The sequence below is a fragment of the Mauremys reevesii genome, linkage group 10 (genome assembly GCF_016161935.1).
Source record: "Mauremys reevesii isolate NIE-2019 linkage group 10, ASM1616193v1, whole genome shotgun sequence".
Taxonomy (NCBI): Eukaryota; Metazoa; Chordata; order Testudines; family Geoemydidae; genus Mauremys; species Mauremys reevesii.
The window spans coordinates 15,508,291-15,630,186 of NC_052632.1; the positions used below are offsets into that span (position 1 = coordinate 15,508,291).

At 42.8% G+C, this 121,896-nt stretch overlaps 3 protein-coding genes across 8 annotated transcripts; 2 read left to right on the top strand and 1 right to left on the bottom strand.

Annotated features, from left to right (window-relative positions):
• Positions 1-7,650: 7,650 nt before the first annotated feature.
• BCL2A1 (BCL2 related protein A1) lies at positions 7,651-11,272 on the bottom strand. The gene is made up of 2 exons (XM_039492338.1): positions 10,080-11,272; positions 7,651-8,504 (listed from the first exon to the last, which is right to left on the bottom strand). The coding sequence occupies exons 1-2, from the start codon at positions 10,497-10,499 to the stop codon at positions 8,397-8,399; spliced, it is 528 nt and encodes a 175-aa protein (XP_039348272.1). The 5' UTR covers positions 10,500-11,272; the 3' UTR covers positions 7,651-8,396.
• A 26,333-nt stretch (positions 11,273-37,605) lies between these two features.
• ZFAND6 (zinc finger AN1-type containing 6) lies at positions 37,606-94,940 on the top strand. Of its 4 annotated transcripts, none has more exons than XM_039492512.1 (7): positions 37,606-37,867; positions 51,375-51,455; positions 75,694-75,864; positions 78,103-78,214; positions 81,138-81,238; positions 93,840-93,953; positions 94,627-94,940. In XM_039492512.1, exons 3-7 carry the CDS (start codon positions 75,711-75,713, stop codon positions 94,773-94,775), a joined length of 630 nt encoding a protein of 209 aa, XP_039348446.1. In that variant the 5' UTR covers positions 37,606-37,867; positions 51,375-51,455; positions 75,694-75,710; the 3' UTR covers positions 94,776-94,940. The 4 variants fall into 4 exon arrangements, with proteins under 4 accessions (XP_039348446.1, XP_039348447.1, XP_039348444.1 ...); XM_039492513.1 differs by lacking the exon at positions 51,375-51,455 and adding an exon at positions 57,386-57,463; XM_039492510.1 differs by lacking the exon at positions 51,375-51,455 and having other exon boundaries at positions 37,608-37,867.
• A 3,841-nt stretch (positions 94,941-98,781) lies between these two features.
• On the top strand, positions 98,782-121,320 carry FAH (fumarylacetoacetate hydrolase). 3 transcript variants are annotated; one of them, XM_039493353.1, is made up of 14 exons: positions 98,782-99,146; positions 102,435-102,545; positions 103,723-103,844; positions 105,541-105,590; positions 107,531-107,621; positions 108,116-108,213; positions 108,364-108,416; positions 109,287-109,386; positions 110,160-110,290; positions 111,086-111,161; positions 112,470-112,516; positions 113,605-113,706; positions 115,508-115,625; positions 118,074-118,326. In XM_039493353.1, exons 1-14 carry the CDS (start codon positions 99,066-99,068, stop codon positions 118,226-118,228), a joined length of 1,335 nt encoding a protein of 444 aa, XP_039349287.1. In that variant the 5' UTR covers positions 98,782-99,065; the 3' UTR covers positions 118,229-118,326. The 3 variants fall into 3 exon arrangements, with proteins under 3 accessions (XP_039349287.1, XP_039349289.1, XP_039349288.1); XM_039493355.1 differs by lacking the exon at positions 118,074-118,326 and adding an exon at positions 120,007-120,278 and having other exon boundaries at positions 98,785-99,146; XM_039493354.1 differs by lacking the exon at positions 118,074-118,326 and adding an exon at positions 121,041-121,320 and having other exon boundaries at positions 98,788-99,146.
• The last annotated feature ends 576 nt before the right edge of the window (positions 121,321-121,896 follow it).

Below are 121,896 nucleotides of genomic sequence, written 5' to 3' on the forward strand. Positions count from 1 at the left end.
ATGGCCATACTGGGTCTGACCAAAGGTCCATCTAACCCAGTCCTGTCTTCCGGCAGTGGCCAATGCCAGGTGCCCCAGAGGGAATGAACAGAACAGGTAATCATCAAGTGATCCACCCTCTGTCGCCAATTCCCAGCTTTTGTCTCCCCTCCCTTTCCCCCTCCCTCCTCAACCTTTTCTGTGGCAGGCTGCAAGAGGGGCCTCAGTGGGAGTCATGACCTGCTGTCCTTCCTGTTGGGGCTCCATTTTAGTGCTCAAGGGAGCAGATAAAGGAAGGCCATTAATGCTCTTTTGGGCAAAAAGAGTCTGAAGGGAAGGGACAGACTGCCCAAGAAAGAACTGCTGCAGGAAATCTCCCCATCCCCAGAGGGAAGACAGGCTTGGGGTGGACTGAGAAACTGGAGAGCCATTCAAGGGCAGCCTGGCCCCAGTGAGAGAAGCAGTTGCAGGGGGGTGGGAGGAGTAGAGAGCTGCTGAACATTTGAACAATCCCCCTCTGGCCCCAGTGACAGAAGTTGTGGCAGCAGTAGGCGAGAGGAAGAGGAAGTTCTGGCAGTAATAGGAACGATTCTGGGTGAGTTCTGAACAACCGAGAGCAGTTTACAGTGGATGCTGAGGTGCACTGTCTCACCATTTGTTTTTCTGTAGAAGTTTGAATTCCCAGCCGCTATCTTTGCGATAGTGCATTCTGCACAGGGCCAAATCCTGAAGTCTTTACTCAGTCCTGGGAGATTTGCCTGAGTAAGGGCCTCCAGCTAAGGTCCCTAAAGTCTAGAGGAGCAACGCAATATGGTTTACACATGCAGCGCATGCAGAGTTGCAAACAGATACAGCACTGATTGCAGGGGCTTTGCTCAGGTCAGCTCTGTGCTTTTATCAAGCACTTAGTATGCTCATTATTCAACTCCCCCACCGCACCCCACCTCTGTAGACACAACTCACATCACCATATCTGTCTGCCAGCCACTAGGGCTGAACTGTGCTTTCTGAGACCTCCATTAAGGTGTTGCTGAGCAGTCTGCAGGTGTCACTATTGAACAGCAAAATGTCAACCCTCCTGAACCCGCCTGCCTCCCAATTTCCAGGAGCTGATCGATTGCAGAACAAATGGCAGAAGCTGATACTGACACTTTCCTAAAGGGATGAAAGGTTTCTCTTCTTTCTGAATCCTGTGGCACCTTATAGACTAACAGACGTTTTGCAGCATGAGCTTTCGTGGGTGAATACCCACTTCTTCGGATGCAAGACATCTTCTTGCATCCGAAGAAGTGGGTATTCACCCACGAAAGCTCATGCTGCAAAACGTCTGTTAGTCTATAAGGTGCCACAGGATTCTTTGTTGCTTTTACAGATCCAGACTAACACGGCTACCCCTCTGATACTCTTCTTTCTGACTCATCTCAGCACACACAAAAATAAAATAAAATAAAATAAAATAAACAAATATTATGTAAAGGTAAAAAATTGGAGATATACCACTCTCCTAGAACTGGAAGGGACCTTGAAAGGTCATTAAGTTCAGCCTGCTGCTTTCACTAGCAGGACCAATTTTTTGCCCCAAATGGCCTCCTCAAGGATTGAACTCACAATCTTGGGTTTAGCAGGCCAATGCTCAAACCACTGAGCTATCCCTTCCCCTGTCAGATGGGAAAGTAGTGGGGACATTACTTTTGTACAATATCTGCTATTGTATGCAAGGTAATTTAAGGGAAATGGGCTTATTTTGCAAGGATTGGCTTTTGAAGAGCACAAAAAATGTCACAGAATTGCCACAGTCCTCGGAAAGCCTTCAGTCCTTCCTAGCATTTTGCATACAATTAGCTAACTCCTCAGCAGATCTGTGAACTGTTACAGAATATGGAATTGTTTGACCTGAAGTAACTTGGGAGTTCGGCATACCGTTGTTTGAATGACACAGACATTTAAAGGGATTTGCTCAAATGATAGTGTCTGCCTTGTTTTCTCTTTTATATGGGGAAACCACAACTAAATACATGCTAGGGTGAAAGTCTTCACTCCAATCTCCACTGTGTATCTCTGATGCTGTTCTGTGCTGCATGGGAATATTGAACTAAAGAAGAATTGTTGTTTGCCATCAGTAATTATATGGCTTTTAGCACATTTGCAGATAAGGCAACAGAGGATTATATATTTCACAGAAACTTGAATCACCTCACATTCTATCCTGTAGTGTGTGGTGTTTTGAAAACTGTGTTACAATCGTAGGCTGTCCCTTTACATAACGGGGTTTTTCCCCTGACCTTGCTTGCAGGTTAGGCTCTGGGCCTAGCAGCAGTCAGTCTGAAGATACCTCAGAGTAAGGTGTGGTGAGTTGTGCCTCTCTACTAGGGAGTAGCCTGCTTTGTCTCTTTTGTGTGTGTGTGTTATTCTTCTGAATTCTAAGAAATAAAGTTGTGTTACGTTGCAACCTTCCAGCAAGAGTACTTTCTGTTTTTATCTAACTTCTCTGAGTGTATGTCGATGAACATAACATAGAGGACAGTGGTGACAAGTACACACGAGCACTGGCACAAGACCACCCAATTCACACTTGGGGCAGCTCCACACATAGAACAAGGGAACCTGCATTATAGTTTCTCTGCAGAATCCTTATAAGTCTTGTGCCTGACTAGCTCAATGAGTCTGCCTGAGATGTGGGAGGAGAAAAATGAAAAATGTTGTGTAATGCCTCCAGGCAGGTCTGCTTATGCCCCATTTAACATTTCAGTGAGTGGCTGGAATTTGAGACTTGCCCAAGTTTTTGTAGCTGGCTGACCCTAGAAACAGGCCTACAAACAGGATGCTCTATAAGTCCTATTACTTCACTGTACCAGAGATTCTTCTGTAGCTGAAATGGTAGAGACCAGTGTTTCAAGTAATAAGGTCATATGTTCTGTTTTCTATTGTGTTATTTAGTTCATAGATGGAGCTAGACCAGAGGTGGGCAAACTACAGCCCACAGGCCACATCCGGCCCATGGGACCATCCTGTCCGGCCCTTGAGCTCCTGGCCAGGGAGGCTAGCCCCAGGCCTCTCCCCTGCTGTCCCTCCTCCCCTGCAGCCTCAGCTTGCCATGCCACCAGCGCTCTGGGCAGCGAGGCTGCGAGAGCCACCAACCTGCTCTGGTGCTCTAGACTGCGCGGCTGCGTGTCTGGCTCTGCCCAGGCAGCACAGCTGCCAGTCCTGTGCTTTGAGTGGCATGGTAAGGTGGTGGGGAGCGGAGGGGTTGGATAAGGGGCAGGGGGTCCCCTGGGGGCAGTCGGGACAGGGAGCAGGGGGCAGTTGGATAGGCATGGGAGTCCTGGGGGGCCTCTCAGTGGGCGGGGATGTGGATAGGGGTCGGGGCAGTCAGGGGATAGGGACCAGGGTCGGTTGGATAGGGGGTGGGGTCCCGGGGGGTTGGTTATGGGCAGGGGGTCCCAAGAGTGGGCGGTCAGGGGACAAGGAGCAGGAGGGGTTGGATGGGTCGGGAGTTCTGAGGGGGGCAGTCAGGGGGAGGGGCCAGGCTGTTTGGGGAGGCACAGCCTTCCCTACCTAGCCCTCCATACAGTTTTGGAACCCCAGTGTGGCCCTCAAGCCAAAAAGTTTGCCCACCCTGGTCTAGATAATACTTAGTCCTGCCATGAGTGCAGGGGACTGGACTAGATCAGTGGTTCTCAAACTTGGAGAAAGTTCAGGGAAAGTCCCTGGCGGGCTGGGCCAGATTGTTTACCTGCCGCATCTGCAGGTTTGGCTGATCGTGGCTCCCACTGGCCACGGTTTGCCACTCCAGGCAATGGGGGCTGCAGGAAGCGGCGTGGGCTGAGGGACGTGCTGGCCGCCCTTCCTGCAGCCCCCATTGGCCTGGAGCGGCGAACCGCGGCCAGTGGCAGCCACAATTGGCCAAACCTGCAGATGCAGCAGGTAAACAAACTGGCCTGGCCCGCCAGGGACTTTCCCTGAACAAGCAGCAGCCCAAGTTTGAGAACCACTGGACCAGATGACCTCTCGAGGTCCCTTCCAGTCCTATGATTCTGCGATTCTGGCCACCCATGAGACCCTGACCCACTCATTCTGACTGCAAATCCTTGTAAGCTTGAAATCAGCCTTGGCAGCTCTTCTGGTTTTATCACCAGTGGTGCAGAGGTTGATGTTCTTAAACCTGTAGCTTTTGGAGTCAAGTGCTGACTAACAGTCTCTGCTTTCAGAAACTTCTAATCCTCATGGTTCCAAAGAACAGTTCGAAAATGTGAGCCAAGTGCACCCTAAAGAATCAGAAGCCAGGCAACTAATTAAAGTCTTGTGATTTGTAAGCCAGTCTCATTATTTGACTTCTGATTTTAGAATGCCTGGAGATTCACTACTGTGAGGGTTTTTTTAATGATTCAGACTTTAGCATCTACTACTAAAATCAACCAATTGAAAGTGACTGTCAAAAATACTTTGGAAGATGTCGGGGGCCTGTGTTGCTTCTGTCTGATGTATGAAGAGACCTGAAAAGTACTTTTTAATGTATTGGGGGGCTTGCTACTCTGTTAGAAATACTGCTCCAGATTCACTGGCCTGCCTTAGCTGTGCTCAGCACAGGACCAGAGGCAGGTGGCAAATATGGTTTAATGTTACCACCCAACCATAATTTAGAGCAGTCTGAAGTTGACTGTTGTGTTTGTAGAAAGGTGTCCCATCCAACACTTGGTTGCAAATCATTTTTGCCTAGTATAGACAGAACATCATAAAGAAATCGCCCCCATCATGGTTTTGCTATCCAAAGGGGGAGTACAACTTAATATAATTTAACAGCCATTGACCAAGTGATTCCCATCCTCATACTGACTAAATGGCAACTGGTGGAGAGTAGGAGACAGTGTCTGGAATGCGAGGGGAATTTTGTGAGTTACAGAAATGGGCGATGGCTTTTTTTGTCAGTGTTTCCTCCCTTTCAGTATGTCTCAGCAGTTTCTGTGGCCTGCACTGTCTTGCATCACGCCTGTCAGGAACATGTATTAACCCATGCAACAGTCTCCCAAGGAAAGGGGCATAAGTGTCATCACTTGGGGCATTTAATATATCTGACCAAACACTAGTAAATATGATAATGATCAATGCTCCATTGGTAAGAAAATGGGATTAGGTGATCTGGTAGGTCTCAATGCCATCATGTGCTGCAGTGACATCCTTATACTACCTGACCACTATACTGATGTATTCATCTTCTGTGCTGTTCCACTGCCGTTTGACTGCTCTTTCCTCCAGCAACAGAGCATTGTCTGCTGCTCCAATATTTTGCCTGACAGTTGAAGTGATGTCTTCAATGGCTGTGGTATAGATACACTGCAGATGTGGTGGTGCCTAACGTGATGTCAGTAACCAAACAATGTCAGTAGTGTTCTACACAATTGAGGCAGTAGCATTAAAATATACAAGTATACTTAGATACCAAATAGATATCAAGATATACCAGTGTAACTGCATCCCTTCACTGACTTTCTTCTCTATTGTATCAAATGTTAGCTACTTGTGTTCATTTTCAAAGCCCTTCACGACCTATCTCCACCCTATTTATATCTTTCATTCACTATCAAAAGATTGACTCCTGCCTCCAATTGGCCCACAATGCCCGCCTCTATTGACCACTTGTTAAATTTTCAAACAAGCATCTTTGTGCTTTCTCCTATGCTTCCCCTCAGCCTTGGAAAAAATTCCCTGTAAACATCTGCAAAACAAACTCATTATCCTCATTCAAAACCCTCCTTAAAAACTCTTGCCATGAGGCCTACAAAAACTTGACAATGGTTAGGCTGTTGGGGTGCTGAAACTACTGCCTCTCATGCTGATCAATATTGTCTCATTGTTTCCCTGAACTCCCCATCTGTCTGTATCCAGCTGCTGTCTATTGTCTTGTACGACTGTAAGATCCTTGGGGCAGGGTCTGTCATTTCTAGCACACTGGAGTCCTGTTCCAGGCCTAAGGTTCCTGGAAACTATGATAGTACAAAGAATGAATAATAAAATAATAAAAAGAGGTACCAGATATACTAGCTGTTCTTTTTCATAAATCCAGAGCAGCTATAGATTTTGTTATTGGTGAAGATAGTCCATAGTCCCAATGGATCATTTAGCGGATAATCCTAGTTTCCCTTATTTAAACCCATGTTTTAGAGATGAAAGACAAGTGCTAAAACCATTACATGGTCTATCTGTAATTCTATGTCTATATAAAAGGCCAAGTCTGGTTTTGTATATTTAATATACAAGTTATACAAGTTAAGTTATTAGACAAAAAATGAACTTGTATTTTTCCATTGGGGCAAAATATACCCAAAGAATGTCAATGAATGTGTCATTTAGTTGACAGAGGAAGTTCACAAGGAGCGCTAACTACAAATCTTTAAACACTTAATTTACAACCACTTTGTTCACAATTAGCAGTAAGGTCATTTTTGATTCCCTGCTGCTGATCTAGGAATTACTGAAGTTCTTTGCCTGTACAATAGTAATAATAATGACAACTAAAATAAACATTGAGAATTGTGTCTGAAGGTGAACTGAATGACCAGGGTCAGTGACTTAGTGACCAGGATTCCTGTAGGAAGAGACAATGTACTGCAGAAACTCCATGAGGTTCATCACATGAAGCTGGATTTGCACATCCCAGGGATGGCAAGGATCCACATGGAAGGCATGTCACGTTATCTAGAGCTCGGGCTATCTTTGAAGATGGCTTTCCACCTCTTTGTGCTCTAAAGAGTCCTCCTTAACATTCTCCAGGAGCTGTACTGTCAGTAACCATTCCCTTTCAGCTCTGCAGTATCCCATCTTCAAGTGAGAAGAGAAACTGTGGAGGGAGCTAATACTGCTTGTAACTTTTTGAAACACTTGAGTATTTTCTATCAAAAAGCCACCACGTCACATAGAGAACATGCCCTCCAAGAGCAACTGCTTGCCTTCCTGCTATGGCACATCCAACATCACAGAACCATGCTTATATAGAGGGCTCTCAGAGAAGAAGTGGCATGGCACAGAGCCACTGTTCCCCACCCATGTACTTGGTGTTTCCTACCCTGGTTCACTCCCTCCATTCCTGTAAGGGAAACCAGCAAGTCCCAATCTCATTAGCTATTCTGGGCGAATCCTAGGGTCCTAGTAGTTAAAGAAAAGGTCTTTTAGTTAGCATAAGTTGAAATCTTTAACAATCACTATATGAAGTCAGAGAGCAAGTGTAAGACTTGAGTCAGTACAAATGTGTCCACCTTTGACAAGGGAGCCAAGAAATCCATTAGAGGGTTTTCCTGTGACTTTTCAGAGGCTCCTACTTCATTCACTAAGTGTATCCTCTAAATATCTAGTATTGTACTGCCATCCAAATCTGATCCATATATATTATTTCATCAAGATCTAACAGGCTGCTCATATACAAGCTGCCAGATAATGCACCAAAAATACTACAGACTAGCTTGTAAACAAGTCTTTTTATTGACTTCAGTGGGCTTTGGATCAGGCCCATACTGCCTAGATTTGCACCTATGCCCACTCTTACTTTACCAGGTGTATCTAACTCAGTTGAATAGAAAAAAAATGTTTTTTTCAGAGATGAAACTTGGTAAAAATAAACTTTCAGTCTAAGTATATGTTTCCATTTTAATATATTTTTCCAAAAACCCATTGGTCACATTTTAATTATAGAAGATATAAATAATTTATTGATTTCAAATAAACTTTTTTTCACTTGGCCATTTTAAAGCATCTCTTTAAACAAATAAATCAAGTGGTCATTGCAGGTGGAAAGAACACCGTGCATATGAAGAACCTTTTTAAAAACAGAAATTATTACACAGATGCCATTGTACTGATTAGTAAATATATACACACATTTTAAATGGCTGGTCCCAAGTGATCATTTGATCCATCTCATGAATTTGCATGTACTTTCATGAGTGAGTGTTTTAGCCCCTTTATTTAAGAAGTCTACTGCTGATAAAGTAAACAACAAAATGCAATAAAGTAAGAAATTTAATTCACAAAATTTTTAAAATTCAGAATTAAAACTGATACTGCTCCTAACCCATTGGATTATTGTAGGTGAAACAATGCACATCTTTGAAGGTGCATCAGAGAAGATAGACACGGAACTGCTCTCTGTCTCTCCTAGAGGTGTTCTCTCCAGGTCAGGGTTGAGGCATATTGGGAGTCAGTTCTGTACCTCTTCGATAGCAGGAGGACTCCAGTCTTTACTGTTGTCAAATAAGCCAGCACCTAAACATTTACTAGTAAATATATAAATTAAAATATAATGTAAGCAAGAAAACATGTCCTTAATTCTAGAAGGCTTTTTCATTTTCCTCTTGCTTGAAGAAAGCCACTGCAATGTGTCTTGTGGCAACATCCAGTTTACATGGGGAAGGCTGATCTCCATCTGGTCAATAGTACTGACTGAAGAAGGAAAAAGCATCCATGATTTTTGCTTTAATGTTGAATAAGGACAGCCATGATCGTTTTTCCTCAAACATAGTTAGGAAGCCATTTTCCTATGGAGAAGAATATGTACAGTCTGGTTATAGCTTTAAAATAATGAGCTTGTGAAAAATGCACCATTGTTTCATGATCGCAGGAGGCTTTCAGTTCAATAGAGCTGTTGAGCCTTTATTCCCATAGAGGCAGGTTTACAGACAACTACCTCGGAAAACTGAGCTTTAAAAACAATAGCTGAAACTATTTGCAAATCATGCAAAGCCTGTCTCATCTCCAGGTCATAACATGGCCAAATTTGCTCCCTCCCTGCCTACTCCCTTCTGGGGAAAGTTTGTTATTTAGGTTGGATTTAAACTTTGTGGTTCGGGCTCATTTCTGCAAGTAACATAACTGTCCGTGTTTCAGTTTTAATATGCTTATAAATATTCCCCCTTTAAACCTTCTCTTTCTGATGTTATGAGGTACTTCTTGAAAATTCCAGATACTGTGAGAAAAAAATGTCAGGAATAGATGGTGACCTTAAACAGGTTTGACTGAAAGTGGCAGGCAAAGGAGCTTCTATAAACATGATGTATGAAGCACCACTAACTCACTACAACTGTTGCCCAACAGAAATAGAGCAAGAGCAAGCTAGAGAAAAGTGTGGGAAAGGATAAAGACAGTAGTAAAAGGGGACAGCTGAGAAAAGAGAAAATAAGTCTGATTCTGGGCTCATCTACAATGGTATAAATCAAGAGTAATTGCACTGGGCGAAGAATCGGGCCCAAAGAGGCGATATGAAGAGAAAGTGACATTTGCATATATATACACCCACAAAATACCAGGGGATCTCAGGCTCTGATGGCATTTACCATCAACTTCCCCAAAACTCCTACAGAAAATCAAACTTGCGTGATGAAACCCTGCAAAGCAGAAGAGCGGAATTTCCTATAACTTTCCTCTGCATCAGCACAGGAACTTTCATTAAATGGTCATATATATGAAGCTGGAAAAAGAGACCTATCGTTTGTCAAATATTTTACTTGTATTTGAAAAATAACCATGGGGAAGTTCTAGGAATATCTCAGCCAATTTCTACTCACACAAGTAGTCTCAGTGCATGAATAAGGCAAGAAGGATTTAACTCCAATTATATTTAATTATCAGACTGTACAACTAAATTGACAGAGGATGAAAACCTGGCTGTATGGAGCTCAGTGGCAGAACTCCCATTGACTTCAATGTGGCCAGGATTTCACCTATAAAGATTTGCCTTTCCATTGACTTCAAAAGGCTTTGGATCAGGTTGGTCATAGCATTATTATTGTGTCCTTTCACTTTAATTTCAGTTTGGAAAGTGTACTGTAAAAATGATTCAGGGCTTACTTTAGTGGTTTATACTGTCACAAGCACCTTAAAAAGGTCTTGTATTTTCCTCTAATTTAGATCTGAAGCAAGATATTTGCTTTAAGTCTTAAGGAAGAATTCAAGATATAAAAGTTTTAAATAAAGCAAATGATAAAGCCCTGGCTAAGTTGACAATTCTTTTTGACAGTAGTTAAAATAACATTTTTTTAAAAATTTATTAAGGAAAATTCTTCTGATCTAGACAGCAGTGAAAAATGATTATAAAATACAGCACTGAAACTTACCCAACCTCCATTTGCCTCTATCCACTCAGCCTTGGTGTTTATAATGTACTCCGTGATGAAATAAGAAATCTGCTTTTTATTATCTCCTGTAAGCTGAACTCTGTGTTCTTGAAGCCTCTTAGAAAGAATTCCTCCAAACATAAATATTGTCAAAATTCGTCCCCAGTTAGTGTTTCCATCAGCAAATTCTTTATCCATGACTTGAGTGAAAATTCTTCTGGCAGCATCTACAGAGGTAATATCAAGTGTGTCCAAACATGATTTCAGACTCTCTTCATTTTCCTTTTGCAGAAAGGATGCAGCATTTCTTAAGACATGAGCAACTCTGCTTGGGGCTGGTCCAAGCTGTGGTTCCTGAAGAATGTATTTCAGATAATCTTGGACTAAATAGTAAACATAGCAGTACTCAGAGCTTTCCATTTAGAAGCAGGCTCAGAGCAAAGCACAGCCTTTGACCAGTGTGAAACTAAGAGCGTGAATGTAAGAGCTGAACTAAATAATTACAAGCTAGGCACTTGCATCACAGAAGTTCCTGTAAACTTTCCTTAAACGAATGTGTGGGTGGTGGCTATGAGTTCAGAAATGAAAGAAAAATTCTGACTGAGGTCAAAGAGTAGGAAAAAAAAACCCACCTTTATTCTAAACGATTCATTCAGGAAGTGAGGCCTTACAAGACTACATTAGTAGGGGCCACATCCTCACCTGGTGTAAATTGATGTAGCTCCAACGGACCTGTGCTGATTTACACCCATTGAGGATCTGCCTCGTTTTGCTTTTTAAAAGAAAAGTGCACACTATTGGAACACGCGACCCTTGAAAAATACTCTGCCACTGGCAGTGGCCAATGCTTCACTCTGGACTGCATGGAGATGGTGACTAAAGAGGGAACCCAAATCTGGTATATCTTTCCTCTTGCCTATGGAAGAAGGGGGTGTCAGCTCTATAAGATTATACCTCTGCCCTTATTCTCACAAAAGCCCTTCATGTGAGTGAAGATCAGGCTCTGACAATTGGAATGAAGTGACTGTGACAAAGTTCTTCCCCTACACAACTCCTCCATCTCTCAGAGAATCCAGGTATAAGAGAATATTGATCCAGTCAGCATTAAGTGATATGGCCTACTGTACTGTGAACACACACACACATTACAGGAGTTTTGACTGGGCAGCAGCTGAGAACGAGATAGACTCATAGACTTTAAGGTCAGAAGGGACCATTATGATCATCTAGTCTGACCTCCTGCACAAAGCAGGCCACAGAATCTTACCCATCCACTACTATAACAAATCCCTAACCTATGTCTGAGTTACTGAAGTCTTCAAATTGTGGTTTGAAGACCTCAAGCTGCAGAGAATCCTCCAGCAAGTGACCCATGCCCCATGCTGCAGAGGAAGGCGAAAAACCTCCAGGGCCTCTGCCAATCTGCCCCGGAGGAAAATTCCTTCCTGACCCCAAATATGGCGATCAGTTAAACCCTGAGCATGTGGGCAAGACTCACCCGCCAGCACCCAGGAAAGAATTCTCTACAGTAACTCAGATCCCATCCCATCTAACGTCCCATCACAGACCACTGGGCATACTTATCTGCTGATAATCAAAGATCAATTGCCAAAATTAATTGCCAAAATTAGGCTATCCCATCATACCATCCCTTCCATAAACTTATCAAGCTTAGTCTTAAAGCCAGATATGTCTTTTGCCCCCACTACTCCCCTTGGAAGGCTGTTCCAGAACTTCACTCCTCTAATGGTTAGAAACCTTCATCTAATTTCAAGTCTAAACTTCCTAGTGTCCAGTTTATACCCATTTGTTCTTGTGTCCACATTGGTACTAAGCTTAAATAATTCCTCTCCCTCCCTAATATTAATCCCTCCGATATATTTATAAAGAGCAAGCATATCCCCCCTCAGCCTTCTTTTGGTTAGGCTAAACAAGCCAAGCTCTTTCTGTCTCCTTTCATGACAGGTTTTCCATTCCTTTGATCATCCTAGTAGCCCTTCTCTGAACTTGTTCCAGTTTGAATTCGTCCTTCTTAACCATGTCTCTAGTTCCTCCATTTTGTTACCTAGGCTCCTCACATTAGTGTACAGACATCTTAATTTTTGCCATTTGGCTTCGCTGACATTCTTTACCTGGTTAGGCACAGACATTCTACCACCAGCATCACCTATTAGACTGGTATCTACACTACCCTTCCTCCTTATGTCAATTCTTCTGCCCACGGCTGTATCCTCTCTTACTTTGTTTTCTTCCCTCTCAAGGTTAAATTCCGGCGTGGAGATTACCTGGACATCTCCCATCCATCTCCCCCAAATTCCTAGTTTAAAGCTCTCTTAATCAGTTGGGCGAGCCTCCATCCTAGAAGTCTATTTCCCTCCTTACTCAGATGAAGTCCATCCTGAGAGAACAGTCTTCTGTCCATAAATGCTTCCCAGTGGCCGTACATCCCAAAGCCCTCCTTATAGCACCACTGCCTGAGCCATCTGTTGATCGCCATAATCTTGTCACACCTTTGTTGCCCTTCTCTAGGAACCGGCAGAATCCCACTGAAGATCACCTGAGCCTCGATTTCCTTAAGCGTCTTCCCTAGTCTGGCATAGTCTCCCTTGATATGTTCCAGCGAGAATCTAGCCATATCATTCGTTCCCACATGAAGGACAATCAACAGATTCTTTCCCGCTCCCGTTAGGATCCTTTTCAGCCTCAGGTCCACATCCCGTATCTTAGCACCTGTCAGACAGCACACCCTTCTGTTCTCTGGATCAGCTCTAGTTACAGGCCTGTCTATTCTTCTCAGTAAGGAGTCCCCAATCACATAGACCTACCTTTTCCTGGTGACAGTTTGATTCTCCGGTCTTGTGATTCTCCCTGCACCCACTGGCTGCAAGTCCTCTCGATTCCTATTCACCCTTGCAATCCTCCGCAACCCTTCCCGTATCCTCCTGGGGCTCATATTTGGTGTTGTCTCCATTGACTCCTCCCCTCTTCCTGTAGGACTAGCAGCTCTTCTCTTTTTCCTTGCCCTCTCACCTTCAGCGACCACCTGCTGTGCCCCTTCTTCATTTTCCAACTCTGCAAACCTGTTCCTGAGCTCTATTTCTCCTTCACTGGCCCGTCTTTTCCTCAGCCTGGTTCTCTTAGTCGCATGCTTCCACCGTCCACTTTCCTCACCCAGCAGTCTCTCCTCAGAATTCTTTGGTCTTGCTGCCATCTGCAAGTCTGAGCTTACCCTTCAGCCTCCTTATGTCTTTGCTCCATCATCTGCTCGAACCCCCTTCTAAACTCAACCAGAGTTTCCACCTGCATCTCCAGTCCTCGGATCTTTTCTTCCATCAGCTCTATCAGGCGGCACTTCATGCAGACAAAACTCTTTTCAGGTACCCCCTCCAGGATCATGTACATGCCGCAGCTTCCACATCCAGTCATCCTCATTGTGTCTTTCACTGCTGCCTCTGTATCGGTCATAGCCTTCCCACCTAAAACCTGTTAGTCCAAGAAACACAAAACAAAACAAACCCCCAACAGGCACCAGAACACTGGCAGACCACCACCCATTCCCTTCACTAGCCTGTCAGTTCCTCTGCCTAGGTCTCTTAGGGTATGTCTACACTACGGGATTATTCCGATTTTACATAAACCGGTTTTGTAAAACAGATTGTATAAAGTCGAGTGCACGCGGCCACGCTAAGCACATTAATTTGGCGGTGTGTGTCCATGTACCGAGGCTAGCGTCGATTTCCGGAGCGTTGCACTGTGGGTAGCTATCCCGTAGCTATCCCATAGTTCCCGCAGTCTCCCCTGCCCATTGGAATTCTGGGTTGAGATCCCAATGCAAAAACAGCGTCGCGGGTAATTCTGAGTAAATGTCATCACTCAATCCTTCCTCTGTGAAAGCAACAGCAGACAATCATTTCGCGCCCTTTTTCCCTGGATTGCCCTGGCAGACACCATAGCATGGCAATCATGGAGCCCGTTTTGCCTTTTGTCACTGTCACCGTATGTGTATTGGATGCTGCTGACTGACGCAGTACTGCACTGCTACACAGCAGCATTCATTTGCCTTTGCAAGATAGCAGAGACGGTTACCAGTCATATTGCACCGTCTGCCATTGTAAATTGGCGATGACGGTTATCAGTCATTCTGTACCGTCTGCTGCTATCATGGGTGCTCCTGGCTGGCCTCGGTGAGGTCAGCCGGGGGCGCATAGGCAAAAATGGGAAGACTCCCTGGGTCATTCCCTTCCTATGTTTTGTCTAAAAATAGAGTCAGTCCAGCCTAGAATATGGGGCAAGTGTACTAGAGAACCAGAGAGCACAGCCGCTCCGTGTCAGAGCCCTAGAGATCCCGCAGAAATGATGAGCTGCATGCCATTCTAGGGGGTGCCCCTGCAACAACCCCACCCGTTGCTTCCCTCCTCCCCCAACCCTCCTGGGCTACCGTAGCAGTGTCCCCCCATTTGTGTGATGAAGTAATAAAGAATGCAGGAATAAGAAACACAGACTTTTTAGTGAGATAAAATGAGGGGGAGGAAGCCTCCAGCTGCTATGATAGTCCAGGCAGGACATTAAAGGGTAGGGGGGGAGAGGAGACCAGCCTTCCGCTGTTATGATAGTCCAGGCAGTACAGAATCTTTTCTTTAGACATGACGAGGGGTGGGGGGGGGGCTAATGGAGCTCAACCCCCAGTTACTATGATGAGGATGGTTACCAGCTGTTCTGTACCATCTGCTGGGAATGACCAGGAGTCATTCCTATTTTTACCCAGGTGCCCCCGGCCGACCTCACCGAGGCCAGCCAGGAGCACTCACGGGCTGATGACGAGGACGGATACCAGTCCTTCTGTACTGTACTGTCTGCCATCGGGGAGGGGAGGGGAGAGGATGCTGCTGTTTAGCTCTCCAGCACCCCGTCTACCAGCAGCATGCAGTAGACATAGGGTGACATTGAGAAAAGGCGAGAAACGATTTTTTTCCCTTTTCTTTTTGGGGGGGGAAGGGTGTAAATTGACGACATATACCCTGAAACACCCGGGAAAATGTTTTTGACCCTTCAGGCATTTGGAGCCCAGCCAAGAATGCAAATGCTTTTCGGAGACTGCGGGGACTGTGGGATAGCTGGAGTCCTCAGTCCCCCCTCCCTCCCTCCATGAGCATCCATTTGATTCTTTGGCTTTCTGTTACGCTTCTCACGCAGCACTGTGCTGAGTCCCTGCTGTGGCCTCTGTCTATCATAGCCTGGAGATATTTTCAAATGCTTTGTCATTTCGTCTTCTATAATGGAGCTCTGATACAACAGATTTCTCTCCCCATACAGTGATCAGCTCCAGTATCTCCCATACGGTCCATGCTGGAGCTCTTTTTGGATTTGGGACTGCATCGCCACCCGTGCTGATCAGAGCTGCACGCTGGGCAAACAGGAAATGAAATTCAAAAGTTTGCGGGGCTTTTCCTGTCTACCTGGCCAGTGCATCCGAGTTCAGATGGCTTTCCAGAGCGGTCACAATGGTGCACTGTGGGATAGCTCCCGGAGGCCAATATCGTCGATTTGCGGCCACACTAACCCTAATCCAACATGGCAATACCGATTTCAGTGCTACTCCTCTCGTCGGGGAGGAGTACAGAAACCGGTTTAAAGAGCTCTTTATATCGCTATAAAGGGCCTCATTGTGTGGACAGGTGCAGGGTTAAATCGGTATAATGCTGCTAAATTCGGTTTAAACGCATAGTGTAGAGCAGGCCTGAGTGTCCCCTGCAACCTCCCCCTGTAAGCTCCCTCTGAAACGCCTCTGTTTACAGCTCTGTTTGCTGGCTGCTGTGCCGCTGCAGCTGTCTATGCTGCTGCCTGACTGGCTGGCTACTTTTATAGGACCCCTAAGCAGACAAGCCCCGCCCCCTAAACAGGGCTCAGCTTCTCTCCCAGCACACTGCCCCTAGTAGCCTCCACACAGACAAACTACAGAATACAATACACAAAATACAAAAACCTGCTTCTCCAAGAGAACTCCCTCTGAAACTCCCCTGTTTACAGCTCTGTTTGCTGGCTGCTGTGCCAGATATCGGTGCTCCCATGTCAACAGGGTGCTTGGGAGGCAGGAGAGAAGAGCAGGGTCTCTGAATGGTAGGGGCCAACAACCATGCCTTCCTCTACCTCTGACTTGTCCAAAAAGACACCTTTCAAAAATTAGAAGCCAAATCCTAATGAGGAAAATAGAAAGGAGCGTAAACTCTGGCAAATCCAGTATAAAATCCTGTATAAGGCAGGCCAAGAAAGAATCTGAAGAGCAACTAGCTAAGGACACAAAAACTAACAGCAACAAAATGTAAGTACATCAGAAGTAGAAAGCCTGCCAAATAGTCGAGGGGACCACTGAACAATCGAGCTGCCAAAGGAGCACTCAAGCAAGAGAAGGCCACTACGGGGAAGCTAAATGAATTCTTTGAATCAGTCTTCACTGCAGAGGATGTGGGGCGGATCCTCAGACCTGAGCGATTCGTTTTAGATGACAAATCTGAGGAACTCTCCCAGACTGAGGTGTGAGTAGAGGAAGTTGTGAAACAACTGATAAATTAGTTCCGAAGGAACTCGTGAAATTGCAGAACTATTAACTGTAGTATGTATTCTGTCATTTAAATCAGCTTCTGTACCAAATGATTGTAGGGTAGCTAATGTAACGCCTATTTTTAAAATGGCTTCAGAGGAGTTCCTGGCAATTACAACAGGCCAGTAACCATGTGGCAAGGGTGATTCAGTTCATATAGTGAACCTGAACTTTCAGAAAGCCTTTGACAAGGTCCCTCCCCAAAGGCTCTTAAGCAGAGTAAGCAGTCATGGGGTAAAAGGGAAGGGCCTCTCATGGCTCAGTAACTGGTTAAAAGTTAGGAAACAAAGGGTAGGAATAAATGGTCAGTTTTCACAATTGAGAGAGGTAAATATCAGGGTCCCTCAAGGGTCGGTAGAGGGACCTGTGCAGTTCAGCATATTCATAAGTGATCTGGAAAAGGGAGTGACAAAATTTGCAGACAATAAAAAATTACTCAAAATAGTTAAGTCCAAAGCTGACTGCAGAGAGTCACAAAGGGAGCTCACTAAACAGGGTGACTGGCAACAAACTGACAGATGAAATTCAATGTTGATAAATGCAAAGTAATGCACATTGGAAAACATAATCCCAACTATACAAACAAAATGATGGGGTCTAAATTAGCTGTTACCATTCAAGAAAGAGATCTTGGAGCAGAGGTGACCCATGGGCTTTTGAGGGGCCTAAGTGACTTCCCCCTCTAAATTAATGAAAACTATTAATACTTCAGAACCAGCCTGTCTGAGAGCATAAATGATTAATTTATGTTATTGTCAAGCAAAAGACAGTGGTGTGCTGCCACCTGCCCGCAGCAAGCATTTCTGCATGCACAGAAATGTTCCAGCAGTATAGGAAATAACGTCACAGCAGTTATCTGTTCAGGGTTTCTGTGTCTTGTGTCTGTTTGTATGCACAGTGAGGAACAGCAACACAATGGTATTTGTGCTCACCCACTGCCTCTCAGTATAAATGATTAGGTGATTTTTTTATTCTTATTTTATTTTTATTTTTTGCATCTCTCAGGGTATTCAGTCAGTCTAGAAACCTTAAACACTTCAAAGTTCCAAAGTTTTGGGATGCTCATCTCCTTACATTTCTCTTCTCCTAATCTTTATGTGACAGAGAAATAGAAGAGGAAATAGCTGCAGTAGGGTAACAGTTCTTAAGACAACTGAACCGGTTCACCAGACTGTGGGCAGGGGCCAGAATCTGTGCTGCACCTCTCAGGAGACGAAGCACAGATAGCACAGCCCGAGGGGTGGGGCTAGGGTGAGACCAAGCTACTCTTGCCCCATACATATTCTGGGATAATGTGCAGGCCAATGTGGATCCCAGCATAGAGGGGCTCCTCGAACTTGTAACAGCTTCTGCACAGCTGCCATTGGGCTTCAGTGGAGCCCACCATTGCCAGGTGCTGAGCACTCTAGCCATTCCCCCTCCTGTCCCTGAAACAATCCGTCTGCTCTCAGCATGCCCATACACCAGAGACTAAGGATGGGCAGTGTAAGGCTGCATATGCTGCTCTTGTTCAGCCCCTGCACAGAAAGAATTCTCGTGCGGGTCCCCTTTGCACTGTCCCCTTTGCAACCTCTCTCCACCACTAGAATGGCATAAAAAGGCCAGGGCCCGGGGCTGGTGCTGGGTCTACTGCTCATTGCCTGCCACTTCCCACTAAACAGTATATAGCCTAACCCACAATGCAACTCATCTTTCTCCAAACCCAGCCTCATAATCATGAGGTGAGGCATGGCAACATACTGGGTCCCAGAACCAACATTCATCATTAAGATGGGGAGATGGAGATGGAGCTTGGCGTGGTTGGTAACCAGGGGACACTGTTCCGGAGTGTTCCGCTATGTATGGCTTTGTCCCGAGCCCTCCCTCACCTTCCTTTCCAGATTTTTACTCAGCACTGAGCCAGTTTGAATGATCCCCTATATCTTACCAATGGTGAAACAAGCAATATACACATCTCTTCAAGCCCCCCTTGCAGTGGAGCACGACCGAAGCCCTGTTAGAGCCTTACAAATCCTCCACAAAGACTTCATGCGTCACTGGTAAAACCCTCAGGCTCCAGCCAAATTCATTTTGGTATTCTAAATACCCATCTCACCATGGCACTACGTGGCAAAGGAAAAGGCTTGCAGGAATCAATGTCATTATAAGACACGTCTCATGTTGCAGCAAAGAGCAAGAGCAAATTTTTCAAACACCTCAAAGTTTTAAGATTCTTAGATCTTTAGTTTGGGTTTGGCCTATTATAAAAACAAGGGAAATTTGGATACCTGCAAAGTTCACTTGCAAGTGGATCAATAGCATTGGTTCAGGTCTACATCTAACTATATTGCCAGCAGGGGAGAGAGAGTGTGTTATTGCAGTCTGAAATGCATTAGATCCGGGCTGCGTGCATGAGCATGAAGGTACTTTACATGGTGATTTGTCAATAGATAACTCCTGCCGCATGTAAGCCCCATGCTTACCTTTAAGCATTGGGTGAGATTTTTCAAAGGCACAAATGGGAAGTAGGTGCACAATTCCCAAGAATTTTAAATGGGATTTGAGTGCCTAACTTCCTTACGTTTCTTTAAGAGTCCCAGCCACTGACTTCAGTGGGACTATTCACATATTTAAAGTAAGGCACGTGCTTGAGTATCTTGCTGAACTGGGCGTAAGATACTATTTCTATTTTTTTAGAACAGGTTTAAATAGCCAATGCTAAAAACATAACTGAGTTTGAAATTTAATTTTACTTAATACTAAAAGTTTGTATATAAGTTGTAACAGCTTGTGATGGGGGATCAGCTCACCAGATCACATCCCGTAGTGGTCCAAGTCCAGGGTTGGCAGTAGGGGAACCAAGGCCCTGATGCTCCACTGAGTTCCAACCCAAGGGCCTGGGGCAGGCAGTTCATGTGTGCAACCTATGTAAGAGTAGCACCCAGCCTACTCCCCCGGTCACTTCCTACTGCATCCCTGCCTCTCCAGAGTCATGGTGAAGGCCTGGCTATTGGCCCACAACATGTTCCACCAGAAAGAGGGTCAGGAGGTTCCTTCCCAACTCACAAGCAGATGTTGAACTCTCTTCTGCAATGGGCTGCAGTTCCGAGTTGAGGTCTGCTTTGGGGCAGCCTGGGGCTCCTGCTATATTCCAGCAGGAGCTACCAGGAAAGTCTTCTCCTTTCCACTGACCACCCAGACTGAGCTGTGCTGCACCCTTTTAAGCCCCGGCATGGCTGGACAGAGCCTCTTATGATCAGAGTTGCTCCTTGTTCCCTGGAGTGGGGTTTGTACACACCATCACACAGCTAGTGATTCAGAAATCAAATATCTTCCTTTAGAAGATAGAAAATATATTCTTTTAACAAATCCAGTCCTTCATCACTCTTCTATAATATCCTTTCTGTTCACAACACTATAAAGAGGGCTGTATCAATACCAGTACTTCCATTATAAATCAGTATTGATAGAGGTTCGTAGCTCATCCTTAAAGTGTGCTTGTTGGAAAAACTTTATAATCAGGGTTTCAGTCCAGGAGCACATTTGTTTTAAATTGTCTTGAACTATTCTGAGTTATTAAAGAGCAGAAACATTCAAATGTGCTATTTAGAGATACATCTTACTCTTTAACCCATCCAAACCTGTTTTAAATTTAAATTATATTTAAAGAGATAAATCTAGAATGTGGTTTTACTAATTTTGGTATGTTGAAAATAAAGCATGTAGCATATTAAACTACATTCATGAACCCAAACTCAGAAAGTTTTCAAGAATTTTATTGCCTTCCTATATGTATCTTTGCATGAAAATATCAAGATGCTAATCTCTAATGTTTACATGCTCTTTTCAAAAACCTGTAATCTACCCAATAGATCAGAAACAGGTTAAACTACTTTGTACTTTCAATTTCTGTAACCCCTTTCTTCCTAGGGTCTCAAAGCATTTGAGGTGAAATTCACTCCACCCATATATAGTCTGAGAATTGAGGCTCTATATAAGCAGGATGAAATCCACAGAATAACTCATGATCTGGTTTGGGTTTTGTGCAGAAGAAACACATGTGGGGTAGTCTGCCCCCTGAGAGGCCACACCAGTTTGCCTCTGTGCTCCTTGCGTGTTGCAGAAATGATCTCTGCATCAGCCTCACATAAACTACTTCAGAAGGATGCTTTGGGGATGGGCCAGTGAACCCAATAGCTTATGCAACCATTATGGATATATTATTTTCAACATATAGAGATTATGCATAAATTGCTGCAAATAATAGCAAGAAATTGGCTATATATATTTGTATCCTTGTGTTTATTGTGATTTTCTGCTCTTCCAAAGAGCATGCTGTGATGGCACTCCTCTTTACCCAGGAGACGGTGAATACAAATAGCTAACTAATCTGTCTAGGTATTTATACTACACCCATCACTGTGTTATTGAGCACAGAGAAATACTCTCAACTTCATAAAAGTAAAAGATATCCTATAAAACAAGAGTGAAGCAAAACTGGTGCTTGATGCTTCGCTTACCAGTTACACAAACTAATGGGCATTCTTTAACTATAGCAAATGGAAATTTGCTTCAGAGCAAAAATCAAATGTCCTAACAGACCCTCTTTTTGTATCACTTAGCTTCAACGTGCATTATGTTTTTATCTATATTTGCCCATCACTTCATTTTCATATTTAGATCTCTATTCGGTTAGAAACTTAAGCACAAACCTAACTTTAAACATTACAATAATGAGACTTAAGCATATGTTTGCATTTAAACTGAATTTGGGCCCCAGTGAACTTTTGTCCTTTAGAAAGGCTAGTACTTTAGGAGTTTTCTAGTCTTTTCAACATAACCCTGTTGTTGACTGTTACTATTATGTATTATTGTACAGTGACAGCACCTAGAGGCCTCAATCAGGGCCCCATTGTACTAGGCAATGGGCACTTCACAAATTTATATCTAAAAGGTGGTGCCTGCTCTGAACCACTTACAAGCCAAGGACATGAGCCTGTAATTCATTGCAGGCGGACAGGCTGCTAAGCCCACAAAGAGCCCCGTTGCCTTCAATGAATTGCAGGAGCAGGACCTTAGTGTTCACTCATTATGCAGCAATTGTGATTCATATTTAGTTATGAGTCAATTTTTAAATTGTTTTGATAAAATATCAGCACCAAGTAATCTCAGTAGCAACAAAGGAATGGGTGATAATTTTGTAGTCCCACGTTAATCCACAAAATACCTATAAATCTTTTGCAAACCTGCCTTTGCACTGATTGGGGCTGGGATCTTTGCAGATTATGGAGGGGTAACACCAGATATTATTTTCAACAGATGGAGATTATGCATAAATTGCTGCAAATTATAGCAAGAAATTGGCTGTTTTTCCCATGATTCCCCAGATTGTGCCTTTTATTGATTTCATCAGGAGTTTTACAGTAGATTTAGAGCCATGCAAGCTTCACAAACTCAAATCCAGATTAAGGCTGGAGTGGATTTTTGCACCTGTGCAGATCCCTTGACATCAAAGAAGCTCTGCACTGACTGACCCCGAGTGCCTGAGAGGTGCCACATTGACTTTAATAGCTCCAGCTGCCTGGGGACATGAGTCCACTTGCATGGAGCTAAGTGGAGCCTAAAGTGATAGATATGCTAGAGAAAGGGACCTTAATTCAAGATCTTTTGTGTTTTCCCATATACTCCTGATTTTGCACTAAGACCACATCATGGCACAATATTATACTCAGCAGCCATGAGGAATAACATGTTCAGTGTTATCTGGTTTATTACAGCACAATCTGAAAGAACATGAATTATTGAACCAAACAGGCTTTTTTGCTATCTGGGTTGGACAGCTGTTAATCATCCAGTGAGAAAATACAGGTCTGATGTGCAACTACTCAAACAACTTAAATAATAGCATCATACTTGTTTCTTCTTTAGATTTAATTTTCCTTTGGAGATTTTACAATAAATGATAAATCTGCTTTGAAATGGAGATCTCTAATCCAAAAAAACCCTTAATTAGTTGGCTTTACATTTATCCTCTAGATATTCTTGAGCAAATAAATAAGCAGTGAAGTTCGGAGGGAAGTTCCTTTCTCTAGTTGTCTAAAGAGGCTGGAAAGTCTGATCTCAATTCTATACAATTGAGTGGGTAGGCTGAAGGTATTGGAAGAGGCTTGTGGTCTGAACAAAAGCTGGGCAGCCAGGAAATCTTGAGTTCTCATATCACACAATTGACTCTGGACATCTGGATTTATTCAATTGTCAGATTTCCTGCATGACTTTGAGCAAATCATTTCATCTCTCTCTGCCTCAGTTCCCCATCTGCAAAATGAGAATACTAATATTTCTTTTCTTCCACCTTTGGCTGAAGTCAGTGAGGCTTCCTGGGGAGCTGGGGTGTGCCCACATGCCATCAGTTACAGAGTTGGGGCCTTGAAACTTCAGATCTTCCAGGCAGAGACTGTCCCTTACTAAGTTTGTCCATCCACTATGATGACACTATGGGACCCCAACCTCGCTGGGACCTCTAGGTGCTACTATAAATATATAGAATAGACATTTCACTGAAGATGAAAGTGATATTCTTGGCATTTTTTCATATGTATACATTAAATCTCAATTTTCACCTCTGACACTGCATAGATTGCAGGTTGCTTTGCCACAGTGATGATGCAGAATTCCTCAAGGTTTCTTAGAGCAGTGGTTCTCAACCAGGGGTATGCGTACTCCTGGGGGTATGCAGAGGTCTTCCAGGGTACCTCAACTCATCTAGATATTTGCCTAGTTTTACAACAGGCTACATAAATAGCACTAGCAAAGGCAGTAGAAACTAAAATTTCATACAGTGACTTGTTTATACTGCTTTATATACTATACACTGAAATATAACTACAAATATTTATATTCCAGTTGATTTATTTTATAATTATATGGTAAAAATGAGAAAGAAAGCCATTTTTCAGTAATAGTGTACTGTGATACTTTTGTATTTTTATGTCTGATTTTGGAAGCAACTAGCTTTTAAGTTAAGTGAAACTTGGTTTATGCAAGACAAATCAGATTCCTGAAAGGGGTACAGAAGTCTGGAAAGGTTGAGAACCACTGTCTTAGAACATATGTTTTGGTTAAGACACCAAAGAAGACTGAACATTTAGAGGCACTCTGTAAAACAACCTTAACAAGCCCATCTTTTTAAATCACACTTCTTCCCTACTAAGGTTTACCAGCTGTAAAATTATTCTGTTAAACTGTGTTACAGCACTTTGAGGTGATTCATTCTCTTACATATTGAACTTTGCTCCAAGATGCTTGTTCCTATATAATAGCTACAAATATTCTTCTTCTGTTTAACCACTTATGGTTAAGACAGTTTTGTACAATCTGGAAATCTTTGTGGACCAATTTGTCCAGTGTAGCAACATCTGTTTTTGGTGCTACTTGGTAATCATGCCCTTTGCACAATAATGGTTCATATTCATTCAAGGTCAATTTATTTACTGGACAGCTCAATTGCTGTTGTTACCAAATTAATTTCTTGGATAGCCTCTCAAGTTCAGTGAGAAAATGAGGTTTAATAAAATGACAGAAATCTTGACCAAAAAAGTGCACTGAACTAGGTACAAAGAGGACAGGTGATGAAAGCCCAAAGTTCAGTATTAAAAAAAAAAGGTGACTTTGACAGAAGGCTGGATGTTTGAGGGAGGAGAAGAGGAGGAACGGAAAATTACAAAAGAGACATAGGAATAACAAGAGGGAAAACAGTGGGGGAACCTGCTCCATATCTTAGATGTCTATGCACAAATGCACCAAAATATCTGTTGGGAAAATAACACAAAACTCAGTATGTCCAATAAATTCTTGGGATGTGGTGGGGACAACTTGTTTCAGATGGTGGAGAAAGTAACCAGGGAAGGGTGCAGCCATTTTAGACTGGATTTTGACTAACAGGGAAGTAATTAGTTGTGAATCTGAAGGTGGAAGGAAACTTGGGTGAAAGTGATCATGAAATAATAGGCTTCATGATAATCTAACGCAAGGAAGGAGTGAAAGCAGAAGAGTAAGAACAAGGGAATTCAAAAAAGACTACTTTAACAAACTTGGAGTAGATTGGGTAGGTAAAGCCCATGGGAAGAAAATCTAAGGGAAACAGGAGTTCAGGAGAACTGGCAGTTTCTCGAAGAGACAATATTAGAGGCATAAGAGCAAACTAACTGGTTGCAAAGGAAAGATGGGAAGAATAGCAAGAAACCAATATGACTACATCAGGAGCTCTTGAATGCCCTGAAAATCCAAAGGGAATGTTTTAAAAAGTGAAAAGATGGACAAATTGCTAAGGATGAGTACAAAAAAAAATAGCACAAGCATGTAGGGACAAAATCAGAAAGGTTAAAGCACAAAATGAATTATACCTAGCTAGGGACATAAAAGGCAATAAGAAGAGGTTCTATAAATACATTAGGAACAAGAGAAAGATGAATGAAAGTGTAGGTCCACTACTTAGCAGGGAAGGAGAGCAAATAAAAGATGACACCAAGAAGGCTGAGGCGTTTAATTACTATTTTGCTTCAGTCTTCTCTTAATACGTTAATTGTGAATGGATGTTTAAAACAATTAATATTAACAAGAAGCAGAAAGGAACACAGGTCAGAATAGGGAAAGAACAGGTTAAAGAATATTTAGGTAACTTAGATGTATTCAAGTTGGCATGGCCTGATGAAATTCATCCTAAGGTATTTAAGGAACTAGCTGAAGCAATCTCAAAAACATTAGTGATTATCTTCAAGAACTCAGGGAGGATGGGTGAGGTCCTAGAGGAGTGGAGAAGGGAAAGCATAGTACATATATTTCAAAAGGGAAACAAAGATAATCCAGGGAATTGTAGACCAGTCAGCCTAACTTTGAAATTGGAAAGATAACGGAGCAAATTATTAAACAACCAATTTGTAAGCACCTGGTAATACAGTGATAAGTAATAGCCAATATGGGTATGTCAAGAACAAAGCATGCCAAACCTACCTAAGACAAGGAGACTGGCCTAGCAGGTGTGGTATGCATGAGGTATACAAGGTGGCTATTACTAATATGCAACTGGTTACAAAGGAAATCTTGCTCTTTTGACTGCGATGCATTCATTCTCTGCAGATACAGAGCTGTACATCAACAATCTGTCTGATCGTCAGACCCAGCTCAGCCTTCATCTGAGTCCAAAGAAATATCTCTAAGCGTTCCCTGTTCCTTACTCCCTGCAAATTTAAGACCTAGTCCTGCAATCCCATACATACCCAGCTAGACCTGACTCATGTGACAATTCCCACTGACCTCAAAGGGTTCTTCTACACTACAGTAAAGGACCCGTGGCTGGGCCAGTTCCGGTGACTCACGCTCATAGGGCTTGGGCTACAGGGCTAACAATTGTCCGTAGACATTTGGGCTGAGGCTGGAGCCCAGGCTCTAAAACCCCATTGGAGGGGAGGGTCTCAACCTGAGCCCCAGTCTGTTGACCCAGGCTCTGAGACTTGGTGTTGTGGGTTTTTTATTGCAGTGTAGACATAGACAAGGAGTCTTCTCCTTGCAGGGTGAGTAAGGGATTGCAGCAGCAGGTCCTTATGTCATCCTCTGCATTTAAAACAAATGTATAAGTATCGCTACCATATTCTAAAAAAAATCGATCTGGTTAAGAATCCAGAGGCCCACACTGGAGGTTTTTTAGCTGTGACAAAGCTCTTCCATCATTTTAACAGGGTAGGCTTGCAGTCTGGGTGGACAAACATTTTACAACCCAGTAACACTTAGTGTGGCGCTGTCTCCTTGTCACAGGGTCCACTTGCTCCACCGAGTCCTCCAGCACCTTCACCCCCAGGGTCTCAGTCGCCACTGTTTTGTGGTTCATCTCGGTGTTAGTCTCTGCATTAATTACTTTCCTTCCTGGAGTCTCTCTCCTTCTCCCCCCGCCCCAGCCCCCCACTTTCACCTCACACTTCTTATCTGCCTCTTGGGCTTCTCCACCATTCTTTTGGGCTCCTTACAGGCCTCTGGCTCTTCTTTTCTCTCTTGGCTTGGACCCTTGTGCTTTTTCTGGATCTCTCTTTTCCCTGTGGGGATAATATCTATTTATATGGCCCTTTTCCACACACCCAAAGCAGGTCCTCCTCTGACCCAATTGCTTATTGAGTGGGACTCTCTGGGCCCTTGTCTCAGTCCTTGCCTCCTGGGAAGGCTCTTTCCTTCTCTCTAAATAGGGTCCTTCCCTTTTCAGGTGCTCCCTGCTCCCACAGCTGTAGCCCCTTTGGGGTTGGGTCTCTGCCCTCCTAGTCCCAGAGCACCTTTCCCATTCCTGGCCCTTACGTCTCCTGCTGCTTCTTTCCTGCAGGATTCTGTACAGCTGCTGCTACCCACACCATACAGTTTTGCAAATACACATGGGATTCCCACAGCCTCTGCTGGTTCTCTGATATCTGTCCCCACATAGCACAGACCCGCCCCTGTTGGTTCTCCACTCCCCTCTGTGGGAGCAACAACTCCGGCATCCACCTTAGTAGGAGACAACTTCCATCAGCCAAGAAACTCTGTGCTGGAGGCATTTCCATTTTCATCTTCCCTTAGGGGCTCCTTCTTTATTATGGCCCCCTGCATCAGGGTTCAACCTCCCCTTGTATCGGGGCAACCATGTGTCCGTTTCTTTATCACCTGTGACAGGCTGCTCCAATCACCTCTGGGATGGCTCCTCCTCCTGGTCGCTCTGAGGATGAGCTCTTGAGGTGGACATCCCCTTCCATGGTTTGCATGTCATCACTCCGACTCTGGTCTGCAGCTTCTCTCACTCCAGGACCTTCAGCGTCTCCTTTGCCTTCCAGCTAAGTCACTCAGCATTCCCTCTCCATGGGTACAGTCCATCAGCAGTCCTAGGCAGTCTTCCCATTCACTATCTCATTTCTATGCCACACCTTCAGTGGCTGGTAGGGGAACCCAGGCCCACCCTCTTCTCCAGGATCCAGTCCAGGGACCCTCAGCTCAGCAGTTCTGGGCTTCCTTGCTCTAACCTCACTGCTCCATCCCTGTCTCTCTCTGGATGTACCAGCTCCAAACCTTCCTCCCACTTCTCAAGGAGTAACTATTGCTTGCCTTCCTGCAGCCTTTCCCAGCAGCTCCCTTCTGCACTCAGCTTCTGGGCTTTATAGGCCCCACCTATTCCTGCCCCGCTGAGCCTCATTTAATCAACTCCCTGCTCCCTGGCTCCTCCTCCAAGTGCAGCCTGGGCAGTTAACTGGCCAACCTGGCTACCTTAACCCCTGCTAATCCTGTGTAGGGTGGACACCCCATCACACTCCTTTTCCCCAACAACATTTGTTATTATACATTATTGTGACATCTTATGCATTTACACATCTTTTTTACTTTGAAGCTTACAACTGGGGTAAATTTTTAGGCCAAATTATTACAACAGACCCTCACTGACAACTGTGCAATCTCCTTCTTTGGCAAGTGTCACAAATTAGCATTCAGTAATCATATCTTTGGATCTGGCTGACCTGTGCTGGACACAAGTCTCAAGGCAGAGGAGAGGATGATTGTACACCACCTTTGCATTCTCCCTCCTGATCCAATGTGAATAAGGGCAGCAGCATCTGTCCCTAAGTATCTGAGACTCATTAAGGGTTTGGTCTGCATCACTGAAGTCAATGAACATTTTGTGCTTGGCTGACTTCAACGATGTCAGAACAAGGATTATAGCAAGGAAACTCGCTGTAAAAGCTAAAACCCCTGTCCTTTACTCCAGCCCCTCACCATTTGCAAGCTTGTTTGAGTTGCAATGTGGTATTAAGATATTCTATAACCTCTCACTCTGAATAACTTAGCTTTGGAGCATTTAATCAGACTCATAAACTAATTTTAATATAGTTTTATGGTTTCGATTACTTGTAGGATATATGTACATTATAGTTAGAGGAAAAAGGCAGAATGCTGACTCTCTGTAGGCCACAGCTCTTGGTCATGGATGGTCTGATGGTATCAGGAAGCATTTCCTAAGGAATTTGTTCGGACTTATCTTGAAACGAACAGCTGAGTTATCAACCTAGGAAGTGTTGATCAATAACAATCAGTTCTGGCTATTATTATGCTGGTAATTTGGTTCCATTATCCCTTTGACGTGAAGTCATGATTTTTTTTCTAACTTAATGAACTAGCACATTTTTCTTTAGTGCCAACAATGGGAGATCAGGACCACTAGCTCCCAGGTGATAAGAAGACCAAGCAGCTTTACAGTCTGTTTATCCCTGGAAGAGGGAAAATCTATTAAGGGATAAAATTTCAGTGCAGGGGTTAGCCACACATCTCTTGGCAATGTTAATGGGGCTCTCACTACTAAATTCATGTGCACCATGCCAAACACTTTTGCTTAATGATCTTTGTTAAACACAGAAAAACAAACACAATTTAAACTTGAGTCCATTCTTGACATTCCCTGATTTAATTATAAAACAAATCTGGGTTAATCATCTGGGGCCAGCTCCTTGGTACAGCCGAAGGTCGCACCGCTCAAGTCTAGGTGGGTGAGTTGCACAGATAGTATAAAACTCACCTTTGCTCTTTCCCATTCCTGGATCTGTGCAGGGCTGGTCCCAAGGCAGAACTTAGAGCAGCCCTAAACTACTCAGTAAAACAGTAGCAATAGACTAATGATGTATTTCAGTCATGACAGCATCACATATTCTACTGTATTTAGGAAACATTAGCTCTGTCTTAGATGTGCAATATTTTCACTACAACTCGAACATCAGCAAGGTGCCCGCATTACACTGGCCAAGAACTGCTCTGTTGCTGTCTGTCACACTCATTACAGGTGAAGGTACCTTGCTTTGTAAAATTTTCTGCAGCCATATCTGATTAAGCTGTGAACTCTTTAGATCTCATAAACTAATTGGACTTCACTGGGGTGTGGATGGGAGATTCCCAAAGGAAAAATACAGGAAGTGGTGCATTTTACTCTGTGAGTGGCACTCCCTCCTCTGAGTCAGAATGGTGTGAAATCAATGCCTTGATCACTGTGATGGTGAGGAGAATTAAGCCTGTGGAAGTCCCATCTTTCACATGAGCTATGGAACTTGGTCCATGAATACTTTGTGACTTTTTTTTTCAAGAATAAGCCTGATAACACTCATGTCCTGGCCAAATCCTAGTGAGGATAATTATACTATAGTCTGCCAATCTAAAATTCCCCATAGTTTCAAATAGCTACATTGTTCTTTGCTTCCCTTCCTAACCATATTTTTGTAACACTGGTAGTGCAGAGCAGTCACCAGCTTTCCTAGCCATTATCAGTTACTTTTCAATGTGGGTAGCGTGAACCCATTATCAATCTAGACAGAACCTTGGGATCATTCAGGACAGATGGTACCATATAAATGTAAGGGATTCTTTAAAAACCTATTGTAAACACTTTTAGCATATTAGCCATAATAATAGTCTGATTGTTTTATCTGGCAATAATCCCATTCCTTTGTCCATGATACATCACTTGGCTTTTGTCCTCATAGAATAACCACTTGGGAGCTGGATTATTGGGTCATAAAATAGCACAATGACAAAATTATGAAGGAAAACAATAATATGTTTTATGTCACTGTAATTTATAGCTGCATAACAAAGGGGGGGGAACGAAATTCCTGAGCCAGTAAGTATAAAGATGAGAGTTTTATTGTGGCTGTAAGTTCTGAAATGTGTATTTAATATAGAATGATCTTTAACCACCTGGCATGCTTTTTGTGTACTGGTGTAATGAAAATAAACGTGAACAAGATTTCAGTGGTGCTAAGAAAATATAGCAAGCCAATGTTTTTGTCAAGGTCGCCAGCCAGAGGAAAGTAATGCAAAACATCCTTAGTTGAAAGCAAAAATCTAAGGACTGCAAAGAGTGATAGGGGTGCAAATAAAACACTGGCCCAAATTGTTCCCTGTTCTAGTTTCCTTGAAGTCAAAGGAGTTGGCCTGGATATTAATTTGACTCACTATATTTAAGGGGACCCTGCCAAGACAAGAACTTATATATATTGAAATAATAATGATACCCAGCTCTTACATAGCACATTTCATTAGTAGATCTCAGTGTTTTACAAATAAGGTCAGTATCATTGTCCCCATTTTACAGAGTGGGAAACTGAGGCATGGAGCTGTAAAGTGCCTGGCCCCAAAAGTGTGTTTATATGTAATACTAATTAGAACTGGCTGAATAAAAAAAAATTATATTCACATGTATTTGTCAAATAATTCCCCTCAGCTGCCTACAGATCTGACTGAATTAAAAAAAATATACTTTGATAAATGATTTGATTTAAAACGGAGCTATTCACACGGTAATGCCTTTGTTGAATGACATTCTATCAGGCGCAATAATTAATAATAATATAACGCTTGGTGCTCGTGCGATGTGTAGTTCCATTCAAGGCCCTCAGAAATCCTTACAAACACTGAGGGTTACACTGAGCTCTGAGGCAAAGCTCAAAGTCACTGCCCTGCCCCAGAAGTGCCCTCACAAAGGAATTCACAGTCATTCTCCCCCTTCGCCACTCTTGCTCCTGGGAAGTAAGTTAGGACAAAGCTGCTGCTTACTACCCCCTCCCACGTGGCCTGCTACTGTGGGCAGTTCACGTCTGAGTCTGCGTGTGGAATTAAAGCACCATCCATTTTTCACCCCATCCCTGCCCAGCTGCTCATAGTGGGGCGCATCCAGAGGGCGAGGGCTGTGTTCCGTACCAGACCCAGACCCAGTCTGGAAAGGGCAGGGATGGGGGAGGTGAGGGCTTATTCCCTCTCACTCCCCTTTTTGGGTTAGTAAAACAAGGACATGGTCTAGGCCTAATTAATTAAGCCTCAGGACATTTCTGTGTTGTTTGTTCTCTTTCTACAGATGGGCAAACAGAGCACAAGATCAGGGTTTGATCACCTTGTATGTACTGAGAAGTACCTTACTCCTCCAGTAGACAGATTGATTTCAGTGGGGACGTTCATGGAGTAAAGTGCTACTCAACATGAGTAAAGGGGGAAGAGAATCTGACCCTAAAAGTCCACTCTAATCTCTGCTGAAGTGAGAGTTGGATCAGGCTTAAGGGGGTGAGCCAGTGGCAGGATCAAGACTATCATGAGAATCCCCGATTGCCAGTCCTATGGTAGAATCATTAGAGCACACTCCCTCCCACTAGCCCAGAATCTCTCCCTCTGCACATTTCCAATAAGATTTTATCAGCCTGGAAATAATGTTTGGAGAATCTAGTTTACTTCTCACCGTTCATGCTGCAGTACTGCCAGGGCCGGCTCCAGGGGTTTTGCCTCCCCAAGCAGCCAAAAAAAAAAAAAAAAGCCAGGATTGCGATTGCGATCTGCGGCAATTCAGCGGGAGATCCTTCGTGGGAGTGAGGGACCCTCCTCCGAATTGCTGTCGAATACCTTAAAGTGCCGCCCCGCTCCGGAGTTGCCGCCCCAAGCACCTGCTTGATAAGCTGGTGCCTGGAGCTGGCCCTGAGTACTGCCAGCTCCCAGCATTGCAAATATGTCAGTGCCCCCGCCCCCAAATCGTGAGATTGTTTTAAAGTAATAAAATTTGGATACTTCATATTTGCCTTCTGATTTCTGAGTCTTTAGAGTGCACTCGCTTCACGTTTTCAAACTTTTCTCTGCAACCATGGGGGCTAGAAGCTTAATAATATGTCTAAATGAAAGCTGAAATTCTCATGTAAAAATCCATTGGTTCCAGCACTTGGGGCTTGAGGAAAAACACCAAATATTGGGAGATTCATAATCGAATCGCAAGACTTGACAACACTGATGCTATCACTGAATTTAGACGGGTAACTTCCCCTTCCCATTTAAAGCGAGTTTCACTTTCCAGATTTATACATCTGTGCCTCTGTGTCTGGGTTTCTAAAACCGTCGAAGGAAGTTTTAATCCAAATATATAGACCATTTTCGTTGACATTTTTTTCAATTGTGTAAATATTTCTGTTCATGTTGGGTGAAATTCAGAACTGGGCAGAGGCCAGCCCTAGGTTGGAAGAACTGCCTCAAGGGGACAACACAACTGGTTTGCATCCTGCCTTGGCTTGGGAGGTATTGATTTCAACTTTCCAACTGCCCTGCACTCCACCTACATACAGCCTGGTTAATTGGGCCTTTTGCCATTAGTCAATTTCACCCATTAAATTTTGGAATTATTCCCCTTCCCCTTTTCTTTTTTGAACCTCATTTTTGAACCCAACACTATTTATTGAGCAAGGCACTCAATGGCCTGGGCCTAAGATACTTAAATCCAGGACGAAGGCTCTGGTTGACAACTCTGTTCCTCTGGCACAATGGATCTCTCTACAGTAAGGATAATGCTTAACTGAGTAGGAGGCAGAACTTTGTTGGGTGTCCCTGACTATGGAAGGAACTTTCCCAGGAACTGAGGACCATCACAAACCTCACCACATTCCATGCCAAGTGCAAGGTGCACTTCTTTGACCTGCCTTCCACAATATAAACACAGAACAGCATATACATTTTAAAAAAAACCAACAAAACACTCCATTGCACACACAATTCTTCCCCAGGGGAGAGGATGAGAGAACAAACTACACGTGACAGATATTAGTCATGCACTGCTGGAAGACACCCAGATACTACAGTGATGAGCAATATATAAAAACCTATGCAGAAAACAGCCTTGCCAACTCTCACCATTTTATTGCCAACTCTTGCTGTGATTTTTGTTTGTTTTTCTTAAAGCTCCTATTTCTGGAATCATATTATTATTCAAGAATCTCAGCTTTAAAAAAAAAGTTTCTAGCTTTCATGCTTGTAGAAAAAGGTTAGAAAATGTGACTCAAAAACCAGAATCAAAATAAAAAGACCCTCAAACGGTACTGTTTTTAAAATAATTTGTAAGCCAATCACATGGTTTTTGGGGCCTGACTCATTATTTTTGAATCCTTGGTGTCAGCAATCACGCAGTTTCCCTTTAACATCTGTATTTATGCTTGTGTAGCTTGGCTTACAACTCCTGCAATAAAACTACCATCATTATTCAGATATATATTAAACTTTATCTTTCTTCTAGTTCTCGAGTCACTAACTGGAGAGATAATACTCTGCAAGGCAATTTCTCAGACGAAGCAAGATTAAAACATGGAATATATTTCCTGGGGAAAAAAATATTTACATACTATCTACTGCACAAATGAAAAAGGGATGAAAGCTTAAACACATCCTGTTCTGAGTCCTTGCTACTCATAAAATAAAGTACACCTCTACTCCGATATAACGTTGTCCTCAGGTGCCAAAAAATCTTACTGTGTTATAGGTGAAACCGGCATTATATTGAACTTGCTTTGATCTGCCGGAGTGCGCAGCCTCACCCCCCCAGAGCGCTGCTTTACCGCGTTATATCCGAATTCATGTTATATCAGGTTGCTTCATATCGGGGTAGAGGTGTATGTGTTTGGTTTTTCTTCCTTGAAAGCAGAAAAATTGTTGGAAGACAAGGATTCAAAATTGTTGGAAGACAAGGGGAGGGGAACTCACTGAGTGAGTTGTGGGGAAAACGTTTGTCATTCCTCTACTGTACATAATGTCTCGCTTCTATGAGGCTGTTGTACTGCAGGCCAAACATAATAACATGATGATGAATAAAATATTAAATACTGCTGAGTCTTTTATAGGGACTTTTTTATAGTTCTGTTTGGTATAGCAGCATTCTTCTAAGTACCCTGACACTGAGGCAGCTACATGGGAAAGCATCAATTCAGTAGTATACATTTTTGCAATAAACAAATACACAGTCACCTAGAGTAATTCAGCAATAACTAAGGACTGTTAGAGCCTGGAGACTCTTTTCTCTGAACATAAATGTTCCTTGTGTTGTCCATCCAGATGTGTCCACAGCTATTACCCTGACAACTTTCTGGAATACATTTTAAAAGTGATAAAATCTGTGTGTACATCACATTTCATCCTCTTTTGGGAAATGAGGATGTTGTTGATCTGGTAAACCTGGAAACTGCTGATCAGACTGATGTGACATTCAGACCAGCCGTAGAAAGACATGAATGCCAGCGTGGAACCAGTAGTGCACAACAGGACAGATCACCAGAACAACCCACTGACTGCTGAGGTCGTCCAACTAGAGAGAGAAGAGCCCCACAGATGAACATTTAGGGACACCTATTAATCAGTATCTAAATCTAACTTTTGGACTGGTGGATTGACTTCATATTTGTCCCTTGCTCTGTCAAGTGCCTATTCCTGTACTTTACCCTGCATTCTGTCCAAGTCTGAAGTAATACTGGTAAATGAAGGGTTTTATAGTTCTGGATAGTTTGTAATTATGTTAATTTAATACATTTTCTAAATAGCTTTCCGTAAGCCCAGTGACCTGGAGTTTCATAGTTATAACATTGATCATATAGGAAATTTTATTTCATAAGATAAGAATGATTATCTTTGGGGATTTCAGGTGTTTAGAACTGACTCTTTAGCTGGATAGTGGAACTAAAATTGCCACAGAAACTTTCAGCTTCATATGAAGGAAACTGAAGAGAGATGTAGAAGCTTCCACCATCAGTAAATTCTGACAGAGGAGAGACCCAAAGACTTGAGGACCACTTGTTATGAGCTGTGGAACTCATGGCTGACTGCTAATAAGTCAAATAGATGAGCTGTGTGCTATATTTTGTTAATAGAAATGTCAGGTCACCATTACATTTATGAGTGGGGAGGATACAACTCATAACGGAATATCGGATTTAGATTGACCTGTGCCCTGTCTCTTTAAGAATTGAAAGTCTGCTGAAAGGCTCAAAGGAGATAGCTCTGGTTTCAGCAACAGATTTGTGTGTATTCTAAAAGGACTAAGCAGCAATGAGGCTTGAGCAAGATGTAGTTGTTTGAGTTTTATGATAATTTAATAACACCCCAGTTTTAAAACTGTCCTTGGTCTGAGAGGGAACACTAACATAATTTATTTACTTTAATTTATTGGATTGTGTGTGCCACTCAGCATCTCACAACACACCTGTGAGGCTAGGAAATATTATTGCCTCTGTGGCAAAGAGAAATTAAGTGATTTGCCCAAGTTCACACAGAAAGTCTGCGCCAGAGCTGGAGGGAAAAATCCAGATTTCTTAGGTTCCAGTCTATTGCCTAAATGGCAAGACCATCCTTTTTCTATACCAGTGGAAAAGAGTTTATACAGGTTGTATTGTATGTGTATTTCAAGTGTCCTGGGGAAACATTAGTACATATTCTATATAGAGAAGACATAATTCTTCTTAGATCTAATTAAACTTAGACATGGACTAGTACAAGGACCATCGGTTTTTATGGTTCTCTCTGATATAACATGACTAAATATTGATTTTTTTAACTACACAAAGCTATACTCTTAATGCACAGCTTGCTATTTTATGGGTTTATATTACTCCCCACTCCTTTCTTCCAAGACCCAATATGTGCAACTGTATAATTAGGTACTTCAGCAAATTAACAGCAATGATACCAATCACTATATATATATAGAGAGAGAGAATTTCTGGGGGTTTTTACAATCTCACAGTGTGTGTACATATCTATCTATCTATCTATCCATACATACACACACACACTACTCTGCACAGGTAGCGAGTGAAAAATAGGGAAGATGAGCACTACTATGCAGTTCTGAGCAAGGCTGGCTCCAGCTTTTTTGCCACCCCAAGTGGCGAAGAAAAAAAAAAACAAAAAAGAAAAGCCCGACTGAGCTGCCGCCGAAGTGCCGCCAAAGACGAAGTGAGGCACTGAAGAACCCGCCACTGAATTGCCGCTGCAGAGACAGACATCCCACCCCAACAATGGACGGATTGCCGCCCCTTTCTATTGGCTGCACCAGGCACCTGCTTCCTTCACTGGTGCCTGGAGCCAGCCCTGGTTCTGAGAGGAAAGTATTATAGAGGAGAGTAATGTATACTGCAAAGCATATTTTACGAAATAATACTAGGGTTGTAGTATTTCCAAAAAACTTGATGTACTTGTTATCCCAAAGTTCCTTCTGACTGAATGGGATAGATACACTGGAATCTATGATCTCTTCATTTAAGGTACACTGACTCCTAGTAATAAAAAGATGTAGCTTCCAGAAAAATTGAAGTGACCATTGGTTAAGAAAATGACAACCACCGTGTGAAGGTGCGTGCATGAACTATGTGCCTGATAACTATTCTCATGCTATAAAATTTGCCACTTACAATTGTCACGCTACTAATTGGCAGTTTCCCAAAGCAGGGAAACTTTAGTAAGCCCATAAAATGTGCCCAGGCTTAGATCAAATGGCTCCTACTATGCAAATCAAAAAAGCCCGAGAACAGTACATTCATTTTGAAGCTTGCCAGCCAAATGAAGGAGGACATAATTATTCATCCACAGTCTCCAAAGATTTTTAAATGAAGGGATAACGATGTGACCCTATATTAGTAAAGATAAACCTAAGAAAGAAAGAAAGAAGGAAAGAAAGAGCGGAAAAATGGTCAGTGCAAACTGCAGAGGCACAAATATGTACTTGCAAAATTACTTCTGATAGAGCAAATCAGGAAACAACATATGCTGTTTAACACATGTGGGTTGTGTTACCATTTTGTTTGTGTTCATATCCCTGTTTATACAGCACACATTTCAACAAATAGATCTGCCAAATGCAAATAACTGAAGGAGAATGAAGCAAACGAAACAATAGGAGAGAAGTAAGGGAGATGTGGCTTATTGCTAATGTCAAATCCTGGTCATCCTCTTGAGTAGAGAAAAAGATGAAAAGAGGTAGAGGGAGGCAAGCTGGGAGAGAGGATTGACTTGTCTCTCTGATGTCATAGTCCGATTGCTTATCAGTTATGTCACAATCCCGCTGCTCAACAGTGAGTAGTTCATAGGGCAGCAGAAGAAAGGAGAGGAATGTGAAAAGTGGAGAGGGAGGAACGATGAAGAGGGGGAGGGAAAGAGGGGAAGGAAGGAGGGGCCAAAAAGGTCTAGCATTCTAAGATGACTGACACACCTTATGAATCACTAGCTGTGCTATTTAGTGGTGGAGTTAAAACGTTTCATTGAGTGTGATGTTACGGAGAAGCCTATCTTCTACCATACAGTCTTCAGTGATCCCCTTCCATAGTCTTCCTCAACAGTTACTTATGACGATCAGCTTGGCATATATTGTGGTGTAAGACTGGTAAGTGTTGTGATATATATTATTATATTTTTCATATTGGGTGAGATTTTCAAAGGCACCTAGGAGAGTTAGGCAGTTAACTCTGTGCTGCATTAGGATGTAGCTAACACCCATGCAGGGCCTGATTCTCTGTTGTACCAAATTTCCACAAGGTGTAGCAGAGACAGGATGGGTACGAGGGTGCTCAGGGAGCCACTTATAGTTCTCTGATCCTCTGCCCAGCCATGGCCCTAGCATAGGTTAGAGTAGCCTGGTGGCTGTTCTTACCAGCTGGCAATGGTCCCCAAATGACTGGCCTCCAGCAGAGAATAAGCCATCCTCATCCCTGTCCTCCCTCTGCTTTCCCCACCCTCTGCCTTCTGCACTGGAGACTGCAGGGAGGGTGCTGTAGGATCTATTATCCACCAGCAGTTCCCTTAGGGAACGGCCGACAGGGGCGATAGGGACAGATTCTGTGCCTCTTGCATTGCGGCTATAGCACACAGGTCCGTGTTGGTGGTAGAGTTAATGAATGGTTGTAAGCCTTTGAGATCGTTGGATGAAAAGTGCTACTCACATCCACATATTGGTATTAATTTTCAAAATCCATGAATTTCTTTTCTGAGCCAGACAGTGAGGGCAGCATTCCCCTCTGTCAGATCAACTATACACTTAAGGTATGTATAAGAAAACCCAAAACAGAAAGGATGTGGCAAAATAGATGGCAATTGATGGGAAAAATACACCATCATCTGGGTATATTAAAAGGCTTACCTCCAGAATTGCTAATGAGCACTCAGAAGGTCTCAAAAGCATTATAAATATCCATGGACCCATAGATATGTTCTGTTTTATGATTTTTCTCTAGTAATTCACTTTACCCCCAGTCTTCCCCCCCCAAAAAAACCTGATAAATTGTTCATAGTGAAGATTAATTGGATTGCTTGTGGAGACACTGATCAGATCTATTTTGCTGCAAAACTTTTTATTAATTGCTGTACATTTCAAGTCATTTCAACCCTCAAATATTTTCTTATGGGGAGGAATTCAGGCAGTATAATTCACAAAAAGTAGATAACCACCTGGAGATTTTTGAAGAACAAACAGTTTACTTTGTGAGCAATCAAAGGGGCATTTTCGCCTGCCTAATGACCCAGTTCCATCATGAAGCTGGAGATTCTGACACAAGATATTCCCTCTGTGGCTGCAGCAGACTCTTCTGTCATTGACGAATAGCATTTTTGAAACAGCAAGGTTAGAGGGACAGTCACAGAACAAATGAGGGACACAGATTTCCTGTGTGCCCTTGGGCAAGTCATGTAGTGACTTTGTGCTTCATTTACCCATCTGTAAAATGGGCATAATAGCAGTGTCCTGGCTCACAGGGTTGAGGGAGGTTAAATACATTAGAGATTGTGAGATGCTCAGATATTACCATGACAGGGGCCAGATAAGTACCTAGATAAGTGAGTAGGAATTTCAATTGAGGCCCACCTTTAGTGGGTTGAGCTTTTTTGTTAACAAACTTGAGGCAAAATGTCATGACTACTAAAGTGAAATTATGTGTAACGATAACTACCCCCATGTGAACCAAGCTCCAACTGTCCCTATTGCTCTTGTGTCCTGCTGAGCTGCAATCTCAGAGCCTGTCCAACCTGTTATATACAGCAAGTAGAGATGGCAAGCACTGAATAGACAAGGACATGACTGCACATTCTGATAGCAGTATTGAATAGACCAGTGTTTCTCAACGACCCGTCTGTGGACTGGCACTGGTCCCTGAGATCTCTCTGACACAGTTTAGGAAGGCAGCAAATTGGTCCCTGGTATCAAAGAGGTTGAGAAAACACTGGATTACACAATGTTATGTATGGTAGACGATTACTCCATTTCATGGTAGCATTATAGGGCTACATGAGGCAGGTCCAGAGCCCGCTTTATGCTTACCAGATTTAGTAAGGAGCTGATTGTCTATATGTGACATATGCTAAACAAACATGCTAGCATTTTCAGGAAAACAATCAATGCTTTATATTCATATGACATAAAAGTCTCACTTTCTGGCTAATAATAGTTTTAAGATTAAAACTGGAGAAAAGAACAGAGCAGAAATGAAAGAGGCAAACTAGGAAGATGATAGCATGCAACAGGCTGGGACTGCAAATGAGTGTAACAGAAAAGCAAAACAGAAAGATCACTCAGTTGGAACGAGTGAATGACAAGGACAGAAGAGCGTGACAAGAAAGTCATACAGCAGTGATTCAGGGAATCTAGACAGAAAGCTACCAGCTGATGATGCCCAGGAAAAGAATTACATCAGAGGAAAAGGGAAAGAAATCTAGTAAAGGCTCCATCTACCCTATAGAAAAAGCCATGTTTAAGCAACAAGACTCCAACATGCTCATCTCACATGCTTCTATGTGTCCACATAGCATCATTTATCCTGATATATTTTGTGCCAATTTTGTTGGCCAGTCCACGGCTACCATACGGCACACTGTGCAATTTGTGCAAGTATCCCATAATGCCTCAGCTACTAGTGTCAGAGGGCACAGGATTTTAGATATTCATGATATCTTGCAATCCATTTTGGGATAGCTTCCCATGCAGAGTTGGAAAGTAAAAGAACTGGTTAACCCAACTATTGTACACAGTCATAGTTGTATGGTTCCATATGCTGATCAGAAGAAACACGTTGCAACCCAGTTGCAGCCTAATTGTGTTACAGCCCAGATAATGAACAGGTTCAAAATGCAGTACATCCACACAGTTAGGAATCATGGATTAATATTTTGTGAGTAGACACAAACCATGAGGGGAATCAATTGTATCACAACCTAGTTGTAAAATTAGTTAAAGTGTGCAGTGTAATGTCTCATCTACACGTTAACTCCTCCCATGTTCAGGAAAGTTACAATACAGCAATCTTCTGACAATGCTGAAATACAGTTGTGTCTTGCAGGATAGATGCAACAGCACTGTATTTTAACTGTGTTCCCAAATAGTGCTACAGCTCTTCAGAAGTTTGGGATTTCAGTCAATACATGTTAATACTGCAAGAGCAAATCATGTTTTAACCATGCCAGTGGGCTATTGTTTTTGTAACCAGCTCAACTCTGGAAAATAAGGAACAGTTGGCCCATTAGGGCCAGATCCTGCTAGGTTCTAAACTCCTGCCAAGTGTTGGGGCTTTTTATTTCCATTGAAATTAATGGGAGACAAGGGCACTCATCACCCGGCAGCAGATGCTTAGTGCCACACAGGATCATGACTCCTAGTCCTAATTCACTAATGCTATTGGTTCCCTCACTGCTTGTTCTAAAATCCAGACTGTGACTAAATCCTATATCGGATCCTCAGCAGTTCTCCTGCTTTTGCTTTCTCCACAGAGCTCATGGAGGAGCATGCTACACTCTTCCTTTTGAAAATCAAACTTGCTACTTTACCTCATTCTTGGGAAAAATAATAAAACAAAAAAACCAAACTACTCACTTGATATTTACCATCTCATCTTCAGTCTCTTGCTCCTCCTCAGCAATGTTTTAGAGAAAATAGATTTCTCTTTCCACCAGCTGTTTCAGTTGAGCCTTTGATCTTTTGCATCTTCACTGGCTGATTTCTGACCCTTTCTCAGGATTGAGAGCAGAGGGCCCTTCTCTCAGTGTTTAACAGTTTATTCTTTCCTCTGATCACAGATCCCTCTCTTTTCTCATTCTGCTTGACTTCAGGGCAGTTTTTTATACTACTGATGGCGCTATCCTTCTTTAGTTCCTCCAGTGAGAAAATTGGGGTTTTCTCTCTTGCTTTCAATCTTCCTTCTTTAATCACACCTTTCCCATTTGTAGTGGACCAAGATTTACACCTAGCCTCTATCTCCTCTGTTACTGTAAGACGCTCTCCTTGGGCCTCTTCTCCATATAACTTCTCCCCTGGGGACAATTCACTACTAGCTTCAAATGCAGGCACTATCTATGAAGATGACCCACAACTGCACATCTTCTATTCTCTCTCTATTTTCCATTTAGCTGCCTGTCTTGGCTCTGTCAGCTCTTAGCTACATGATAACTTCCTGAGTCTGAATGCTTCAAGGAGGAAAGTCCATGAGTCTTTGTCTCGTGTTTCTGGCTCCGCTATCAGTATTACTGTCCTTAACTCACACATTTCTTCACTGTCAGAGCAGTTCTCATTTTGATGTGTATGCACTGAATGGTTGGGGACAAACTTGGTACACAACTCCAGGAATGTGGCCTTCCACCCCTGAAAGTTCTGCATCATTCCAGGTTTCAGAGAATACCTACAGCAGCTGTCCAGTTTCATTCACTGCTGCCTCATCATCTGCTCCTCCTCACTATTCTCATTTTCCCTGCTGCATGACCAGCCACTGTGGTGGTTCTGCAAATACAAAAGAATCAGTCATCTTGTCTCTGAAATAGACACAAGAGCTCCACTAATCTGTTCAGCATCCATATTTCTGATGGCGAGATGGTGAAGAGATTGAAAACCTGCACGAAGGAGAGTAGACTATGGGATGGACCAGAGAGAAACATGGGAATTTTAAAAACAGTATGAAAAAGAGAAGATTATGGGATGGAACAGAAGAAATGGTGGGAACTTGACTCAAACTCCCCCAGTTCCCTAAGTTGTGCTGGTATCCCACAGTACACCACAAAAATTTCCCACAAAGTAGTGTGCCAGACAGTGGTTCAGGGGACACTGTGATGCCAACCCACAATACCATATATCTTCTGCCAATACAACCTGGCACTGTGAGGTAGCACTGCACTAGCAAAGGCCGACAAATGTGAATGCACTCTACAGCTATTTTGGCAGATGCTTGCCAGCAGACATTTTACCAAGAAAGCTTTCTAGTGTAGACATGGTTTCAGATACCATGGCCAGAAACCTAGAAATCATCATTCACAAATCATCTTCGTGCTGAACCTTTTTCACTTTTTGAATCTCCTCTGTCTATAAGTCTATTACTGGATCATCTGTATCTTGATTTTATCTCTTGCAAAATCTTGATCTATGTTCGGTTGCAATCCTCTCTTCATGGTGTTCCCAAATTCCTATTATCTAAACTCAGAGATTCTAAAATGCAGCAACCTGGCTAAACTTTCCTTCCAAGAACTGGAAACATGTCCTATCCATAATCACCTTCCCTTGCTTCCCCTCCATTTCTGAATCTACTTCAAAATTGTTCTCCCCCCCCAAAAAAAAACTCCCCATGGGCTCACTTTACCTAACTTCTCTGACCCATCATCCAGCTATTCTCCTGTGTGTACCTCCAGTCTTGACCTCTTCCCCTCAATTTTCCACAGCTGAGGTTGTGTTTTTGCTTGTGCTGTTTCATCTATCTGGAATTCTCACCTCTCCTATCTGCCTTCAAGCCATTGAGTCATTCATGCTCTTTAAATCTCATTTTAAAACCTTCCTTTATGCTTTAATTTACAGCTGACTCTCTGTGTGGTTATGTGATACTGTGAACTGAAGACGCTATATAAAAATCACTATATAAAAATAAGATGTGGTATATTGTCTCAGCTCTCCATGGAAAAATAAAACTGGTGTGACATATTGCACAGAACTACAAGATATTCAAAATCTGGAGCTGACTTTTTATAGGGGAAATAAAGTAGCTAAACTAAACTAAAAGCAAGTGACCGCGAATGTATTTGATTAACGGACTGACATGACTATATACTTTTAATGTTCATAGAACAATAAAAAAGGCTACACAGTAAAATTTATCTCAGTTTAGTAAGCCAGAATCATTCTTGTAAACTCCAAACATCTTCCTATGCAGAAGTGGGTAGAGTGGAGAGCTGAAAAGATGAAATTGTGTAAAATCTTTGGAGCAGCAGTCACATAAATAAATAATTAAAGGGAAAAATACTAACAGATCATGCTGGTTTCAGTGAGCAAAATCTTTTAATCAGACTGACTTCAAAGGGGATGCCACAGGAATTCTCCTCTCTCTCCATAGAGCGCTCAGCTGCAAAGTTGTTTGAATATAAGGTTGCATGCGTCAGTGATTTAGTTGTGAAATATTCCTGGAATGGGAAGAAGCCGCACAAAGGTCTTGAAGCTCTGGTCCGAGGTAAATAATACGTCAGGAAACTTGTAACAAACAATGACACAAACCACAAAAACAGACCTGCCACCTCTAATTGATGTGGAAGGTGGTTCCATCCCTTACTCTGGACCAAGGCAGCTTTTGAAGGTAGCTTTTAAAGTGTGTGATTCTGCAATATGTAAGTTCCCGGACACATCTTTAAATAGAATCGCTTGTTTTTAACTCTCCCCATTTAGATGGTCACTGTTGGAGGCAGAGCTCTGCAGAGAAATATATAGAGGAGGGAGCACTGGTGCCCTGGATGGGGAGTTACTGAACATTTAATACATGGGGATGGCGGGGGGGGGGGACATTTCCCTGACCTATCAATACATTTTTGTCTTGTGTTATTATGATTCATGTTACAGTTGCCACAAAACTGCTTCCTATTTGACACTTTGCCCCTTTCCTTCTTCTTCCTCCTTATCCCTCCTCCCCCCTCGCCCCGTTCTCCGTCCTTCCTACCCATCAGCCCTACCCCCCCCCCGCCCTCCTTCCCAATCTCCTGTCCCACCCTCTTCTCACCCACACTTGCCGCTCGCCTCCCCTAAGCCTCTGCCACGCTCCCCCCTTACCTCACCTACTGCCCTGCCCCCCTCTGCTCTGCCCCCCCATCCCACGGCTGGGTCAGGCGGCTGCGGCGTGCTGGGGCGCTGTCCCTTTAACTCCCTCTCTGTCCAGCTCTGTGGTTCACGTCGCCGCCGTCCCCTGTAATAATTAGTTGCGGGAGCCGGTGCCACCCTCCCGGCTCCGCCAATCAGCGCCCGCCCGCGTCACTCTCAGGGCAACGAAACAGGGGGAAAAAAAGTTTAGTAAAGAGCGAGCGAGCGGGGCCGGCGGCGGCGGCCGGGCGAAGTGGGGGCTTCAGCGGGCCCTGGAGCCAGGTAAGAGCGGGTGCCAGGCTACGGGGGCCCGCTGGGCGGCTGTCTCGGACGGGCGGCCCCCCAGCATGGGGATGGGGGCAGGCTCCCCTCCCGCACCGTGGCCTGGAGCGTAAGGGGACCAGCGGCCCCGGCCGGGGGCGCCCTGACCGCAGCGGGGTGGGGGGCCCGGAGTGAGGGGGGCGCCCTGACCGCAGCGGGGTGGGGGGCCCCTGACCGCAGCGGGGGGGGGGGCCCCTGACCGCAGCGGGGGGGGCCTGAGGAGGGGGCGCCCTGACCGCAGCCGGGTGGGGGCCCGGAGTGAGGGGGGCGCCCTGACCGCAGCGGGGTGGGGGCGCCCTGACCGCAGCGGGGTGGGGGGGCCCTGACCGCAGCGGGGTGGGGGGCCCGGAGTGAGGGGGGCGCCCTGACCGCAGCGGGGTGGGGGGGCCCTGACCGCAGCGGGGTGGGGAGCCCGGAGTGAGGGGGGCGCCCTGACCGCAGAGGAGTGGGGGGGGGCCCGCAGCAGGGGGGGACCCCGGGAAGAGTAAAGGGAGGCGAGGGGTGGCTAAGGAGGGGCCCCCATAGGGGAATATGGAGAATAGGGGCAGGTGGGGCGCACCCCTCCCACACACAAACATGGGATGTGAGTCTCACTCAAGGAAGCTGCTGTTCTGTTGCCCCCACCCCAGTCCTGGATGTTTGTGTGGATGAGTCAGGTGAGCGTCCAGGAAGGAGCATCTGGCTATGTGGCTCAGCCTCTAGGACTTCCTGTAATTTGTAGGGCACGGGGAGAGGGGGATCCATGGGACTTGGACTCAGCCCATCAGGTACAGAGGGTTGAAGGAGTCAAAATTGAGTTCCACGCAGTGTGTTGTATTTAATTGTGGTTTCTCCCTTTTTTGGGTTGTTTCTTCTCTTCTTCCCCCCTCCCCCCCCCAACACTAATAGTGTGAAAGCCCAAGGGCAACCTTATAAGGGTAGAATTTCTACTAGTGTCCTTCAGTGACAATTCACCTTCCCTTGTTGTTACTCAACTTGTTTGCAGGTATCTTGGCTTCTGCTGTAGGGAGGCTGAATTTCAGGGGTGATAGGTTTCAGAGTGGTAGCTGTGTTAGTCTGTATCAGCAAAAACAACGAGGAGTCCTTGTGGCACCTTAGAGACTAACAACTTTATTTGGACATAATTGAATTGTCTCATTAGAATTGGTAAGGTAACCCCCGTGTGTGTGTGTCTTCCTACTGTATTTTCCACTCCATGCATCTGATGAAGTGGGTTCTAGCCCATGAAAGCTTATGCCCAAATAAATTTGTTAGTCTCTAAGGTGCCACAAGTACTTCTCATTGTTTTTTCAGAAGTGATGTGATTTTTCTGTTTTGTAGAGTGTTATGTGATCTTTCCAAACAAAAGGTGCTATATAGAGGTGGTCAGAATAGTTTGTTTAACCAATCCAAGATGCGTTTTTGAGAGAATTTTCCTAAATTGTTTTTTCAACCAGCTCTTCTGTTATGTAAACACAGTGACTGCTGCTTCTGTTGTAAGGGTAAGGATTGGGTAAGGATTGAGTTTGTATGCTTGTGTGTTTTTATATAGCAGCCAGCACTCCATTGGAGGGGTTAGGGCCTTAGGGCAGTACTATAATATAAATATTTACTACTAGGATGGCTTCAGTCCAGAACACCTGGCTGTTTTGGGAGTATGTGGATGAATTTTTGCTTACTGAACAACCTAAATTGTGGTACTAAGCTCCTAGTCGAACCAGTGTGTATGATTGACTTAGGATTTCATTTTAAAATATTACATTTTTTCTAGTCCTTACACTTGTGAAAATAACCTTCCCAATGTAACCTTGATGCAGTGCTCACTCTCCAGTCTCTGAATAGCCTGAAATGCTAGGCGTGAGTGGTGTGAACATCTCCTTTTGTCTCAGTGGGTTGTTAACTCTGAAAGAATGAGTTCCTACAGGTCAGCATTAATTATCTCACTGAACTGTTTTTACAGAAGCATGCAGTGAATGTATTTATGTAGTGACAGATACTCACCAGGAGTGGTGGTGGCAGAAGCGGCTGCACCTCTTTTTCCCAGGGTTTATGGACGTGCACAACTAGATGTGTCTTGCACAGTTGCACTGAGGTCCTTTCCCTGACTCTTTGTCTGCACTTGTTCTGTGACTGAAATCTGTGCCCAAAAGGCCTGGGGGGAGTGGGTAGAGAAATTAGCTGGTGGGTTTTTTTTCATTCTGCTGAGGGTATATAATCTACTCTCAATTATTGTGTCAAACTTCTATTAACATTAGTGTATTGAGGGTAGTATATATTTCGAACTTTGTAGCCATGACCTTTAAAACTGAAATTCAGTCCTCTTCATTTAATCCAATTATTCCTTGTTATAGCCTTCTGGTTCCACCTTAAATAATTCCTTTCTTGGTGTGTTTACACTCTTTGAATTCTAGATGGTTAATCATACTCTCATTCCCTTAGATGATCAGCAGAGTTATATGTATCTAGTCCTAAACTTTCCTTAATTTCTTAACCATTTCCTTCAGGCTCCTTGATAACTTCTATCACGGCTCTTTGAATTCTCTCTAATCTATTGATATCTTTCTGGTACTGAGGTACATAGAAATGGACTTTGCACTAGAAATGGTCTCCAATGTGTCATATAGAAGGGGATGGTCCCCTTCTATCTAGTCCAGGGATTCTCAAACTTAATCGCATTGTGACTCCCTTCTGACAACAAAAATTACTGGGGGGGGGAAGAAGCCTGAGGCCGCCCGAGGCCTGCCACCCCGGTGGAGGGGTGTGTGGGGCCAAAGCCTGAGCCCTCTGCCCCTGGCAGGGGGCCAGAACTGAAATCCAAGGGCTTCTGCCTCAGGCAGGAGCCCTGTAACCTGATCCCTGCCATCCAGGGCTGAAGCCCTCAGGCTTCGGCCCCTGGCAGCGGAGCTCAGGATTCAGCTTCAGCCCTGGACCCCAGTAAATCTTAAGCCAGCCCAGGCAACCCCATTAATAAGGGGTGGCGACCCACTTTTGGGGCCCAACTCACAGTTTGAGAACCCCTGATCTGCCTTTTTGTTCTTCCCAAAGTGTCATTGTGTGGTGTGTGTGTGTATAGTGTTGTGGGCTTTTTTTGTTTGTTTTTTTTGCTATATATCACTGCAAGCTTATATCTGATTTGATATTTACTACTGCCCCTCTATGACTTTTGGTGTGATTTCTTTTCAGTTGTCTCCTTCACTACTGAATAGTTGTGATTTTTTTTTCTCCAACTTTTCTTTTCATTTTCTTTTCTTTTTCTTTATTTTTTAAAGAGAAAACCGAAACTCTTTCCTGCATGTTTTTATGCCTTCGGGTCCCTTGGTGGTGGTGGTGGTGTTATTTTTTGTCTTCATAAGCAATTAGTTTGGTATATTATACATATGGAAATTGTCTTCTAGTTTGTCATATTGTTTTGCTCTTATAACTCAAGTGGTGTATGTTTGAAGATATAAGAACTTACGGTAGTTATAAATTCAGCATCTGACTACCTTAAACTCAAACAGTCTGCACAAAACCCCATACAAATAACTTTAAGAAGAGAGTGGTAAGTTATCAGTAGATGACAGAAATATTAACACAAGCTACTGAGAAGTTACTATGGTTACTGATTAGGGTACCTCCTGTTCCTGTGAAAATGTGTGCTTTCTTGTAGCAACTATATTAATCACTTCTCTTTAAATAACCATAAGTACACTTGGCAGCTAATTGGGATAAAGTTGTATGCATCTGGATCTTGAGTAGCCTTTTGGAATCAGGTGTTGAACAAATTTTGGCTTGTTCTATATAGGCTTACTGGACATGCTTATTTCAGTTTAGCGAAAAGGGCAAACATTGATATATACATATTCTTAGGCCATTGAATTCAGCATGCTCAACCATACTGTAGGATGCTGCTGTCCCATCTGAGCGAGATGGCTGATGCCAAGGGAATGGTCTGGATCCTTCCACAGGGACTGTAGCCAAAAGGCATGATGTATGTCGTCTGTCACCAGAGCTTTCACCTGTATAGTTCTATAATAGTCACTACTCTTTCCTGGTCTTATTGAATATCGTAACCCTTCGGAGTGATTGAGACTTCTTGAAGCTGCAATTGTCAGAAAGATATAGCCAATACTCAACTGTTTATCTTCAGGAAATCTCTGTCACCCAGCATCTGGGTGAAAAACTGGCTGAAGCTACTCTGCCCTTTTTTATGCTTCTAGGCAGAAGGAAGCACTGTGAGGTGTTTTCTGCCACGCAGATAATTTTGGACTATTGGAGACTTTAGGGTATCTAATGTATAGGGTCCTTCAGGATATTTTATTATGCTTTCTTATAGCATCAGTCACAAAAACACATTTGACCTTCTATGGCTAGCCAGGCATCTAAGGCCTGGCCTTGGTCATATGCACTTTTATTATTTCCAGACTTGATTGTAGCAGTGCAATATATCTTGGATTGAAAGCATCAAGAAAAGCACTAGAAAGACTCAGAGGGGTAGCCGTGTTAGTCTGGATCTGTAAAAAGCGACAGAGTCCTCATGCATCTGATGAAGTGGGTATTCACCCACGAAAGCTTATGCTCCAATACGTCTGCTAGTCTATAAGGTGCCACAAGACTTTGTCACTTTTTACTAGAAAGACTGTGAGGTTACCAAGAGCACATCTGTATACCGCTCATTCTGCTGGCTTCCTGTGGAACAAATAGTTAGATTCAAGGTCTTGGTCCTAATCCTCTGGTTTTACCCTAGAATACGTGAAATACTGCTTAACCATCCAGGTGCTTGACTGCCATTGACAGTTTTGCCCCTTTTGAATAATGGAATTGTATATCACTAAGGAGAAGCTCATCTGCACAGGGGAGAGTTTGTTCTTGGTGGTGGAATTCACACCCACAGGATCAAAGGATGAACACTAACTTCAAAACTTTCAGCTGAAAATGCAAATCTCCATTCTTTGATCTTTCCACACAGCTACTCATAACCTACTAGCATATCTGCAAAATGCAATCTCATGCAACTAACTCAGGGAGGAGCTGGTATACATAGAATACATCAGTGATGTAAATCACTCTCTCTTTTGAGGATGATGTCCAGATACCATGCCCATCACCATGGTATAAGAAAGTGAACAGAATAGTCTTTGGAATATACTTTTGAAACAATGATATGAATGTTCATGTAGTCATGGCACTAGTGTACATGTAAGTCATCTGTTGAGAGAATGGCTATTTTTATAGAATAAATTAGAGTATTCAGAGATAATCTGGTGATCAATAGGTATACTATTTTCAAAATTATTAAGAATAGTAAAGTTTTTGTATATAGCAACTTCAAAAGCATAATCACTGTTTGTGTAAATATTCATAAATTTTGAAATTTGCCTGGAGTGGGAAAGAATTTGCAAGCTAAATAACTAGCACCATAACTTAAAATTAAAAGGCAGATAACGGTGGAAAGCAGGCTAAAAGTTAGAGCTGCATTTCTTTAAAAAACACACCCAAGAATGAATCCCATAATAGTCCTGGAGGCTGAAGACTTTTTTCCACAGTGCAGGTACAGCACATGAAAGCTGTAGTTCCCTATGTTGCTTTGCCATTTATTAACCTGTAGAAACCTAGAGGTAAGTGTTATGTTTTTCCTAAGACTGCTTCACAAATGGCACCAATTTTTGTGATTCACACATGTCCATAGGACCTGGACTGAGACTGACATGTTTTTACATAGATCACTGAACAGCCTTCAGATGAAAGCTTTTGATCACTACCATTCATTCTGTTCCGTTTGAACTGGAGACTTACATGTAACAGGCTCAGTTCTTTTCCTGAGCTATCTAGTCTCACTAACTTGCTGTATCTTTTATGTATCTTAATATTGCACTAGAAATAGACTTCTGGGTTTTCTACAATTAAAATAATCAAGTGAGACTAAGGCACCTTCTTTTCTTACTCTTGTCTCCAGTGCAAGTTACAGTAGCAGCTAAAATTTGAATTTGTCTTCAAGTTGCTTATGCTCAGAGCTTCCCTAATTAAGTAGCAGATTGCAACTACGATGATCACATCAGTTTCACTCTGCTGTCTCTGCAGATGTTACAAGAGCAGCAGAGGCTTAACTTCTCTTCTGAGTTTGAAATAAAGTGAATTTCTCCAGACTGTGATCCAGAAAAATATAGGATGTGTGCAGAAATTAAACCTATAAAATTAGTGTCCTTCGTGCTGATTTCCAACAATCCTGATTGTGGTTTTCTTTGAGGCTGGACAGGGATTTGAGCAACAAAATTTCAACCTGGATTTCTAACCCCTAAATTCAGCTGTAGTCACACACGAACTTTGATATGTAATAAATAAGAATCCAAGCCAGTTATATCCTTACCCCACTTCTCTGACTTTTTTGTGTGTGTGTATGGGGGGGGTGTCTGTTTACTTCACAAGGGCAGCAAACTATTCCCTGGCCCACTTAGTAAAAGTAGGGTATCCTTGGACAAAATTGTCTCCCCTTTCACTACTATGCAGTGTGCTATTTATTTGGATGTTGTAGATCATCTGATGGTGGCTGCATTTCTGTGGTGATGGATAGGTATGGATTTTTAAAGCACTCTGGGATTCTTCAGGAAGAAAGGTACTATGTAAATACAATATAAGGTTGTATATGTAAGCAACAAAACTTATTTTTAGGGCAGAAGATTGTTGCCTTTCCAGAGCAGGGTGGTTTTTATGATAAGATTTTTTGACTGTAGCTATTGTTCTCACAGACCTACAACTTCATGAACTCCAAATTGAAAATTAGAAGTTTGTCCTAGGTATCATTGTGCCCCTTTACAAGTCTTACTCATGTTGCTTTTTATTTGCCTAAACTATGTTCTTGCCATCGATTGCTTAGATTGCGTGGCAGTTTTATGATTTAATGCTGTCTTTTGCAATACAGCTGTGAAACTATATGAAGAGGATCTGAGTAACTTTAGTCTTAATGTTGTGTGCATTCAAAGTACAGATCCCTCGCAAAGCATCTTGGGATTAGGCCTCTGAACTGACTTTTTCAGTTAGTATATTAGGCACTAGAATACATTGTGCAGCTGTAGAGCCTTCTTAAAGTTAGCCCCCCCTTTTTTATTTAAAAAAAGCCTTTGTTAGAAAGTGGTGCATGCATTAAAATTCAGCCTAGTATTTTGCTGTAAATATTCCCCTCGAATGTGGGTAATAATTTAGTCACAGCAAAATACTACGTTATCTTGGACTTCTAAACTATTTTGCTATTGTAGATGAAAAGGGCCCATTGCTCTACAAATACAATCTTGGAGACCCTATATAAAACAGTTATCCCTCAACACTGTTGAAACTGGCATCCATTTTGCAGTATAGCCTAGACCAGTGTTTCCCAAACTTGGGACGTGTAGGGAAAGCCTCTGGCAGGCCGGGCTGGTTTGTTTTTCTTGCTATGACCGCAGGTCCAGCTGATCGCAGCTCCCACTGGCCGCGGTTCGCCACTCCAGGCCAATAGGGGCTGCTGGAAGCAGCAGCCAGTACGTCCCTTGGCCCACACTGCTTCCAGAAGCCCCTATTGGCCTGGAGCAGTGAACCGTGGCCAGTGGGAGCCGTGATCGGCCGGACCTGCGGTCATGGCAGGTAAACAAACCGGCCCGGCCCACCAGGGGCTTTCTCTACACAGGCGGTGTCACACGTTTGGGAAACACTGGCCTAGACCTTAATTATTTCAGAAGGAAAGCTGCTGCAATGGAGTCTTGAGGAAAGAGGCGTGAGAACAAGAGGTCTGGGAATTGGCTGTTCTCCCTGGAGATCCTTGTTTCCTCCTCCTGTCTCTCCTGCTCTAGCTTTTCCCTTGTATTAAAAAAAACAACACCACAAAAACCCCACCCCGTACCCCCCACCCCCAACAAAACCCGACAAAAAGTACAAATGTGCAGATAATTCACAGCTTGTACCATCCTGGGTAGAGTTTGAAATGGATGAAATATTAAACCCATGAAAATCTTTCATGTAATACAACACTTAACTGAGTAAACTGTGGTGGCACTAAAAGGGGGCAGGTGTCCTGTTCATCTGTCAGTCCGCAGATTACAGCATTTTCTGGGTTGAGTCAGGGAGAGGTCTTCCTGAAGTGATCTGTGCATGTGTGAGACCTAATGCGAGATGCCTCTTTATTCTGTGCAACTTTTTCCCCTTGAATGTCAGGCTTGTCAGTTAGGTAGACTTTTCTGTCAGGTGGGGAGGGAGCTGTTCAGATTTCTTTTTTTTTTTTTTTCCAGTGATGCCTAAAATCTTGTTAATGCAAACTGACAGCATTTTGTATTATTCAGTTATGAAGTGTAAAGATCAGCCAAATAGAATATTTAATCATAAGCTAATTATCAGATCTAATTATTAAAATCAATTCTTTTTTAAAAATAGCTTTAAAATAGTGTTAGATAAACAAACAAAGATTGAATCAGCAAAAAATAAAAACCACTCACTGTCTCTGACACAGAAACATACCTAGACCCTGGTAACATCCAGATGTTGGCTTTCAAACGATGGAAAACACTTTTGCTGAGTCATGTCTTAAATTAGCAGAAGAAAGCAGGTTGAAACAATTGACTGACTTCATATTTTCAAGTTTAGACTACTAAATCATACCTTGAAAGTTACATATTGTGTACTTAATTTTTCAGTTAGTTTATTATGTGGTTTTTAAATAGTGAATTTATTCCTGGAGCTTGAATTAAATTTTATCCTATATTAAAAAGCAAGCAGCAGTTAAGCTTTATATAGATAGAATTCTTTCCATTTCACTTCATGAAGTTTTACCGTACATCTAGTTCTTTAGTAATAGACTGATCAGATTTGTCAAAAGTATGTATTCTTTAACATCACCTTTATGTTTCTAGATAAAACCCTATGAATCCATATGGTTTTGAGGGTTATGTTCAAGATCTGGAGTAGCAAAATCTAGGCTTGTATTGTTCAGTTTTATGTAATGTTAATTGGTATCCAGCTAGTCAAAATAATGTAATAAAATACCTTAGGTTGGCACAACTAAAGGCTTGTGTGCTGTTTCTTTAAGAAACCAGCTTGTCCAGGGTGTTTTAACCAGATTAACCTAACATGCTAGCAAGGAAAAGTTCTTTAAATAATGGATATTAAGTTTTACCAATCACAGATACAAGTTTTAGTGAAAGGGTGGAGTTTTTTCCATATCAGCCAGTAGAACTAAAGAAGGTGGGGCTTTCTGTTCAGGTTAGGTTGCTCAGGAGTACAGCTTCCAGTGAAGTTAATCTGGGGTGAAGCAAACAGAAAATTGTGCAGATTTTCTTGGTAGGATTTTTTTGTTTGTTCTAATCTTGTTGTATTTCTTCATTTTACCCTCTAAGGCACTTATGCTTATGTGTGTGCCAAATTTTGTGATTGTTTTGTTTTCCAGTGCTGGCAGAATATTAAAATGTATGCGGGGAAGCAGAACAAAAGGGCTCTTTGGGCAGGAAATAAGCTGTTGAGAGATGCAAACTTGATTGAGTTTCTTTTATCATTTATTGCTAGTTTAAAGTTTGATATTTTTATTTGAAAAAGTCAAGTTGTACAACAGTATCTTACCTAGTTGTGTTAATTGTAAAAAATTGAGGATCATGCTGCTGTTTTCTATAATGTTTTGTAACTCCAAAAGAGCTTTATTTTTAACTCTGACTTTTCTGGTTCTGATGAGACTTGAATTAACTGAATGTGACAGTTGCTACTAGATTATACAATGATAACATTTGTTTAAAGTCATCTGCCTTAATTTTAAGTCATGTCCATGTTTGTCACTTAAGATTGATACTATTTATTTTTTGTGTTTATACATAAAAAGGAGAAGAACACTTTGTACAGATTTTGGTGTATTTGGAACAGTGTATGCAAAGAGGCTTAAAAGCTAGATTTAATGTTTTCTAAGTCCCCCCCCCCCACTCCCCTTTTCTCTTGATATTCTGGGAAGTTGTATTAAGGACCATCAGAGCTCTGATTTTAAAACAAACAAACAAAAACAAAAGGGGGCCAGGGGAGGAAATTCATTCCTCTTGCGGTCCTTCCTGCTGAAGATGGAGCTTCCTTCAAAACTAATCAATACAGTACCACTCCAAATCTTGTGTATTACTTGAGCATAGTGTAGTAGTTACTTGTTACTTGGGAGCAGGGAGAGGGTTATCTTCATTTCGCCCCCCCCCCCGCCTTTTTGGCTTTCATATGTAGGGATGAGTTTTTGTAATACCTTTTCTCAGTGTCCCAAGGGTCTTCAGGCTTGGAACATGCTATAAATTTAGTATTATGGAGAGGAGTTCCTATTGAGTATTGCAAAGTGTTTTTACTGTGATCCCTTTGTATTCCTAGACAGAGAGATCAGATAGTGCCCAAGTCTGGGTATTTGGTTCAAATGCAAGGCATACTTTTTTTTCTTTTTCTTTTTTTTTAATATAAAAAAGCCTTCCCTAATTCCCCCCCCCCCTTCACAAAACAGTGTCTGTATGTGAATGCACGCACAGATGTATTCATACACACCTGCTCCCGGGGATCAAAGAAATACTATGTTATGTTCTCTGACATTGATTAACATTAATGCTTAAATACCAAGTTGATGGATACATTACAAATAGCTAAGATGCGGCAGTACCTGGAAGTTTGGGGAATAGAAGAACAGACACGAAAATCAAACCAGGATCTTCCAAGTGACAGTGCAAAGCACTTCACAAGATAATTAGACATGGTCAACATGGTACACTTCACACATTTTCAATTTTCCATTAGTTAATTTTCTTTTTAAAAAAATTTGGATCATAAATTGTTTTCATTTTTGTCTAAGAACATCCTATTACAGTGGCATCTCAGACTTGGTTCAGTATTTTATAGGCTTACATACACTTATTACATATTCTGATCTTTATTATGGAATAATTTCATTCACTTTCTAAAATTTTTTGGGAATGTGTTTTACTCCTAGAAAGTATTGTTACAAAATGTGTGACCATCAAACTATGGAAATATTTTTAATACTCATCAGTAGCTCTACTGGCCATTCTAACTGCCCTTGGGCCAGATGCCTCTTATTTAAATTGCTACTCTTTAATTACAGCAGAAAGGGAGTACTTCAACAAAAGTTGACTTTAAGTGCAAAGTATCACAAACATCTTTCAACTGAAGTTAGGCCTTAATTGAGTGACCAGAGTTCATGTTTCAAATGAAAGAAAAAATAAACTACAGGCTTATACTTGTGCAAACTAAGCCTGTATTATATGTATGTATATTTAATGCACACAAGCAAAATCAGACATATTTGTGTAATATTAAATACTAATTATGCAGAATGCTTCTTTTACTTAGCTCACATTTTCAGCAGACTTTTCTAGTTTAACTTATTTCAAACCAGTCAGTGGTTGAAGCAACCATTCTTTAATTTTTCTTGTACATGATCTACTTAGCTAGTAAAGATGGGACCAGTAATTTTCCTGATGCATTAAACTTTTGAACAGGTCACTTCTGAGTCTTCACCTCATGTATATAATTCTGATTGGCCCTAAAGGATAAATGTACCACTTTGCTGGCGTGGCTGGAGAACTTCTGTATCAAGATACAACAGGCATTCTTGCCTATATTCAGGATTATAGCTAAGCAATCTGCATAGATTTGCTAGTTATTCCAACAATTTTTACTAGTAAAACATCATCTTACACAGACAAGTCTTCTACACACAGAGGGGTGTATATTCTGTGTTTGGAGATTCATGTACATACTACTTATGTCAAGATGGAAATTTACACATCTGATGTAAGTGAAGTTTACATTCTCTTTAAGTTTAAACTCCTAACTGACACTTAGGGCTAGATCATGCTTTCTTCATCCATTCATGGAAAAGGACCCATTCTTCCTCCCACCTACCTTCTGAAGTCACTCCATGGAGTAGTGGTTGTGGTCCTGCATTGAGCATGGGTGTAGCTGAAGCACACTGCCCCACCTGGCTCCCCCTTCAGCTCTATGCAAACTACAGTACTTGGGAAAGATAGTACAACTTGGGGCTGTATTGCATTTCTCATGGAACTCCCTTCATGGTGAAGCTACTGCTTTAAGGTTGTCCAAAGTAGGAAAAGTGGTGTAGTATTAATATGTTTGTAAAAACTGCCTTGTCCATACTAGAATTTTTACCACGTTTGCCATGTTAGGTGTTAGCTACCATGTGTAGCTATTTTTCTAGTGAAGACAGGGCCTAAGTGGGGATCCAAGGGGCAGCTTTGGCTGTTGGTGCTGTGCTGCCAGCAAGTGGATTACGGATAGGGTACTGGAGGTACCGAGCTCATACATAAGATCAGGGACTTCAAGTGGATATCTTTGGCTTGCCATGGTGTGGAATTTTGCTGCGGAAGAGGTTGATTGTACTGTAACAAAGTTGTGTGAAAATAGTCAATCAATAAAATGACCTGTAAAGCAATAAAAAATAGCTTTGGCCCATTAAGATGTATATAACAGAGGCTTGAAACGTTTCTTCAACATAACGTGTTTTTGGTTTTTTCTGCTTTGTCTTTTTTATTGTAGAAATATCAGAAATGTTAAGTCCTTCTTCCCTGATTTTGTTGGATGTGTGAGGGTGTGTCTACACTTTGAGATGAAGAGGTAAACTCCAGTTCAAGGAGCCACACCCCTGGTAGTTCTGATTGAGCTAGTGTGCTAATAATAGTGTATAGCAGCATGAGCAGTGGGAGGGACTAGGCATCCTGACTATATACCCATCCAAGACCCAGGAACGTACTTGGGCAGCTAACCCCTTGTGCTGCTGCGGCTATATTCTGTCCTTATTGAGCTAGCATGAGTGTGTCTCTTTGAGCTGGAATTTATACCTCCAACTCAAAGTGTAGACATACCCTCAGATATGTGTGGTAACTTCTCAACCCTTAACTGAAGGGTAGGGGACAGGTGATACATTTTTACAGATCTCTTATTTCAACTGTGTTTATAGGGCTTTTGAGTTAAATAGGGATTAGCAAAAACAACATTTTAAACAGTCTAAATGAAAAGCATTGCCCTCCCTCAATCAGGCTTCACTTGCTTGTTATGCTCCTAGTTCTCTAGTTGTTCATAATATTGCAGGTAAAATGGGGTAAACAAGACATGAACTTTTAATGTTACATACAGAGAGCTTTTTTAAAAGGTTTTATTAAGCATGAAGAAACAAAATGAGCTAAAACCTCATTTCTTTCCCCCACCCCTTTAAGTCCACTTCAGGCAACGTCTTGAGGCTCTTTGTCAAATAACTGAAGCCTTGAACTTAAGGGCGAGTCTTCACTAGCAACGTTAAAGCGCTGTGCTCTCCCAGTGCTCTTAAAAAAAACCCACCTCCACGAGGGGAATAGCTACCGGCGCTGGGAGCACAGCTACCGGCGCTGGGAGCACAGCTACCGGCGCTGGGAGCACAGCTACCGGCGCTGGGAGCACAGCTACCGGCGCTGGGAGCACAGCTACCGGCGCTGGGAGCACAGCTACCGGCGCTGGGACTTTACAGAGCTAAAACTTGCAGTGCTTGGGGGTGTTTTTTCACACCCCTGAGTGAGGAAGTTGCAGCGCTGTAAAGTGCCAGTGTAGACAAGCCCTTACATGCTAAACAAGCTATAGGGATTGAAAGCTTCATTTTTGCCAGAAGGTGGTGAGGAGGGGTGTAAGAGGGTGAATATTTACTTCCCATACAGTAGTTTTGAAATGGGAAATCCGTAGAAGTTACCTCTTCTGCTGTTAACCTGTCAAGATTTGCAGAACCTGAACTGGTCTCTGCATTCCGAATTTAGGCTTCCTGTGCACAGGGTGATTCCTGGTTAGCCATTTTATGTTGTGCTGTGACACATTTGTATCATGACACTGACAAATACCACATCCTGAAGAATAGCCTAATATGCAGTAATACCATGTTTGCTGGACCAAACTTTGAACAGCATGGCTGACCTGGCAGGCTCTGACAACCACCCAAACAGTTTAAGAAGCCCGTGTTTACGGCAGTAATGCTATGGTGTGCCTCCTATGATTTATAGTGCTAATTTGTGTAGCCACATGAGGTGTTGGGGAGATGTATAAATACAAATTCAAAGCCACCTTTACAGTAGGAGCTTAAAATTAGTATTTTTTTAGGCCAAAAATTAGCTATTGCCAGCATACTTGAATGCCCTGCATTGGACTTCGGAATGTCTTTTACTCATAACTATTTTCTACCATGAATGTGTGTCTGCGCTACACTTAACTTGGGCAAAGAAAATAGACTAGACACTTTCACTTTCTGGCTGTTGAGTACTAACACAACTTTGGACTATTGGACTATTTAAGTTTCTCCCATAAATCCTATTTTTACAGGCATTTGGGACTAAATCAAGCTGATAGTAGTAGTTTTCAAACTAAGGAGTAATTTATATATCTTAGAACTAAATGTGTTTAGAAATGTGTAGATTGATTTAACCAGTTGGTCATATTGTGTATCTAGTGGCAAAAGAAATAAGGCTAAGCATCAGATTACAAACTTGGTTACTTTTTTGCATTAAACTCTTGTAGGAGGTGGAGTGAATGAAGTTGCTTTCAGAAGTACAGCCTCATGGAATTATGTCCTTAATGTTGTAGTACTTTTATTGTCCAGTAGAACATCGTTTAAAGCAGCTTAGTAGGACAGGTGTGGCAATACAGTGAACCTTTCTTAACAAGAGATCTGCAGCTTTTGGATAAATTGGTGTGTCTATTAAAGGATGAGAATGCAAAATGAGAAGTTGAAGGTGGTTTTTCCTGTCTAGCTTCTCTGAATTCAGGTAAGCAGCTTACTAAGGCAGCTAGCTTTTGTTGTCAGTGCAGGGGAGTTTATATAATTCAAATTTTCTAAGAACTGCATTAGGCTTTTTATGTTGGGATACTTCTAACTATAATTGCATGATACTGCTGGATATTAGTATTAAATCTTGGAATAAAGTTGCTTTGCAGTTGTAAAGTTTGGCTGAGTAAAATTCAAAGATAAGTTGGTCATGTAATCACTACACAGTATAAAAATCCCACTTTATTAAGAGGTAGGGTTTCCAGGTGTCCAGTTTTCGACTGGAACACCTGGTCAAAAAGGGACCCTGGCAGCTCCGGTCAGCACCACTAACTGGGCCGTTAAAAATCCAGTTGGCGCAGGGCTGGTAGGCTCCCTACCTGTCTCCATGCGGCTCTCGGTAAGTAGCGACATATCCTTCTGGCTCCTATGCATGGGGGTGGCCATGGGGGCTCCATGCACTGCCACTGCCCCGAGCTGGCTCCGCAGCTCCCATTGGCCAGAAACTGCAGCCATTGAGAGCTGCAGGGGCTGTGCCTGCAGCTGGGGGCTGCGTGCAAAGCGTCCTGGCCGTGCCTCTACGTAGGAACCGGAGACACATGCCGCCTGAGGTAAGCACCGCCCACAGCCTGCACCCCTCACCTACTCCTGCACCCCAGCCCTAATCCCCCTTCTGCACCCCAAACTCCTCATCCCTAGCCCCACCACAGAGCCTGCAGCTGGAGCCCCTATCCCCTCCCTCACCCCAACCCCCTGCCACAGTCCAGAGCCCCATCCCACACACTCAACCCTGGCCCGGAGCCCCTTCTTGCACCCCAAATCCCTCAGTCCTGGCCCCACTGCAGAGCCTGCACCCCCAGCTAGATCCCTTACCCACTTCTGCACCTCAACCCCCTGTCTCAGTCCAGAACCCCCTCCCACACCCTGAACCCCTCATTTCTGGCCCTGCCCCACCCCAGACCCCTCACACCGAGCCGGAGACCTCATCCCCTCCTGCTCCCCAAGCCCCTGCCCCAGCCCAGTGAAAATGAGCGAGTGAGGGTGGGGGAGAACGAGCGATGGAGGGATGGGCCTCAGAGAAGAGAAGGGGCAGGGGTGGGGCAAGGGTGTTCAGTTTTCTGTGGTTAGAAAGTTGGCAACCCTATTAAGAGGTGGTGAAACATGACAGTCCAAAACGAGACTTGTGACCATCTCGGTAGAGCAGCAGGGATTCTAAAGAGGGGGATTATGAATTATTTAACAGAACACATAAGCAACTGATTTTAAACAGTAGACTTCTATTAAAAAGACACTTTGCTGTAAATGTTACAAAGATTCTCTCTTCTATTTAAAAATGAGCTATCAACTAATTTACAACAAATCAGTTTCCCAGTAAGATTTAGAGGTCAGGACAGAAAGGATGAAAGCTTTCATCTCACTATATTTAAGTAATTCTTGTGGTCTGGCCCAACTTTTAAATATTGATGCCTTTTCCTAGGTGTAGTACAAATTGCAAGTTTGATTTAAAACTAGGAGTTATGTACCATATTGACAGTCAACTAAATTTCTGTCTCTTGCATTTTAAAAGATAACTTGCTTCTGTTCTGTCCTTTTTATCCTTCTTAATGCCACACTGTTCTCTTAACTAATCATCATGTATCTTCCTTCAATTTCATCTGTTCTCTTTCTCTCTCTCTCTCTCCATTGTTATATCCCACCCTCTGTTTATCTTTTTCTTGTATATTTAAGTAGAATTGCTCAGTATACTTTTCTAACTTGCCAGAAAAAGCAACTTGTACATGTCTACAAAACTGCATTTTAGAGATTTCAGACTGACATGGCTAATGTTTAGTTTGATTTTACTACAGCTATTAGCTTGCCATTCTGCAAAGTCACAGTGTGACCTATGGCCTAAGTTTTGTATGCACAGTACATAAACCAGTCCTTGCATGGTTCTGTTTGTTGCCCATTTATCCCCGTCTCTTTCTAATTTTTACATCAATTCTTCATTGCACAATCACAGATACTGGAAGTGATATCAGCCTGTCCCCTATATTGGAGAATCCTCATGTCCCTGCCTCAGCCCTGATGACAGTTTAATTTCTCACTGTCAAGGCCCTAGAACGCTGTTTATCCTGTCATAAGAATTGGTTGAAACTCTTTGGTAAGCCTTAATTGACCAGAAGGCTCCTTCCACTTGGAGTGAAATATGCCTCACAAAATAGATTTTAATGGTTAAAATTGACTTTTACATCTAAATTAGCTTTTTAAAAAATTAATGTTTTTCAGCAATGGTAGGGTAGGTCTTTTAAATAACGAAACTTCACTTGACCTAATCATGTGATTTATCTATATGTTTGTTTCTTCAACAAGCTTGTGTCTACCTTTTTCAATCTTTTGTTACTGTACATGTTTCTAAGGAGATCCCAGTGGTTGAGGCAGAAGTACTTTTTACTGGTGAAGGCTGCAGCTGGTCAAATTGTGAAGCATTGTTGATCTTGGACATCCTGCCCGATGAAATGTTACTGTCACCATAAAGACAGTATCCCATATGTTCTTTGTCCTCATCACTTACCAACAGTGAGGAAAGAGAGTACTTAGTACTGTTAATAAATACCCCCAAAGGATGCCTGCCACTTCAGATACATAGACTGACAGGCCCTGTTTCAGAGGTTACAGTTTAAAAGCACAAAAGACAAGGAAAGGTATTATATAACCTGCAAGCAAAATGACTGAATTGAAATTTGGCATGCATATTGTTAGTTCTACAGATTTTCTTTTTCCTCCACCCCCTTTATCTGCTTCCTCTTGCCATGTGACCACATTTTTTCTATGTAGTGTTATGGAAAGAACTCTGTACATGGGTGCCATCATATTAAGTCGGGAAACGGTGGCATCCAGCGATACTGTTTTTAGACCGTTGTGATCTTAACTTGCTGATCTAAATATTCTGGATGGTAAATGAGTAGGGGGATGATGGGAGGAGGAAGGGGAATTGACCTGGACTTGAATATCTAAGGCAGAAGTGGGCAAATCACACCCTGCAGGCCACATCTGGTTCGCAGGCCCTTTCTGCCCGGCCCCTGAGTTCCTGGCCCAGGAGGCTAGCCCCCGGCCCCTCCCCTGCTGTCCTCTCTCCCCGCAGCCTCAGTTCACTGCGTTGTGGGCACAATGCTCTGGGCAGCGGGGCTGCGAGCTCCTGGGGCAGCACAGCTGCAGTGCCGGCCTGACCTGGTGCTCTGTGCTGTGTGGTGCATGGCTGGCTCCAGCCGGGCTGTGCGGTTGTAGCACCGCCAGCCACCAGTGCTCCAGGCAGCGCGGTAAGGGGACAGGGAGTGGGGTTGGATAGAGGTCAGGAGAGTTCAGGGGGGTGGTCAGGGGCCGGGGGTGTGGATAGGGGTGGGGGCAGACAGAGAGTGGGGAACAGGGGGGGTTGAATGGGGGTGGAGGTTCCAGTGGGTGTGTCAGGGAGAAGGGGCGGTTGGATGGGGTAGAGGTCCTGGGGTGGGGCAGTCAGGAAGGAGAGGAGGGGTTGGATGGGGCAGCGGGGGGCAGTCCGGGGCAGGGGGTTCCAGGGGTGGTCAAGGAGCAGGGGGAGTGGATGGGGCAGGGGTCCTGGGGGGTAGGAGGGGACTAAATCGACAGCTGCTGCATCAATTGCAGCAGCATGGATCTCCTGGGTAGTGAAGACCAGCCCATAGCCTTAGTGTCCTTGGCTAAATGTGCTTTCCTATACCACTGTTGCATGATTTCAGTTGGCTGCCCCAGCAGTGCTCATATTTTAGCAGGGTGGTGTGTTTTGGGAACCTTCAAAAGGCAAGTCACTACATAAACGCAAACTATTGGAGATTCAATATAGTGAAATAAACACCCCTCCCTCTGAGACAAGGTGCTGATTTGACATAACACAAATCCTGGATGGACAAGACTGAGATCTGAGGCTGATAATGAAATCTGACCTGCCTCCCTATTTTTTGTAAATGATCCCCAAGGTACATTTCAGGGAGACTATATACATATTCAGCTTTGTGCTCCCTGCCTAATGTATGGCAGTTGGCATTTTGGATATCTACAAGGAAACTGAGGAAGGAGGCCAACTTTCATTTCCGTGTGACTTGTGATGTGCCAGTCAACCAGTACCCCCATGCTTAAGTGCAAGTTGACAGCTTGTGTAATGGGCAATGAATAATTAAACTTCACTTGTGCAGATGGGATTTTGGTGAACTAAACTGCATGAGACAAGGTGGATGAGGTAATGTATTTTATTGGACCAACTTCTGTTGGTGAAAGACCACCTTTCAAGCTACATAGAGCACAAGTCTGTCTCTGCTAGCATGCAGAATCAGTACTTTTATCCTATGGTTACACTCACTTTTTACAATCATTGGAGAACAGGCTTTTAAATGTACCTTATAAGTTACTGGATGCCCAAATACAAAAATAGAGGAGCACTCTCTGAGTCAATGGATAAATTTAAGTGCATTGTAGAAAATTGGAAAAGTAATTCTTGCCACAGGGAATTGAATGCTTATATTTCTCACTATGCTGAAAATGTGTCCCTGCATATCCTCTCTACAGTTGGCAAGGCAGTAACTTTCAGCTGAGTGCCCCATGTAGCATGTGATCACAGTGAGAATATTGTATATTCTGTACACTTAAATTAGACATGGTGCACAACTCCAGATGGAAGCAACATAGCATACTATAGTGAGTGGTAATAGCAATAACCCTGAAAGTTAACCATATCCCCAGGTCTTGAATTGTTAACTTAAATGATACAATTTGTATTGGAGTAGCACCAAGGATTCCATTGTGCTAGTTGTTGTACAACTGCAATGCTATAAACTGACTTTCAAATTCTACACTGTACTGTTTATGCAGCAACTGCTCTTAGTTTCTGTTCTTGCTGTCAAAATTCTTTGCAACAGGTATCTCTTGAGAACTTGTGTTAAAACAGCTTTTTATCACTGCCTCTTTCCTCTAGGTTTAAATATCTGTTTAAAGTAAGTGAGGCCCTTGCTGCTTTGAGAGAGAAGGGTATGTGTACGCTGCAATTAAACAGCCATATCTGGCCCATGTCAGCTGCCTCAGGCCCATGGGGTTTGGGCAGTGGATTGTAAAATTGCAGTGTAGATGTTGAGCCCAGGCTGTGACACCCTCCTTATAGGATCTCAGAGTTTGGGCTCCAGCCTGAACTCGAATGTCTGCAGTGCAGTTTTATAATCCTGCAGCCCAAGACCCACAAGACTGACTCAGTTGACATGTGCCAGCTGCGGGTGTCTAACTGCAGTGTAGGCATACCTTTATGGGCAGTCTACACTGTGATTTTTTTTTTTTAAAAAACCTGCAGCATTGAGTCTGAGAGCTCAGATTAGCTGACACTGGCTGCTGGGCTAAAAATAGCAGTGTAGACATTTGGACTGCAGCCCAGACTCTGAGACTCTCCCCCCTTGCAAGGGCAAAAAACCAGGGTTCTGAGCCCAAATATCTACACTGCAATTTTATAGCCCCACAGCTTCAGCCCAAGTAAGCTAACACAGGTCAGCTGCAGGTGTTTTACTTCAGTGTAGATAAATACTCCTACCCCCAAGGGCTTCTGGGACTCTGGGTCCAAGCCCTGGATTAGTATGATTTGTGTGTAGACAGAAGAGGGGTTAAGCTTGACCCAGAGTTCAAACCCTGGCTTACATTGCAGTGTAGACATACCCTTAGAATATTTGATTCACTGAAGCTCAAAATAAACTACTAATTTTGTAAATGTTTGAATTTCCTTTACAGAATATCATCTTGCAAAACTAGAACTGTTTTCAAACACAGGATCTAAGACAGCTTTTGGAGTTGTGCTACTCTGCTTTACATTTTATAAATGATATTCAAAACATATCTGATCTTATCCTTCAAAATCCTAAACTAATCTAGATAGGTACCCCTTGGGTTAGCTAAACTGAATAGCAAAATTTTACACTGTGAGAACACATCCTCTCTGTTTCGGCTTCCCCCAACACTTCAGTAAGACAGCGTGTCCCAGACAGTCTCTGATATCGGGTATCTTTTTCCTCCCTACCATCCCCTTTGCATCCCTTGTGTCCCTCAGTTATACCTCTCAAGTTTCCTTTATCATTCCACTGTTCCTCATGACCTCCCCCAGAAAGATGTTTACACAAGTCCCTTCAGAGATGGATAAGACAATCTCATATGTAATGTCCATATTTATGGGTCTGAAATTTATTCAGAATTAGTCTTTTGCTTGTACAAACAACTTTGGTTCCTGTTTTTCCTGTATTACTATTTAGTTCATACCAGTGTTCCAGCTACCTCTGCCTTCAAATTTTGTTGCAAAATAAGCATGCCTACTCTGAGGATTGTTTGCTATTTGTCTAACCTATAGGCATGATTTTGCATTTTTATTTCCTGTTTTGGGGAGGTCAGCCTGAATCCAGCTCTAGCGACAAAGCTCTTATTTTCTTATGATTTGTAGCTCTATAAGTATGGCTCGGCAGTTTAACATTCCTGTCATAGAAGGGGTAAAAGTAATTTAAAATGTTACAGCAGTGCCCTTTAGTCTTAAATTCTGAATGTGTCCTGATGACATTCTAGTTAGCGCACTCACCTTTGGGCCACAATGTTATGGCTTCGTCAGGACTTGTGTATAGTACTGATGCTGTACTTCAGTATTGGAAAATAGAGGGGTGCTGCTATTGGTACTGTGACTTCAGTCAAATGATAAACAGCAATTTTTCTTGCCATTTCTGGAAACTACACATTTCCTGGTTTTGCTTTAAGATTACTTCTCCAACACTGCTTTGACAAGTTCACTGTAGGCTCTTTGGCCTTGTCTTTATTAGCTTTTTCTCATAAAATCTCCCACCAGTGGGACAAGGCAAGCTGACTTGGAAAAATGTGATTTGAGATTTTTAGGGCCCTAATTTTGCAAAGTTATTTCTGGTTTCCAAGTTCTTCAGAAATATGAACAGTTTAAATACATTAATGATGTTATGATAGACATCTGAAACACATCTTGTGATTTTTTTATTTGTATTTCACTACTCTGAACTGAATATGTACAAACTGGGAAAGAACTCTGAGATTGTATCTTTGGACTGGGGCATTTGGTCTCCTATGCAATGCAACAGGTATGTCAGATGCTTCAGTATAAAGAAGTGGTACTCTAAAAACTATGTAAAAACCAATAGCTCTGTGTAACAGCCTGTAGTTTCTGGAATTCTAACATTTTGATGAAACTCTTTTTTGTTCATGCTCTGCTTCTGTTAAATCTCTGGTGTAAACAAAATGTGATTTCTTAGTATTCAAGAAAACTGAGTGTACGTGTTATAATGCTGATATTCCTAATACTTACACATCTTTCAATGGATTTTCTCTGTCATGCTAGAGCAGCTTGATGAGAACAGGGAAACTTTATGGAACCACCACTTCATTTTGTACAATGCAGCTTGATGTGAATACATTTTGTACAAAAAGTGATTTTTGCTTACCACTTATCCTCTGAGTGGTCATTGTATGTAATTTGCTCTAGCAGTAAGAGATGAACCAGAGTTCCTGAAGTGCCTTATTTTCAGCAGCTAGGATCTTTGATTCTTAAAACTATTTTTTGCTGATCTGTTTTATGTGAACATTGACTGTGGCTGTAAGTAGTAATTACTGTTTCAAAGTAACAGCTATTCATGGTGCAGTGTATGCAAAGACATTTGCTGAAAGCTAAATCTTCATAATCAGTGATTCTCTTGGTATTGATATAGAGAATTTGTGTTTCTTGTAACTTTCTTTAGATTATTATTTTGTGTAGGAGTAGTAATGAAATATATGTTCAGTAAATCCTGATGCAATCAAATTTTGAAGAGCACGTCAGATTATGGTAGTAAGTAATGTAGGGGCAGAGAGCGTGATCTTGTTAGCTGTTGGTACAGTGCCTAGCTCAGTGATCTACTATGACTAGGTATCCTAGGTGTTATATGGTAATACTACTAATTATAGTAACTTGTGTCCTAGCCCAGGTCAGACATAATCATTGCTGATCTTTCTTCTCTTTCCTGCTCCTGCTGTCCTGTGCCCACCCATTGTTGGGATTGTGAGATCAAAGGTAAACCACCACTTGCATCCTTTCCCCTCCTCCTACCTACTGTCCCTACCCTGTTCTTTACCTGCTGACCTTCCACTTTCATCCTTACCTCCCCACTTGTTGCTGTTCTTCCCTCCTTTTTGCAGTGTGACTGTGAACCAGGTAAGTAAGCCATTCATCTCCTCTCCTCCCCATGAACAGATCAGTGTGGTGAGATTTACTATGTTGCTGGATTTTTGGGAGGCTCCAAATGTGGACTGTATCAAAAAATAGTACTTTATTGCATTGGCTGGTTGCTAACTTTCAGATTCCAGTAAAATTACAGGAATTGGAGATTAGGGGGGGAAACCAGTTAGGATTGTCTTTTCCATCCTCTGCAGAGCTCCAACTAGGATTGGTCTGATATAAATTTTGATCTTTGCTGAAAGGTCACATGTATGAAACAGTGAAGAAACACATCTTTCACCAGAAAGTGGCTTTGCGATAGGAAATCATAAGTGAATATCAGGTAGCTGACTTATTAAAAAGTGATTTAATAGAATACATTTTTATATAGTTTGTGGGCATTAATTTGGAACATGAAATGGTATTGTGATTATTCAAACTAAGGCAATATTCTGCTTCAGTGATTCAACATAACCTTAAAAATTTATAAATCAATTACATTAAATGTTACAGGAAGAAAACTGAAGAGTACTGGAATAAACAAGATTTTAAAATGTACTTTAAGTAGATGTTTTTGGAGATAGGGAAGTCAGGAAGCGTGTTAAGCTGTTTGTTCCTCCCCAACTGTGTGAGTAAATAATTTTAAAATGTTGTCCTACTAACCTGGATATTGAAAACTGACTTCTCTGAAACTAGGTTTAAAACATACTAAACCAGCATGGTTAAACGTTAAATTCTACAAAATTTATTTTGATTTTTGTCTTAACTTTCTTACGTAAAGCAGGCTCTCTCCACCCATATAATTAGCTGATTTGTAAGAACTAAATTACACATCTCTATATTTCCTGTATTAAAATTAACAAGATAGATATTTAGATCCTAGACCTTGATCTAGTATTTCACTTAAATAGCATGGCTTTGCCCAAGTTTCTTTCAGTGTACGTGAAATTCTGATTTTACCAGGGTTTAGAATTGGTCTAAGGAAAAAACCTGATTGCTGTCTTTTGTGGGATAACCCCAAATTAAGTGTTCTTGGTTTTTTTATATTTACAAGTTCTCTCCTGCTGTTAATCATGGGCCTATATAGTACTTCTGAGGTAACCTGTTTGTGGAGACTGATATAAATTCATATAGCTGTTTTGTCTAAACTTGCAGCATTTGTGACTTCTGTGTATGTAGTCACTGTTTCCAGCTTTAGGCTCTCTTTCCCGTTTCAAGCAAAGGAGTTTGCATCTCTTGAATGTCAAAGTAGTAACATTTTAGGCTGGTCCCCTTCATAGACCCTTGTTACTTTATTTTTTTCTTTCAATAGATGATGTGGTTAAGTCAATTATTAGGTTCTTGGCCTGCGGTAGACTTGGCAGTTGCCTCTTAGACCACTTAGTTTCTCCTTCTCTAGAAGACTGGGTTTTATGTAGCAACTTTACATACAGGTAACTCCTTCCCTTACAGCAAAAAATGGAAAGAGCTACTACACTTATAACTCCCATGTTTCTTAGATGAGAAAATCCAATAGAATGTTTAGGTCAAGAGAGATTACTTTGTTCTACAGTCGTTAAAGAAGTCCTGCGTACAGTTGCTCAGATGTCTTGAAGGCAGTGATATTGCTCAGGATAATGTGTACTTGTAGTGAAAATAGTGTAATATGCATATTACACGTACTGTAATGTAATATATACGCTTATATAGTGTGTGTATATATATTATACATATATAAGACAGAAATCCTGTTTATATATGAGAGAGATCCTTTTTGCTTCCTTCTCTCACTTTTTTTTTTAACACCCCTTCACTTTTTGAAAATTCTGCACAAGTATATGTGACAGGTTCTCTCCCCCACCCCCTTTTCAGGGTGCTGCCTGGGACTGGGGTACCGCTGAGCCCACCTGACCCACCAGCCTGGGCTCCCTTTACACTGTATTGCTGAGGCAAGCCAGCCAAGCCCTCCCTCTAGCTTCAGGCTGCACTTAAGCAGCACACATACTGGTAGGGACATACCCAGCTGCAGCTATACACACAGACGCTGAGATCAGCTCTGCATGGGAAGGCTCAGCTAAGGAACTGCTCAGTACTCAAGTGCACACCCCCCTCTGGAGTGGAAACCCAAAATTATACTGTCTTGCACTGCACAGAGAACTATACAGCATAAGCTCATGACATTCACTCCCTCCCTCAGTGTGGAGAGGGATATACACAGCTTTCTGCCCCCAAGGTAGGATTTCTACACAAATTGGTTATAGACCAAACAAAAGCAAATTTATTAACTACAAAAGATAAATTTAAGTGATTATAAGGGATAGCAAACAGATCAAAGCAGATTTCCTAGCAAATAAAACAAATACACAATCTAAGTTTAATATACTAAAGAAACTGTTTTTAAGTAACATATTCTCACCCTAACTGTTGTTTTTAGGCAGATTGCAGAGATTCTTGAAGACGAGCTGCACTGGCTTGCAGCTTAAAACTCCAGATATTTCTTGCACAGACCAGACCCCCTCTAGCCTGGGCTCAGCCCTCCCCCCACAAGCTCAGTCTCTGTTTCTCAGGTGTTTCCAGCAGCCTTCTTTCTTGGCGGGGAGTTAATGAAGAATGAAGCACGATGATGTCACTCCCCTGCCTTAAATAGTTTTTGCATATGGTGGGAATCCTTTGTCTCCTAGTGTGGTTTCCCCACCCCAACCCCTCCCCCTCATTAATGGAAAAATACTAGTGTTTAATGATTTTCAGACCCTCAGGACTTACCAGATAGTAATACCTGTAGGTGCTATAAAGTGAAAACGATTTAATCATGCAGATTGTCAAACCTTGCTTCTGATGAGAGAGTACAGTATGAGTGAGCAGCACAAGTACTACCCTCAGCCACTGGGGTGGCTTAATGGGGAAGGATGTGTCTGCAGTTTCTTTTCCTGTTTCATTAGCAATGGTAGAAGGTTACTGTTAGCAGTTCCACAGTGGACCAGTCTAAGTGTGCTTATGGTGGTGGGGGAATAGTTTAGCTACTTAATTTATGTAAAGTCTGCATTTAATGATATTCTAGTCAGATTTCATCCCCAAGTGAAATTTGAAATGGAAGGCTCTAACAAAAGTACTGGCAATAGTCTTTGTTAACACAACAAGTACGTAGTTTAATGTAAGCTTTCTCTCCTTCATTCTCCGATCCAGTAGAGATACTGTAGTATACTGATCAACATGGTACAAATTGTATTTAGTTCTGTTATCTGTAGTTGAGGCACCAGTATATCATTCTTGTGGTCTGCTCCACCCTAGTGGTTGTGGGGGCCAAAATCTCCATAAAATATTCAGGGAGCACCTGTGCAACTCATCTTGCTTTGGCACCTGAAGCTTGGAACTGGAAAACTGTTCATGATTTGTATGTGCTTAAGCAGAGTCAGCTGATTTGCACCTGCAGCCTCGCTACACTAAATCTTATAATAGTAATACAGTAATAGCTGCACATATGGTATACACTTACAAGTATACAAATAAGGAATAGGGGCGAGGAGACCTACCTCTGTTCTGAGGAGGAATGCTGGGACAGTAAAAAGTGGAGTTTTTTGTTTGCTTTAAACCTCAGGTTTTTAATCTCCTTTTAGACTAATCCTACTAAATGCCTCTGTCACTGATCCCACTGATTGATGGTTGAAGCCTATGAACACCGACAGGTATAGAGTGTTTGAGACTGGTAGTAACTAAAAGCCCAAATGCACATACTTAATACTTTTAAAGTTATCTGGTATCATGATCCCCAATCTTTAGTTACAGCATGACATTTTAGTCTAGGGGTGGCCAAACTGTGGTTCATGAGCTGCACTCTGTTGGGGGAGTGACTCCTCCCCCTCCAGGTCTGTGGGCGGCCAATCCGCACCACTACGTCTCCGGGGATTGTCTGACATGGGGAATCAGCGGGGCGATGGGAGACGTGAGCTCGGGCCTGTGATCAGGGCTGAACAACAAACAGTTACGGAGCCCCAGCCCCTGGTCAGGGCAGGGCAGTAGAGAGTCTGAGGGGTCAGGCCTGCACTCAGGCTGAGCAGCAAACCGTGGGGCTTCCTAGCTCTGGTGGAGGGCCGACAAGTGCAGGCCTCTTGCCTAGGAGATGGGGAGACTGCTACCCACTCCACTGTGTCCCGGCCCAGGGCCCTAGCAGTGGCAGAGCAGTCCGCCACTGAGTCAGCGGGGATCCTGATAGCAACATGCTGACTCACTCACTGTCAGTGCAGCCAGATGGGTTGGCTACCCCTGGGCCACTTCCCAACTCCCCCGCAGGGTGTACTTGGCTCTGTAGAGGTCATCCTGGTCGTTGGAGAAGAGGGCCTCTGTCAGCACTTGCAGCTCCTCTGTAAATGTCTCTGATGGTCTGTAAATGGCTCTGATGGTCCTGGCCAGTCCTCAGCTCCCTCAGGGTCTGACGCAGCCTCCCATCTTGGGGGCTCCCAGGAGACGTTTGGCTCCTTCAGCAGCTGTCTCTCAACTAAGTTCTCCTGCAGGCCTCTTGTACTTCTGGTCCCGCCCACTGACTTCCAGCGGGAGGGTTGAATATGACGTGGCACCACCCACCAGGGTTCAATGAGGGGCTCCTCTCCCTCCAGGTCTATGGGCGGCCAATCCACCCCACTACAGAGCTGCATGTGGCTCTTTTACAGACATTGTGGCTCGCGGAGTCCTCCATCCCCCTCCCCCCATTCTCCACCTGCCAGAGTTGGGGTGGGGAGAGCTCGGGACCTCTGCCTTGCAGCAGGGTGGTGGGGTGGGGCTTCTGCCCAGGGGGTCTCAGGGATTCAGCCCCATGGGGTGCACCTGCCAGGGCTTGGAGCTTCAGCAGGAGTGGGGCTGAAGCCCCAAGACCCGGCAGGTGCCTCCCGCAGTCCTGAAGCCCCAACTCCCAGCAGGTGCGCCCTGCTCTCAAACTTCTGAAGATTGTCATATGCGGCTCAGAGGGTCAGTAAGTTTGGCCACCTCTGCTTTAGACTGTTGAGCTGGTTCTGAGTAAGACAATTAGTACCATTTTTAGATGTTTAGTTCTTTGCAGTGAAGAAACATTTTATTTAAAATTGATACAGTAGAACCTCAGAGTTAGGAACATCTTGGGAATGGAGGTTGTTTGTGACTGAACAAAATGTTGTGGTTCTTCAAAAGTTTACAACTGAATGTTGACTTAATACAACTTTGAAACTTTACTATGCAGAAGAAAATGCAACTTTCCTTTTATTTTATTTTGTAGTAGTTTGTTTAACGTGGTACTGTACAGTATTTACTTTTTTTTGGTCTCTACTGCTGCCTGATTGTATATTTCCAGTTCCAAATGAGGTGTGTGGTTGACTGGTCAGTTCATAACTCTGGTGTTCGTAACTCTGAGGTTGTACTGTATACAAAAAGTCAGGCAGCCTTCTCATGATAAAAATGTTGGAGACTTTATATATCTGAACTTGTAAGTTTTCCTCTGCTTCTTTAGTATCTACACAGAGTTTCCATGCATTCTAGAGCACTGGTAATACTCCTATAGTAAATAGCCACTTTTATATAGGCAAACTGGTGAAAAAAGCATTGACTTTATTCTCTAGTTTCAAAGCACCTGCTATTAATGGTAAGATCATTAGTATATACTGACACTCCCTTGCTTGGAAAATGACTAGGATTGCTGAAACAGGCCTTCGATCTCATGTTTACTATATTGCCTTGCTCACTTCAAATCCACTCTGACATATCCTCCGCTTATCTTATTTATAATTTGGCTGTGCCCCTGATGAGGAAAACTTAGGAACGTGGATTTATCTTCCATACAGCCAATATTTGCTGTACACTAAATGTCCATAGGTCTAAAGCTACTGTATCATTCTTACTTGAATTCAACTGTCAAGTCTTGACAAGCTTCCAGTGTGCAACAATATCACTTTTTGGGGTTGTGTATATTGTGTAAATTTTGAATGGACCATTGCAATGACTAGGCAAGTGGTGATCTGAGACTTCTGCTTATGCTAAAATTGTTGTTTTTTGTTACCACATCCTTCCATCCCCACCTATGTCTGTTTGTTTCATATTTGTGCCCTGTCACAAACCCAGATTTTTATTCTCTTGAGGGCACAGAGTAACTCTGTTGCTTGCTTGTATAGTGCCTTGCACAAGGGGCATCTTGCTGAGTGGGGTCTCTAGGTGCTATATTAGAAGAAACAATAATGGTCTGTAAACTTCTTAAATATTAATTCAAAATATCTCTTTAGATTCGGATGGTCGGATTCACATTACTTATACTCATAATGAAAGGGCAGTCTCCCTGCACTGATATACTTGTGAAAACTAAGCTGTAGAAGAAAGATGTTGTTTAGAAATTTCTACCATTAAAATTTGTGAGGCAGTATTTTAAGACCTTTGACCATGAGGGGAAAACATTTGAGCATTTGTCAGATGTTTAAGAAGCTGAAGTTAAAAGATAAATTTGACTGACTCTGCTATAAGAGTATATTTCCTTTCTTCTCTAGCTGAACAAATTGTACAGTGAGAACATTTTATGGACCAAGCTTAGGCAGATGTCAGATTTGCTTAACAATTCTGTGGTATTTTGTACTTTACAGTCAGCTTGGCATTCTTTAAGGTAATCATAGAGATCATAGACTCATAGGGTTGGAAGGGACCTTAGGAGATCATCTAGTCCAACCCCCTGCTCAAAGCAGGACCAAACCCCAGACAGATTTTTACCCCAGTTCCCTAAATGGTCTCCTCAAGGATTGAACGCACAAGCCTGGGTTTAGCAGGACAATGCTCAAACCACTGAGCTATCCCTCCCCCCAATGGCACATTGATATGATCTATTTGAAACTGACACTGTAGTTTAGGTTAATGTTGAACTATATGCTATGGTCAGCTTTGGAGGTTTGATTGAGTGTGAAGAAGACAAAGTGATTGTATTGAATTCATGTATTATGGTATAGATTCCAATAGCCTGATCTAAGAGTTGGGTCACTTGAGAACTGCTAAGGAAACTCGTTACAAAAGTTCATGATAGAGAAGGCCATCTGAGCTTTTTAGCTTGCAAGACAAATGTTCCTTGTTAATAAGGAGAGAAATACAAATAAAAGACAGGGTAACTTGCAAAGCAACACTTACCAAATTGACTACCACATATGATCTAAATTGTATGAAAGAACATTCCAGAAATGCAAAAATCTTGTTGGAGTTGAGGTATGGAGGAAGGAATGTATCTGTTCAAATGCTAGTCCTGACCAAAATGGTAACTTCTGAATATGAAAATCTGAATATGAATTTATAATGTAACAGATTCCTAAATTCAGAGAAATAGACTGACAATTTTTGTAGTTGCTGTTCATGATTAAATGTTGTGAAGTAAGCAGGAATATTTCCCTTCTTTAGTCTTCAGTTTATACTTTAAGAGTTTGAGTAGTGTCATGAGTACAAGCTCCAAAAAGCGTGCTTTCAGGGTGTAGTCTAGGAATTAATATAGTCGCTCTGAAAGTGATAAATTACTGAATGCTCCGCATGAAAGTAAAAAAAAATGTATGCTTATGAAAATTTATACCCTGCTGCACATTCATTTAAAATGGCTCAGTCCTGTACAGTCTTTACCACCAAAGTCAATGGAAGATGCTCATTCTTCTGCAGTTTTATTTTTTTAACCAGGGTCTTGAAATTTGGTGGTGGTTTTGTTTTTTAAAGACACTGATTTCCATGAAACAATTGTAGAGAATTTAACCCAAAGATCCTTTTTTCTAAAGCAGACTTTTGTACCTGGAATAGATGATGCCAAAGCAGTAGGAACCTTAGTATTTTAAAATGCAACAGGTGAAAATCATCTGAGTTCACTAGATCATTGGCTGTGTATGTGAATTTCAGGTTTACAGAAGAGGAAAATGGCTCAAGAAACTAACCATAGCCAAGTGCCTATGCTTTGTTCCACTGGATGCGGATTTTATGGAAACCCTCGTACAAATGGAATGTGTTCAATTTGCTATAAAGAACACCTTCAAAGGCAGAATAGTAGTAATGGTAGAATTAGCCCTCCTGGTAAGTAACACTAATAAGTATTAGATTAATATCTAACATGTTGATTCCCATTTGAGCAAACCTTGTGTGCTACATTAGAGTGAGATTCTATTCCTGACCCTGCCTCATCCTTTTGGAAATGGGGGTTTGATTTTTTTTTTTCAGCAGCCGATAACACAAAAATGAGAGGGGGCAATCCACTGTACTGCTGCCAAAAAGTCTCTACTGTTTTACAGAATTTTTTAATCCACTTTAAAATGAAATAAACATACTGTGGATAATCTTTTTATAAGTGTAATTGTAGTTTATATTTTTGTGCCTTGCATTTATTTCTGGCAAGATATAATAAGCACTAGGTGTCCAATATCACTATAAAAATGCTAGAAATTCTCTTCAGAGAAGATTTATCAGGAATTACTGACTCTACAGAGAACAACCTGTCTGGGGCAGATGAAAAATATTTAGAACAAAATCTAAATATTAAATTCTGGAAATCATTGGTGCAATATTAAGATTGACGCTTCAAACACAACTCAGGAAGCATTGATTTTAGAAAGGTTGCCATAGCAGTCTTTATCCTCACCTGGATTAGGACAACGCAAAGCTTGAGGCACACTTCATGTGGGCTTCCTGCACTTTGGCCCTGCTCCAGGTCAGCAGCAGAGGGCCTTCGTCCCCTGACCACTTGGAATGGGCAGCAGTTACAACCAGGGGCCTCTCCTTCTTCACCTTCAGCTGCCTAGAGGAGCTAGGAGACTCCTTCCCCTCTGAACCATTAGTAGTGTCCCTCTCATTCCAAGCAGTGGTGAAAGCAGCAGCAGGGTCCCACTAGCCCCATGATATGGTGGTCTCTCATGGTGTAGCTAAACCCTGGCCTGTTCTTGTGGTGAATGTGGGGCCAGACTTTTTTCGTGACTAATGGCAGCTTTTCCTTCTGCTGGAAACTGTGTGCAGACTCTGGTAAACCTCACAGTATGGATTACATTGAGGTCACATTTCTAAGCTTTTTCACAACCACCAGGGCAAGAGATTAATTTAAATGGAAAGCTCTGGTTCTGATAGCCCATGACTCTAGGATCTGGGCCCCAGGTGTGGACCTGTTCTAAGAGTATTTCAATGGAATCTTTGTATGTTACTGCAATTTTATGTTGCTGTATGTTCCCTCTTGTAGGAGTGTGTGTTGCTTGTTTCTGTGTGGCTTTTTGTGGGTTTTTTGTTTTGTTTTGTTTTACAAAACCCAGGAGAGATCCTATAGTACTTGGCCTTAAAGAAGGTGGTTCTTCCATTTCAAAATTATTTCTATTGGCCAGACAGTGAAAATACATCCTACCTTGTGTGGCAAGAATTGTACCTCTTTCATTGGAGGTGTCATGATTCACTACACTAAGTGATCCTGGAGGCAGTGTTTCTGGTAGTATGACTCAATGAGCTACTTGCCAGTTGGCTCAATAATAAGTTGGGTCAACACAGAGATTCCGTCCATAGTGTTCCCATGGCCTAAGTCTCTCTTTACAATTGAATAAACAAATGAAGAAATTTGTGTTCTAGTACAGGCAGTCTGTTACAGACTTCTTTGGATATAGACACAGTACAATATCTTCACAGAGATACTTGTATAGTTTCTTGGCTTTAAGCTGTGTCATCTTATGTACTTTTAACTACTTGTTGACTGGAAGTAGACCATGTAGAAAGCATAACTTGTGCTACTAAATGTGTCATTTCATGTAGGCCCTAACATTCCATTCAGTTCAATGGCATGTTATTGCCTGATGCATTGCCAAAAGTGCAGTGGTGGATCCATAGTGAAATGGGTTAAGTAAAATGATAGCTGGATGAAACGTGTCTGGGCATACAGGAGCAGTTGGATACTGGTCCCAAATATTCTAAAATATCTTCCGTGGTATTGGTCTCTTAGAAAAATGTGAAGTTGAAATACCAGTTATTCATAGAAGCTTTTGAGTAATTTAAAACAGTCATGCTTTCCTTTGTTTAATGCTGCTTTTTTTGAAATATGTGCAGTGTGGGCTTTCGGTGGATAAGGGTGGGAAGTGGGCAAATGTGACCAGACATAATTAATGTAAGTAATTACAATACAATATAAATCCATTAAAATGTAGGCTCTGATTCAGCAAGGAATTTCACTATATGTTAAAATAGCATGTTGAATTGCGACCAGGTGCAGAAGAATCTTTGTTATGGATAAATTCTGTAACTCCAGAAGGCAGTGTAACCCATTTTACATTAGTGTCTTTCTTCCAGCAACTTCTGTCAGTAGTATAACTGAGTCTTTACCAGTACAGCACACAGAAGGCAGTGTCCCGGAAACTCAGTCAACATTAGACTCTACATCTACCCAGTCTACGCAGCCAAGGTAAACTATCTTGTCTATGCCCATTAGTCAACATTTTACATACAAACTGCTATAAACATGATTGTTTCAACTACGTCCTGAGGTTGAATAATTGGATATTAAAAATTGGGAATGAGAAATGAGCAATTTGATCTTGCATGCTTAAAAATGAGATTTCTGTACTAATTACTATTATACAAACAAGGTCATCTTATAAATATATTTGAAAACAAAATTCTGGTGTGTTTTTTTTGTTTGTTGTTTTTTTAATTCAAAGTCTCAGATGCCAAAATCTCTGCAGTGATACCTTTCTGGTCATAGAGAAATCCTATCTGCACTAGAAGAGCCTATGAAGCCTCATCACTCCACAACATGTTGATTTGGCTGTTGATTTTCTTAGAAATAGTAACTATTAATTATAAATACTTAAACTGGACAAGAAAGCTCTTCTAATTGCGTGTCAGTAAAGAGAACTGCAGTGTTGCATATTGAACTGTTTGCTTCATTTCATCTCATCATCTCTTCTAGAGCAGTGTTTCCCAAACTTGGAACGCTGCTTGTGTAGGGAAAGCCCCTGGCGGACCATGCTGGTTTGTTTACCTGCCGCATCCGCAGGTTCAGCCAATCGCAGCTCCCACTGGCTGCGGTTCACTGCTCCAGTCCAATGGGAGCTGCTGGAAGTGGCAGCCAGTACATCCCTCGGCCCACGCCCAAGTTTGGGAAACACTGATCTAGAGGATAGGTTTTCAGAATAGGATATAGGAGACTTGAGTTCTGTTCCTAGCTCTGCTACTCAACTGCTGTCTCCTTCACCTCTGTCTGACTTAGTAAAGGATATATGTCTTTTGCAAATCATTCCGAGATCTACAAATGAAAAGCAGTATGTAAGAGCTGAGTATTTACTTATTTATTTTGGTCTCTGCATTTCAGTGTTGAATGACATGAACTCAACAGCAGTTTAATTTTTTCAAATGCATTGGGATCTTTTGGCATGAAAGATGCTAGACAAGCAGATTATATTAAAATTTAAAGTAAATTGACTTGCAATTTCTAACTTCATCAGCCAAGCTTCTCCTTTTTAAAAATGTCTTAACATAGACTACAGTTAGGTAAGATTAGACTCCTTTGTTTATAGTTGTCTGAACACAACTAGTCCTAGTTTACAGCTTCTCAGTCAATATTTATGAAAGCTGTTAACTTGATATCCAAGTTTACAAGTATGAGTTATGAGTGCTAGCTGATCTTATGATCCTTTCACCCTTCTATTTCCAGCTTGGGTGGAAGGTTTGTACTTCACAGTATTACTGCCTTTCTACCCAGTCAAACTGCACAAAGTTCATGCCAGGTCTGGAAAAGTGTCAAAGTATTATAGGCCCAGGGGCAGAGGAAAACCCTCTGAAATGATGCAAGGCACCTTTACCCTTCCTCCCCCAGATCCTGGCTAGTATCCAGAGCCAGCCTCTCTTTCCTTCCGTCAGTTCTCTGATAATATCTGGCTTGGTTGGCAGATTAGGTACTGGTCCAACAGGGCCCATGCCCAGGGTCCCCAACCAAATGAGGGGTCCTGGAAAAATGGGCACCCTGGTCCCCCAGGGTTGGAATGTGGTGGCTTGCCCCCCCTCTGCCTGCTCACCTGGTGCTCCTGCCAGGGAGTGGGGTTGTGGCGTGGGGACTTTCTCTGCTTCACCTGCTCTCCCGGCGCTCCTGCTGGGGAGCAGGGGAAGCTCCCGCGCCCAACCCTGCTCCCTGGCGGGAGGGGCAAGCCCTTGTGCCCTGACCCCATTCCCTGGCAGGAGTGCTGTGGGGGGAGGGACTGCAGGTGAAAAGGGTGGGGAGGGGCCCCCCGCTTGCTCTGGCCCAGGGCCCCACAAAATTGTAATCCACCTCTGGGTTAGTGAATTCCTAAAAGGGAAGTGCACTGTCACCCTTAATCACTTATGCACGTTTCAACTTCTGTTTTATTTAGAAAAGTATTAAATTTAAAATCTACCTCCTGCCCTGCACCCTAACAGCACCTGGGAGTTTTGATCTGTTCTAAGTAGTGCATCATCAGTGCGGCTGAAGGCTCAAGTCACAAAGTTGTATGGGCTTCCTTATGTAACAGGGGATGATAGAATGGAAGAGAAGAATGCAAGACGTTCTGTGGAAGTCCCAAGTATTTGAGTAGATTCCCCTATCTTCCTGGATTCAGGCTACAGCCTAATGACCACTTACAGTGACAAGCTGCAATTGTCTTACTCACGTTAAACACACCAGCATGTGAATCTGAGGTTTAGTAGTCACTACTGTTACTTCATCTAGTTGTCATTACTCTTAACTAGGCTTGTAAGTATTAGATTGTTATCTGTAAATTTTGATAAACGTTGGTTTCACTATACACACACAATCTGACAAAATATTTCTATCAGTAGTAATGAAAATTTACAGATAGGCAAAGTAAGAAAAACCTGCCTGAGAATTTATTGGGGTTTGGTTTAAGCGTATTTACTTTGTTTGTTTTGACTTGATGTTGACAATTTATGCTTTAAAGGTTATAAAGCTTTAACTATTTGAATCTCAATTCCTAGTGTCATTAAATAATAAGTTGTCTAATCTCCCCCATAATTTCTTGCAACTATGAAAATTCAAATGGGTAAAAATAAAAAACTTAAAAATAAACATCAGTATTATCACTTAAAATAAGAAAATAAAAATTGAATTTGCCAAGCCTACTCCTAACTGAAGCGTGTGCTACGATGGAAGCTGAAAATATTTGGCTTCTCATCAGTTTTGTTTTGTTTGTTTAAACACTAACTAGTGCTGTAAGTTGCCATTGAATTCCTTAACTTCTAAATTAAAAGATTTGGCACACTGCATTTGTTGTCCTATCATAATATCTGAGCAATCTTTGTGAAAATAAAGCCTGTACCTGGCTCTTACGAATTCTCAACTGTTTTCTTCCTAGTCCTGTGTCAAACCAGTCACTTTTAACAGAATCTGTAGCATCATCCCAAGCAGAAATTACAGCTGTGGACAAAACAGTACCTGAAACAGAAGATTTGCAAGGTTAGTGTCTGAATTTGCATAATTAAAGCATGTATGAAACATATATGCTGTTTTTACACCTTGACTAGTTTTATAATAAATTCTAATAATCTGCATTCTGAGCAATGTCATGACAATGTTGCATAAAGCTGAAAGACAATAAAACATGGTATGCATGTGCTTTTAATGGGGAACTTCAAATAAGGTTGACAAAAATGTTCACATTTCAGTTGACTTTGAATTCTAACTATATAAAATGCGGTTAAAATCAGTGTGCGCCTTAGTGCTGGGTTTTTAACTGGGGTTGGGGAAATACGCATTTAGCTAACATTATGAATGGATTGATTATTTTTTACTAAAACATTATTAAAATCAGATGTTCACTATTGAGCGATGAAAACTTGGCACTGTTAAAAATATATATAATGGACAATGGTCTGTTTTTATCTGCCCAAACTAGATTGTGAACTTTTTGACATAGTTTTGGATATTAGCTGTAAATGCGCTAGCAGTAGCATACATTGTTGTGGTGCTGATGCAGTGTGAGTAATTCTAGTGGTCTTCAATCCATTTTGAAACTGATAATACACTGTAATATGTAATATTATCTTGTAGGTAAAAGGCTGACTAATAGTACATCTACATTAGATGTCTATCAATATGCATCTTATCAAAGATTAAATTATGTACACCAAACCTGCTGTAATTTTGCAGCAAGGGTTAAAATTCAGGTGCTAGAAGGAAAATGGAAAATACATGAGAAAATAACTGGCTTTTTCTGGGTAGGTGACTTTATTAATACTGCCCTAAAATCTTTATGGTTGGCACAAAGTGCATTTTTTCCACACGGCTTTCTGTTACTTACAGCAAGCTTGCACATTTAACATGATCATAAGTAAAGATATATAATAGTGTTAAGTTTTATGAGATGGGTAGGGGGAGCAGGGAGAGAATGGAATTACCAATTCTGTGTCCCTAATTTTTCTCAGAAACTTGCAATACTTAGGCATTATCATCACGATCATGTGGTCCTCAACTTTCTTTTCACTGTTTCCTGGTCAGCACACTTCAGATATGGTGCAGATATCAATCTTCAGGGTTTTTACTGCTTGAGGAGGAGGATGACTTTAGTTGTTTCAGGCAATGTTCAAATGTTCCAGACTAATTTGATATTTGCCACCACCGTGGAATGAACCTTTCACACTATGCTGTTGGTTATCTTCACCCCAGTGGCAGAGAAACTCTTGGCTGTTTCAGCTACAAGGACAGTGGAGCAAACTGTTGCAGGGCCACCTTCAGGGTCTTTATGTGATATGAATGTATCAACCCCAAGGCATCGTGGCGAGGCCTTAAGGGTGGGATTTTTCAAACGAGCTTAGTGTTGTCTATTCTTGTTCCATTGATTTAAATTGCACCTGAGTGAGAGCAAGATTAGGGCAGTGCTGAGCACCTTTGGAAAAAAATCTCACCCTAAATTTAGAATTACGTGGCTGGCTTTTCCACAGATACAAGACTTGCTATACCTCTAACTCAGTGTTTCCCAAACTCAGGATGCCACCTGTGTAGGGAAAGCCCCTGACAGGCTGGGCCAGTATGTTTACCTGCTGCGTCCGCAGGTCTGGCCGATCGCGGCTCCTAGTGGCCACGGTTCGCTGCTCCAGGCCAATGAGAGCTGCTGGAAGCAGCGTGGGCTGAGGGACAAACTGGCTGCTGCTTCCAGCAGCTCCCATTGCCCTGGAGCGGTGAACCGCAGACACTGGGAGCCACGATTGGCCGGACCTGCGGATGCAGCAGGTAAACAAACCAGCCCGACCCACCACAAGCGGTGTCCCAAGTTTGGGAAACACTGCTCTAACTTAATTTAATTATTTACTAAACATTACTGAAGCTAAATTCTTATACCACACCCACCTCTGATGTCTGAACCCCACTCTTCAGATATACTCTAAAGTTTAAACTTTATCATTTTGAATACTGTTCTCCCTCTTTGAGATAGGATGGGTCACATGGTCTTTCTGACTGAGTGCTACCTGTGCTAAATAGAAGAACATGGAAAATGTTCTTGTATGTGGTTTCATGCTTTTTCAGTTTATGTAGTCGCAGTTTAAAATAGAGATATTTCTAAGGTAAATTCTCACATCAAAATCCATCAGAACATAAATGAACGTGTGTAAATGCATATCTCCATATTCCCATTTTACAGACAAACTGCCATGGCTTATAATTGGTAAAATATCTTACTCTTATTCATATGGAATTATCCCCCAAGTGAAGACTCCTCAATTTCACCGAAGAAGATAAAACTTTAATATGAGATCTAAGATGCTGTGGACTGTATATTAGGAAAAAATATATTTCCATGGTCTGGTCTCCCTGCCACACAGCTGGGTTTTCCCTTCTCCTTACTGGTTCTGCGGCCGGCAAATAACTTTCCAAGATTCTCCAGTCCTATGGCTCTTCTTCTTGTATCCAGTGCATGCTCTGCTCTCTACTTACTTTGCTTCGTTTCAGCTTGTAGCACAGTCAAGCCATTCCATCTCTGCAGCATCTTGTTTTTATCTTCCACAGGTGAATGAAAAAGTAAGGGGTTCTTCCTCACCCGTTCTCTTCAGTGAGCTGTCCCTGCTCCATGAGGGTTTGCTGCAAGAGACCCCAACCACGGGGGTAACTTGCCAGAACTAGCAGAACTTCCACTCCTAGCTTATAACTGACTGATTCTGAGATGAGTACAGAGACCACTTACCTTTTGGTAAGGGAGCTCAGGTGGTTCCAGACTGGCTTTCCACAGTTTTTTCTTTGCAGTAGTCCTGGAGTGAATTGAGCGATCTCATCTGACAGTGTGTAGGGTTGGGTTTACCCATTTATTTCTCCTGAGAAGATCTGAGACCTACAATTCATTTCTTACCTGGGGATGAATCTGTAATTGTCTTTCATCCTTTGTTCCTTCATTTTTAATAGGGCCAAGTCCTCAGATCTCTCTCATGACGCTCTCCTACTAGCTTGTCTGAAGAGAGAGAATGTGTCCAGACTAGGAAGTAACCTACCTGCTGAGCTTTCCTGCAGAGCCTCATCAATAGAACTGAGACTAATTGTCAGATGTCTTTGTGGCTATGAATTGAAGATTCTGAGGGAAAATTGGTGAGGGGAATGGGATAGGAAAAGCTGGAGGCCATGCTAGTTAATTCATATATGCAAAAGAACATGGGTGGCTTGTGCCAATCCACATGCCAAATCTGCCCTCACAAAGCAATTTGAGCTCTACAAACTTTACAACAGATTCTTCAAGTGGGTGTCCCCTGAATGGACTGGGCAGTTGGGCAGATGCCCTGTTTTCTAAGACAGACTAGCTCTTAAACTCTAGAATCCTTCTCAATATTGCAGATGGGAAAACACAAGGGTAGTCTAGAAAGACTCCTGACCTTGAGGCTGCTTATTTTACTTCTGCAGCAGATTCATATCTCCCATTCTGACATTGTCTGGTGTTGTGAGCTACAGTTCCTGCTCCCTACATTTCCCCAGCAGTAAAATATTAATGATATGGATCAGGTTGCTCTCCCTTTTCAGAGGGCTCTTTGCTGGGAACATCCCAGATTTCACTTTGGCCTCATGTCATCTCAGGATTTTCAGGGTTTGTGGTAGCCTTCATATAACAAGGATTCTGTATCATTCCATTGACACAGTGCCCTAAAGGAAGTGCTTGGAGGCCAGTTTGGCGTTCTGTTTGTTCTGGAATATGGAGCTGGTAATCAGCCGATAAGAGGTTTCTCCTCCAGTCTCCAAGGCTTGCCCATCTGGATGCACTGCCAGATGACCCTGCCTCCTCCCCCAAAAGAGTGAAAAGTATATTGTTGGTTGGTTTTTTTCACCAGAGGGCAGGCTCACATCAATTAGAAGCCCTGATACAGTAACTCCTCGCTTAACGTTATAGTTTATGTTCTTGAAAAATGCGAGTTTAAGCGAAACAATGTTAAGCGAATCCAATTTCCCCATAAGAATTAATGTCCCTGGAACCTAACTCCCCTATTTACATTTTTTTTGCCAGACGAAAGACATTGTATACATATACAGGATACATTTTAAACAATTTTAAACAATTTAATACTGTACTCAGCAATGACGACAGTGAAGCTTGGTTGAAGTGCTGGAGTCAGAGGGCAAAAGAGGGAGGATCGTCCTGCTGCTCTTCTTGCTGTTCTTTTCAAAGTGCTGGGGGGTGCTCAACCCCCGGTTCTGCCCTAGGCCTGCCCCCACGCCACCCCCTTTCCCCAAGGCCCCACCCCCACCACGCCACTTCCTGCCCCTGCTCCACCCCACTTTCCCCCAAGTGCGCCATGTCCTCACTCCTCCCACCTCCCCTCAGCCTCCTGAATGCCATGAAACAGCTGATTGCTGTGGGTGGGAGGCGCGGGGAGGGAGGGAGAGATTGTGTGCTGCATCCTCATTCCTCCCCCCCGAGCCTCGTGAATGCCGCAAAACAGCTGATTGCTGCAGGCAAGCAGCATGGGGGGGGTGGGGAATTGCTGATCTGTGGGACTGCCGGCAGCCGGGAGGCGCTGGGGTAGGGGGTGAACGGGAGCTGATGAGCGGGGGCGGGCTGCCAGCCCACCCTGGTTCCAAGCCCCCACAGTCAAACAACATTATAAGCAAATATTGCACAACTTTAAATGAATATGTTCTCTAATAGATCAGTGGCATTACAATGGGATGACGTTAAGTGAGGAGTTACTATAATGGGAATTTTCCTTTGCCTGGTGCTTGAGGAACACTCTCATGCCTCATTTTACTGCCTGTTTCACTGTAAGGATCACCAGCATCTAGTAACTATAGATCTAAACCATGAGGACCCAGACATGGAATTCCCTGTCACAAGCAAATTCATAACTGTTCTCCAGTAGTGGCAGTCAGCCCTCTCTCTCTTTTGAAGGGAGTTTCTATGCAGACCACTAACGCTGTACTTTGCAAACACAAAGTTCAGTCTGTTCACTTCTAGTTTTTGCAGGTAACACTTAATTTTTTTGTTTAGATGCTTAGCAAATAAAATAGTTTTTTGCTTGGAGCTAGCTAGACTCTACACAAACATGTTTTCAAGCTACTGTAACAATTTTGTGTGAAATAATGTTAAAAAAAATGGAATGAAATTCACATTCATGCTAGTAGTGTGAGGATCTATTAGTATCTCTTGGGGAATCCAAGATACTATAGATAGAACAGTTTTTTAAATTTAATATTATCACAGTGCAATTTACCCATTTTACTTACCCTAGCTTTCTAAAATTCCTGCTTCTAAGAAGCAATTCTTGCTTTGTGCATCAGAAAGTTGTACCTGTTCACCTTAAATTAAGAGAGTTTCATGTTTTGGTAGCTGCTTCAGTAGCTCCCATAAAAATAGCTTGTAATTTCTGGTTAAAGCAGTGTGGGGCATTAGTGCCAAATTGAAGCATTAATTCTTTATTGCATATAGCACTGCATCAGCTGAGAATTCAAAATGAAAATATTCTGCACAATATAATCAACATAAACCAAATATAAACATACCTCATTCAAATAAATCATTTGATGTTTACGAGTATGTTCCATACTGGTCATTTAATAAAGGTTAAAGTATGCACTAATGTTTTTTGTGGGACTCTAAATTGGTTACTATTAGATTTGTGTAACAGAACACACAAGGCTGCAATAATGGGTAGGTCTGCATTTAAGGCAGTGTGCAGAGATTGCATACCCAGCTAGCACAGGTATAAATAGCAGTGTAGACACTGAGGCACTGCTTAGGCCAGGGGTCTCCAAACTTTTTTGATCGCACACCTCATCAGTAAAATTTTTGAGCATGCACCCCCTGCTCCCGCTCGGACTCCCGGCCGAACTGCCAGGGGAGGGAGGGGTGGAAAGCCGCTCGGACTCCTGGTTGAACTGCCAGGGGTGGGGGTGGGGGAGTGGCGCTGCTCCGGTGGCGCTCCTCCTGCTGCGCACCCCGAAGGATCCTCTTGCACACCCCCTGGGTGCACGCACCCCACTTTGGAGACCACTGGCTTAGGCAAGTAAAGAGATGCCAGAACCCTAGAATAAATACCCTGGATGTCTCTCTACATGCCCAAGCTGTGTCTCCTATATCTACACTTGGTTTTTAGCAGTGTACTACCCAACTGCCAGAGCCTTTCACTGCCACATGTAGCTACACACAGCATTGTGGCTGCAGCCTGCCTTTCCCTGTAGCATGTGGCTACACATATGCTACATGCAGCTGCAAGTGTAAATGAGAGCTTGGACAAATCACACTTACTTAGACTCTCCTAGAAATTAAAAAAACAAACTAGCAAACAGACACATGAAGTATTATTTGCATTTGTGCAGATATCATGTAACATGTTCAGGCAACCTAGGTAAAATTGCCAGGTTACAAATTTCCTCAGATGGCTCTGACTTGATCTAGTCTGTGTGGCTTTGCCTTTATACGCCCAAGTTTGTGTTATGCCTTGCAAAACAGATCAAGGAAGAGGTAGGAAACTTCAGCAAACCTGGCTTTCAAATAGTCCGTATGTTTTACAGTTTGTTTACTCAAACTGTTTGCAGGTATTAAATACTGTAGCAAAGCTAAAGACATTGGATAACTCTAAAAGCTATTAATTGTGAACATTCTCATATCTTATGAGCATTATCCCTAATATGACAAGATAAAATGCATTAAGATAAAATCTAACTTTTTCCCCCCCCCTCATGAGGTTTTTGCCCTAGAAATGTTCAGGTAAACCACTTTGCAAGTTATAGTGCTACAAACCATTCATTATCTTCATGTATGCTCCCTGCTAAATGCAGGGTAACACACTAATACTTCTGTTCATGTGCAGCTAAACTCTCCAATATTCTTTGACTTCTTCTGACTATAATGTAAAGGTCACTTAAGGGCATACACAGCATAGTAGGGCTAAAGGCTGGTCAGCCTTTTTTCTTGCTTAATGGCAATATCTGCATAACTTTTAGAATGGGAGTGGGTTTCAACAAGTGGTAGGGTTGAGAGCTTTTTAATGAAACGTACACTCAGCGTGATGGGTAGATACATTGGCCCAGAACAGCAAAAGATTGAGACCAAAAAAACAGATTCTCAGGCCTCCTCTGTAGATGGCCAGGAAGTAGAAATAGCTTGATTTAAGTCACTGCGCATTGTGTGCCATCATGAAACTTGACTGAGTTCAATTAAAATGAACTTGGCTAAAGGTATGAAAGGTCTGTCTGTCTCGTCTGACTACTGGAAGGTGCTCACTGTTGACTCATGTCTTCGTCTGTCCAGTCCATAGGTCAATAATCTTTTGAGCTGGACTATTATTTAAAATAAAAATGGACTAACTACAGGGAACACATTGCATGCAGTATTGAATATCTTAGGTAAATGCTGTGGTGCTCAGTATATCTGCTGGTGTGACTGAAAGCACATGTAAGTCAATGGGAACATTTCCATAGACTTCAAAAGGCTTTGGATCAGAGCTGTGACAGAACTGCTCATATTTAGTTTGCATATATTGCCTGTAGTGCTTAAAAGAGCACTTATATTGCAAAAGGCAACGTGGAGCAAAATTAAGGAAGCGCTCTAGTGGCTCCACAGTTGTGAATATTTTGTGTTTTCCATTTGGAGTTGTGCTAAAATCCCTTAAACAGAAAACCTGACACTGATCATTCTAAAAATAGATCATTTCAATAAGGAGCACAAACTTGAAATTTCTAGGCCGCTGTCAGACTCCTAGGAGACTTGCTTCACCCAATATAAGATGACAACTGTCCTTTCAGGCTTTCTTGAACTCCTGTAGTTTAACAATAACAGTTACGGACTTCAAATTTCACACATTTTATGTTGCAGACACAGCATTACATCACCTGGGAAGACTTAAAGTATCCAAAGATAACACTACTCCATCCTGTGCTTTTTGTTTTCCTTTCTGCAGTGGAAACTGATAGAACAATCTTTGCAGTCTACTTCCATTTTACTTTCAGTTTGGCTCCATGTCTTCTGCACCCTTCCCCAGACAGTCCCTCCAGCAAAGCTCAGATTCCCAGCAGAGCTGCCCGGCGTATCTCCATAACTATACCCTCCAGTGAGCTTCTCCCTGTAGCTTCCTAAACATACATCATAGTGCATTGTGCCCTCCACCCCAAATCTCTTTTCGACCTGCTACAGTTAGCCAGTGAGACTCTCAATCTGTTGAGCTAGTGAGTGGGTTCATTGGATTAGGGCTTCTCCTTAGCAAACTGTAGGAGAATCAGATGGTGAAGTTGCTTTCGTACTAGTGTACAACCTCTGTGTCTTAAGCATAGCCTCAGATAGATCTGCACATTGTGGGGACCCTTTACCTTGCAGATTTAGGATGTACAACTGGTTCTATAGAAATTAGAAGTGGAAAAGACCTTTTGGGTCATTGGAAGTGTTCTCTTCAATATATTGTACTTCTAGCCTCATGTATTTGACTGTTATCTATCAAAACTGTTTGAGTTTCTGGGAGGAAGCGTTGGAGGCTCTTGATTTCTCTGTGTATTAATCAGGTAAAGACATTATCTGGTTACTGCATGACCCTTCTGGGCTTCGCAGTCTAAATACTTAGTACTGCACCAGCCATTTTCACTCCTTGCTCAGGTTGGTCCCTGACCTTGTTGCATTAATATGGGATTCTCTTGTTGGACAGGCCCAATTAGGCATACAAAAACTCTCCTTTGCAACTAGCTCTAACACAGGCAGCAAGCACTGCTATGCCTCCAAAGCTCTGGTTTATGTAATTAAGATTAATAGTCAATACTCCTATGCAAGTCAAAGATCCTTTACTTTATAGTGGGGCTGTTTTACACAAACTCAGCACCACAGTTCAGCATATTCTTGCAAGAGTTGGGTTCAGGAGGGTAGTCTAGAAGTGTTACTGTGCTACTGCAACTATAGTGCAAGGAGGAGTTACAGGCCAGTGGGGCTAAAGTTCAAATTGCAAGAGGTTTAAAGGTGTCTGAAACACACATTATAAGGGGGCTGCTGACTTCCATGTATAATCTACCTTCATGAAGCTTTGAAACCCAAGAATAGGGAGGCTGTAACAGGGAGGACGTGCTAGCAGACAGTTGCTATGCTGCTTTTCCATTAGTAGTTTTTTTTTAAATAAGGGTTGTCTTTGCTTCCATTGTTTTCCCAAGCTTTTTGCTACTTAGGAATTCACCCTCCCTCTAAGAAGACTGGATTACACTGGGGAGGGAAGTATAAGTGGCTTTAACACTATCTTTCCAATACCCCCCGATACTGGGAGCCACTAGGGCAGGGGTGGGCAAACTTTTTGGCCTGAGGGCCACGTCAGGTTTTGGAAATCGTATGGAGGGCCGGTTATGGGAGGGGGTTGTGGCCCGGCCCCCACCTCCTATCTGCTGCCCCCCCCCCCGGGACTCCTGCCCCATCCAACCCCCCCCCGTTCTCTGATGGCACCCCTGTCCCATCCACACACCCCTGCTCCCTGTCCTCTGACCGCCTTCAGAACCCCTGCCCCTGACTGTTCCCTGCCAGCCCATCCAACCCCCCTTCCTTCCTGACTGCCTGCCTTGGACCCCTGCCCCATTCAGTCCCCTGTTTCTCCCCTCCCCGACTGCCCCAACCCCTATCCACATACTTGCCCCCTGATCACCACCCCGAACTCCCCTGCCCTCTATCCACCCCCATCACTCCCTGCCCCCTTACCACGCTGCCTGGAGCACCTGTGGCTGGCAGCGCTAGAGCCATGCCACCCAGCTGGAGCCGGGCCACGCCGCCACCACACAGCACAGAGCACCAGGTCAGGCCAGGCTCTGCAGCTGCGCTGCCCCAGGAACTCACAGCCCCACCGCCCAGAGCATTGCGCCTGCGGGGGAGGGGAAACAGTAGGGGAGGGGCCGGGGGCTAGCCTCCCAGGCCAGGAGCTCAGGGGCCGGGCAGGAGCGTCCCGCGGGCCGTAGTTTGCCCTCCTCTGTCCTAGGGCCTCAGTAGCCTTAGTGCTGCTGTAACACAAGTAGAAGCTAGATCAGCTTTAGTGCTTTAGTAGTACAAAGTGGAATGAAGAGGGGCAGAGGATGAGGCTCCGTATCTTGCATAAAGGAAAACTTTGGCAATGCCACTTTAAATAACTGGTAAGTGGCAAACAACATTGCCTCTTGCTTATTTCTCGCCTTCCCCTGCTTCACGCTCATCTGACCTCTCCTGTACTACTATTGCTGCAGCCAAAGAATATTTTAAGATGTCCCTTTAGCCCATCCACTGTTGAACAAGCAATATGAAATGTAGTGTTTGCAGCGATCATAGACTACCTGTCATAACTCCTGAAATGCAAGTAATTAAAACTAAATAGAAAGTGCAAACGAGTAACTTAAAATGAGCACAGATTATTGAGACATTTAAATGAAATGGATCTAAAATGTGCCAACCCAACCAACATCTGTGGACCTCACCTAGAGAATTTCAGTAGACCATATGGGAGAGGACTTGCTGATGGATATTTTAGATTTACTTCATACTACAGGGGGCTCAGAAACAGAGTACACTTACTTTATGATTCAAGCATAGAAAATAATGTAGATGATCCTGACTTCCTAGATGAAGGCTCCAGATTGAGAGGAGAGATGTATGATACAGATTTTAAACTATGTACTATAGGTTAGTGAAAGTTTTACTTGTGTGTCATCAAATGTATGGTATTTATTAGGTCATATAAAATTCTTTGGTACAAATGTGTCGTGATGGTAATATTGCTTTATAATGGAATGGATGTCTTCATGGATGTTTCATTTATATATTTATCCTCACTAGGTTAACCTTTCAACCAAATTGATGTATTTATTTGCATTAGGTCTTTGCTGTAACAAACCTTTATTTTGCTATTTAGTGTATTGTGGCTCACTAATTTTCCTTAAACAGTAACTTTTAAGATAGTAACTCACTAAAATGAGGTTTTTCCTCTCTTGCACACACCTTGCCGCCATTGTACATGCTTTTGTACGTCATGCTTTGTCCCAAGTCTCTTTGAGTAAATCAGTGGAGTTGGTTACCTTAGAATTTCATCCTCTTAGTCCTAAAAGACTTAGATTCTCCTGTTTTGCATCCAAACTTACTTTCCTGTCTCTTGTAACCTTTTATTTGTAGTTTTCAAAATGTCAGATTGCCAGTCTACAAAGTGGACTTCTAGTTAACAAACACTTGAAGACAGTTATAGTTGGACCATTGATAATTTCAAAGTTGTATGTACATACTAAGCACACCACAAACATTCAGATAATATTGACAGTAAAAAAAGCATGAACTGTCAAGTAAAGATGAGTCTTTAGGAGTAGCAGTGAGGTTGGTAGAGAGCTGTAAGTGATACTTCACCGTATCTCTGACCGATTCTGCCTGGTAAGCATGGAGTTGTGCGTATATTGTCAGAAAAAGTAGCCAAGGTTCAGACAAACTTTTAGGACTACTGCTGTATCCCTTCCTTAGGAATTTATGTGATTAACCTGATTTCCGCTGGCATTCACCCAGTTGCAGCCTCCTTTCATTCTTTCTCTGTCCGTTTCCTTGCACATCCTATATCTTCTGCTCACTTTCCTACACCCTAGGCAGTGCAAGCTTGTCCTGTTGTGACTTAGCAGATAGCTGGTAGTAGCGTTTGGCTTACAGACCATTTAAAACAAGGTTAATTTCCCTTGCTGTCAGTTTGTTTAAGTTTTGGATACACCAAGGTGTAGAGAAGAGGGCACCAACTGAACAAAATACCAGTCATGTTTTTCTTGGGTCAGGCAACTTGTTCAGTTGTATGTTCTCTACTCGGATTCTCCCATATGCAGCCCATATCTCACTTTCAGATGTGAGAGATTAGAATTGCCTGGAAACATTACAGCTCCACCTTCCCGAAAGGATGTAGTTTTCATTTCGGGTAATTCCTTCTCCCTCAGATTTCATAATTAAATTCTTTTCTCCATTGGCAATGAATGTCTTCACTTTAGCCTCCAGTAGCTGGAAAGAGAAGCTGCATTTCAGTAGCATAAATATGACATCCCAAAAGTTGTTTGATCCAGTATTGTTATCCTCAGCAAGATAGCATTGTGAGGCAGCATTGAGGAAGGGAGGAGTGTTTTGCTAAACTCTGATGAATTATCTGTGCTTCTCACTTGACTTGAATCAGCTTTGAATACTGCTAATTGTAACAATTTTGTGGAACTGTTAAACCTTACACTTGCATCTTGCCAAACTTGGTAACTTCAGGTCCATTTTCAAATCTTGGTTTTTGAGATTTAAAAGGAACAGTGTGTGTATATTTAAACCTTGGTCTTTCTTTATCTTACTAGTTCTTATGGTTGTTTTATATGCATTTTATAACATACATTCAGCACTGTCAACTGACTTTTCTCTTGGATGAGTCAGATTGGATAATTAAATTTAGAAAGAGGGAGCTCAAGTGCACTTGTTGTGTGATGCAGAAATATTGCTAAAGCAGAGTTCCACACACAATTAGATTGTAGATTATGGAAGGAAAAATTGATTACAACAAGGTTACAAGTCCCAGAGCTTGAGGTTACAGAATTCTCTTGTAGCTCAAACAAATCTCTTGCAAGTTTTTTCCACTCTTTTTTCAGTGTTTTATCTCTTTTATATTAGCTTTAGTGTCAGAGAGTGCAGAGTCTACATCTGAAGAACAAGACAAGTCACTTGACAAACCAAAACAGAAAAAGAATCGCTGTTTCATGTGTCGGAAGAAGGTGGGACTTACTGGTAAGAGAGATTTCATTTTCTTTCTTAATCCAAGACTAAGTTATGCAGTTAATATCAAAGGACCAAATTCTGCCTTCAGATTCATGTGTGGGTTAATCTGTTGACTTTGATGTATTTGAAGTAAAACTTGGCCCTAAGGTGTTTTCAACCAGTAGCTCTTATTAAGAGGACTTTTCATATGTCCTTGTGTTTAACTATTTCATTTATTAAGCAAAATGATCTTCATTACAAATGCTTCTGTTTGGGAGCTCCTATATAATGGCCTGGGGAGCTGAGGTAAATTAATGAGCAGACTATTACATCAGCCTTCATAATGAAGTGGTATGATTCAGTTTAAGTATTTGAAAATCACTCGAGTCGTTCCACTGCGTGGTGACTGAAAAAAATGTCTGCAGCAAGTCTTGAGGGAGTATATTTTTGTAGTGCTGTACAGTGATGCATATTTGAAGTGAGGGCTCTTTATAATAATCTCTACAACAAAGATTTATAACTTTGGTGCTTTATATGACAGCAATTTTGGCAGTAGAAACTGGCTTTGACTGACTGACTGCTGGTGGCTGAGATTAGTTGGTACCAAATGTGAATGTAGTATTTAGGATATTAAAAAAGCCAAATCTGTAGAATTAAATTGTCTTTAGTGTCTGTCTTAATAGGTCAATATTTCTGTTTACAGGGTTTGAATGCCGGTGTGGAAACATTTACTGTGGGGTGCACCGTTATTCAGATGTACACAGTTGCTCTTACAATTACAAAGCTGATGCTGCTGAGAAAATCAGGAAAGAAAATCCTGTAGTTGTTGGGGAAAAGATTCAGAAGATCTGAACTGCTACTTCTGCTGGAATATAAAATCCCTAGACCATCTGCAGATTAAATTGACTTGAGCTTTTTCCTTAGTCATCAGGAATGTAGAGCAGTGTATCTTGCCTAGACCTTTTAATCATGCATGTCATCAGAAGAATAGATTTTTTTTGTTTTTGTTTTGAAAATGACTCTGAACATTTATTTTCATTGCAGTTTTCTGTGGCTGAAGACTTAAGTAAACTTTACAAGTATTATCCTTTAAGATCATTTTAATTTTAGTTGAGTGCAGAGGGCTTTTATAACAAACATGGAGAAAACATGGGAGGGCTGTGCTTTTCCAGTACAAAACATGCATGCATTAACTTTGCAGTTTATTTTCTTGTTGTATATAGCTTTTCTCTGCAGCACGATTTCTTTTTTGGTAATGCCTCATGGCACAACTAGTTATCAGTAACTGAATGTATTTTAATCATTATGGCTGCTTCTGGTTTTCATTAACAAGAAAGGTTATACATGTTAGCATATTAGCTTGTTTGCACCCACTACCTATTTATGTATGAATCATTTGTAATGAGAGAGCGTGTGCTGAGATTATAAGTTTGTGTGGTTTTTTTTAAAAAAATTAGATTTTGTTTTCGTGTGTGTGTGGGGGCGGGGTAGGCTAGTATGCACTTCATTGCTGACTGAAGGTTTCACTGGGATTACATTCATCAGTCTGTATGTACACAAATATGAAGAATGATCTGAAGTAACTGTGCTGTATTTATGTTTATCCATGTCTTAACTTTGATTAAATAAAATTTTAAAAAACTGGCGTATTTTGTGTTGATCACTGGTATCTGTCTCACTGATTGCTTTTCAGCCTTTTATTTCGATTTGGACCTCTTGTCTCTGGTTTCTCCAGATACAATGCTTTCGGATAGCCTTGTAGGTCTGAATAGCAATTAAGTCAATTTTTATCTGAATTTATTTTACCTACTGTTACAAGTAACACCTACCTATTGAAAGACTGGAGGGAATAAAGTCATTGTCGTCCTTAACTTGTGCATTTGAAAACACTTTTTGTATATAGTCAGTGATTTTTTTTTCTTCCCATGTGTCTTTTGTACAGCAACAAGACATAAAAAATGAACTTTAAAATAGGCAAATGTGATCATAAAAGTGACAGGGAACTCTGGGGCAAGTGAGGCACATGAAATTGTTTTTCGTTTAGCCTCTCGAAATTGAAAAAAATGTGTTTTTTCACACCTAGGCGAGAAAGTTGCACCATTGTAAAGTGGCAGTGTAGACAAGGCCGTCTTGCAGTTGTTCTGTGACTCATAGCTGCCTTTCTTGTCAAGTCCTGGATAGTCACTCTGCCAACAGATGTTCACACCCACCTAATCACCAATGTCCATTTAAAGGCTATGTGCTATAACTATATAAAAAAGTGTGACTTTTTTGTAACTGCACATGTAAGCTCACCCTGCATTGGATTCGTTACAAAACTTACAAATACGCAGAAATAGGACTCAAATTCCGCTCTGGATCTGATCCACAGTTTACATTTCTCTTGGTGATTCTTACTTCCGATTAAACAGCTTTCAAATATTGTGGAACAAGTGAGATTTTGTGTGCAGTTGCCCATCCATTCAGGATTTTGACTTTATTTTAAAAGATTAATTTTCTTTAATCAATGCTGAATGCATCCTTTAAAATTCTGAACCCTGCAGGAAAAGTGGTTGCTGACAATTACCAGATAAGAACAATACATTACACTGCAAAAAGGGTCTGACTACATCAGGTAATCTACAACTTCAGATGATGGAGAAAACCATTTTATACCTGCAGGAACATATCATGGAGGTTTTAACTTTGAAAATCAGATGTGGACTTTGAACCATGCACTCCTAAGGACTCCTTGGCTGTGGAACTAGGGGGGAGGGCATGAATCAAGGTCTTGCAAATCAAGATATTTCAGTGGTCCCCTAGTCTTTTTGGGTTACAGAAGATCCTCATTTATGATGTTGTGAACAGTGTATCCAAGTGTCATGCATTGGCATAGCATGGTAGTCACATCGCCCTTGAGTCTTGTATTTTTCCTTGTCTTTTATATTTTTTCCACAGGTTTTGCTTACCATTTTTACCCTCCCCCACTACCCTTTCACCCAGTTCCCTTCCTCTTTTCTGGATCTTCCTTCTCAAGTTTTCGACCCCTCTCCCTTATCTTCCTCCCCCCACTGTCAGTCCCTCCCTTCATTCCTCTTTTTATTTCTTTCCCCAAAGCTTCCTTTCTCTCTCTTCATCTCTACTGTATTTTTAACACAGTGACCCATTGGTGTGTTTGTGCTGCTGCAGGACTGACCAGAGAACAGGCACAACATGCATAAAGAGAAGCTGGTTGGCTTAAAAGGTACTGCTGCCTCTCTGCTCCATGGAGGAGGGAGGAGCAGGAGTCAGGCTGACATCCCTGAGTGAGGAGGAGGGAAACAAGTGCAGGGAAAGCAACTGCCTTTGGAGCTCCCATGCTCCCTTTGCTACCTGGTTCTGCACTTATGACATGCAGCAGGAACGATTGTGCCCCCAACCTCCCATATTGGGAACAACCACCCTCAAGCAGGAGGAAACTAGAACTTGGAATGCTGCTGTTCCAAAATCAGATGGGGATATTGACAAAGATTTAGAGTCAACCTTATCCAATTCCTCCTCTGTGCAAATCTCTTTTGAACCAATGAAATAAGTATGCAGCCTGGCTGTTTGAGGGCATGCTGTCATTGTCTTCCAAGCTTAAAAAAAGTCCTCTAGGAGGTAAGTGCATTGTATATAATGAATAGACTTTGGACAACATCCTTCACAATTTATTAATGCACTAAAATAGAAATAGCACATGACACTGGAGCTTGATTTGACTCTTGCTGTGCTTAATGACAGCACTATGACACTGATGCTTCACATCCTAGTAGATGGTCTGCCTGATGCTAGCGGATAAGCGTTTAATTCCCTTTATACCAGGGCATCTGTTTCATCATTAAATGTGATGCTATAAGAAATCCTAATTCTGGAGGCGTATTAAGTGCATTTCAATGAAACACATTCTCAAAACTTAATGCTTTAACTATAACTTTTGTTTTGGCATAGATAAAATCAAATCAGCTGTGGAAATGTTTAGCAATATATGCTGGCTACCATAATAGTGTAGGTATTCAAATGTCACAATATACTATGATACTACTGCAGTTAAACATAGTATATAACTGCTTGAAAGCCAGTTTTTCCATGCAAAGAACATTCCTAATATTACATGGGCCAAGGCCTCAGCTGATGTAAACTAGCATAGCACCATTGAAGTCAGCGAAACTTTGCCACTTTAAAGTAGTTGAATCTGGTTTTAGGATTGCTACATTAAAGAGCAGAGCAAATCAAAATACATCCAAGCAAATCTTTGTTCCTTTAACTAGTCTCATCTCCCACCAAAATCAATTTAGGATAATCAGCTTTGTGGTTTGATAGCCAGGAGTTTATAAAAATCTTCATTGAAAAGGAATCTTCTCCTTCATCCTAACTCAGCCGTTCTTTTTTCTTCTTTTAAAAAGTCCTGCTTTTACATTCAGCCTTGTGTCCACATGTAGAACAGTGGTATTGGGTTTTTAACTTTTGGTCTAGGTTTTTCCCAAAAGGACCTAGGAGGGTGGAGAAAGATATGGGACAGAGTGAGGTTGTGTTTTCTGTCCTTTGCCACTGTTAGCAGATATTCACACCTCAGCAGCTGGAGCTTTATAGAAGGAATGGGCCAAATGGGGTTCTTTTGGAACTTCTAAACTGCACAAAGTCTAAATGAAAACTGTCTGCTCTCCCCATGGTATCTGAGCTGACAGCTGAGCTGCCCCTTTTGTGGCTAGGTTCTTGTAGGGTCATTTGATACTTTTTATAGCCAAGTGCCCCCAACAGATGGGAAATCAATGTGTGTCTCCTGGCCCAGCAGGCACATATCTGTAGATTCTCCCAGTAATCAAGGGTTCAGGAAGGGGGAACAGCCTTCCCCTCAGTAACCATGCAATATACTCCTCTACAGAGGCTGTAGCCAGAAACGGTTAATGGTGCAGAGGCCCCTGCTGCTGAGTCATGCAGAACTCTGGTATTAATTAACCATCTAGCTTACAAACAGGAGCAGGGCTGAAGGGAGTGGGCTGGAGAGCGGCTTCTGGTTGGTTTGAGGCTGAAGAAGAGGGTGGGCCGACAGATCCACATTGTCTCATGCAACATGTGGAGGTTCTCTTGGTGTGATTGTAGCTGAGCTGGGAGTGTGTTTGTACAGCTTGCCCTGAGCTCAAAATGTCTTTCATCCAGATAGAAGAGAACTCAAATTTCCCTCTTCAGAACCTTCCCTATGGGGTTTTCTCTACCGAGGAGAAGGTGAGTTATCTGTTGCTTTGTCTTTCAAAGATTGCTGCTGTTGTGGGTGAATCTTTTGCTCTGAAGTTCAGAAGCTATGAATGAGGAGAAAAGATTTTTTTTTTCAAATGCTGTGTGATGATCCCCGGAGGCCGGGGACAGGAAAGGCTTGCCAGGCTGGGAATCTTAGAGGTTAGCTGATTGCACTAAGAAGCTTCAGTGTATATATACTTTTCTTAATTTGATGATGACCTGAAGGCTGTTTCTTTAAAGAACTAATATTTTCTATAAGTACTTTATATGTATGTAATATGGACTTAATATATTTTGTGCTTTTGAGTATAAAAGTCTGTATTTCTTCATGCCTCTCTGTATGCTATAAAGTTTTCACTTTTTTTCTTTACCATCAGCATTATTATTATCTCCTTTATGGCTGAGTTTAACCCTTCCTTCCTCTTCTCTCTTAAAGGCCCATTTTAACTTTTATCCTATATTCTACTAATCTTAGTTGTACTGTGAAATGTTCATTGTAAGCAATATGAATTGATGTATCTGAAAGCTAAATTTGATAAAAGAAATAATCACTGTGTAAAATAATTAGGCTTTCACTGTAGATATTGAGATACAGTTAAAGTTTTATAACCATTAAAACACACATTGTCAATATACACAGTCAATATCCTTAAATAAAATTTTTATAAGCTCTCAAGTGGCATTTTTCTTATTTTGCCTGTCAGTAAATTTTGACACTTCTTGATGAAATATTTTTGTCACTTCCTGTATATACAGTGGAATTGATGTTTACTGACGTTTACTGATTAAAAATCTAATCCTTCCAAGCTAAATATCTTTTCAAGTAAGGTTTGTTTTAAACATGATAGTGGTCTACCGGGCCACAATTATAATCCTATAAATTAAGGGCCTACCCTTCATTTTTTCCCTAATTAGGATTGAGAGTCAGGAGATTTGGGTTCTGTTCCTAACCCTGTAATTGACTAGCTGAGTGACTTGGGCAAGTTAGGTCTCTTCTGTATCTTCTATATTAGTGGTTTTCAGCCTGTGGTCCATGAACTCCCGGGAGTTCACAGACTATGTCTAAAATTTCCAAAGGGATCCACACATCCATTTGAAATTTTGTAGTGGTCTGCAAATGACTCAAGGCTGAAAACCATTGTTCTATATATTTAATGTTCCATTCAACGCATATGTGCAGGGACCACACTGTGGGACTTATATTTTCTGAGACACAGTGGGTGAGATCCTATCTTTTATTGAACCAACTTCTGCTGATGAAAGAGACGTTTTCACGCTTACACTGAGCTTTTCTTCAGGTCTGAAGAAGTTGACCTGAAGAAGCTATGACCTCACCCACCTTCTCTCTCTCATATCCTGGATCCAACACAGCTACAACAACACTTATATTTTCTGGCCATACAAGAAAAACATGATTAGGGTTTTGAAAGAAGCCTAATTGAGTTAATCAATGGGAACTGGGTCCCTAACTCCCTTAGACTCCTTTTGAAGTCACCACATACCTCCAATTTACTGTTCAATGCTGCTGTTTGCAACAGATTACATTCACATATGCACGTTTAGCAATGAAATACAGGGGCCTCTGAAACACCCTCTTTCTCCCCCCCCCCCAAAACCTGTAAAGGAGAGAGCTGGCAAGCAGATACCTCTGAAAACAGAGAAGCTGGAGGATTATCAATGGTTAATGGATATTGCAGAGTCATCATAATGGTTCTCAGTTAGGCAAAAACAATGCTAGAGACTATCAGTAGTAGTTTAAAACTGAATTCCAGCATAATGGAGCCTTGGCTCTAATTATCTAGTGTTTTGCAAAGATAAAAGCTGGATGATGAAACCAAGGGCATGTCTACACTGCAATAAAACGTTTGTAGCTGGCCCTTGTTAGCTGATTTGGACGTTTGGGCTCTGGGACCTCATGAGTGGGAAAGGTCCCAGAGCCCAGGCTCCAGCCTGACCCAGCTAACATGAGCCAGCTTAACCCAAATTTATAGCCCCACAGCCCGAGCCAGCTAACATAGGCCAGCCATGGGTGTTTTACTGCAGTGCTGACGTGCCCTTAATCTGTTCGCAGATGCATGTTTGTGTGTTAATGTCTCGTGCACTTTTTCCTTCCCTAGTAACTAATCTTGCACAAATGTCTCAATCTTTTTTTAAAAAGATGATTAATATGATTTTTATACCTTTTGGAAATTAATGTCCTATCACAATATTATAATAATCACTCAGTAAAAATAACTGATTTTATTTAGGGCTACAGGTTACAAATTAACTTGTCCAGCCCTGAGATTTTTCTGGCAGGAATGCTTGCTGAATAAACATCTGGGATTATTTTCGTGCAAATCAGATTTGGGGTCTTGTTCAAAGAAAAATGGCTAAAAGCAGTTGTTTTTAATCTGTACTGGTTTTATTTTATTTTCATTAAGACAAAATTGAATATCTGTACTTTTGTTTGGGATGAAACTGGTTACTATGGCTGTATTTCATTTAAATTCACTACCAGTTGGAACTTGTGTTTGTAATGCCAAAGTGTCTTTATGATTTCAGCACAGCTGTGGTAGGGAGGATGTGGTCTGTGCCACTGCAAAGGTAGCAGTGCAAGTTCTGAACAGAGTTTGTATAGGTCCTATAAAAAACTGTCATAGATGAGCAGGGTTTTTTGTTTTTATTTTCATTTCTTTACACATGGAGGGAACCTTCCACACCAGCCTTTCCTCCTTCCCATGTGGAAGGATGGATCAGTGATAAGAGCACTAGCCTCGGACTTGGTTAACTCAGATTCAGTCCCCTGCTCTGCTACAAGCTTCCTTTGTGACCTTGGGCAATCACTTAGCTTCTCTCTGCCTCATCTGTAAAATGGGGATAATAGCACTTCTCTATCTCGTCGGGGTGAGGGGATAAACCCACAAAGATTGAGGCCCTCTGATACTATGGTGATTGGGGGGCAGGGAGGCATATGAGTACCATGGAGAAAGAGTCAGGGGGAAGGGCAATATCCTCCCCTTACCACACCCCTGGATGGTTGAGGTGGAAGGATGTCCTTCCACCCTCAAAACCTGTGAGGAATTTGCCAAAAAAATAGTGCAGCTTCCCCTGCCTTCCTCCTAGATTTTAAAATCAGCAGCCTTTGTCCATTAATTATAACTATGGTAAGGGAGGCACCAACGTAGCTCCTCAACTCCTGCCCCACTTAAACGCCTTGTACTCCACTGTTTTTCCCCAGAACCCTCATAAGAGTATTATCGGCCACAAGTATAAACATTTTTTTTCCCATTGTAGCCTAGGCACAGAATTGGGGTGGCAATTGGAGACCAGGTATTGGATCTGAGTGCTATTAAACATCTGTTCAGTGGACCAGCCCTTTCCAAGCATCAGGATGTCTTTGACCAGGTATTTATCATACAGTTTGACAACGTCTATCTCTACCATGTTTTAAATGGAATGTCATATGAAATTTTAGTGACCCAGGCTCAGATCAAGAGCATTGTGGTAGCTTACAGTTGAGTGCCTGAGTTGCTGGTTTTCCCCTCCCTTTAAAAAAAAAAAAAGGCAGGGGGGAGGATTGGGACTGATTAAACATTGTGGTGGTCCTGTTTTATGTCAGTGTAACTCTGCTAAATGGAATTACTGGCTTAAAACTGGAGTGTAACAGTGCTGGGTTGGCACTGTGTGCACACTGCTGCCCAGATGATTCTGCAGCAATCAGAAGCAGAGTGTTAGATGGTCTAACTGTGGCCCCAGTTCAGCAAAGCGCAGGCAGGCCTCTCCTTCCTGTACAGAAATGGCAGGTGTAGGGGGAGCGTGCACTTTGCTGAATTGGAACCTACATCACTTAGGAATGGAACCACTCACAAAGAGCACGCGCAATTAAAATTTAGAAAGTAGTAAAATAAATGAGCTCTCCTAAAAGTTTCTTTCATCTGATTAAGAAGTGCACTCTGGAGTGAAATCCACCTAGTTCAGAGGGCCAATACCAAGGTTTGTACATAACTCCAGTTCCACTTAAACCCCTACATTTCTGGCATCTTCATGAGGAGGAATCTCCAAGAGGAAACATCTTGGATTAAGTGGGATTAAAGTGGTACATAGACTTTGCGGGCTCTCTGCATGGGCGTGAATATAATTTATATCTCAGATCACAACTAGTCTTGTCATTGCAAGCTTCCATGGTATTTGAAGATATAGGTGGATGATGATTTTAAGTATTATTAGACTGATTTATTTATTTGGTTTGCAGGAGCACCTAGGTGCCTCTCACAGACCAGGACCCTATAGTGATAAGTGCTGTAGAAAATCGTAGTCCCTTCCCCAAAGAGATTGAAATCAAAGTATGAGACAAGAGATAAGATGTATACTGGCTGACAAGTGGGGGAGCACAAAGAAACAATGAGACCATATTAATGATCATGATAGGCAGGGTCTCTGCGCACGGAACTGCCTGTTACCTCAGGATTAGTAATTTAATCTCAGTACTGGTAACACAGGAGATATCTCACATGTACAGCAAATGCATCTGAGAAAACAAATGTTCTCTCTCACATATCTCTACCTTTATACTGTGTTTTAGCCAGCCCTTAATGACTTCATGGGGTTGGGCCATCAAGCGTGGAAGGAAGCTAGAATGTTTCTCCAAAAACTACTGTCAGCCAGTGAGCCAACACTGAGAGACAACTCTGAGCTACGGAAAAGGTGAGGCATTGGGGAGCTGGAAGTGACTCAAGATTAACACTCGTGGTTCCTTATCACACGTACAAAGCACTTTTATTTGGCTTTTCAGCCTTCTCAGGGTCTGTGTTTTGAGCTGGGGTGTTATTCCCAGCTGGAGGAGATATTCCCGAAGAGTTGGAGGAGAGGAGCAGAGTGGTTGCTATTATTGTTGAGGCTTGGGAGCTATTGCACACAACTGTTAGAAGCTGCTGGAGTGTAAACAGAAGCAATCAGTGCATCACCTAAAGAGGTGTTCTAGCCTCGCTGGCAGAGTGTCCAGTTCCCTGGAGAAGAGTAGTTGAATGTCATTGCAGTTCCAGTCTTCTCTTCCTCCCTTGATGCTTCATTTAACAGTGGCCTTGTCTAAATATTTAACATAGCCCTGGAGAGATGGATCTGTTGTTGTGTAGCTCTCAAGGCCTTTTGTAAACTTAGAAGGCACAATACAGAATCAGCATGAGGTAAACTTTCACGTGGGTTCCTTGCTGTAATGAAATCGGAGCTGGCTGCATAGATAAATATCAGTATAGTCCCATGCTGGGCCAGTGTTAGGGAAAATGGTGCCCTGAGCAAACGCAGGGGCAGCTCTCCGTACAGTGACCCCTCCCCCCACAGCTGGGGAGTGATGGGGGCAGGAAGCGGGGGAAGAGGGCATGCAGAGCTTCATGCAGCTGGGGAAGGGTCCCAGAGCTGTGTCTGACTCAGCCCTGGGAATGGCCAGTGCAGAGGAGGAGGAAATCCTGTCCCTCTCCGCCCCGCCAGGACTAGCAAGTGGAGCCTGGTGCACCATAGGAGCTCCCGGCCAGGGTGCCCCTAACCCTTCCTGTCCCTGGCTCCGGGCCCAGCGCTTGGGGGTTAAAGAGGCCTTGAGCTGGCTGGGTGGGGGGAAGAGGGTGGTCGCCCGTGCGTGTGGCCAGCCCTGGTCCCATAAATCCCATGCATGCAGCATGAAAGTCAGGGTATGTCTACACTGCAATAAAACACCTGCCACTGGCCCATGTCAGCTGACTCGAGATGGGGAGGGGCCACTATAAAATTGCATTTGAGATCCTCCGGCTCCCAGAGCTCGGGCACCAGCCCAAGCCCAGACATCTGCACTGTAATTTGATAGCCCCACATCCCGAGCCCCGTGAACCTGAGTCAGCTGTGGGTGTTTTATTGCGGTGTAGACATACCCCCCAGAGTCCTGAAAGGTTTAGCATGTGTGTGGTCAGAAAACAAGGGTGTCTTAACACCTGTACTAAGGAGAGACCTTCTGAGCTTTACAGCTGTCAGTAAAGCCTGTTTCTAGGCCTCCTGCAGGAGAGCAACTGAATCTCACACCTTCCATCCAGTAGAGGGCAGTGAGGACACACATACTCGCCTGCCAGTGCATCCCAATGGATGCATTTCCTCCCATGTAGGAAAAGAGTGAGATCTCCCAGGCATGCAACCCTTCCAGTGCTGTATTGTACATTTCCTCACTGGAGCTTGTAGAATCAGTTAACCACTTCAGTGCCATAGCAGCCTGTGCCCTCACTTTATAGACTAGGAGCTAGCGCAGGATTGCAGCAAGGCAAGATTTTTCAGAGCAGATGCCAGAATGTAGTTCGTGCAAAAAGAGACTGAACTTCATCTAAGCCAGCCCAGGGTAACGCCAGTCTTTCTGAGAGTTGTAATCTTTGTTTTGTATTTTTAGAGCATTTGTACCTCAGGCCTCTACTATAATGCACCTTCCTGCTAAAATCGGTAAGTCTCCTGAACTGATATCTACACACTGAGACTCCCACATGCCCCAGATATTCCGGATGGTCAGATTGTGGCTGTGACAAGGAATGGGTGTAAAGTAGATATTACAGATGATTAACTGCCGGCGCCATCTCTGATGTCACAAATAAAACGTGTGTGCGCCATATTTTAACGTAGATGTAAGGTCTCCAGAAGCAACTTTTACTAACTTAATCAAATCAAGGTTCCCTAGTGCCACATAATCCCTGAAGTCAGAACTATGTCTGCAAAGGCCCATATGACCCCACTGGCTTAAAGCCCTTTTCTTTAGGCAGATGATTATCTTGACTACAGAACACTGTGTCATGTAACTACAAATAACTTAAGACTCAGTTGTGCCATTTAGATCCTCCCTACCAGAGCAGTGTCATGCTTGCTCTAAGAGTGAGCACTGGGCTGAATTTTGCATTGAGGTTGCAAGGTGATTCCTGGAGGTCCTGGGTTTATGGAGGCTGGGTGTCTGGGGGACTTGTAGCTCTCATTAGGTTAAATTTATTAAGTCTGACAATTCTGGAAAGCACCAGAGCAACCATTTCCATCTATTTCTATAAGGTTGTCTGTCACTATGGTATGTGAGCACATATATTATGACCTTCAGGTGAAGGAAGAGTCAAGACGTGTGTGTGTGTGTGTGTGTGTGTGTATGAGGGATTGATTTTAACAGAGCTGATAAATACAAACCAAGGAAGGGAGATGGGGTGAAATCAGCCTTGTTTCTAACCAATGACAAGTTGAATTTCAAAAACTGTCTCTGCCACTGTGGCCTCCAAGTTCTTCTGCAGTACTACCAAGCCCAAACATTCAAACAGGTCAGGCACCAGCAGTCATCAGAGTTAAAATAAATAAATAAATAAATATTGTGGAGTTCTGTTTTTATTAGCCTTCTGGGTTTTGAGCCTTTATGGTGCATGTGGGTCAAATTTTAAGCCTTTCTCTGCAACTATAAGGGGAAGCCTTTTTTTCTTTAAATGAAAACTGAGTCTCACATAATCACCTGACTCCAGGAGCTGGGGCTATAACAAAATCGTATGAGACGTGATAAAATCACATGAATTGGCAATGCTGTTTCTGTCAGTAACTTTGGAACTGGTGCTAGACTGGGGACCTGAAGCCATGTGTGGGCTCAGCAGGTAAGGGTGGAACCAGGAAGGGTAGGAAAGTCTCTTATCTTTGGTGGTATTCATTCCCACTTCATACATTTTGAGTTCCATCAAGTATCAGAGGGGTAGCCGTGTTAGTCTGGTTCTGTAGAAGCAGCAAAGAATCCTGGGGCACCTTATAGACTAACAGATGTTTTGCAGCATGAGCTTTCGTGGGTGAATACCCACTTCTTCGGATGCAAGCAGTTGCTTGCATCCGAAGAAGTGGGTATTCACCCACGAAAGCTCGAGTTCCATCAGGGTCACCAAGGTAATTGAAGTGTGAGTCAAACCATTTCCCAAAAAGGGCACCAGGGGGCAGTAGATGTCCTGTTTACAAAATCCTTTCCTTTGTTAGCAGTACGCATTCTCAATAGCATCAGCAAAATGACAATAGAAAATGGTTAAACTATACAAAGCATGTGGCTTGTGCATATATTTGTAGCTAATGGGTTGAAATGGTGTTTTTTCTTGCTGCTCGTCACTGAAAGTTTAAAAAGATAAATAAGTTTTTTTGTAGTGTGTAACATTTACCCTCCACGTGCCATTGGCAACTGTCCCCTCTTATAGACTATCTGCATGATTACTGCAGTTTTGTGACTGCATGTTTCCAAACTCCTCTACTTCTCTCTCCTCCTCTTCTCTCTCTCTTTCTCCATCCTATTCAGGGCAACAGAATGTGGAAAGTTTATGCTCCTTTGTCCTACCAGATAAGGGTCTTTCATACAGTTGATCTATATTTTCTGCTTTTCTTTTTCCCAGGAGACTACACTGACTTCTATTCTTCAAGGGAACATGCTACGAATGTTGGGATCATGTTCCGAGGGAAAGAGAATGCTTTGATGCCTAACTGGTTCGTAGTTCAGTTATTTGTTTTCTCATATGTCGTGTTTTACGCGTGATGCAAAGGCCTGTATAACCTTACAGGGAAAAAAAGATTTCTAGTTAGTGTACATATAGCTCTGCTATGGAGCTATGATGATGTATACCAGCTGAGGACCTGTCCCCCAGTGTCTGAAACTCCACATCTCCATTCCCCACTATGTCTGAGCTGTGTTTAGTTGTTGTAGAAAGGAGCGACTGCGAGGAGTCAGTTGAAACAGTCTCTGATTCAGAGACTGTTTCATCTGAGAGTTGGTTCTTCGCATATAGCAAGAAACCAATGATTGCATGTCAGTAAATAAATCTGGATGCACCATTCAGAGGAAAAATATATTTTAAAAAGTGGTTAGATAACAGGGGAAATTTAGTAACTTACTGTAGAGTGCTTGGAGCTTCCACGGAGCATGGTTCTGGTGAATGTAATACAGCATTTAACACACACAATCAATGCTTTGCTTTAACAAGGTTGCACTTACCTGTTGGTTACCATGGCCGTGCATCTTCGGTTGTGGTGTCTGGGACACCAATTCAAAGACCAGTGGGGCAGATGCGACCTGACGATGGTGAGTTCCTGGTCATGCCATTGAAATGCTCTGCTCTCCTTAGTGAGCAGCATGGCATTGGAATATGTTTGGCCGCCTCTTGTCTTTTCTAGCTTCATTGCTTGTTTATTTTAGTGTCATAATGCACCTTTCTGTCTGTTTAATTCACAGCTAAACCTCCAGTGTTTGGTGCTTGCAAACTTTTGGACATTGAGTTAGAAATGGTAGGATGTATTTATTGTATTACAACTTTCCCTTTAATAAAAGAGAGTAAAAAGTTGAGCTTGTTATGAAAACATAACAGGACATCGGTTATATACAGTCTTCTAGCACCTCCCTCTGGGTGGTATATTGCCTGCTGTAGAACTTGCTTCAAAGGGGAGAATTCAATGCCTAAGCGTTGCATGGGAAAGAGCAATTCTAGGCTAACTTCTCTCTGGTATCATTCCAGTTCAAGGGGTATGAAAGACAGTGGCTGCATCATGGGGACTGGTAGGTAGGGTGTATTTTAGTGAGACTCTTGTAGGAAATACCGAATATATTCATTTTCTATTAGCCCATGGCGTGCCCCTTAGCCAGTCTCTATGCTGATAACCTAATCAGCTGTAGCTGCGAAGGTCTAAGCGGAGGTGGCAGAGGGATGGAGAGAAGGGAAGATTCCTTGGTTAGGCAAATGGGAAGCATAAAGTTCGCTGCATAAGATTCTGTTACAGGAATTTAGAACCTCTGCACAGGGAGACTTGATCATATTTCTTAATGCGCTAGCTATAGCTCTGCGCATGTGGCAGCTGCAGTTTAAATGAGAGTCCCTTTTGGCAAATTCAGGCCCTGAGTTTAATGACTGACTCTTATCAGCTCACTGCTATTTAGGTGGTTCAACCCTGCTCTCTTGCATGGGGAAAGGAAAAAGCTGTAACTCTTGTTTCATCTGCACAAGGAGATTCCAGTTAAAGTTAAGACGGAAAGCAAGTAAAATCGCATTCTACTCTATCTGTCTTGTCTTAGCACTACCTGTAGGGGATTAGTCTTGGTGTAAACAAAGGTTTTATTTTCCAAACTTTGACTTGGTTAAAGCATTTTCTTTTCCATTTCAGGCGTTCTTTGTAGGCCCCGGAAACAAGTTTGGGGAGCCTATCCCAATCAACAAAGCTCACGAGCACATTTTTGGAATGGTCCTTATGAATGACTGGAGTGGTAATAAGTGTTACTCTGATTCCCTGGGGGAATGCCTTTTGCTGTTACATAATATTGACAGATATTGTATTTGTTTTAAATGATAGAAATATAAACTACTCAGGACACTGATGGGCCGAGGGTAGTGGGATGGAATACAGTCTACAACTTTCAGGCATTGGTTCAAATCCAGCTCAGGTCAGTAGTGACTAAGAGCTACTGCTAATGGAGATCATCTAGCTGTCCTCATGAAATTAGCTGATTTAAGTCTAATTCTTGCTTATCAGGGACATAACCTAAAAGATTACCACAGCTGGTGCTCCCAGCAGAGGGTAGCTGTAGATTAGAGGGGAAAGAGTTAGCAATTATAACATATTCCCTAGAGTAGACACAGGTGAACACTTTTTAGCTCGATTTAACTAATCAAGGTGGACCTTAAGATTTACTTCCATTTAACTAGTTGAAATCAAAGATGTTAACCCGTGTCTAGGCTAGGGAAAAATATTGGCTGGGTTGGAGTTAGCTAACGTGTGTGTTCAGGTTTAGTTAACATTGGCCTCTTTCTAAGCTAGACCTACCCAGAGGACTTTGAACTGTGCTTTTGAGCCCTTCAGATGACTGCTTGAGGTTATGATTGAACTATCCTGGGCAAGCGGGTGATATTTCATTGCTTGTTCTGTGGATGGTGGTGGCTGTTGGTGTGCAGAGCTCTTCATCTGGCTCTCTATCACTGGCCTGGGGTCCATGTAACTCTGAACATTTCATTATATTTCGTTGATTTTCCTTTTTTTCAGCTCGAGACATTCAGAAGTGGGAATATGTTCCACTGGGTCCATTTCTGGGCAAGAGCTTTGGCACAACCATCTCACCGTGGGTTGTTACTATGGAAGCTCTCATGCCATTTGTGTTGCCAAACCCCATCCAGGTTAGCAAGAGAACAGCTGGGTCACTAGAAATGATTTGAGTGAAAATAGAATGGGGGTCTCTAGGTTCTGAGAACAAAAACGCTCGGTTGTACCAGCACCTTTCTACTGACTTCAAGGCTTGATCCTGCCTCCAAGATGTGGGATGACATCCTGGCCCCACTGAAACCAATGGGAAAATGCCCATTGTTTTCAGTCATGGTGCGTACGGCTGCATAGCTTTGAAAACCCAAGTGCTTACAATAAATGGTAGGGATGATGGATTCTAGCTAAAGTGTTCTGATCAAGAGGCAAACCTGCCCATAGTTTGAGGGTATTTGATTCTATGGTATGTAGCCATTTAATTAGACTTAATACGGTGAAGAGAGTTTACAAGTCGCTCTTCTCTGTGTGAACTAAACAGCTCAGGTCTGAAACTGCAAGCCTTCTGCAAGCTTTGAGTACACACAGTGTGCCAAATGGGGACAAAGATGCACTAAAATTCTATTTGGGTGGGTTTAACAACCATGTGAAAAATCAAGAGCACTTTTGGAGGCCAAGAGAAAAAGTGCATTTGATTAAATGAATACCTTGGTAGTGGTATAAACATTTGTGACATAATTGTGTATGTGAAACAGTAGCTTAGGCAATTATTCATGAAGGCAAGGGGACTGGAAAAATGCGTGCCCTGAGAAAGGGACACATGGTACTCAGCAGAGCCTTGTGAAGAGAGCTGTTACAAAATGTCCCAAGGTATGTACTAGTCTTTTCTCTTTCCTTTTGGCCTTCAGGCTGTAATGCCTGTTATATGCTTTCAGGTTCCCAAGCCACTGCCATACCTCTGTGATGAAGAGCCCTATACTTTTGACATAAATCTCTTTGTTGCTATCAAAGGTACAGTAAATGATGTGTGGAGTTAGTGATGTACAATCCGCCATATGTTTCAGACATTTGTTCCATCAATTCTGCGATCCTGATTTCTGCATAGGGCAATACTTGCTGAGTCAGAGGAAGGTAAAAACGCTCATAATGTGCCTACTCGCTAGTGCAGGGCTGTGCTATGGGAAATAGTCCTCTTGCGGTGGCTGCATATGACCATTTTACAACCTAAAGAATTATCGTAGATTTTTAATGTTCCAATAGCTCTTAGACACCCAAGCGGGCTCAGAGCTCCACTGTGCTGGTGTTCTGTGGAAACAGAGTAAAAGACACAGTCCCACCTCCAATGACTTTGCAGTCTAATTAAAACAAGATGCAGCAAGTGGGTGGTAACAAATCGGCAGGAACAGACAGAGGGAAGACCAGGGAAAGAGTACTAAGAGTGTGTGTTTTACTAGAGGTGAAAGATGTCCCGAAATGAGTATAGGGATCAGAACACGACCCTCTGATGCTGCGCTTAATGTGCGGGACTATCATGGTCCTGCTGTTGAATGTGTGTCAGTAGAAGAGGAGCTCAGCACCCTAAAACCCAGTTAGGCCAGCAAGGGGGTGCAGGAGATTGTGTATCTTCCATCTCTTGACTTTCAGTCCCCAACACATCCCCTTCACGGCTGCAGTTCGTGGCCTCTTGGGATGATGCAGCAAAAGTTTGATACAGTGAATCAAAGAGAGAACTGGGTTGGGCCAATGGTTAAGACACTACCCTGTACTATGGAGTCTCAGACTCAATTCCTTGTTCTGCCACAGTTTTCCCATGTGACCTTGGGCATGTCACTTAGTCTCTCTGTGCCATTGTAAAATGGGAATGATATTCTACGGATGGGGTCCATATGAGGACTTTATCTTCAACATGATTCTAGCTTAAGTATCATGCAAATGAAAATAGCAAAGGAGATTTTCCTTTTAATAATACTGTGTATTTCTGTAGATCCTGCCATTAGTACGAAATAAGCCTTGCAACTCCCCTGTAAGATAGGGAAATAATATCTCCATTTTGTGGTGAGGGAATCAGAGGTAGAAGAGATTAAGTGACTTAGTCACAGGAGAAGTCTGTGGCAGAGCAGGGGATAGAAACCAGATTGTTTGTTTGACTTGTACTTGGAATTGTACTTCCTCCCCTGGCAGTCTTTCATACCAGGACAGAGCATGTCATTGCTTATTCTCTACTGAGCCTGACAGTGGTAATGGAAGCCTCTGTCCAGCCATAAAATGAAAATGCCATAGACATCTTCACCGATTGCTTTTTTCCTCCTTTCCCTTTAGGAGAAGGAATGAGCAACCCAGCCACGATATGCAAATCAAACTTTAAGGTAACTTTGTTTTCCCCCTTATTATCTCCTGTGTCCCTATTGTAATTTTCCATGCCCCGCCCCCAACATCTAGCCTTCTTAAGGTATGTCTACACGGCAGTAAAAGACCCGTGGCTGGCCCGGGTCAGCTGAGTTGGACTGCGGGGCTATAAAATTGCAATGTAGACATTTGGGCTCAGGCTGGAGCCTAGGCTCAGAGACCCTGTGAGGGGGTGTGGTCACAGAGCCTGGGCTCCACCCCAAGTCTGAACAGCTGCATATAATTGTATAGCCCAAGTCAGCTGACCAGACCAACCACAGGTCTTTTATTGCATGTAGACATACCCTTAAGGTCAACACCTGGACTTCTGTTAAGGTCACTTTTTTATACTTACCTGTGGGCTTTTCTCATCGATCTTCTTTGAACTTCATTTAAAAACCTCCTCACTAGGTTAGCGAGTCAGTGTCTAAAGAGGCTCTTTTCCTTGAAAGTCATATTAGTAACATGACTGATGTCTGTGCTGTACTGCCAGGTACCTGCACTGCTGCCAGCTGCCCTTTCACAATTATTAGGGCTGGTCGACTTGTTACATTGCACAGAGATTTCTGACTCTGGTAGCCACAAATTGCCGTTAACCCCAACATTAATGCCACGCCTTCAGGTGCTAAAATCCTTCTACACAGGATTCCATTGACATGTGCTTATTCCTGCTGACGGCAAATACTCGTATAGAGTGGGCCTGATTGAAAGTCCATTATGTCCTTGGAAAGGTTCCCATTGACTCCACTGAGCTTTGGACCAGGCCAGTTGGGGTATTTAATATGCTGTATGTTGTGAAAGCATGGTCACAATAGTTGCGTCTCATCTCTTCAAACATAACCTATTTGTATTCAGGCCATACATCTGGAGACCAATCAATGAGCCAGAGGATCAATTTAAAGTAATTACAAATGTTCCATTTAGGCTGCTGAAGGCTCCTGATTAGATAAGGATGGCGTTCTTGTGGGCTAATGTTTAACAGTATGATCCAGGAAGAATGAAATGCATTTTGTACAGACTAGTGACATCTGTGAGTTATGTTTGTCCTTCACTTTCCCCCTTTTTCCAGTACATGTACTGGACCATGAAACAGCAGCTGGCTCATCACTCCATCAATGGATGCAACCTCAGACCTGGAGATCTCCTGGCATCTGGAACAATCAGTGGACCTGTAAGCATTTAACTAACAGCTGTCACTAATAACAAAGTACTCAGCCATTAGAAACTGATCAGATGTGACCTTGGCCTTAAATCCACTTTGTTTTACTATGGACATCTTTGTAGTTCTTGCTCAGTCTTTTTGGAGTACCTTTTTTTTTTTTTTAAAAGCTTTCCTACTGTCAGTATCCATAAAAGCCCGTTGTGGTATTTTAGAGGCAACAATATTCATGCACAAAAGTAGCCCAATCCTGCTGTGAGTTACAGCTGCTATCTCATTGTTAAAAACAAACCCCACAACAACAGTATGTTGAGATCGATGGAGGACAACCTCTAGAGCAGTGGTTTTCAAACTGCAGGAATGGAAGGCACCAGGCCGTTAAAAGTCCCATCGGCGGTGCTGCCGGGCTAAGGCAGGCTGGTCCCTACCTGTTCCAACACCGCACTGTGCCCCGGAAGCGCCCAGCAGCAGGTCCAGCTCCTAGGCGGAAGGGCCACAGGGCTCCGCGCTGCCCCTGCCCCAAGCACCGGCCTAGGAGCCAGATCTGCTACTGGCTGCTTCCAAGGCACAGTGCGGTCTGTGGTGCCAGGACAGGTGGGAAGCCTGCCTCTGCACCCTGGCTGCACCGCTGACTGGGAACCACTAGAAGTGAGCCCCCTCCCGCACCCCAAACCCCTCATCCCTGGCCCCACCCCAGAGCCTGCACCCAGAGCCCTGACCCCCTCCCGCAGCCCTCACCCCCACACCCTAATCCTCTGCCCCAGCCCTGAGCCCCTCCCACACCCCAAACCCCTCATCCCCAGCTCCATTGGGTCACAGGCATCAACAATTTTCTTAAACTGGGTCGCCAGAAATAGTTTGAAAACCACTGCTCTAGATAATATAAATGTTACTGTTGTTCGAAGTGTTAACACTTCCAAGTCTCTCAATTCCGTATGACCCTAGTTTCATAGTCCATTCTTTTAATTTATACTGCACTGGTGTTGCACTGTGCTTAGAAAATGCAAAACCCACTTTCTCCAATGTATTTTTTGGGGATTCACAGAGCTCTGTCTCCTGACCAGCACATTGCTGGACATTGTTCAGTGGTGGACCGAGGAGTGATGTGGTGGTTTCTTTCCTCTTGCTGAAATAGAAAATAAGGACAGGTTAAGATTTCATAACCTGGTGTCCAATAGCCTATAAAGTCATTGGGAGACTTTCCACTGGGAAACATCAGTGGGGGTTGGGTCTTGCTCCTAGTCACCTAGTGCATTGCCCTCTGTCCTATAAGGCTCCAGTAGCATGCCAGTGTAATAAAGCACGTACACCATCCTGCTAGAGTGTACACACATGTACAAGTGAAGTGCTTTTTCTTCTCTCTAGCACATCATGCTGCAGATTTACATTAAAATCCTTTAAACATTTAACAACGTAGCATTCCTCTGCACAATGAAATGTGAATGGGACTCTGAAATGTAGCAACAGACAGATACTTGAGAGGCAGAAATACTACGTAGATTTGTCTCCGTACTTCCTTGAACAGGATCCAATTTTTCCGTATAGCGCCCACTACTAAAGCTAATGATACCAAAGAGAAGATTGCTTTAGGCAATTGTGGCCTCCAGCAAGTAAGGAGTTAAAAACCAAAGACAGGCGAGTAGGCTAGCACATCAATGAACCGGATCAATGACTGTTACTGGCAAGGTTCCATTGCACAGAATCCAACAATATATTTGTTTTCTCACTCCCAGCAGCAGGGGGGTCGGGGGTTAACGGTAGTACACACATGTGGAATGGGTTTACAGTTCTGTTACTAACTTCTGCTTTGAAGGATCCGGAGAACTTTGGCTCCATGCTGGAGATGTCATGGAAGGGAACAAAAGTAATTGACCTTGGGAATGGACATTCTCGTAAATTTCTGCAGGATGGGGATGAAGTCATTATAACAGGTAACAACCAAATGATTATGGGTGTGTTCTCTTGGTACTGTGAGCTAGCTTAGAAGCATGGTGTGTGGCCCATAGTTGTTTTATATACAGGAACTCCTCACTTAGTCATCCCGGTTAATGTTGTTTCAGTGTTAAGTCCCTGATCAATTAGGGAACATGCTTGTTTAAAGGTGTAAAATGCTCCCTTGGGCAGCCACCTGTTTTGTCCACTGCTTGCAGGAAGAGCAGCCCGTTGCAGCTAGCTGGTGGGTGGTTGGAACCAAGGGGGACCAGCAGCCCCCCTATCAGCTCCCCACTCCCCTAAGTTCCCTGTGCAGCAGCTGTCCCTCCCACCACTGCCTTGGAGCTGCCCCCAGAGACTCCTGCTTGCTGTATGGAGGAAGGGAGGAAAAAGGGGGGCTAATGTCAGGGTGTCTCCTCCTCCCCTCTGCTCCTGCACCCCACTTACCCCATCTTCCATAGAGCGGGGGGGGGACACACAATGGAGGGAGGGAGCTTCTAGGCAGTAGCTGCTGTCTCAGGTCTCAGCAAGCTGATTTAATTAACAAGGCAGTGTACTTAAACCTGGGGTCAGCTACTTAAAGGGGAAATGCGCATTTTTTTTCCTCTCACATACAGGGTGTGTGTCTGTCTGCCATCTCTCCTTTCCTGCTGCCTTATAGAGTATTGTGAGAATTAACCCTTGAGGGCTCAGTCAATTGCTAGTTCATTTAGCAGTAAGGCATTCCCTGGGAAATATCCCACCCTCTGACTCTTCCACCTCAACCAGGCTTCACAATCATCATCACTGTGTACCAATATTAAATTGTTTGTTTAAAACTTTGTGTGTGTGTGTGTGTGTGTGTAGTGTTTTGTCTGGTGAAAAAAATTTCCCTGGAGCCTAACCCTCTCATTTACATTCATTCTTATGGGGAAATTGGATTCGCTCAGATTTAGGGTAAATTTGTCGGCCCAATTATCACAACAGGTGCCAACTGAATTTCAATAGGATTTGAGTGCCTGCCTCCCTTAGGCTCCTCTGAAACTCCCAGCCAAAGCCTACATGCACTTGAGCCATTTGTCCTGGCTGCAGGATCCAAACCCAGAATCCTAGATCTAAACTCTTTTGAATATGGGAGAGGAGGTTCCAATTCAAATTCCTGGATCCAAACCCAACTCCTGTGTGTTTTAGTTCAAGGTCAGATTCAGAACCAGAAATTACTTTTTTCCTCCTGCTTCTGATACGGGGTAAAGCCATTCTTGTGAGATTTTTTTTTTGGCCCAAGTTTGCAGCCATCTCCTCAGTTCCTCTGCTGGCCATTTTAGAGAACTGTTTGTTTGTGAAATTCTTCACGTCAACAAATCTCACTAGCCAGAAACCACCAATGATCTGAACAGCTTCTTCGATTCCCCGCCCACAACCGGTCTTACACACATACTAAGTGGAGTAGCCCACAGGATTTGCACAGACAATGAAGCTGCCAAAGTGATAGGAAGAATTCAGTTCATGTGACTTGAACAAGAGAAAACAACTGTGACTAAGTCATGGAAGCTGGTACATATGTCTGGTGAGAGGAATGTTGTTTGGGAAACATGCAAGGACTATCATAGAGGGGGAAATACCTACAACACAGAGGCAAAACTAGGGTGCCTTCCCCAGCTGGGTATCTCTGCAATTAGGGAATGACCACAAGAAAATAATTCTAGCCAAGTGAAGGAGCATCAGTGCAAGGTCTGAGCATGAATCTAAGCAAACACTGCAGGGACACGTCAAAGAGAGCACTGAAATAAATGAGGTGGCAAGATCCAGCACACGGTGGTGCATGCACATCAGTACAGCCCATTACCCCCTTCGAAAGCATCAATAAGATTAACAGCTCTGACATCACAAGAGCAGGCCCTGTAATAGATCCCCTGAACCCAGAACAGGAATGACTGAAACTGACAACAGCTGCAATAAATGAGCTGAGATATCCAGAGGGGTAATGGTGACAGTATGATGGACAAGAAGGCAATGAAGATTTCCATGCAGAGATGGACGTGGAGCCTCGCCATGTATTCACTTCTCTATGGGTCTGTTGGGAGAGCACATACATGACAGTGTAGAAGGTGTGGAATTTACCATTGCACGGGGGTGACCTCTGCACACAAGTGGTGTAGATGAGGTGAATGAAGTGCAGATCCTGTAGTAGTTACATTTCAGAACTGCCTCTTGCTTTTTAAATCACTGTTGCAGCTGCCCCCACTACCACTCCCCACCACCTGCTAATAGGCAGACTCCCCTTGTCTGGGGTTACCATATGTCCTGGTTTTCCAGAACATTGCCTCCTTTTTTGAGTCTCCATCCTCTGTCCTGGCAGATTTTTCAAATAACAGGAAATGTTCTGGATTTTTGCAGAGCAGATACTGTAGCTCAGAAAGAGCCCCAGTTGGTCTGCTTCCTGATTGGTCCCTCTTCTGCATCTGCAGCTGATTGGTCCATTTTTCTGCAGCCACATCTGCCTGACTCCCAGCCCTGGGTAGGGGAGCAGGAGGCCCTGAGTGATGGTTGTCGCTGCGTCCTGCTCTTGCGCCAGCCGCCCTGCCACCATGGCAGGGAGCGACGCTGGCCCCACCTCCAGTGAGTACCCCTGCCGCAGGTACCACCTCCAGCACCCCCAACTGTACTCTCCTTTCAACCACCCCCCCACACACACCTCGCAGTGTCCTCTTCTGGGGAACCTGAAATCTGGTAACCCTACACTTGTCTCCTCTTTCTGCAGGCCAGAGCTGAGCTAGCAATACACCACTCACGGCATTGTCTGCTTCTAAGCAGAATGTGGAACAAAGGGGAGCATTTCCCCATATCTTCCATCTCGATATGCACTGTGCATTATCTGATGTAAAACAGCTACCACTTGTGAGATTATTCTTTATTGACACAGATTCTGCCACTTAAGACAAGTCAGCTAGATCAGAAAAGTTCAAATTTCAGTGCTTGGACACTCAATCCATACTCAGGCACTGGAATTAGTAGCCTGATTTTCAGATACTGAGTGTCTCAGATTGGTGCTCCAGTTCCCTAAAGCAGTGGTTCCCAAACTTGGGACGCCGCTTGTGTAGGGAAAGCCCCTGGCGGGCCGGTTTGTTTACCTGCTGCGTCCGCAGGTCTGGCTGATCGCAGCTCCCACTGACTGCAGTTCCCTGCTCCAGGCCAATGAAGTAAATAAGATGAAATTCAATAAGGACAAATGCAAAGTACTCCATTTAGGAAGGAACAATCAGTTGCACACATACAAAATGGGAAATGACTGCCTAGGAAGGAATACTGCGGAAAGGGATCTGACAGTCATAGTGGACCACAAACTAAATGAGTCAACAGTGTAACACTGTTGCAAAAAAAGCGAACACCCTTCTGGGATATCTTAGCAGGAGTGTTGTAAGCAAGACCCAAGAAGTAATTTTTCCGCTCTACTCTGTGCTGATTAGGCCTCAACCGGAGTATTGTCCAGTTCTGGGCACCACATTTTAAGGAAAGATGTGGACAAATTGGAGCGAGTCCAGAGAAGAGTGGGAAAAAATGATTAAAGGTCTAGAAAACATGACCTATGAGGGAAGATTGAAAAAATTGGGTTTGTTTAGTCTGGAAAAGAGAAGACTGAGAGGGGACATAAGTTTTCAAGTACATAAAAGGTTGTTATAAGGAGGAGGGAGAATAATTCTTTTTCTTAACCTCTGAGGATAGGACAAGAAATAATGGGCTTAAATTGCAGCAAGGGAGGATTAGGTAGGACATTAAGAAAAACTTCCTGTCAGGGTGGTTAAGCGCGTGAATAAATTGCCTAGGGAGGTTGTGGAATCTCCATCATTGGGGATTTTTAAGAGCAGGTTGAACAAACACCTGTCAGGCATGGTTTAGATAATATTTAGTCCTGCCACAAGTGCAGGGGACTGGATTAGATGACCCCTCTCGGTCCCTTCCAGTCCTATGATTCTGTGAAGATTGGGAGAGCACAAAGGTGGCTTTTCCCATTGTCCCTCTGGGCTGCGAGTTCTGTGAGCCTAGCTCAACGGAGAGTGGCCACATGACTAAACAACATTTGGACTGCACAGGCTGGTTGATAGCACAACTCACCAGCTGCTACACCTAACATGAATTGTAGCCTGTAGCTACATTCCCACTGCATTGCTAGCTTAAGTGTCAGCAGCACTCAAGCTTCAGTCCACTCTCCACCACCCCAATGGACCAGCTAGTTCTCATTTAAAGCATCACTTTACCTGAGCTAGAGATTTGTGTGTGTAGACAGGAATCAGGTTAGGGGTAACATTGAGTTATACCTTGAGCTAACAATGCAGTAAAGACAAGCCCTCAGTAAGAAGATACAAATTATATGAATAACATTAACTCTTTCTCTGTTAATAGTAATTCAGGGACAGATGAATCACTGGAACTACTGTACCATTTAGTTACATGCAGGGAAGAATGCATCTTTCATCATTTTTGAAGAATCCATCTTTAGACAATAAAATTGCCCCTTAAAATAAACTGTTCACAGGACATGTTATATCACTGTTGTCGTTCCCTTCACTAAACATTATCAGCTGAGGTCTACAATAATTCTGTCTGTTGCTTCATCTAAGAATAACGTCTTCAGATACGCCTGAAGCATACGGGCTGAAATGTCTTCAGCTGACTTTCCTTTCCTGCTCTCTGCAAGCTGAACTAATGGATTGCTCTTTCCGAATACATACAGCACGTGGCAGAATGAACCAGTACTGAGGGGGGACTTATAGCACCCACATACCTCAGGATTGTGGAATTAAAAAAAAAGTAGGATAGTAGGTCAGAATGTCAACTCTCACAGCTCGCATGAATATTGAGGGGTCAAATCGTTCCCTAGTTCCAAATGTAATCAAGGACGGGTAACATTGGCAGCAGTCGTAGACTTTCATTATCTGTTTATATAACTGAGCATAGCCGGACATCTTGGGCCAGATCCTCAGCTGGTGTCAATGGAGCTGTGCCAATACAGTTTAATGGATCTGCCCATTAGTTTTTTGGGTTTTTTTAGTTGTAGCTGCTCCATTGATGGTCTGGAAAGCTAAGGATTCTCCTAAGGCTGCTCTAAGCTATGCCAGGGACCAGGCCAGCATAGAACTGGGACCCACAAATATTGCCTTACAGCCCCCTCCCCACAGTGGTATCCAGTGTGTATTGGCCTGATCAAAAGCCCCTCAATGTCAATGGGAAACTTTGGGTCAATGGGGTTTGGATCACCCCAACTGAGCACAGCTAAGAAGCTAGGCCTACATCAGTGTATTTACATTCATTTCATTCCTTTTCATGTTGGTACTGCAGTTTGTACTATTTTTATTTTATTTTATTTTATTTTATTTTTTACTTGTAAAAATCCACTAGGTGCCCCTCTGGTGACTCTTTTCCTCTCCCCATTGCAGGTCACTGCCAGGGAAATGGGTACCGCGTGGGGTTTGGCCAGTGTTCAGGAAAAGTGCTTCCAGCGATCTCTGCTCCGTGATTACCTGCACAAGGTGACTTTCCAGGAAGGGAAGAAGCCTAGCCACATCCCTGATGTAACCATTCTCTGACATAAAGAAATTAAAATCCGTGTGCGCACATGCACGCATTCAGTTTTCAAATCAGTATTTTTGATATAAATGATTGGAGTTTCTCAAGTATATTAACTGTTATCAATAAATATCTTAATGATGCAGTTGCCTTCGGTGTCGTCGTCGTCTTCTTATGACTGTAATACTGTCCTGGTTAAGTCCCCATAGATGTAAGTAGAGTCCTCATACACAGTCCATTAGTAGTGGGCATTCTGAGCTGGGGCACCCTGATTTTCTCCAAGTACCTTGACAGATGTAAACACCAATGAGTCAGAGGAGGAGCTTTGCACGGTACAAGACAAGAGTAGATGGATTATATTAGCAAAGAAAATGTAGACCGAACATTTTGAGCCATGAATGGGGCGGGTTCTTGTAGAGTAACCTTCTGTGAGAAGTGGGGGGACACCTTATTGTTGAGACACTTAAAAGCACTACAGCAAGCAAGGAAAATAAGGGAATCTTTGCATCAGTCTTCACCACAGAGAATAATTGGGAGATACCTGCCCCAGAGTTACTCTTGCAGGCAATTCAGGGGAGATAGTACTAGGGACTGAGATGTTGCCTAGATTGATAGCTTGAATGCTAAAGAGTCACCAGGATGGGATGGGAAATTCTTTCAGAATTCCTGGATTAAAGAATTAAGTGGATGAACTGCTGGCAGAAATACAGGAAGAGATTCTCCCCA

Coding starts and splice junctions, on each gene's coding strand:
- ZFAND6 (XM_039492512.1), top strand. CDS start 75,711: ATGGCTCAAGAAACTAACCATAGCCAAGTGCCTATGCTTTGTTCCACT. Junction 81,239..93,839: donor TGAAACAGAAGATTTGCAAG/GTTAGTGTCTGA, acceptor CTTTTATATTAG/CTTTAGTGTCAGAGAGTGCA. Junction 93,954..94,626: donor GAAGAAGGTGGGACTTACTG/GTAAGAGAGATT, acceptor TTCTGTTTACAG/GGTTTGAATGCCGGTGTGGA.
- FAH (XM_039493353.1), top strand. CDS start 99,066: ATGTCTTTCATCCAGATAGAAGAGAACTCAAATTTCCCTCTTCAGAAC. Junction 102,546..103,722: donor ATCAGGATGTCTTTGACCAG/GTATTTATCATA, acceptor ACTGTGTTTTAG/CCAGCCCTTAATGACTTCAT. Junction 113,707..115,507: donor CTGGAACAATCAGTGGACCT/GTAAGCATTTAA, acceptor TCTGCTTTGAAG/GATCCGGAGAACTTTGGCTC.
- BCL2A1 (XM_039492338.1), bottom strand. CDS start 10,499: ATGGAAAGCTCTGAGTACTGCTATGTTTACTATTTAGTCCAAGATTAT. Junction 8,505..10,079: donor TAGAGGCAAATGGAGGTTGG/GTAAGTTTCAGT, acceptor TCTTCTCCATAG/GAAAATGGCTTCCTAACTAT.